Source organism: Sceloporus occidentalis, unplaced genomic scaffold, assembly GCF_023333645.1.
Source record: "Sceloporus occidentalis isolate IW3139 unplaced genomic scaffold, rSceOcc1.0.p SCAF_1, whole genome shotgun sequence".
NCBI lineage: Eukaryota > Metazoa > Chordata > Lepidosauria > Squamata > Phrynosomatidae > Sceloporus > Sceloporus occidentalis.
The window spans coordinates 317,068,119-317,175,774 of NW_028316981.1; the positions used below are offsets into that span (position 1 = coordinate 317,068,119).

General features: G+C 45.2%; 2 protein-coding genes across 3 annotated transcripts; both read left to right on the forward strand.

Annotated features, from left to right (window-relative positions):
• The first annotated feature begins 627 nt into the window (after positions 1-627).
• On the forward strand, positions 628-21,792 carry LOC149324269 (uncharacterized). The gene is made up of 3 exons (XM_089488607.1): positions 628-711; positions 18,904-19,549; positions 19,604-21,792. The coding sequence occupies exons 1-3, from the start codon at positions 700-702 to the stop codon at positions 21,790-21,792; spliced, it is 2,847 nt and encodes a 948-aa protein (XP_089344733.1). The 5' UTR covers positions 628-699.
• Positions 21,793-28,087: 6,295 nt separating this feature from the next.
• LOC149324270 (uncharacterized) lies at positions 28,088-66,402 on the forward strand. 2 transcript variants are annotated; one of them, XM_089498032.1, is made up of 10 exons: positions 28,088-28,738; positions 31,289-31,416; positions 31,867-31,953; positions 49,993-50,039; positions 53,374-53,437; positions 55,005-55,182; positions 57,262-57,522; positions 62,745-62,804; positions 65,009-65,090; positions 65,945-66,402. In XM_089498032.1, the coding sequence occupies exons 1-10, from the start codon at positions 28,622-28,624 to the stop codon at positions 65,974-65,976; spliced, it is 1,056 nt and encodes a 351-aa protein (XP_089354158.1). In that variant the 5' UTR covers positions 28,088-28,621; the 3' UTR covers positions 65,977-66,402. The 2 variants fall into 2 exon arrangements, 1 of the variants encoding a protein (XP_089354158.1); XR_016277952.1 differs by lacking the exons at positions 28,088-28,738; positions 31,289-31,416; positions 49,993-50,039; ... (4 more) ...; positions 65,009-65,090; positions 65,945-66,402 and adding an exon at positions 32,569-32,723.
• Positions 66,403-107,656: the final 41,254 nt, after the last annotated feature.

Genomic DNA, 107,656 nt, shown 5'->3' on the forward strand with positions numbered 1-107,656 from the left:
TTCGAAAGCTCACGCCAAACAAGCCTCGAAGAGAAATGACAACGCAGAAAGAACCGCAACCTGGAAACATCACCCAAGGAGACTTTCTGCTGTGCTTTCTGCAACCGGACCTGTTTATCCCGAATTGGCTTTTTTAGTCACCAACGCGCTGCTTGTACAAAGCGCGGGATCATGAGTCCTTCCTGAATCTTCGTTCGCGAAGCAAAGACAGAGAGAGAGAGAGAGAGAGAGAGAGAGAGAGAGACTTGCAAATTAGCTTACTTGCTGTTCACCGCTATGATCTCTGGAATAGCGGTATATAAATACAATAAATTATTTTTAATTACTAAATCATCTGCCCCCCAAATGCCTAGTTTTCCCCAGAGACCCTCAAGAAGGGGGGAGGGAGAGGAGGGGAAGAAGGGCACTCCTGCCTCTGAGTCAAGCCTTTGGCCGCCGCCTCCTGCTGCTGATCCTGAGTGAGGGAGTGCGCATGCTCAGAGGCAGATCTTTCTTTCTTCCTGGCAAGCTGTGAGGGCAGGAGCGGCTTCAGCGGCTGAGACTGAGCATGCGCACATCCCTCCGAACCCCCCTCTGAGCATGCGCAGAGCTTTCCCGGGCTCCCCCTTCTCTTCTTCTTCGGCTGAAGCCCTTTGAGGAGGGGAGCGTTCAGGGCTGGAGAGAAGGGGCTTCTTCCTTCGAGGAGACTTTGGAGCTAGAATGGAGCCCAAGGTAAGGAGCTGGACTCAGGAGGAAGGCTCTGCTTTGCAGACAGAGAGGACTCTGTGTCCTAACAGAGGACCGAGGAGGGGAGAGCCACATGGCTTCCTTTGTTATAAGCCAAGAGTTGCTAAAAGGAAGGAATTAGGACTACTTTGGAATGTTTTGAGATATACACATAAACATATTCTCTCTCTCTTTCTCTCTCTCTCATTTAAAACAAAGGCAGAGTCCTATGGCCCTCCTGCTACAAAGCAGTTGTAAAAGTATACAGTGCAAATGCAAAGACAATTCAGTGTCAGTTCTGTTTAAAACACACTGCTAAAAGCAGCTGAAGAACACAAAGACAAAAATACTTTCAACGCCTTCAGGAGAAGCAGCGTTGGACACAAAAGAGCAAAGCAGAACCAAATCCCAAACCCATAAAAGAGCAATATACTTTTTGGGCCAACTCAAAAGCCCCAAATGCCTTTCTCATCCCTTTGGGGAGTCTGTCTCGCACTCCCCCTTTCTTTCCTCTCCTTCATCCCTCCTTCTTATCCCTTCCCTCTTTCTCTTCTTGCTTTGTCCCACTGTTCCTTGAACCCTTAAGTGAGGGAGGCTCATCTCCCTCCTACTCGCCATCCTTCCCTCCTTGGACCCCTTTTCCAGCTCCATCCCTCTCTTCTTATGGGGAACCCCTCCTGCACCCTCCTTTTTCCTGACAACAATCCTGCTGGGTCTTTCAAACTGAAAGACAGCCCCCCTCCTCTGCCTGCCTTTGCATCCTTCCTTCCTCATGGCCTGAACCAAGACACCCCAGAGGAACATCTTTGAGGTCCCTCTTCTCTCTTCTCCCCCCCTCAATGCTCCCCCTCTACACCTCCTTCCTTCCTTCCTTCTTTCCTCATGGCCTGAACCAAGACACCCCAGAGGAACATCTTTGAGGTCCCTCTTCTCTCTTCTCCCCCCCTCAATGCTCCCCCTCTACACCACCTTCCTTCCTTCCTTCCTTCCTTCCTTCCTTCCTTCCTTCCTCATGGCCTGAACCAAGACCCCCAGAGGAGCATCCCTTAAGGACCCTCTTCTCTTTCCTCCCCCCCTCAATGCTCCCCCTCTACACCTCCTTCCTTCCTTCCTTCTTTCCTCATGGCCTGAACCAAGACCCCCAGAGGAGCATCCTTTGAGGTCCCTCTTCTCTTTCCTCCCCCCCTCAATGCTCCCCCTCTACACCTCCTTCCTTCCTTCCTTCCTTCCTTCTTTCCGCATGGCCTGAACCAAGACCCCCAGAGGAGCATCCCTTAAGGACCCTCTTCTCTTTCCTCCCCCCCTCAATGCTCCCCCTCTACACCTCCTTCCTTCCTTCCTTCCTTCCTTCCTTCCTTCTTTCCTCATGGCCTGAACCAAGACCTCCAGAGGAGCATCCTTTGAGGTCCCTCTTCTCTTTCCTCCCCCCCTCAATGCTCCCCCTCTACACCTCCTTCCTTCCTTCCTTCTTTCCTCATGGCCTGAACCAAGACCCCCAGAGGAGCATCCCTTAAGGACCCCCTTCTCTTTCCTCCCCCCCTCAATGCTCCCCCTCTACACCTCCTTCCTTCCTTCCTTCCTTCCTTCCTTCCTTCCTTCCTTCTTTCCTCATGGCCTGAACCAAGACCCCCAGAGGAGCATCCCTTAAGGACCCTCTTCTCTTTCCTCCCCCCCTCAATGCTCCCCCTCTACACCTCCTTCCTTCCTTCCTTCCTTCCTTCCTTCCTTTCTTCCTTCCTTCCTTCTTTCCTCATGGCCTGAACCAAGACCCCCAGAGGAGCATCCTTTGAGGTCCCTCTTCTATCTCCTCCCCCCCTCAATGCTCCCCCTCTACACCTCCTTCCTTCCTTCCTTCCTTCCTTCCTTCCTTCCTTCCTTCTTTCCTCATGGCCTGAACCAAGACCCCCAGAGGAGCATCCTTTGAGGTCCCTCTTCTATCTCCTCCCCCCCTCAATGCTTCCCTTCTACACCTCCTTCCTTCCTTCCTTCCTTCCTTCCTTCCTTCCTTCCTCATGGCCTGAACCAAGACCCCAAGAGGAGCATCCTTTGAGGTCCCTCTTCTCTCTGCTCCCCCCCTCAATGCTCCCCCTCTACACTTCCTTCCTTCCTTCCTTCCTCATAGCCTGAACCAAGACCCCAAGAGGAGCATCCTTTAAGGTCTCTCTTCTCTCTCCTCCCACCCTCAATGCTCCCCCTCTACACTTCCTTCCTTCCTTCCTTCCTTCCTTCCTTAGTTCCTTCCTTCCTTTGTTCCTTCCTTACTCATGGCCTGAACCAAGACCTCCCAGAGGAACATCCTTTGAGGTCCCTCTTCTCTCTCCTCCCCCCTCAATGCTCCCCCTCTACATTTCCTTCCTTCCTTCCTTCCTTCCTTCCTTCCTTCCTTCCTCATGGCCTGAACCAAGACCCCCCCCAGTGGAGCATCCTTTAAGGTCCCTCTTCTATCTCCTCCCCCTCAATGCTCCCCCTCTACACCTCCTTCCTTCCTTCCTTCCTTCCTTCCTTCCTTCCTTCCTTCCTCATGGCCTGAACCAAGACCCCCAGAGGAACATCCTTTGAGGTCCCTCTTCTCTCTCCTCCCCCCCCTCAATGCTCCCCCTGTACCCTTCCTTCCTTCCTTCCTTCCTTCCTTCCTTCCTTCCTCATGGCCTGAACCAAAACCCCCCTCCTCCCCCCAATGCTCCCCCTCTACACCTCCTTCCTTCCTTCTCTCCTCATGGCCTGAACCAAGACCCCCAGAGGAGCATCCTTTAAGGGCCCTCTTCTCTCTCCTCCCACCCTCAATGCTCCCCCTCTACACTTCCTTCCTTCCTTCCTTCCTTCCTTCCTTCCTTCCTTCCTCATGGCCTGAACCAAGACCCCCAGAGGAACATCCTTTGAGGTCCCTCTTCTCTCTCCTCCCCCCCCCTCAATGCTCCCCCTCTACACCTCCTTCCTTCCTTCCTTCCTTCCTCATGGCCTGAACCAAGACCCCAAGAGGAGCATCCTTTGAGGTCCCTCTTCTCTCTCCTCCCCCCCTCAATGCTCCCCCTCTACACCTCCTTTTTTCCTTCCTTCCTTCCTTCCTTCCTTCCTTCCTTCCTCATTGCCTGAACCAAGACCCCAAGAGGAGCATCCTTTGAGGTCCCTCTTCTCTCTCCTCCCCCGCACCGCACCGCACCTTCCTAACACTAGTACGGACAGGGAAAACAGGGAACAAAAGAACAGCACATAACAAATGATAGTCACGCAATGCCTGGGAACGCTTCTCTGAACAGGATGGTCTTTTGGAGATGGTTAATGAAGTGATGGCCCTTGTGTCTCGCGGGGGAAGAAGGTTCCAGGAGTGAGGGGCAGCAAGTGAAAAGGGGCGAATCCGAGATGGGGCAGAGGAAATCCTGGGCTGGGACAGCAGCCCTTGACTACCAGAACGGAGGGCCCGAGTGGGAGGGTGAGGAGAAATAAGGTCTGATAAGTTAGGAGGGGCCATTGTTCTTTAAAAACCAAATTCAGTATCACAGAATTCCAATTCTTCCGGGTGATATAACAAGGAATGCAGGCAGGTGAAATCCAAATTATGAGCTGCAGCAAGAATAGCATGCAACACACAAGGCCCTAGGCTAAGTTACCACTGTTGCCGAGTACTAAGTAATTACAAGAAGCTATTAAAGTACAAAACCCAGATCTATCTTAGTTCACAATGGAAGGAACTTATGGCAGCAGTTCAAAGCAAATATCCCCAGCGATTCTGAAAACCCTTTAATAAATCAAGTTCAAATAGGCAAACTTTAACTGAGCCCAGAATCAGCTCATATGTCTGGGAGTCCCATTTTTACAATGTATTTAATGAAATTCCTAGAAATAATTCCTCTGAGGTTTCTATAAGTAATTCAAAAATTAATAGCTATACATTGGAGGGGGGAAATATTTTCCAGCTGGGGAGCCCGTTTCCTCTAACGAAATATGTGAAATTATTGCAACTCTAAAGAATGGAAGGCCCCAGGAGAAGATGGAATTGTAGGTGAGGTCTACAAAGCATAGGGTTGCCATAACCCGGTGGGGGGCGTGCATTTCCCGTTTTTGGACCGTTCTGCACAGTCACCGTACGGTTTGGCGTTTCTCCCGGGTCTCCCCCCGCTCCTGGGCTTTGTTACTGTGCCTTGGCTGCTCTTGCCTTGGCCGCTCTTTGTTACTGTGCCTTGGCTGCCTAGGGCTCTGTGGGAGGCTGGAGCTCCTCCTATTGGCTGGCAGGCTGGCCAATAGCAGAACAGTCCTTTCCCTGCTTCAGGAGACTCTCCTCTGTTTACTTCCTGCTGCCACCTGGGCTGGCCAGGGACTGAGGCGGTGGGCAGCAGCAACAACAAAAGCAGAAGCAGCAACAGGAGGAGAGGACCAAAGCGGCTGGGGGAGGGGAGGGGAGGGGGAGGGGAGGGGGGAACGTTTTTGGCATCCCTCCCCTTCCCCCAGCCCCTTAGGGGAGGGCAAGAGAGCTCTGCCCCAGGGCCCCCAGCCAAAGGGGGCCCCAAGGTAGGGTTGCCTAAAAAACATGCAGCAGCAAGGAGGGAGGGAGATGGCATCTCTTGAAGCCAAGCTCCAGCAATTCATTCCTTTGTTGTTGTTGTTGTTGTTGTTGTTTGCCTTCAAGTCGTTTTGGACCAAGGCAACCCTATCCTGGGATTTTCTTGGTCCTCTCCTTCTCCTCCTCCTCCTTTCTTATTCTTTTCCTCCTCCTGATGCTCTCCATCTCCTTTCTCCTCCTTTCCCCCTTTCTCCTTCTTTCCCCCCTTCTCTTCTTCCTCATCCTCGTCCTCCTCCTCCCTCTCCTTACGGGGTGTGTGTGTGTGCTGTAGTGTGGAGGGCTTTCTGGGGCTTGCCTTGGATGGGTGCCACTGCCTTCCAGCCCTGGCTAGAGGAGGCCCAGAGCCCTTCCATCTGTTGGGGCCCTGCTCTTCTCCCCTCCACTTTGCCCCAAGATGGCTCCCTCCAACAAGACCCCTGGGGAGGCTCTTCCCAAGTGTCGGGCACCTCCTGTGTTGTCATTTCATCATCAGGTGGTTTTAGTGGCAAGTTTTGCCATTGCCTTCCTCTGAGGCTGAGACAGTGTGACTTGTGTGTGTGTGTGTGTGTGTGTGTGTGTGTGCATGCACCTTCAAGGGGTTTTCTTGGAAGGTTTGTACAGAGAGGGTTTACCTTTGCTTTCTTCTGAGGCTGACAGTGTGTGACTAGCCCAGTGGGGTTTTTTCATGCCCAAGCAAGGGATTGAACCCTGGGCCTCCTCCACCAATGCCTCCTGCTGTGCTTCCTGAGATGCATTTAACCTCAGAGGTGATCCAAAATCTCCATGTCTTTGAATTCAGTTTTATTATTATTTGAAAGAAAGAAGTTGGCAGCATGAGCTTTCCTAAAGCCTACTTCCTCAGATGCATTTAGTCTCACAGGTGATCCAAAATCTCTGTCTTTGAATTGTATTATTATTATTATTATTATTATTATCATCTGAAAGAAGTTGGCAGCATGAGCTTTCCCAAAGCCTACTTCCTCAGATGCATTTAGTCTCACAGGTGCAACAAGATCTCTGTAACATAAGGATTTATATTAATTTTTTTAAAATGTTAATATTTTTAGCTTTTAGTTGGTTATGGCCTCCATTTTTATTGAATGCCCCACTTTTTGGGTAAATTTTGTCCAGCATTTGACCTACACTTTGGTCTAAATATTGTCCTAGAAATTTTGGGTTGGGCATTGTGATTTTATGATTTTCGTTTGATGTAACTGTTATGGATTATTTTATGGAACCCGCCTTGATCCATAAGAGAGATGGGATAATAATTATAATTATAATTATATTTTTCCTACATTTTCCCTGGTTTGGTGGTAGAGAATTATGGTAACCCTACCCCAAAGGAGCCGCACAAGTCACGTCATCGACACACACCTCATGTAAACAGTGGTGTGCCAAGATGTTGCCCGCGGTGCGCAGTAGGACTCGAGACATTAAAAAACATAGGGGCCCCAAATGTACTTTCTGCCCCAGGGCCCCTAAAGGCCTAGCTACGGGCCTGGAGTCAGTTTGCAAAGGGACCTATTATTGTTGTTGTTGTTATTATTATGCAAAGACCTAGCTGTGTGAGTCAGTTTGCAAAGGGACCTTCCATGATTATCATCATTATTATTATTATTATTATTATTAGCATGCAAAGAGCTAGCTGTGTGAGTCAGTTTGCAAATGCCCAAATGTGCTTCGTGTGTGTTTTGGAATGGGGGAGGGGGGATTGGCCAGAAAGGGAAGTACATTTCTGCCATCCGTCTAGGAATAATGCCAAAATGTCCTCCATTTTGATCATGCCTAAGAAACATGTATTTATATTAACATTTTTAAAAAATCATCAATTTTTTTGCATATCCTCCATTTTGTATAAAACTTGTCCTACATTCGAAAATGTTTGGAGGTCCTGACTTATGGCAACCCTAACAAAGCAGCACCAAACGGGTGGGCTTCTATTCTCTCAATTCTAGTCACAGAAAGTAATAATAGTGGTTACTACCCCATGGAATATCAGTATTCTTGCCAATACAGTGGTACCCCGGGATACGAATGCGCCGCCTTACGAAATTTCCGGGTTACGAAAAAAATCCATTTAAAAACATTTTTCCGGGTTACGAAGGTTATTTCGGGTTACGAAAAAAAATTTGGTGCTTTTCGGCGCGATTTCACACGGAATCGCGGCTTTCGCTATTAGCGCCTAAGGGCATTTCGGCTAGCGAAAGTTTCCGGGTTACGAAAGCGGCGGCGGAACGAATTAATTTCGTAACCCGGGGTACCACTGTATATTCAAAAAAGGTTACCCAAACGACCCAGACAGTTTCCCAGCAGAGAGGGTCCTGTCCTCCTGTAATCTGGGTTTAGCTCCTCCTATTTGCTCCTGTAGTCTGTGAGGCCCAAGGGGGGTTAGCCCCTCCTTATATAGGGGGCCGGTCTTTTCTTTGTCCCTGCCTACAGGAGCAAATAGGAGGAGCTAAACCCAGATTACAGGAGGACAGGACCCTTCTCTGCAGGAAATGAATGTGTCACGGTAAGTACCCAACGTTCCTTTTTCCTCTCATCAGTCTGTTGGTCATTTCCTCGAAAATATATACCAAATATCTAAAAACAATTGGATTGAGTCAAATGAGATAGCAGAAGAACAGGCTGGTTTTTGATAACAATCGCTCGACAATAGGTCAATACGTCATCCAATTCACCATGGAAAAAGAAAGGAAGGAACACTGCCATTTTTGGATGTCCTTGTCATTCGCAAACCGAACCTGCGTCTGCATCACACAGTATACCAAAAACCCAGACATACAGACCGATACCTGCACAAGAACTCCAGCCATCACCCAGGACAAAAAAGAAGCACAATCAAAACACTGGTAGACTGAGCAAAACGCATCTGCGAACCCCACTTCTTGGAAGATGAACTGAAGCACTTGGACCAGGCTCTACATGCAAATGGTTATTCCAGCTCAGACATCAGAAGGGCTGTCAGGCCCAGGAAAACCCAGAGAAGTGAAGACAAGCAGCCACCCAAAGGGAAGGTATTTTTACCATACATCAAAGGAGTCACAGACAGAATAGGCAAAGTGGTAAAGAAGCAAACCTTCAAATGGTTTACAAACTGATGAAGAAAATCCAGCAAATGCTTTGCTCAGCCAAGGACCAGAGAGACCCTCTCACAGCCGCAGGAGTTTAGCGCATACCATGCAGCTGCGGACAAGTCTACATAGGGACCACCAAACGTAGTGTGCAAACAAGAATCAAGGAACATGAGAGACACTGCAGACTGGGCCAGCCAGAAAAATCAGCAGTAGCAGAACATGCCACAAACCATCCTGGGCATAAAATACTGCTTGAAAACACTGAAATTCTGGACCATGCCAACCACTACCATGTCAGGATGCACAGGGAAGCCATTGAGATCCACAAACATCTGGATAATTTCAACCGGAAAGAAGAAACCCTTAAAGTGAATAAAATTTGGCTACCAGTCCTGAAGAATAGCAAAATAAGGACTCAGCAAATGCAAATGGGAAACCATTCAGTGTCAGGGGCTTTTCCATCAAATAATTGATCACCAATTAGCAGACATTAATCCTCGTTTGCATTATCATCCCAGGCTGAGGCCAGCCATCAACACAGAACAATACACATGCAAATCACTCCAGCATGCCCAGGCTCACACAGTATATATACACCCAATTTTTCCAGGCAAAGCACTCTCTGAAGATGCCAGCCACAGATGCTGGCGAAACGTCAGAAAGAAACTCTACTAGAACATGGCCACATAGCCCAAAAAACCCACAAAAAACTATGGATGCCGGCCATGAAAGCCTTCGACTTTACAAACCTAGAAAAATGTAGGGGATCCTACAGCTCCTCCCACAACTAATACAATGAACATTTCCCTTACTGAAACATAATATGGCCTGAACTAATATGAAGGAAAATGTAGGGGGAGATTCAAACAGTCCTGGCTGGACATCACAACTACCATGTAGGAGAATCTCATGTGACTGTCCACAGTTACTAGAAAATACTGGCCTGTTCCAGACAGGTCAAAATAAAGCTGCTTTGAGTCACTTTGGAGGAATGGTATTTCAATGATGCATGTGTCCTAAGAGTCCAAAAGCCTCACCAAAGCTGCACTCCAGTCCTTAGAGCTGGAGTGTGCCTTTGGTGCGGCTTTTGGACTCTTAGGACGCATGCATCATTGAAATAGCATACCTCCAAAGTGACTCGAAGCAGCTTTATTTTGGCCTATCTGTAACAGGCCACTGATTGCTTCCAACAGTTTTTGTTAAAGGACCAGCCAAATCAGCATGCACCACCTGGAATGGCCTCTGGGCTGTACATTTTGTTTGTTTAGCCACAGGACAAGCCTTCAGCTTGATTTTGCTGCACACACACAGAGCATTCCAAATGGTTTGGTTAGCTCTGGGCAAACCTCCCCAGCTTTCCCAAACTTGTAAAGCTTATGTGGCCCAACACTGTGAAAGTGATGTGCACAATCTGTGTGTAAAGGCACATTATTCACACTGGCACACTCAGCCCTATCCACCATGTAATACATTTTGTGCTTTTTCTGTGCCTTTGCACACACCAGATTACCTTTGCTAATTATACATTCATCCCCTTTGAAACTCAAGGCATACCCATCTGATGTCAATGTAGACACACTAACCAGACAATTTTGCAACCTGGGAGCAGACAATACATTTTCAAAATCCCTCCCAAAATTTGGGACATGTACAGTCCCCATGTCTTTCACCTCTCGAGGAACACCATCAGCCATTGCCACTGACTGAACAACAGAAGCAGTCTTTCCTTTCAGGAGCTTACTGGAATTACGCATGTGGTTAGTAGCCCCAGAGTCTAGCATTCAGACAGAGTCTCTTGTGGCTATTTGAAGGGCTCTGCAGTCTCTGGCTCTCAGCCACAACTGCAGCTCCACTCTTGGAACCAGAATCTTTGTGCTGCTTCTTCTTTGCTGCTGTAAACTTCCAGCAGTTCTTTTGCACATGCCCAGGCTTGTTGCAATAGAAACAGCATTTCTCCTGCTGGCTCTCCTTCAAAGCCTCCGGTGGGGTAACAGCCTTTGGTATCTCCCGCTGCCGTCTCTGGACCCCTGCCTCGAACATCCGTCGCTGGCTCTCTTCCAAGACATGCGCCAACACCAATTCTGCAGTCATCTGGTCTTCACTCACACCTTGAAAATCATGCTGAATATGCTCATAGTCTCTGGTGAGACTTCCTAGCAAGATGTACGCCTTCTGCTCCTCTGGCAAGGTGACACCTCTCAACTGCACTTGAGCAGACAGGTCCTGCATTTCTTCCAAATGCTTCTCAGGATCCTGGCCCTCCTGCATCTTGCGTGTGTATAGTCTTCTACACCAGAACATTCGGGACAAAGCTGTGCTATTCTGATGCACTCCTTTCAAAGCATCCCAAACAGCCTTTGCAGTCCTCTTTTCTCGGACATGGTTAATCTGGTTTGGCTCAAGAGTCAATAAGATAGTAGCTTGTGCCCTCATATCCTGATCAAGTAAGTCTTCAGTAAGTCCACCATCCACCACACACCAAAGACCCTCACGAACAAGCAGTGCCTCCATGTACAAAGACCAAGCGGTGTAGTTGGTGTTGGATAACTTGGGATATCTAGCTGCCTCCATAGCTCAATGCAAGACAGCAAAGAGTCCTGGCAGTATTTCCAACTCCCACTGTTATCTTCCCTTTCGCCTTCCGGCACCGATCAGATGAACAACAATAATGCAGATTTAAAGCTGGAAGAAACTCCTCAGCTCACACTCTCTGGATCAGGAACAAAAAGCAACCAACGACCTTCAGAACCAGGAACCAGCAACCAACTTGGCAAGCATTGAGGGAACCATTCAGGCAACCAGCTTGGCAACCATCCTCTGCTACCACTTGTTGATATTTGGGTGATGAATCTTGCCAGTGATTCTGGTCCGGTGGCAACTGGATGAAGACGTCAGCTATTTCTCCAACACAGGAACAGAGCAAAGCTCCAAACACAAGCTTTCGGCTTGCTTGGAAGAATGCCTGGAGAAACAGCTGCTAGATCAAAGAATCACTCTCCAGCAGTTCTCTCCTAAGAGGGCTTCATTACTTTGTTTCAAATAACACAAGCTAATCACCACTATACAAAAACTTTTACCAACTAACATACCACACTATCTCAAACTCCCACAATCCCACAGCACAGTGTTTTTTCTTATATACAGAATTACCATGAGGCAACCACTTAGCCCAGCCTCTTTCTATACAAGTTGCTATGCACCATAGACACCAATCCTTCTTCAGACTGAAGACATGGCATATTTACATTTAGTCCAGCTCATTTGACCTTGAGCATCCGACTGCTGCTCTGGACTCCAGCTGTAGCCAATTTAGGCTTCTGCAACCATTGCCACATCTGAACATTTTCACCTTAAATATATTAATACAAGCTCCATTAAAAGAGATTCCACCTAAACATTAGGAGGACCTTCCTGATAGTAAGGGCTGTTTGACAGTGAAATACTCAGCTGTTTCAATGGGGAGTGGTGGAGTCTCCTTCTTTGAAGGTCTTTAAGCAGAGGCTGAATGGCCATCTGTTGGGTATGCTTTGAATGTGAGTTCCTGCTTGGCAGGGGGTTGGACTGGACGGACCTTAGGGTCTCTTACCAACTCTATGTTTCTATGGCTATGTTTCTATGACTTTACTCCAACATGTGCTAGCTATTTGTTTGAATTTTTCCTTGGTGATTTCCCCCCTTTCCATTTCTTTTACATGGCCCATTTAAAGCTAAGGTCAGTTCAAAGTTCCTTAGACATCCATCCTGGTTCCTCCCTTTTGAGAAAGTCCAATCCATCCTGAAGTCCCTTTTCTTTTAGTATTCCTGATCATGGAATCACTCCCAGTATTTCTCTAAGTTTACTGAAATCAGCTCTCCTAAAGTCTATAATGTCTACTTTTTGTGGGGTTTTCGGGTTATATGGCCATGTTCTAGAAGAGTTTCTTCCTGACGTTTCACCAGCATCTTCAGAGAATGCCAGCCACAGATGCTGGTGAAACGTCAGGAAGAAACTCTTCTAGAACATGGCCATATAACCCGAAAAGCCCACAAAGCTATGGATGCCGGCTATGAAAGCCTTCAACTCCACTCTAGAATGTATGTCTAACTATTCCTGACTTCTCCTTTCCATTGTATAACAAACTCCAGGAGAACATGGTCACTTCCACCTAATGATCCCTCCACTTGCACTCCATTAACCAAGTCATCCCTGTTGGTTAGAATCAGATGTTCTCCTGGAGTTTGTTATACAATGGAAAGGAGAAGTCAGGCATAGTCAGACACGCATTCTAGACTTTAGGAGAGCGGATGTCAGTAAACTTAGAGAAGTATTGAGGGTGATCCCGTGGTCAGAAATACTAAAAGGGAAGGGAGTTCAGGCCAGATGGGAGTTTCTCAAAAGACAGATACTGAAGGCACAATCTGAAACAGTTCCAGTGAGAAAGAAAAATGGGAGGTGTCTCAAGAAACCAGGATGGATGACTAAGGAACTTTCAACTGAGCTAAATTTGAAACGGAACATGTATAAGAAATGGAAAAAGGGGGAAATCACGAAAAAGGAATTCAAAGAAATAGCAGGCATGTGTAGGGGTAAAGTCAGAAAAGCTAAAGCGCAGAATGAACTCAGGCTTGCTAGAGAGGTTAAAGACAACGAAAAGGGCTTTTTTGGATATGTCCGCAGCAAACGTAAGAAGAAGGAAATAGGAGGCCCACTGCGCGGAAAAGATGGCAAAATGCTAACAGAAGACAGAGAAAAGGCAGAATTACTCAACACCTTCTTTGCCTCCGTCTTCTCAGAAAAGGAAAAGGGTGCTCAACCTGAGGATAATGGAGCAGGGGACAGAATAGGGGAATTTCAGCACAGAATAAGTAAAGAGATAGTAGAAGAATACCTGTTTAACCTAAATGAATTTAAGTCTGCAGGACCAGATGAGCTACAAGGGTACTAAAAGAACTGGCAAATGTAATATTGGAGCCATTGGCAATCATATTTGAAAACTCCTGGAAAACAGGAGAGATCCCAGCAGACTGGAGGAGGGCAAACGTTGTCCCCATCTTCAAAAAGGGGAAAAAAGAGGATCCCAACAATTATCATCCAGTTAGTCTGACATCAGTTCTAGGAAAGATTCTGGAGCAGATCATTAAAAAAAGAGTCTGTGAACATCTAGAAAGCATTGCCATCATCACGAAAAGTCAACATGGGTTTCAGAGAAACAAATCATGCCAGACAAATTTGATCTCTTTCTTTGATAAAATTACCAGCTTGGTAGATGAAGGGAATGCTGTGGATATAGTATATCTTGATTTCAGTAAGGCCTTTGACAAGGTTTCCCATGACATTCTTGCAAACAAGCTTGTAAAATGTGGGCTAGACAAAGTAAGTGTTAAATGGATCTGTAATTGGTTGACCGGCTGAACCCAAAGGGTGCTCAACAATGGCTCCTTTTCATCCTGGAGAGAAGTGACCAGTGGGGTCCCACAGGGCTCTGTCCTGGGCCCAATGTTATTCAACATCTTTATCAGTGACTTGGAGGACAAAATTGGGGGCATACATATCAAATTTGCAGATGACACCAAATTAGGAGTAGTAGCTAATATTCCAGAGGACAGGATCAACATTCAAAATGATCTGAATAGACTAGAAAGCTGGGCCAAAGCTAACAAAATGAAATTCAACACAGAGAAATGTAAGGTACTGCACTTAGGGCAGAAAAATGAAATGCACAGATATAGGATGGGAGACACCTGGCTGAATGAAAGTACATGTAAAAGGGATCTAGGAGTCCAAGTAGATGATAAGTTGAACATGAGTCAACAGTGTGATGCGGCAGCTAAAAAGGCCAATGCAATTTTAGGCTGCATCAATAAAAGTATAGTGTCTAGATCAAGAGAAGTAATAGTGCCACTGTATTCTGCTCTGGTCAGCCCCCCCCCCCTTGAAATATTGTGTCCAGTTTTGGGCACCACAATTCATAAAGGACATTGAGAAACTGGAGCATGTCCAGGGGAGTGCGACTAAAATGGTGAAAGGTCTGGAAACCTTGCCCTATGAGGAACGACTCAGGGAGCTGGGGATGTTTAGCCTGGAGAAGAGAAGGTTAAGAGGTGATATGATAGCCCTGTTCAAATATTTGAAGGGATGTCATATTGAGGAGGGAGCAAGCTTGTTTTCTGCTGCTCCAGAGACTAGGACTCGAAGCAATGGATGCAAACTGCAGGAAAACAGATTCCACCTCAACATTAGGAGGAACTTCCTGACAGTAAGGGCTGTTCGACAATGGAACAAACTCCCTCGGAGTGTAGTGGAGTCTCCTTCCTTGGAGGTCTTTAAGCAGAGGCTGGATGGCCATCTGTCGGGGATGCTTTGATTTGGATTTCCTGCATGGCAGAATGGGGTTGGACTGGATGGCCCTAGTGGTCTCTTCCAACTCTACAATTCTATGATTCTATGATTCTAGATCTAAAATAGCTGACCCCATTGTTGCCTCTTCCACCTTTTGGACAATGAAATTGTCTTCCAGGCAAGAGAGGAATTTGCTAGTCCTTAATAAATAATATAAATAATAATAAAAATTTATTTATATACCACTATTCCAAATTCCAAATTCGATCACAGCGGTGTACAACTGAAAGATAATACAAAGAGACACTCAACAACAACATGATAAAAACATCCCAATACAATACAAACTATAAACATATAACTATTAAAATCACAAGAACAAAATTAGCTGGATAAACAATTGTATATCGGGGAGAACACCATAACATCAGGACACATGGGGGAAAGCTTGTTGGAAGAGAAAGGTCTTTCATTTCTTCCTAAACAGATCAAGGGAGGTGACGGAGCAGAGCTCGTCAGGAAGGAAGTTCCAGATCTGTGGGGCTGAGATGGAACACGCTCTTTGTGAAGACAAGGAATATTTCGTCTTAGGAACCCTCAGCAAATGCTTCCCAACGGATCTGAGAGTGTGGGGCGGATTATATGGGAAGAGGTGGTCCTCCAAGTACCCTGGGCCCAAGCCATTTAGGGCTTTATAGGTAATAACCAACACCTTGTATTGAGCCCGGAAACGAATGGGCAGCCAATGTAGATCTTGCAGAATCGGTGTTATATGGGTGGTCCTGGAACATCCAGTGACCAACCTTGCTGCCATATTCTGTACTAACTGGAGCTTCTGGGTTTGGTACAAGGGTTGCCCCATGCAGAGCACTTTACAGAAATCCAACCGAGAGGTTACCAGAGCATGTACAACTGTTTCAAGGTCCCCTCGGCCCAGGTAGGGTTGCAGCTGGCGTATCAGCCGAAGTCGGTAGCGGGTGCTCCTGACCGTCGCATCCACCTGAGATGTCAGGTGGAGCGACGAGTCCAGAAGCACCCCCAGACTGCGAACTGAGTCCTTCAAGGGGAGCGTGACCCCGTTCAGGACAGGTGGACAAATTTCCTTCCCCGGGCCAGGAGAACCTATCATGAGTAATAATAATAATAATTTGTTTTATTTATATACCGCTATTCCAAAGATCATAGCGGTGAACAGCAAGTAAGCTAATTAGCAAGTAAGCTAATTTGCCCCCAACAATCTGGGTACTCATTTTAGCGACCTCGGAAGGATGCAAGCCTGAGTCAAGCTTGGGCCCTTTTGCTGGTCTTGAACTCGCAACCTTGTGGTTTCGAGTGAATGGCTGCAGTACAGGCATTTAACCACTGCGCCACCAGGCTTCCGTTTTCTCTGGATTTGATCTGAAGGAAAAGTGGTATACAAATAAAATTATTATTATTATTATTATTATTATTATTATTATTCAGGCTGAGTCTGTTTTCCCTCATCCAGCCCATTACCGACTCCAAGCAGGCATTAAGACTGCCATTCCTAGTCACTGCATCAGTCAGAGACACAGAGAAACATATTTGGGTGTCATCAGCATACTGATAACACCGCGCCCCATGTCTCTGGATGATCTCTCCCAGCGGCTTCATGTAAATGTTAAATAGCATGGGGGACAAAATTGCCTCTTGAGGAACGCCAGATGTAAGCGCCCTCTTACCGGAACGACAGTCCCCCAGCTGCACCATCTGGAATCTACCCGAGAGGTAGGAGCGGAACCACTGGAGCGCAGTGCCCCTGATACCTAGCTCCCTCAGGCGTTCCAGAAGGATACCATGGTCAATGGTATCGAAAGCCGCTGATATGTCCAAGAGCACTAACAGGGACATGCTTCCTCTGTCCATGCCCAGATGGAGATCATCGACTAAGGCGACCATGGGTCTAGAAAATCCGTTTCATCCAAGATCACTTGAAGCTGGAAGGCAACCGCTCTCTCGATCACCTTCCCCAAAAAATGTTTAATGTTTTGGCTGAGTCTGGTTTCCAACAAATATCAGGATAGTTGAAGTCACCCATCACTAATGCATCTCTCCTTTCTGAGTTGTGTGGTTATCTGTTCTAGAAAGGCCTCATCCAGTTTTTCCCTCTGACTTGTAGGTCTGTAGTACACTCCCACAATAACATCCCTGTTGTTTCCCTCCCCTTTCTTTTTTATCCAGATGCTTTCCACCTGGCTTGCAGGATTTAAGTCTTGGATCTCTTCATAGGTGTAGACATCCCTAATACTATTCCTCCTCCATTCCTGTTTGGCCTGTGTCTCTTTAAAATGTTGTACCTCTCTATTTCTACATTCCAATCATGAGAGTTTCAGTAATGCCTATTATATTATATTAGCTTTGTTGTGCTAGGAATTCAAGTTGGAATTCTTGCTTATTTCACATGCTCTGTGCATTAGTGTAGCCACATCGAAGACCATGGGTCTCCCCTGCTTGCTGCCTGTGTAATGTTTTTTCCTTCCCACTATGGTTCCCTGCCCTATTTGCCTTGTTTCTGCTACAACAGTTTAACTATTATCTCTAGCCCTTGATGGCCCCCTGCCTTCCTAATCAGTAGGAGCAAATGGGATGTTTGAATGAGGTGGAGAGAGCAGACTTTGCATGCCGGACAATCCTATCTATATGAGGAGAGGAAGAGAGAATGCTAAAATCTTCTGCAAGTTACAAATTGCAATCCTAGGTCAGCAGCATAACAAGGCAGGTATGGTGTGCCTTGCAGTGGTAAGAACAGAGGCCACCTGGCCTGGGACTCATGATAAAGTGAGTGGTTTCTTCCAAAGAGGAACTTGAGAAAGAGGGGTTTAAACTACAATGGTTTCCCTATCACCAATTGTGGGCAAGATTTAAAATAGATAAAGAAGAATTTGGAGTAGGACCAGACAATACGAAATTGGGAGAAATAATTAAGAAAAAAGATAAGAAAGGGAGAATATCTAGACTTTATAAAGCGTGTTTAAAATTAGAACTGGAAACAGAACAAATCAAACATTGTATGACAAGATGGGCAGGAGATACGATTGATCTGGAAAAGTGGGTAAGGGCTTGGGGTAAAGATGTCAAATTCTCAATGTGTATAGATATAAAAGAAAACTTAATGGAAATGATACACTGGTGGTACCTTACCCCATCCAGATTGGGAAAAATGTATAAGAATAGCAAGGCAAATTGTTGGAAATGTAAAAAGGGGGTCGGTAATTTCTTTCACATGCGGTGGCTCTGTCCCAAGGTGAAGAAATTCTGGAATTCGATACATAGAATCATTCAAGATATTTACAGTATTAAAATTAACCTCGAACCTGAACTTTTTCTTCTAAAAATGGTTGATAATCAGGAAGTCAGAAAGTATCTTAAACAAATTCTCTATCTGCTCACCACCGCCAGAATGACGATTGTGCAAGTCTGGCGTACAGAGGAAATTCCAGCAATTGACAATTGGCTACAAAAATCCTTTAATATAATAGAAATGGACAAAATAACGATGGACTTAAAGGATAAGGTTCAAGATGAGAAACAAACATGGGAGTCTTTCATGGATTACTGTTAAAAAAGATGGCGCCTCTCTAAGGATTAAATAACCTCCTTTGCATCTAATGAACAGGAAGGTTTTTTGAAACTATCTCTCTTCCCTTGTATGGTATAAGGTTTTAAGAGAAACAATGGAGTAGAAAGCATGGGCTTTATCGTGAAACAAAATGCATCTAGTTGTACGGTGTAAGTTACAATGTAAGAAATACTAATCAATCGAGGTTCGCAAACAAGTAGGGCTATCTGTATAATATCAGTCAACATTGAATAGATAAATTTGGGAGGGGGTGGGGGGAACCTTTTTTCTTTTTGGTAAAGAAGATCAGAAAGATGGATGTTGTAAATATTTGGGCTTTTTTATTGGTTGTATAATTTCAATGAAGAATATTTTAAAAAAAGATAAAGTGAGTGGTTTCTAATTGATTTAATTGTAATTTGAACCACGAAGAGCATACGCAGGAATAATCAATATGGCAGAGTCAGAGGGGGATGGTTGTCACCTGGGAAACATTTGGATCATGCTTCCCTCCAAGCTGGCCATGATCGCATTTTTATTTTTGCCAAATAATATTTATTTATTTATTTAAAGTATTTCTACCCTGCTCTTTAGCCACAAAGGCTGACAGAGTGGCTTTCATCACCATTATTAAATTTATTTATCTCCCACTCTCCCCCCCCCCCCCAAAAAAAAATTACAGAACTCACATAGTGGACATCAGCCTTCCAATAAAAGGACCCACATGGAGGAGAAGCCCTATGAATGCATGGAATGTGGAAAGAGCTTCAGTCAGAAAGCATATCTAAAATCACATCAAAGGACCCACACGGGGGAGAAGCCCTATAAATGCATGGAATGTGGAAAGAGCTTCAGTAAGAAAGGAAATCTAAAATCACATCAAAGGACCCACACGGGGGAGAAGCCCTATAAATGCATGGAGTGTGGAAAGAGCTTCAGTAGGACTGCACATCTAAAATGGCATCAAAGGACTCATACAGGAGAGAAACCTTATAAATGCATGGAATGTGGAAAGAGCTTCAGTCGGAGTGGACATCTAAACTTACATCAAAGGACCCATACGGGGGAGAAGCCCTATAAATGTATGGAATGTGGAAAGAGCTTCAGTAGGCGTGGACATCTAAACTTACATCAAAGAACCCATATGGGGGAGAAGCCCTATAAATGTATGGAATGTGGAAAGAGCTTCACTGAAGGAGGAAGTCTAAACAAACATCAAAGGACCCACACGGGGGAAAAGCCCTATAAATGCATGGATTGTGGAAAGAGCTTCAGTGAAAGAGGAAGTCTAAACAAACATCAAAGGACCCACACGGGGGAAAAGCCCTATAAATGCATGGATTGTGGAAAGAGCTTCAGTGAAAGAGGAAGTCTAAACAAACATCAAAGGACCCACACAGGGGAGAAGTCATATCAATGCATGGAATGTGGAAAGAGCTTCAGTCAGAGTTCAAATCTAAACAAACATCAAAGGACCCACAAGGGGGAGAAGCCCTATAAATGTATGGAATGTGGAAAGAGCTTCAATATGAGAGGAGTTCTAAACTTACATCAAAGGACCCACATGGGGGAGAAGCCCTATAAATGCATGGAATGTGGAAAGAGCTTCAGTCAGAGTGGACAGCTAAATTTACATCATAGGACCCACACGGGGGAGAAGCCCTATAAATGCATGGAATGTGGAAAGAGCTTCAGTATGAGAGGAGTTCTAAACTTACATCAAAGGACCCACACGGGGGAGAAGCCCTATAAATGCATGGAATGTGGAAAGAGCTTCAGTAGGAGCGGACATCTAAACTTACATCAAAGGACCCACACGGGGGAGAAGCCCTATAAATGCATGGAATGTGGAAAGAGCTTCAGTATGAGAGGACGTCTAAACTTACATCAAAGGACCCACACGGGGGAGAAGCCCTATAAATGCATGGAATGTGGAAAGAGCTTCAGTATGAGAGGACGTCTAAACTTACATCAAAGGACCCACACGGGGGAGAAGCCCTATAAATGCATGGAATGTGGAAAGAGCTTCAGTATGAGAGGACGTCTAAACTTACATCAAAGGACCCACACGGGGGAGAAGCCCTATAAATGCATGGAATGTGGAAAGAGCTTCAGTCAGAGTGGACAGCTAAACTTACATCATAGGACCCACACGGGGGAGAAGCCCTATAAATGCATGGAATGTGGAAAGAGCTTCAGTAGGAGCGGACATCTAAACTTACATCAAAGGACCCACACGGGGGAGAAGCCCTATAAATGCATGGAATGTGGAAAGAGGTTCAGTACGAGCGGACATCTAAAGTTACATCAAAGGACCCACACAGGGGAGAAGCCCTATAAATGTATGGAATGTGGAAAGAGCTTCAGTATGAGAGGACGTCTAAACTCACATGAAAGGACACACAAGAAAGAGAAGCCCTATAAATGTATGGAATGTGAAAAGAGCTTCAGACACAGTGAAAATCTAAAATCGCATCAAAGGACCCACACGGGGGACAAGTCATATCAATGCATGGAATGTGGAAAGAGCTTCAGTCAGAGTTCAAATCTAAACACACATCTAAGGTCCCACACGGGAGAGAAGCCCTATAAATGCATGGAATGTGGAAAGAGCTTCAGTGAAAGAGGAAGTCTAAACTTACATCAAAGGGTCCACACGGGGGAAAAGCCCTATAAATGCATGGAATGTGGAAAGAGCTTCAGTAGGAGTGGAAATCTAAACTTACATCAAATGATCCACACAGGGGAGAAGCCCTATAAATGCATGGAATGTGGAAAGAGCTTCACTCAAAGTGTAAAACTAAACTTACATCAAAGAACCCATACGGGGGAGAAGCCCTATAAATGCATGGAATGTGGAAAGAGCTTCATCGAAAGAGGAAGTCTAAAAGTACATGAAAGGACCCACACAGGGGAGAAGCCCTATAAATGTATGGAATGTGGAAAGAGCTTTACTGTAAGCGGAAGTCTAAGCAAACATCAAAGGACCCACACAGGGGAGAAGCCCTATAAATGTATGGAATGTGGAAAGAGCTTTACTGTAAGCGGAAGTCTAAGCAAACATCAAAGGACCCACACAGGGGAGAAGCCCTATAAATGTATGGAATGTGGAAAGAGCTTCACTGAAAGAGGAAGTCTAAACAAACATCAAAGGACCCACACAGGGGAGGAGCCCTATAAATGTATGGAATGTGGAAAGAGCTTCACTGAAAGAGGAAGTCTAAACAAACATCAAAGGACCCACACAGGGGAGGAGCCCTATAAATGTATGGAATGTGGAAAGAGCTTCAGTCAGAGCAAAAATCTAAATGCACATCTAAGGACCCACACAGGGGAGAAGCCATACAATTGCATGGAATGTGGAAAGAGCTTCAGTCAGAGTGAAAATCTAAAATCACATCAAAGGACCCATACATGGGAGAAGTCATATCAATGCATGGAATGTGGAAAGAGCTTCTATAAAAGTTCAAATCTAAACATACATCTAAGGACCCACACAGGAGAGAAGTCATACAAATGCATGGAAAGTGGAAAGAGCGTCAGTGATAGTGGAAGTCTAATCTCATATTAAAGTGCTCACTAGCTTCTTCATTATATCTATTAATTATATTAAAATATTAATATTATTAGTATCAATAATATTAAAGTTAAGAATTGACAAAATGATCTAATGGGTTGAAATAAAAGGTTATACAGTACTTATAAAATCCGAGCATATGCTGATCATTAGCAATCAATCTGGAAGACCCTAAAGAAAATATAAATATATTAATGGGGAAAATTCATCAAGGCATATGCTAATTTAAGCTAAGATATGCTGTTTGCTACTTTAGAAAGAATCAATGCGGGAACTGAATTTATGAGATGGAGAAGAACTGTGTATAAAGATCAATATGCGAGATTAATTGTCAACCAAGAAAGAACAAAAGAATTTAAGAGAACAAAAGGGACGCGGCAAGGCTGCCCATTATCCCCCTATTGTTTATTTTAGTCTTGGAGGCCATGAATAAAAGGATAAGAGAAGATAAAAACATTCAGGGAGTGAAACTTAAAAAATCTGAGTTTAAATTGAGGTGTTTTGCCAATGACCTTGTGTATACTTTAGAAAATCCAAGTGCTAGTATAGAAACCTTACTGGAAACACAAATAGAATTTGAAGAAGAATCAGGTTTAAAGGTCAATATGGGCAACACAACGATTTTAACTAAAAACATGTCAGAGAGGAATTCCACTATGCGAATGTCATTAGAAAAAACTAGTGGATGTAAAGCAAAACAGAGCGTCAAATATTTAGGGATAACTTTGACCTGAAAGAACACAGACCTGTTTCATAATAATTATGAGAAGGTCTGGAGAGATATTTAAAAAGACCTAGAGAAATGGGGAAAGATGCAATTATCTCTGTTGGGTAAAATTTCCGTAATTCAAATGAATGTGCTTCCAAAGCTCTTATTCCTATTCCAAACGATACCCATAATACATAATGAAAAACCGTTAAATCAATGGCAAAAAGAAATAGGAAAATTTATATAGAATAAGAATAGAGCTAGAATTAAGATGAAAATTTTATGTGATGAAAAAACAAGAGGGGGGAATGAGTTTACCAAATATTAATCTGTATTATTTTGCTTGTTGTTTAACTTGGATGAAAGAATGGGTTGAACTACAAAATGAAAACTTACTAAATCTTGAAGGTGACCATCTTAGATATGGGTGGCATAGGCCCTCTAAAGACAGGCCAAAATAAAGCTGCTTCGAGTCACTTTGGAGGTATGGTGTTTCAATGATGCATGAATCCTGAGAGTCTGGAAGCTGCACCAAAGCTGCACTCCAGTGCTTAGGACTGGAGCATGGCTTTGGTGCAGCTTCTGGACTCTTAGGATGCATGTATAATTGAAACACCATACCTCCAAAGTGACTCGAAGCAGCTTTATTTTGGCCTGTCTGTATCAGGCCATAGTTATCTTTTCTACAATAAGGACTTGACACATAAAGGGTTTAAGAACCAGGTAATTAGAAAATCTCTGATAAGTGTATGGGGGAAATATAAAAGAAGACTATGTATAAAAATCCCGCAATGGTGCTCCCCGCATGAAGCTTTTTTTTTTTTTAGCAAAGAGGGCATTCTGAAAATATAATGGTTAAGATACAAGGCGAAATCGAAATGAAATCCCAGGAAGAAGTAAGAAACTTAGGCATAGAGTGCCACTGGTACTAATATAGACAGCTGAGAGAGAGAGATAAAATAGATAAAAAATCAGAAGGGATTGCAGCTGTTCAATCAGAATGGGAAGAATTAGTGAAAAAAGGCAGGAAAAAGATGTTACTGAAATGGGATACGGAAAATGAAATAATCAGAGAAACTATGATAAAATGGGCACAAAATGTGGGGCATAACTTAGAATATCAAAACTGGGAAAGAATCTGGAGTAAAAATCTCAAATATACTATGTGTCAAGGCCTGAAAGAAAATACATATAAAATGACCTACAGCTGGCATTTGACGCCTCAAAAGCTCTCATTAATGTACAAAAAGCCGAAACCAATTTGTTGGAAATGCAATAAGGGTGTAGGTACGTACTCCCACATGCGTGGTCTTGTAAAGTAGTAAAGAAATACTGGGTAGAAATTTACAAAATATTGACAATAGACATAAAAATTATGGTACCATTTAGCCCTGAAGAATTTCTGCTGGGAATGATTGAACAATCTATAGGTAAACACTATGGGAAAAGGCTGTTTTATTTATTGACACGTGCTCAAATTGTCTATGTTAAATTTTGGAAGACAGAGAAAATCCCGAAGATAGATGAATGGCTGTTAAAGGTGTATGAGATGGCCGAAACGGATATCAAAGCAAGTGGTTGGGAAAAAAACCGGAACCAAAAACAAAGGCAGAGTGGAAGATGTTCTTTGAACATCTGGAGAGAAGATGGACAGCAATAAAGATAAGAAAATAAGTTATAGACACTCTTGGTTAAATCAGCAAGGAAACAGGAAAATTGCTCTACAAAGAAGCAAGAAATGAAAGATTTGATGCTTCATGAGCATTCAGTGAACAGTGGTCTGCCCAGATACGAGACTATATCTAATTATATGGCAAACCTAAATTTAAATGTGTATATGTTAGCATGTATATACCTCTAAGGTGAGGCGTCCATACATGAATGTACAAACGGAAAGACGACACTCTTATAGAAATAACTCATCTAGCTTAATTTTACCACTTATCACCGGACCGGGTGCTGTCTAAAATAATTTAGACTGTTGAAGAAGTCCTTAACAAAATTACCTCATTGATATTTCTCAAACATATAGAAAGAGTTAATACTCTTTTGTTTCAATAATGTCATATTACAATCTTACTGACTTAATACAGTAAGATAGTATTATAGAGGTAATCTGAGAAAGAAAGATACAAAAGGAAAAAGAAAGTGATAACCTTGATTTAAAGATTTACTCTAGAAAATTGTAAACAGATAAAGCCAAGCTATAAGAATGAATGTAAATATAACGTAGGATTTAAGACAATGTCAAAAGGTGAAGTGTGAAGAGGACAACTAGATAAGTAAGAAGAAGATAATAAGAAAAACAGAACAAGAAGGAATGGCTCAAATGGTAGGAAGTTTAGGATGAATGTTATATGCGTTTTAGAAGAATGTTATGTCTTTGTTGTCACTTGTTATGAGTATACGTAGTATATTGGTTTGTGTATATTTGTGTAGACATGTGTGTTTACACTAAGTTGTGTGTAAAATGTAAAAAAAAGCAATCAATCTGGAATACCCTAAAGAAAATATAAATATATTAATTGGGAAAATTCAGCAATGTGGCAGATATGCAGGCCTCAAAATCAATAAATTAAAATAAAAAATTATAACTGTCAACATGTGAAAAGAAGAAAATAACGAACTACAAAGAATATCTGGTTTTCAAATGAGCAAAAAATAAAATATGTCAGAATAACAGTATCAAAGACAAACTCAGAATTATTCAATAATAATTATACAAATTTATGGGAAACTCAAATTTTGAGATTCATATGGGCAGGTAAAATGGAAGGGAATGAAAGAAGAGATAGAACTAGGTGGATTGGAAATCCCTTACCGAAAATACCTAAATAAATAAAAACATGAATTATTACTCGTCTATCCTAGATTGGATTAGCAATTGAATAGCTTTTGATGATACTAAAATACTAAGTATAGAAGGGTTTAACAAAAGATACAGTTGGCATGGACATTTATGGCATAAAAGAACGTGTCAATAAAGAATTCAAGGATCAAATAATCAGAAGATCATTAATAACAACATGAATGAAATTATACAGGCATTTTGTACAAAATGACCAAATTGGTTATCTCCCCAAAAGGCATGGATGGTTGGATATATGACACAATCAAATGGAGATTTGTTAAAAGGGGTAGGAGAAAAGTCTAAATTTAAATCGAGTAATGAACCAGAAGAAGACGGACGCATTTGCCACTGATTCACCTATCGACAGCTTAATGAAAGATACAAAATGGATTCAAAGCTCGAAGGGATTGGAAATAATGAAACAGAATTAGATGAGATTTTGCTGAAACCTCAAAAATCTAAAATGTTGAAATTGTACAAAATCCTATTGAAACTTGAATTTGAAGCAGAAACAGTAAAAGAATGTACCATCAAATGGGCAAATAATATTGGACACCGTATTCAGATGGAAAGTTGGGAAAGAATATGGGGACAAGATTTAAAATGTACCTTATGTATGGACCTGAAGGAAAATTATTATATAATGGTACAGAGGTGGTTCCTGACCCTGAATAAATTGGGAAAAATTAATGGACATGAAGAAGTAAAATGTTGGCAATGTGGAGTAAAAGGAGGAACTCTTTTCCATGTAATGTGGACATGTCAGGCCACAACAAAATTTTGGAAGGAAGAATTGATACTTCAACTCCTAATTAAAACTACACTGTAGTGTTTCTTGTGAAATATGGTAGAAGGAAAAAAACAGCATCTCAACTTTATTTTATATTTGGTGACAGTGGCCAGACTGACATATACACAAAAATGGAAAGACGAGGGGATACCAACAATAGGTGCCACACAGTGTGCAGAAAACCTACACACAGGGACAGATACCTGCACAAGAATTCCAGCCATCACCCAGGACAAAAAAGAGCACAATAAAAACATTGGTAGACTGGGCAAAATGGATCTGCGAACCCCACTTCTTGGAAGATGAACTGAAGCACTTGGACCGGGCTCTACAGGCTGATGGTTACTCCAGCTGAGACATCAGAAGGGCTGCCAGACCCAAAAAAATCCCAGAAGGAGTGAAGACAAGGAGCCAGCCAAAGGGAAGGTGTTTTTACCATACATCAAAGGACTCACAGACAGAATCGGAAAACTGGTAAAGAAACATAACCTCCAAATGGTTTACAAAGTGATGGAGAAAATCCAGCAAATGCTTTGCTCAGCCAAGGACCAGAGAGACTCTCTCACAGCCGCAGGAGTTTAGCGCATACCATGCAGCTGCGGAAAAGTCTACATAGGGACCACCAAACGTAGTGTGCAAACAAGAATCAAGGAACACTAGAGGCACTGCAGAAAGAAAAATCAGCAGCAGCAGAACATGCCACAAACCATCCTGGGCATAAAATACTGTTTGAAAACACTTACATTCTGCACCATGCCAACCCACTACCATGTCAGGATGCATAGGGAAGCCATTGAAATCCACAAACACATGGACAATTTCAACAGGAAAGAGGAAACCCCTAAAGTGAACAAAGTTTGGCTACCAGTCCTGAAGGACAGCAAAATCAGGATATATAATTGCTGTCTCCATGTTGCTCTGTGCTTTCAGCCTCAGACACAGTTAGACTGTGGGCAAACAGTCCGGGAAATCAGCCCACTCTCTCAGCACACAGAGAAGCGCCCCTGGTTCACCCAGTGAGACGTCTTAACTCACGCACTGCCAGAATCACCAAAGTCCTCCGTGGTATTTTCAGCACACTTTACAATTCTAGAACTTAGATGACTTTCTAAGTGTCATCCATGCACGGACTGGGCCCATAACACATGTTGGGTTATGTAGAAACAGTATCTAACATGCAAACATGCAGAAGACCTGCTCATGGACCAGGAAGGCCACTGGAAGGCTCTGCTGTGTAGCTCTGCTCCAAGCTGCAAAGGAAGACTCCTCTCACGCAGAAGCTGCCAACTGGATAAAGAACTGCTGAACAGAGGAGAACTCGCAAAGAGGACTTTAATCTGGAGAGTCTGATATTTACAATACAGATGACTATCACAGTGCTCCGCCAGACTCCTATACACAAACCCCACCACCACACAGAGCATTTGGCTCTCTCTCTTATATACACATCCCCTCTTGGGGCTTTGAGCCCTTCCTCCTCCTGGGACGTCACCCAGTTTCCTCTCGCCTGACAGCTGAGACTTTGCAGAATGGAAGCCGGCTGGTTTCACCTGCTGCCCCTCTGTCAACAGCTTCTTATGACTAAGGACTCTCCAAACACTACCACTTGAACGCTGGTAACCTTGTCACCTTTGTCCAAGTGCCTCCTGTGGCTACATCTATGGCATTTTCTGAACCAGAGTGTTCAGTGCTCTGACAGGAGTTTGGTGGGGTGTCTCTGTCTCGCCTGCAAAACTAGTAGATGGGGTCTTGGTGATGGTGGGGGGCTGGTGGGAGACCAGCTGGGGCCTGGCCTGAAAGGAGCTAAAAGGGGACAGGCAGGGGAGGACCCAGGAGGTTATTAGTTAACCTGTTGGGGGAATGATGCTTTGCATCCTCCTCTTCCTCTTTAGTCACATAAGGACTTCTTCCTTTTCTCATTCTGTTTTAAGAGGCAGTTTAACTAGTGAGCACTCAGTAAATGCAGTGAGTAGTCTGTAACAGTCCTCCTCTGAGATTTATGCAGATTTATTTGCAGAAGAAGAAGATTCCCTCCAGCAACAAGAGCACATGGAGTGCTTTCATTCTCCCGAAGTCAGATACTTAAAAGGAATAGCAGATTACAAACTGATGCTGCCAGCCTGGCTCCAACCACCTCTGATCGCTTATGCCGATGCAGACTGGGCTGCAGATCTTGCAGACAGAAAGCCAACCACCAGAAACCTGATCTTCTGTGGTGGAGGAGCTGTAAGTTGGACAAGGAAGAAGCAATCAACGGTTGCTGATTCTTTTACTGGAGCTGAGTGTGTTTCAGCCAAAGCAGCATGTGATGAAATCAGATGCAGGCACAACTTCCTACTGGACTTTGGATTCCAGAACCCAAACCAACCATTTTGATGCAAGATAATCAGAGCCGCATCACGAATTCTCAGAGTGAAAAGCCACTTAAGAAGACCCTGGAGATCACCTTCCACAAAGTGCAAGAGATGTGCAAATGTGGATTATTCCAACTGGAATACTGCAACACAGAAGCTATGATTGCAGATATCCTCACTACATTCTGCCCAAAGATCATTTCCAGAGGCTACATAAAGGAATGAAGATCCTTGAGGTTGGTCCAGGAGAATGAGAGGGGGGTTGTTGGAAAGATTATGCTTTTCCTCTCTTATTCTGTCAATGTTAAGATTCTGTTTGGCTCTGTGAACATTTTCAACTGCTAGTGAGCAGTCAGTACCTGTAGTCAGTGGTCTATAACAGTCCTCTTCTGAAGGAGGCTAACATCTCTCTTCCTGCTATTATTAACACCAGTTAGATTAGGATTTAGTTTGTTGTGTAAATATTTGTTAAAGCCATTACTGTTTATTTTTAAATCACAAGCCACTTGCTTGTGGTTTTTTTTTTGCTGTAGTCTTTATTCTTTAGGAAGGCCTATTTAAAACTGTAGTCTGACCCATGTTTTGCTGCTCTACTGATGAAAGTTGAAGTCTTAAGTTTTAATTTCATACTTGCATATTTGTGTTTCCCTTTGAAAGGGTTAAGACGCTGGGAAACTAAAATAGCACCCCAGACAATCTCAGCCAGAGGAGTCCCACTAAACCAGTGGCTGAATGGTTGGGTGACTTGGGTAAATGCGGTTGACTGCCGTCACGCTTAGTTTCTGTGTTCTGCTCCACAAGGGAGACCTTCCCTTTTCCTTGGAGAGGATGCAACAATTCCAGGCTCTTTTTGCCATCTCTTGGTACCTTTGGAGGAAAGGAGTTCAGTTTTTCTTCAAGCTAAATAATATTACTTACCAGTTCCAGAATTGCTTGGGTTCTTTCTTTTTGTCCCAGAGAGCTCTTGCAAAGGGGCCTCGTAAAAGGTTGACACTTTTGAGATGCTAGAGATTTCTTAGAGTCAAGTTTAAAGTAAACTGACATCAATATTTCCCTTTAATCCAAGTCCTGAGCCAGCGTGGCATATTGGTTTGAGTGTTGAACTACTACTCTGGAGACCAGGGCTGGATTCCCAGCTCAACCATGAAACTCACTGGGTAGCCTTGAGTAAGTCCCATGCTCTCAGCCTCAGGGAAAGGCAATGGCAAGCCTCCTCTGAAATCTTGCCAAGAAAACCCCATGATAGGGTTGCCTTAGGATTCCCATAAGTCAGAAATGACTTAAAAGCACACAACAACAAACTCAAGTCCCATTTTTCATTCTCACATCAAGAAGAAACATGGTTTTCTCCTGATCTTCTGGGGCCGCTATGAAATCTCCACTGAGATGATGGTTTTAAATTGTCTTTACTGGAGTTGACTCTCGTGTTTTAACTGGTCAGGTTTATATAGGTTAAACTGTTTAACGGATTGTGTTGTATGCCCCCGATAGCCTATAATCTAGGTTGGAATATAAACATACCATTTTATGAATAGACAGAATGATTTAGGCTAGATCTGTCCCTTAGTTGTCAGTCCTGTAGATCCAAATTCTCAGATATAAACTTGAACAGCTGGTGTTAATGTTTGAAGATGCCCCAACATTTTTCACACCTTTCAGTACAAGAGATAAAATGCAGCCATTATTCATAATCTTTTTCATACAATATAATATGTGTGTTCACATCACTTCTGGGGTGGAACAGAGGGGCAGGAAGGAATGGCTAGAGGATGCTCCTGCCTGGAGCACTGTGGGATGATGGCTCCTGCCACGGTTCCAGATGGACTGCGGCAAGGAGCAGAAAGGAGCCACTCCTTTTGGGGCTGGGTTTGGGCCACCTTAGGCAGCCCAGGAGAAACCCAGCACAGCATCCGTGCAGATTTGGGGCATGCATATTCTAAACACTATGCACCCCAAGCCATGGCCACCTCTTTTGTGTGTCTGGCCTGGGACAAACCCTATCCTAGATTTTCTTGGCAAGACTTCTGCCGAGGGAGTTGCCATGGCTTTCCTCTGAGGCTGAGAGAATGATACTCATCCAAGGTGACTCAGTGGGTTTCCCTGGATGAGAGGTGATGGTTCAAGCCCTGATCTAACATTTACTTGTCATCGCATTGTGCATTGAGATCTTGTAGCACCTTTGAGACTAACTGAAAAAAAGCAAGTGGTAGCATGAGCTTTCCTAGACTCGAGTCTACAGTCGCCCCTCTGTTCTCACAGACTTGAGATCTGCGGTCTTGATTATTCACAGCGAGGCAACCTCCCTTAAATTCAATGGCACACGTGCCCATGGCACACAACCATTCAAGCTAATGAGGCTTGAATATACGCGTGTTTCACTGCAAGTTCGGAATAGATCCCTTGCGAAAACAGAGGCGTTACTGTCTTTCCAAATGCATCTGAGGAAGTAGGGCCAAGTCTACAAAAACTGATGCTACCAACTTCTGTCTTTCAGTTAGTCTCAAAGGTGCTGCAAGATCTCATTGCATACTGATTTTCCAGAGTAACACAGTTATGTCTTTGAATGGTCATCTCAAACCTTTTCCTCCCCAAAACTGGGACTCAAGGTAGTTTCTAAATTAAATGCAGTGCACTCTGGGTTTGAAAGTGACTGAAAACTAGAAATCCAGGCAGATAGAACCAGGATGCCATCTCTCAGACTCAGGTTCTCTTTCCTCTCTTGTCCAGGCAGTCAGAGGATTCAGAGGCGGCCTCATTTGCCCCTCTCCTTTCTCTCTCCCATGCAGGCAGTGCAACGGAGGCACCAGAGGCACCATCCAGATCCTCCTGTATTCAAGATGGAGGGGAAGGAGCTCCTGTGGAGCCTCCTGTTGCCCATTGTTTGGGTTTTGCAGGAAGATTGCAAAGGAACCAAGTAAGTAAGTTTGCCTGTTCCTCTCCTTATGAAAGCATGTGTCCAGAAAAAATAATTTGGGGAATGAAAAGCACATAAAGTGAGAGGCAGTGAGGGTGATCGTGGGTCAGCGAGGGCAAAGCCCTTCAGGAATCCAGCTGTAGCAATAGTCCTCAGCCAAGGTGCATTTACTTCACCTGGGCTTTTTCAGGTTGAATGAGAAAGGCTTCACCTGTGTTTGAGCCTATCCCTCCCTCAGACTTTGCATTTAGATTCCCTCCCCCCAAAATCTTACAGGCCGTTGATTTTCCAGGAAATATGAATGAATACCCTTCCCTGGATTTTGTTGGGAATTTTTGTCTGATTGTCCAAATTCAGTCTTATGTGACTGAAAGAGTCTGAAAGATAGATGTGGAATGGCTGACTATTTCTTACAGAGCACTGACCAGCCTTTCTCTGTTTCCTTGCAAGAATGTCCCAAACCAGATCTCATCTCCCATCTGGAAAAAAGAGACGATCCCTTCGACCAGAGTTCTCTGAAAGGGGAGAGGCCTGCAGGTACCTGCCTAGATGTGTGGGGGAGGCTTCTGGTCCTGGGAGTAAGGCTTGGCTGGGTGTGTATGTGTGTCCTTCATGGAGGTTCCAGCTTGGCTGGAGGACAGTCTGATCTATAAGTCAGAGGTGAGTTATTCTGGTGGGCCAGATATACCTGGTGACTCTTGGCCCAAGGTAAATTCATGGGTGTCAACAAAGATGTCCATAGTCATGCAAATTCCCTCCAGGTTCCATGCATCCCTATAGTTTCTCCCGTGGGAATATACCTCAATGAGATTCATATGTGAAGACTTTGCCAGAGATAGGATGCTTTACCTGATTTTAGTGTGAGTTTAAATACACTGCACTGCAGAAGAGACAAGCTGCGAATTGACAAAAAAGAATCTGAGAAAGCAGTGGGACCAGTCTTCTCTTTGTTGTTGTTGTTGTTATTATTATTAATGGCAGGAAGTTTCCTGCTTGGGGAATGAGAGGGAGGGTGCAGGAGGGCTTCTCTTGTGAAAGTTTCACCTCTGTTGGAGGACAGTCTGGCCCCTAAGTGAATTGTAAACTGTGAATTATTATCCAAGGGATTTGTTTCCTTAGCTTCTAATGGGATCTTCTTTTTTTGATAATCAGGCAACGTTTCTCCTTCTCAAGGAGAAAGAGATGTTTCAGGAGCCACCTGAGGCATCCACGAAAACTGAACTGAACTGACATTTGTGTTCACATCAAAGGACCAACACTGGGGAGAAAGTGGATAAATGCAAGGAATGTGGCAAGAACTTTCCTAGGAGTGATGTTCTTACTTTACATGTAAGAGCGCATACAGGAGAGAAGTGCATTGTATGTGGAAAGAGCTTCAGCCAAAGTGGACATCTGCATAACACCAAAGACATCACACAGGAGAGAAGCTTTATAAATGCATGATCTGTAGAGAAACCTTCAGTAGGAGTAATGCTCTACCTTTCATGAAAGTTGACAAGGGAGGAAAGCTCTATAAATGCATGGAACTTGGAAACCCTTTCCATTTTGGTATCAATTGGACTGAAGAGAAACCTTTTGTGTATATTTCAGCTGTGAAAAGTACTTCAGTGATGGTAAAATACTGACTAAAGCAGAAGCCTGGCTGGGCAGTTTCACAGCTGATTCCTCGGAAGCAGATGAATAGATTGGTTTGAAACTTGCTTATGATGGAGCTATCAGTTTGGTTGATGGTGAATTTGAGGTTTGACAATGGTTTGTGTTTAGGAAGGTAACATTTGAGATTTGAATCGCAGCAGTTTGGCATATATTGTTTGTTCTTTGTTATATATGTTGTTGGGATTAAAGTTTCTCTCTTTGCAGTGGATTTGTGCTTTGTCAATGCAAACATGCAGCATGTGATTTTCCCTCATGGTTAAGGGCATCTTGAACCCTGGATCTGTTTTCTGAGGATTGATGTGACTAGTAAATTTAATTAGCAATCTCTATTCTTTCCTCTTATTGTTGAATAGAACTGGGCCCAGGAAAGAATCCTACCTCCTTCATGGTGAGGAACCATTGGGGAACACAGATTGGATTCAATCCATCTAGCAGTTAGATCAAGATTGCATAATTTGGAAGCAGGCAGGGGCCAAAATTAAAATTGCCAAACGTCTTTGGGCTGCAGATGGGTTTTAATATTTTCATTATGAATTGTTGTGTATTACTAATTAACTATAATTAAATATTAATAATTAATATAATTAATATTAATTCCATCCTCTGCCACCACCATCCTTTTATTATTATGCTTTATTTATATAGCGCTGTAGATTTCTTGGGAGAAGCAGAAGCAGTGGAGGATCAGGGTGACCAGATGTCATACCCAGAATGGAGGAAAGGAAACCACAAAATATAGGACATTCAAGAAATATGTAGGAGACATTATAAAATCAAAGCTAAAAACAATAATATAAATTCACAAAATGTATCAATATAAACACACACACACAAACCCCTCCTGTTGCCCCCGATGCCATTGGGCTTCCATCCCCTCAGTCCCCTGGTAGCCAGTGTGTTTTGGACCTTACTTTTTCAAACGTACTCCAGATTTAAATGCTGCTTTGAAAATTATTTCCATATCTCAGCTATGAGATGGTTGGGGGAAAATGAGAAAATGTTGGAGGGAAGGACTGCCAATCTGGTGATGCATTCTGGGATATGTACAGTTTGTGGCCAAGTAAGTGACCCTGGGCATGGCACACACTCTCAGCCTCAGAGAATGGCAACTGCCCTTTCAAGAAATGTGCCCAGAAGATCGCATAAGGTTGCCTTAGGGTCTCGATAAGTTAGAAAGGACTTGAAGACACACAAGCCCAACAAGAAAAGTCTGCAATTACTGCATAGGTAGTAAATCTGAACAAATCTTGCCCCCATATTAGAGCGAGTGTGGACTATGACTCTGGAGACCAGGGCTTGAGTCCCAGCTTGGCTATGAACCCCACTGGGTAACCTTGGGCACATCACACTCTCTTGGCCTCATGGGTCGGCAATGGCAAACCTCTTGAAGAAATCTTACCAACAAAACCCCTGTGATAGGATCACCTTATGGTCGCCATAAGTCAGAAGCAACGTAACCCACCCCAGAGAGTCTTCACCAGGCTCCTGGGTCTCCCCAATGTATGCCTGCCTGCCCTGCTAAAAGTAGTGGTGGCCTTAACCCCTTGCACTGGGTGACACCTTGGGCAAGTCACACTCTCTCAGCCCCAGAGGAAGGCAATGGCAAAACCTCCCCTACAAACCTTTCCAAGAAAGGGTCGCCATAAGCTGGAAACAATTTTACGGCATATAACAGTGATTCCCAAACTCTGGCCTTAGGTGCCCAGGATCTCAGATCGAGACTGACAAGTTGGCTGAGGCTTCTGGGGGATGAAGTCCAAACACCCAGAGTTTGGGAGGCACTGGCATACAACAACAACAATAGCATACTTTGAGGACAGCCAATGTGGCATAATGGTTTGAGCACTGGACTACAACTCTGGAGACCAGAGTTTGAATCCTTGGGCCAGTCACACTCTATCATCCTCAGAGGATGGCAATGGCCAACCCTTCTGAAGAAAACTTGCCAGTAAAACCACCTTTAGGGTCGCTATGAGTCAGAAAGGCACAAAACCACAACAGCCCCTTGGCACCCTATCTTGAAGTATGTGGAGTGAACTGGAGGGTCCAGAGGTCGCGGGCCAGAGCCACCAAGGGCCGGGTGACCTCTCCCTGGTGCTGCTGTTGGCAGAGGCAGCTGCTTTTCCTCCTTCCTCCTCTTCTTCTTCTTCCTCTTCTCTTCCTTAGATCCCCGCTGCCCAAGCCTGGACCCCTGCTGCCCAAGGAGGGTCTCCCCACCACCGGACCCTTGTTTCCCCTCCACCTGGAGCTCAGCCATTGGGGCAAAGCTCCCTCACGCTGCCTCCTCTTCCTCCTTGCAGGTACCTTTTATCTACCAGGGTTTGAATTTTGGCTCGGCCATGTAAACCCACCCAAGAAGCCTTGGGTGAGTCACACTCTCTCAGCCTTAGTGGATGGCCATGGCAAACACCCTGAGGAAACCTTGCCAAGAAGGTGGCCAGAAGTCGGAAACAACTTGAAGGCACACAACACACACACACACACCCTTTCCCAATCCATTTGGGCAGCACAGATGACTTGGATGACAGAATTGGGGGCATACGTATCAAATTTGCAGATGACACCAAATTAGGAGGAATAGCTAATACCACAGAGGACAGGATCAAGATTCAAAATGACCTGAATAGATTGGAAAGCTGGGCCAAGGCTAACAAAATGAATTTTAACATGGAGAAATGTAAGGTACTCCACTTAGGGTGGAAAAATGAAATGGACAGATATAGGATGGACAACAGCTGGCTGAATGAGATTTATACATGTGAAAGGGATCTGGGAGTCCAAGTAGACCATAAGTTGAACATGAGTCAACAGTGCGATGTGGCAGCTAACAAGGCCAATGCAATTTTAGACTGCATCAATAGAAGTATAGTGTCTAGATCAAGAGAAGTAATAGCGCCAGTGTATTCTGCTTTGGTCAGACCTGGAATATTGTATCCAGTTCTGGGCACCGCAATTTAAAAAGGATGTTGAGAAACTGGAACGTGTCCAAAGGAGGGCGACTAAAATGGTGAAGGGTCTGGAAACCATGCCCTATGAGGAACAACTTAGGGAGCTGGGGACGTTTAGCCTGGAGAAGAGAATGTTAAGAGGTGACCCTGTTTAAATACTTGAAGGGATGTCATATTGAGGAGGGAGCTGACTTGTTTTCTGCTGCTCTGGAGAACAGGACACAATGGAGCAATGGATGCAAGCTGCAGGAAAAGAGATTCCACTTCAACATCAGGAGGAACTTCCTGACAGTAAGGGCTGTTCAACAGTGGAACACACTTCCTCGGAGTGTAGTGGAGCCTCCTTCCTTGGACGTCTTAAAGCAGAGGCTGGATAGACATTTGTCATGGATGCTTTGACTGAGCGTTCCTGCATGGCAGGGGGTTGGACTGGATGGCCCTTGTGGTCTCTTCCAACTCTATGATTCTATGATTGTACCTAAAGTGGGCAGTGCCTGACTTTGGCGTTTTCAGCCATGCTGGTGTTATAGAAGCAGCACTGGAAAAGAACCTCGTTGTTGTTGGCATCCTCCTCTTTTTTTATCCACCATGATGTCAACTCTGCAGGAGTGCCAGCGGTGACATTTTTGTCCTGGAGTGATGGTGTGTGTGGTGCTTGCCCTCAGAAACGCATTCTCCGATACGGCTCTATATTTTTTGTGGGCTACCAAAAATCCTTGCATAGGCCACATGTGGCCCATGGGCCGTATGCTGTGCAGGCCTGGTCTAGCAGTGGCTGAATTTTAGGTCCCCAGACAGAACCTTTGTTTGCAGGGCAGCTCAGTGTGGTGGGACGCTGCCATTCTCTAGCAAACAGCATAAATTCAACAGGGATAAAAGTAAGGTGCCACATTGTGACAGATCAGGCGGAGGGGAGGATTGTCCCCTGCCTCAGACAGAACTGGAGGACTGCAGGGAAGCAGCTGGAAGAGATTGCAAGGGGAAAGGGAGTTGGGGCCAGAGAGGGAGGCATTAAAGAGTGAGGGACATGTGGACTCAAAGAGAAGGGGCAAAACAAGGAAGATGGAGGATGTGGTCAGTTGTGACGAGGGAGAGTGATGGCAAACCCAAGGTAGAGTGAGAAGGCTGGCCAGCCTACTTGCAGAGGTGTGGGTCCGACCTCGGAGAGGAAGCTGGAGTCCAGGGTGCTTCCAAGACCCAGTAGAAGAGGGGTTCCTTCAGGAGTGGCCCAAAGCCTTCTCTGGGGTAGACACAGGCTTCTTTAAGCCCCATAGTGGAAATCCCCCAGTGTGGTGGGATATTAGGGGAAGGCGTGGGCTACAAGTCAGGCCCCAGGAGCCTGGGAGAAGAATGCAGAGTAGGAGCCCTTAGAGAAGAGGACTTTGCAAGCATCCAGCCCCTCAAGAGTGAAGAAAACTGCTTTGGGGGAGACTGGAGGACTCTGAGAAGAAAACAGCTAAGTCCCCAGTGTGTTTAGTTATAGCTTGTTAATAAGTTTGGTTTTGCATTTGAGCAGCTACATGTGTGCATGCTCTACGTTTATTGACAAACCGTGGAAACTGGAAGGCATGGTGCTGGAGTCCAGGGCAGGGCTAGAGGTACGCCCGCACAGACCTAGGCAGGAGAAATGAAACACACAAACACACAACACCTGGCCTGAGAGCAGGATGTGTGAAACGGTTCCAAGGGCCTTAGGAGAAGACCACAAACTGACCATGAGCCAACTGTGTGATGGGACAGCCAAAAAAGCCAATACCTTTCTTTTGTTGCTTGTTGCTGTGTGCTTTCAAGTTGTTTCTGGCTTTCACTGACCCTATCATGGGGTTTTCTTGCCAAGATTTGTTCAGAGGAAGTTTGCCATTGCCCTCCCCTGAGGCTGAGAGCATGTGACTTGCCCAAGGTCGTCCAGTGAGTTTCATGGCCAAGTGGGAAATCAAACCCTGATCTCCAGAGTCGTAGTCGAACACTCAAACATTGTGCCATGCTGGGTCAGTCAATGCATTTCTACTCTGCTTCAGTCAGAGTATAGTGTCCAGATCGGAGGAAAGATTAGCACTACTCCATTCTGTTTCATCAGCCGTCAACTGGAATCCTTCCAGTTCTGAGCACCACACTTGTAGAAGGGCATTAAGAAATGGGGAAGTGTCCAGGGAAGAGCAGCTGTGGTGATAGAATGATGGAGCCACAGAACTGGAAGGGACCAGAAGGCCTGTCCCCAAAGTCATAGAAGAACTCCAGACTGACCAGTCCAGGAGGGCTGGCAATGGGCAAAGAAGGCCTTCCAGACTGCAGCTGATCCTGGAGAAGAGAAGCACACATCTCTGCAAAATAAATAAATAAATAAATAATACAAGAGCTGGAGCTGCTTCAGGAAATTTGATGGATGTGTGCCTTTAATTCTTTAAAAACTAGGAAGCTTGGCAAGTGAGTTTTTGACCCTATAATGACCGGCACTTTTTCCCAGCCTGTACATGCGGTGAAGGACTTGCTCCGAGTCCTCATTGTGCCGCTGGGGCACTATCTTGGCGTGTGCCCATCCACACATCGTGTGCAGTGCGCAAACAGCACTGCACAAAAGGGTGGGCAAAGAAGAATGGAAACCTTAAAGTGCTCCTTCAGACACCTTTCACACTCAGTTCTCCGTGTCTGCTCTTGCTCCCAAGGAGGCCCATTGCCTTCTGTGGCAGGCCAGGCCATTTCATCCAGACCTCTTGGGTCTCCAGCACCCCTGCCCTCTTTGTGTGTCTGTTTGGGGGGGGGGGGGAGATAGGCAGCAGAGAGCCTAGGCCTTCATCTGCCGTAGGGTTCCCCAAACAGCTCAACTTGCAGTCAGCAAAAGTATTAAAGCTGCAGGGCAAAGGAAGGGAGATGGTTTGCCATCTGAGGGGAACAGGGAAGACTTTGCAAGGAACACCTCACAGCAGCACTGGCCTTTTTCCTGGGTGCATTGGATGGCACTGGATCTGACACAATCGCGCCCAAGGGAGACCGGCCTGGCTCTGTCCGCTTGCAGCTTCTCCTCCATGTGACTGGACTTTGCCTTCCCTTGTGGACAGGGTGACCACCAGATGCCATAGCCACCAAGGAGGACCGACGAGGCACCACAAAATGTAGGAGGTTACAAAATAAAAGCCAAAGATTCTCCTATTAATATACATTTATGCTTCTTAGCCATGTCCTCCAACATTTTGGAATCTCTCCTAGACAGAAGGGCTGGAAATAAGGACATGTCTTGGAAAAGGAGGATTTCTGGTCACCTTGCTTGTGGAGGGAAGAGGTGCGGCGGTTGTTCTGATTGTGAATGAGAGATGACCTAGTTATTGTCAGCTGAAAATAACTATGCTGGCTATTTGCCCTAATAAATGGAATGGATGAATGGATGAATGAATGAATGAAAATGATAGAGAACTGGTCCTCTGGCATTTCTCCTGTTGCGCCCTAGTGACTGCAGCCCTTACTGCAGGGCATCCTTCTGGCTGCTGGAGGTCAAGGACCAGGTGCAACACCAACCTCACCTTCATCCACTCCAGAAGGGCCAGGCCATTTTTGTCTGATAGGGAATGTCCTGAGCAGAAGCCAAGCGTAGCCATGGCAGGCACCTTGGGCTATGAAAAAGCTGGTTTTGGTAAGCTTAAGGCAATCCTATGAGAAATCATAGAACCACAGAGTTGGAAGAAACCACAAGGGCCATCCATTGTGCCATGCATGAACTCTCAATCAAAGCATCCTTGACAGATGGCCATCCAGCCTCTGTTTACTCACAGGGAAGGAAATACAGGGAATGGAGTTCATGGGGCATGGGAGTCTATTGATACTCCAGGCCAGTTGCATGGACAGTTATCTAGAGGAAGAAAACTAAGGTGCGTTACAGACTGCCGAAAAGTGGCGGCCTGTACCTGCCCCTTTCCCCGGGGTATTGGGGCCTCAGCGGCTAGAACGGCAGCTGCTGAGGCCCCGATCTGCCACTTTCCAGGCTGCAGGGAAGCGGCAAAAGGCCGCTTCCCCGCAGCCTGGAAAGGGGTGTCCTTGGGGCTTCAAGTCCCAAGGACACCCCACGACGGTGGGGAGGAGGAGAAAGGGGCTGCTTGGCCCCTATCTCCTTTGCGTTGCTGGGCACAGCCGTGTGAAGGCTGCGCCTAGCGACGCAAACCAGGAAGGAGCTCCGAAACAGAGCTCCTTTCTGCTCCGCGCAAAGTGCGCACTAAGCGCCCTGATGCGGAGTGACGACGTCACATTCGCGCCGCCCCGTATAGAGGCGGCGCGGTCGTGACGTCGTTATGGTGGCCCCCATGTAGATGGGGCGCCACCATTTTGTACAGCCTCAGTCCGTACTAGGGTTACGGGGGTGCGGAAGCACCGCACCTTTCTAACCCTAGTACAGACTGAGTCCATACTAAAAGGTCCATCTGTAACGGGCCTAAGACCCTGTACAGACCTGCCTGAAAGGCCATCCAGATGACGCATGCCCTGACTCCACCCATAGGATGCCATGATGCCGCACGCTGCTCCACATGGTGCATGGCATCATGGCGCTTCACCAGCACTGTGTCCAAATGACGAAGTGCCAAAGGAGCACCATATCCATTAGGGATGCTTTGATTGTGATTTCCTACATGATGGGGTTGGACTGGATGGCCCTAGTGGTCTCTTCCAACTCTATGATTCTATGATATAGATGCGCCGCTGCGGCTATGGCACCCTTTCGAGGGTGCAAAAGGAGCCCCTTTTTACAGTTCCTTTTTGCGCCCTTGAAAAGCCAGATTGGGGCCATGTCATGAGGTTGCCGCGGGCCCAATCCAGCTAGGAATGGGGAGGTCTGTCAACCCCAAAGTGTCTACAGAAACCCAGGTGGGTGTGCAAAGAACTTTCAGATGAGCAGAGATTCCAAACATATTAAGATTCCAAAACACATTTTAAAACATGGAAGAAGGGGGGCACTACAAGAGGAATACAAATGAATAGCCAGTGTTTGCAGGGGGGGAAATCACAAAAGCTTGCGCTCTGGCTAGCTAGAGAGGTTAAAAATAATCAAAAGAGGTTTTTGTTGGCTATGTTCAGAGCAAGGGGAAGAACAGGGACATGGCAGAGAGAAGGCCGAACTGTTGAATACCTTCTTTGCTTCAGTCTCTCCCCAAAAAGGAAGACAGTGTGGTGGCTGGTGAAAGAGGAACAAACTGCGCAGTAAAAGGACTGCAGCCCAGACCAGGGCCCCATTCACACTGGCATCAAAAATCTGGAAGGAACTGGGCTGATTTGGATGCCCCTCCCCCGAATCTCTCCGTTAGCAAGTGCCCACTACCGACTGAGGGGCATTTTAACCCGAATGCCTTATCGGGTTTAACTTGAGGGCGCCTGCTGTCAATCAAGCTATCGTCATAGGTGACGTTTGCAGGAGCATCGGAAGTGTCCTCCCCCCTCCTTTTTTTAAAGAGCCATGCACAAGATACCCCAAAGTGCGCACCTTTTGTCAAATAAACCTCTTTGTGTGTGGGGGGGGGGGGGGAGGGGTGCAGGTTATGATCTCCTCCTGGCTCCATTTTCAACCCCCAAATGCAAGTTAATGCATCCAGTATCCCCCATTCCTTGCCATCCCAGAATGCCTCATACACAGGTAATAATAATAATAATAATAATAATAATAATAATAATAATAATATCAATAATATTAATTCCTCACCTCAGAATGCCAGAAAAGAATGCTTTTTTTGGCTCTCCCTAGGCTACCCCTGAATTCCTAGCAAAAGCTGTATCAATTTGTCAATTTACATAACTGGAAAGAGAAGCATTACATTCAGTTGGTAACATTCATCCAGCAGTCATTCCAAAGGAAATAATAGCCTGCCCTAGCAAAAGCTGTATCAATTTGCCAAGTTGCAACATTCGATTGGTAACATTCATTCGCAATACAGCTGTCATTCCAAAGGAAAGACTATGCGCATAGAATAGACAGAGAAAAATACATTTAAAAGAATACACATCAAAGGGAAAAGGTCCCTGATGGATAGGAGAGGCTTGTCTTGCTCTGCCCCCCCCCACCTGCCCTGAAATGACCCTTGCTCCTGCTCACCATCTATCTATATATCTATATATCGATATATATATTGCCAAGAACATGCACATTTTTTGCCTAAAATAATTTAAAAAAATACCCATCAAAGGGAAATTATCAGAAATAGAAGAGGCTGCTTCTACTGTAGCTGGATTTCCCTACATGCCCCAGTGTAGCCCCGCAACCAATTCCCCCTGGAAATCCCCCTCCTCCTCCTCCTCCTCCTCCTCCCTTCAGACCCTCTCCTTCCTCAGGGATGCCCATTGACTCTTTCCCCCAGCCCCTTCATCCTCCTCCTCCTCTTCCTCCTCCTCCTTCATCACTTTCTCCACCCCCACCTCTCTCTGAAGCCCTCTGCAGCCCAAAAGTCACCCCTTTGCATCCAGATTCCCCTTTTTTGGCTCTTTCTTCCTCCTCCTCCTCCTCCTCCTCCTCCTCCCTTCTGATGATGGGAGGGAATGACCTGCCCTTTGCCCACCCTCTGACCTAAATCCCTCCCTCAATTTGCCCCGGTCATGATCGGGGGCAAGTTCATATTCGACAGAACCTGGGGTTTCTCAAAAGAAACGCTATTTGCGCTGATTTCTTTTAACCCGCTCTAAGGGGCATTTGCCATGGAACGGGTGTGCAAGCCTCTGATTCGCTTGTGGGGCATTCGGGGTGAATATGAACTTCACGTGCAAGAATCGATTTCAGAACCGGGGTAAATTGTAATGTGAATGGCCCCCAGGTAGAGAGGAGGCACAGGAATGCCTGGCTATTCTCACGAGTCTCCAGGGCCAGCGTCTAAGAATACTAAAGGAACTTGCAGGTGAAATCCCAGAGCCACTGGCAACCTTCTTGGAGGACAGGAGCGGTCCCAGCATAACAGAGAAGGAGGGTACATTTTGTCCCCATCCTAAAAAAGGACGAGAAAAAGGGGAGCCAAGCAACCACCAGCCAGATGGCTGGGCCAAAACTAACCCATTGAAATTCAACAGGGAGAAATGTAGGAGTCCCTTGCCAGGTGGCCTCAATAACTGCTGTGGGGCTGACAGTTGCAGTCCTCCTGTTGCAGCGGCATCCCTAGGTTTGCACTCCACCGCCCTCCTCCTGTCCTAGACCATACAGAATCCTTACAACAGTCAGCCCTCCTCACCCACGGATTTTTATCCCTGGATTCAAGCATCCACGGCTTGAAAATATTCCCAAAAAGTATAAATTCCAAAAAGCAAACCTTGATTTTCCCTATTTGAGATAAAGGACACCATTTTGCTCTGCCCATATATATATATATATATATATATATATATATATATATATATTTAATATTCTTCATTAACTTTTTTAAAAATAAAGATCATTACATTAGTAATCTGTATGCTTCATAATATTCCAAGTTTACATCCTGTATATCAGAATTTCCACCAAAATATAAAAGGAAGCATTTCTTAACCTTTAAATTCCTGTACCGTTTTTATTATTATGTGTCTATCTACATTATTTTCATATATTATTGCTTAATTAAAGTACTCATTTACTTGCATATGAATTCAAACTAAATTATATATGCTCTCTTGCTATATATGCATATTGTGTGTGTGTGCATTTCTCAAATAATATTCTTTTGTCATCCTTTCCCCTTTAACCTTCGCTTATAGTAATTCCTTCATTTCATATTTACATTCATCCTATCGTTAGACTATAATAGAGTTTCTTTTATACCCCAAACCCTATACAAATATTTTACTATGGGATTCCATTCTTTTTCCCAGTGTTTAGTTGATTTTCTGTTATTCCAAACTGTTAACTTATCCATCTCTTTTAGTTCTGTAACCTTTTCTAACCATTCTTCTATGGTGGGTATCTTCTCTAATTTCCAATTTCTTGCCAGCAATAGTCTAGCGGCTGCTATTAAATATGAAGCCACTTGCCAATGTTTTTTTCTCTGTTTCTAATCCCAAAAAGGAAGTCATGTTTTGTTTTGTTTTTAATTTTTATTTAATTTTAAAACATTACAATTGAAAAAAAGAAACAAAAAACAGTGTGTGAATTGTGGAGGGAAAGTGACAAGAAGAAGAAGAAGGAAAGAAAGAAAGAAAGAAAGAAAGAAAGAAAGAAAGAAAAGGAGAAAGAAAAGGAGAAAGAAAGGGGGAGAAGAGGAGAAAAGAAAAAAAGGAAAAGAGAAAGGAGGAAAGGAAAGGGGTACAGAGTAGAAAAGATGTATATTCATATCTAGTTTTAGTTTGGCTAATCTTAAAAGTAACGGTTTAGCAGAATAACCGAAAATAATATCAGTAATAATAAAGTAGCTTACTTTCTGCCGCTAATTCCTATTATAGTAACTGTCTCTGTTTCATAGACTGGCTTCTCTAGAAGGAAGGAGAAAAATAAAAATTCTACCTAGATCCATATCTACTTTCCTTCCCTCCCCAAATCTTTTCAATCTTCTGCCATTTACTTTCGAATTCTTGGCTTGTTCTTCCCATAGTGTGCATTGTTATTCTGTCCAAAATATAGTATTCATACATCCGTTCTTTCCATTCCTCAATTGATGGGATCACCATCGATTTCCAATGTTTGGCCAATTCTATGCATGCTGCGGATAACATATATAAAATTGTACTGATTACATTTTGAGTCAGTTTACTTTGGATCATGTCTACAATGTTCAATAAAAATATTTCTGGAAGAAAGGGGATGTTAATTTCTAGTACTGCTTGGATTTTGGCATGTATTTTAATCCAGTATTTTTTCACATTGCCACACTGCCACCAGGCGCATGGTACACAGTACTTCCAACAATTACTGTCCTGTTGTTTATTTTAGCTAATCTTCAAGGGGTTAGGTACCATCTATGAAAAAATCTTTTAAAAAATTCTTTCAAATTATTACATTTGGTAAATTTTTGATTATATTTCCAAGTATGTTCCCACTGTTCTAAAGGCATCAATCTCCCTATTGTCCTTCATCCATTTAACCGTATATTCTTTAATGGGCTCTTCCTTTAGTTCAATATCCAGAAGAAGTTTTTTTTAATCAACCCTTTGGTTCCTCCCAACAAAATTTTGTCAAACTCCTTCCATTCCTTTTCTATTCCATCTGGTTTTATATCTTTATTATATCATTCTTTAATCTGTAAGTACTGGAACCAGTTTAGTGGTTTCTCCTCTTGTTCTAATTGTTCCCTTGATTTAATTTTTGTTGTTTCTTCTGAGTAAATTAATAGATCTTCATATTTTATCCAAGATATATTATTTGGATATTCATTAAAATGGAAGGCTTCCTGTGGGGAAGTCCATTTGGGAATTTTATAATATAAATATAAATGCCAACCATATTTCAGATTAGTACTCTCTAATTTTTATTCTTCTAATACTATCCAGGCTCTTATCCACAGTAGGACACATGCTATGTAATAGAGCTCAAAATTAGGAAGTCCAGTCCCACCTTTCTCTTTCCTATCTTGCATGACCCCAAGTTTGATTCTGGGCTTTTTCCCTGCCAGATAAATTTCTGTATATCCTGGTTCCACCTCCTAAATGGTATTTTGTTTGTAATAATTGGAAGGGATAGAAATAAAAATAACATCCTTCGTAAAATAGTCATTTGAATCGTCACGACTCTACCTAATAAAGAAAGGTGTTTGTTATTCCAGTTTTGCAAGTACTTTTTGATATTCTCCCATAGGTTTTGGTAGTTATTCTTGTATAGATCTTTATTTTGACTTGTAATAACAATCCCTAAATATTTAATTTTGTTACTTAACTGTTACTTACTTCGAACATTTCCAAATCTTCTTTTAACATATCTATACTTGTTAATGGGTTTTGCAAACATATTACTAAATCATCTGCGAATGCTTGAATCTTAAATTCTGTGCCCTTATTTTTAACCCCATGAATATAATTGTTTGCCTTTGTTTATTTATTTATTTTAATATTTCGAATACCATGATAAATAAGAATGGGGATAATGGGAACCCCTGCCTGGTGCCCCTTTGTATTTTTATTGGTAAGGTTTTTTTCTCCATTAATCATTATATGTGCTTTCTGCTCAATATAAATCAACAACAAATCTCTATTTCAGGGCCTGGGCCCTTCATAAAGAAAGAAACATGTCCATCATGTAATTTATTAACGTGGATAGTATGTTAATTTTACAGAGAAATAAATCGGAACGTTAACGGAAAGCTTTCATCTGGTCTTTAGGTAGCACACCAACTTGTTAATATATATAATACAATAATAATAATATAATACTGTATTGTTTTTACATAATGTAACATCCAACTTTAATAATATCGGTGCCACAATCCATGTACAGGTTCCACTTCAACAATAAAAGACAATCATAAAAACATACATTTAAGCATTAACATTGCATATACATACACAAAAACACATCAACAGAAATTATTAACTAGAAATTCCACTTTTTGGTTTAAACAAAAAAGAGACAGTTTAAGTCATTTTCCCCATTTGTTTTTACATTTCAATTTTTCCCAAAATTGGGAAATTTCCCCAGTACATATTGTTCCCTCCTGTGAATAATACAGATCCACTCTTCATTCAACAAATCCAGAGATCGTCAAATCTATAGCTACTTCCCTGTTAAGCTGCCCTAAATACCCTGAAGGCATAAGATCCCTTGTGATCTCAGAAGCCAAACAGGGTTGGCCCTAGTTAGTATTATCCCAAGAGGCAATGCCGATTAATCCTCTGCCATCCCAGTCTTTCCACTGCTTTCAATATGTCCCGGTTTCTCTGGCCGCCTTCCACTTTCCACCTTTGTCCTCAAAGAGGGTTGCCAGATTAAAAACTGGAGAGGGCTCCTGTTCCTTTAATAGTTGGAATATAATACCCTAAAAGCACCAGGCTGTGGAAGCTAACCAGGGTCAGCCCTGGTTAGGACTTGGATAGGAGACCACCAATGAATCCCAGATGCTGAAGGACACTTTTTCAGAGCAAGGAGCTGCCAAAACCACTTCTGAGGATTCCTTGTCTAAGAAAACCCTATTTAGGGCAGGCCTAAATATCCTAATGTCATAAGCTTCCCATGTGATTTTGGAGGCTAAGCAGGGTCAGCCCTGGTTAGGACTTGGATGGGAGATCACCAATGAAGCCCAGGTGCTGTAGGCACTTTTTCAGAGCAAGGAGGTGGCAAAATCATCTTTGAGTCTTTTTTGCCTAAGAAAACCCTACAAAATTTACATGGTCATCGTAAGTCAAGAGGCGACTTAAGGACACACACACACACACACACACACACACACGTCCTGATTTGTATTTAAGTGTGTGCAATTTTTAACCAAAAGCCAGTTTAGTGTAGTGGTTTTGAGAGTTGGACTGGGATTCTGGAGACTAGGGTTCAAATCCCAGCTTGGCCATGGAAACCCCTTTCATTGCATTTCATCTGAACAGAATGAGTATTTAAATTGTGTAGACAAGTCGTCTGCAACAGTTGCCGGCCCTTGGTTTGCAAGGCAGAGGGCCCAGCCCTGGGCCAGCCATCATGCAAGGAGGGGGGGGGGGATTGCTTCCCTATGCACCGTTTCCCATCTCTGTGATGTCATCAACTCAGGTTATGATGTCATCAACCAGCCACTTGGCAACCAGGGAATCACAACTGGTGGGTTTGCTTCAAGGAGGAGCACAGGAGGCAGCAAGAAGGCTCAGCTTCTGTAGAGGAAAGGAGGGCTGTTCCACCTAAACCCCAACATTTTCCCCTGGAGGTGAGATGCTCTGCTCGCTGGAAAAACAAGACCACCACCAGCAGAGCTTAGAATCACAGAATCATAGAGTCAGAAGATACCCCAAGGGTCATCCAGTCCTTGTGGTGCCAACCCCATTCTGCCATGCAGGAACTCTCAATCAAAGCATCAACGACAGATGGCCATCCAGCCTCTGTTTAAAGACCTCCAAAGAAGGAGACTTGCCCACTCTCCAAGGGAGTGTCTTCCACTGTCAAAACAGCTCAGGACATTCCTCCTAATGTTGAGGTGGAATCTCTTTTCCTGCACCTTGCATCCATTGTTCTGGGTCCTGTTCTCTGGAGCAGCAGAAAACAACCTTGCTCCATTCTCAATGTGGCACCCCTTCAAATACTTAAACAGGGCTATTATATGACCTCTTAACCATCTCTTTTCGAGGCTAAACATTCCTAGCTCCCTGAGTCTTTCCTCATAACCTCATGGTTTCCAGGCCCTTCACCATTTTGGTGGCCCTCCTTTGGACACACATCAGATGGAGCCATGACAGTTAAAGCATATTATCAAACAGCATTAATTATACAGTGTGGCAGCAGCCTGGGAAGCAAGAAACTTAAGTGTTTGTTGCAGTCTCTCCATGCAATTCGGATACTAATAGTTTTGATCTGTTTTATCTTGTTGCTTATATTTAGTGTGTCTTTTAGCTCATCTGATTTATTTTTGTTCTTCTAAACTGTTTAAACCTGTGGGTATTGACTTTATTCGTATGCTGCCCTGAATTCTTTTGATATAGGGTAGAAATGTTCTACTAAATGATAAATAAATAGAACTGTGTGCTGTGTGGGGTCCCTTTGAAGCATCTCAGATGAAGGAATGGATGGACCAGTCTGGGATGTAAACAGTCTCTCACATAGAAAAGTGCTCCTACACTGTCATCTGCTGGACGCACATCATACTTCTCCCAGAATGATAGACCAAGGGTGCATCTGCACTGCAGAGTTTTAATGCAGTTTGGCACCACTTTAACTGCCATGGCTGAGACCAGTGCTTAGGTATTCTGGGATGTGTAGTTTTGTGAGATATTTAGCCTTCTCTGGTGCCACAACCATTGATAAAGTGCAATATCCCATTTCATTGAGCCATTACAGTTAAAGTGGTGTCAAACTGGATTATTTCAGCAGTGAAGATTAGACCTAAGTAAGCAAGGTATGAAAGCCAACATTGCATAGTGGTTAGGACTAGGACTCTGGAGGCCAAGGTTCAAATCTCGGTTCAGCCATGGAAACCTGCTGGGTGATCTTGGCCAAGTGTCACTCTCTCAGCCTCAGAGGATGGCAATGGCAAATGCCCTCTGAAAAAATGTGCCAAGTAAACCCCATAATAGGTTTGCCTTAGGGTCGCCATAAATCTGAAAGGACTTGAAGGCACACAAAAACAACAAGTCAATCTAGGATTCCAACAATTGTTTTTAAATACATTGTTAGCAGCCTTTGAGTGGCATTGTTGGGAAAAGCTGGGATAAAAATGAACAAGTAAATAAAATGATCTCAGGGAAATGTATGGGCCAGTTTGCTCATGTGCAGGCAGGGAGTGTGGGTGCAGTTAGTGATTTTCCAATGAGATGTCTCCACGTGTCCAAAAAAAGGTTTTCTTATCAAGAGTAAAAAGCCATTAAGAAATCGTCTTGAGGCCTGCTTCCCACAACCCAACTGCTTATTCAACACATACATGCATCCCTTTTGTAATCATGGCAGCGCCTCCTCTTTGTGGTCTAAGGTATGATGTTAAAGCTTTGGAGACTAGAAACCTGGTTGTGGTTGCATCTGCACTGCAGAAATAATGCTCTTTGATATTGCTTTCATTGCCATGGCTCAGTGTTGTGGAATTCTGGCATTTGTAGTTTTGAGAGATATTCAGCCTTCCCTCTCAGAGAGCTCTGGTGCTCCCTGAAATACAAGTCCCAAAATTCCATAGCATTGAGCCTTGGCAGTTAGTGCTATCAAACTGCTTTATTTCCACAGTATGACATGATCTTGTAAGGACTAGAAACTCAAGCAAAGAAATAAAGCTAAATGTTGCATAGAGTTCTACATTTTCTGTGTACAAAGAGAATGCGCACATCCTGGGCTGTGCCTTGCGCTCACTGCAGCAAGACTGAAAGCGTCACGGTCACCCATTAGGAATGGCAGTTCTCACTCAAAGCCTCCCTTCTTCTTTCTTTCTGACTTTTGCAGCCTTCAGGCCATGGACAACAGAGGCCCTGTCTCCTCCGCTCTCCCAGGTAAGAGGGGCTGAGGCCTATGGGGCAGGACAAGGGGAAGGAAGAAGGGGCAATGTGGCAGTCAATGGGAGCATGGTACTGGAGACGGTGCAAGAGGGGCTGAATTGTAGGAGGGTGGTGGAGTCTCCTTCCTTGAAGGTTTCTAAACAGAGGATGGAATGGTCTCTTTAGGGGTGCTTTAGTTATCTATTCCTGCATGGCAGTGGGATTAGATTGGATAGCCTTTGTAGGTCTCTTCCAATTCTAGGATTCATATGAGCTTGGGGAAGCAAAAGTAATATTCAGCAAAGTGAGTTGCATAGATCACACTACACAATTATAGTGCTATGATTCTCCTTTAACCGCCATGGCAATATCTTGTGGGATCCTGGGATTTGCAGCCTGATGTGAGTCATTTTAATTTTTTAAAAACCTTGTAATCATTTTAAATAAAATTTCTATGTAATTAATTTACTTCCTTTTTGTTTTTGTTGTTATTTTCCATTTTCCATTCTTCATTATTATAATTTCTGAAGTCTGCTTATTGTATATTCTACCTATGTATATCCATTTTCAATGTACAAATTATATACAGGGGTGAGTCATTTAGCATTCTTAACCAAAATACTCTAGTCCCTCCCTTGACTGCAAAACCCAGGATGCCAGAGGATGGAGCCATGCTGTTCAAAGTGAAATGATAGCACTATAATTGCGTTGTGTGAGTCAGAATTATCTACAACCTTCACAGAAGTGGTTGGACATTTTTTTATAATGTTGAACATCCTCATTTGGCTCCCACATTTGTGGAAATGGAGCGATATACCCAGCACTGTTGCACATGTGTATACATATGAGGTTGCACATTGGGTTGTGCATTTGGTTGTATACACAGTTACACAGTGTCACCATTCAACGCAAGGGTCATTTTGTATTTTTGACTATGTTTGCTGTATTTTCTATAGTTATTCTGCATTATTATTATTATTATTATTATTATTGTGTCAGTTAAGTTTGATTTGGTGGGGAGTATACTTTGTATCTATTGGTTTTGTTGTAATCTGCTTTGATTTTGTGAGAAGAAAGTGGAATAGAAATAAATCATTATTATTATATTTTAGGCAGAGTTTAATAAAGCTGGGCAATATTCAATATTTCAGTTATGGATTCATAGCCTAGAGTTATAGTTCAGTAATTGTTCCATATTCAGTAAGAATATACAGTGGAGCCTCCATATCAGCGGACTTGCCATCTGCGGATTTCAGCATCTGCGTATGTCAAGCCCACATTGTCCCTAATGGCGTCGTGTGCATACGGGCGTGATAGCAGGAGCATGTGTGTCACAGCACCATTACGGAAAATGGGACTTGAGCCCCTGCAATTTTTTGTATCCATGGGGGGTCCCGAACAGATCCCCTCCCTGCATACCAAGGTCCAACGTTTAATCTTACTGTGAAATTACATGCCTCTCCATCCCTGCTTAAGATACAGCAGCCAATGGTCTGTTCATTGACATCAATGAAGGAGCATGACCAATATAGTTGCTATCTCTTAAGGTGGGATTGGGGATTGGGCCAGGAGACAAACTAGGGCTGAAGGATGCAGAATGTCTGGGTTCTAAAGGCACAGATGTTCCCAGAATGAAGGAAGACAGGAGTGAGTTTGCAAGAATTGTGGGCAAGGAGACATCACGGTCCTTGGGGTCTTGGAGCAATTCCAAAAACTTCTGTTCTGCCAAACACATGCAAAACTCATCTCATGCTGCTATCTGCACATAATCCCCAAGAAATCCCATTGCATGCATGCATAGCGCAAGTTCCATTTGTGTATATCACCAACAGGATGTCGGACTATGGATAGTACCAGAAACATTGGGAAATTGGGGAAGTGAGCATGGAAGAGGAAACAGGCATGTGAAATCAAAGGCTTTCTTGGCCAGCATCCATAGTTTTTTTGTGGGTTTTTCTATCTATGTTGCTATGTTCTAGAAGAGTTTATTCCTGATGTTTTGCCAGCATCTGTGGCTGGCATCTTCACAGAATGCTGGCTTGGAAGAGGGTGGGGTATTTATTTCTTTATGCAGTGTCTCTCGTCTTCCTTGATTCATCTTTGAACACTGCATTTGGTGGTCCCTATGCAGACTTGTCCGCAACTGCATGGTATGTGGTAAACTCCTGTGGCCGCGAGAGGTTCCCTTCCATCCTTCACTAAGCGAAGCATTTGCTGGATTTTCTTGGTCAGTTTATAGATCATCTGGAAGTTGTTTCCCAGTTTCCCTATTCTGCCTGTGACTCCTCTGATCTATGGTAAAAAAAATCTTCCCTTTGGGTGGTTGCTTGTTTTCATTCTGGGTCTGCCAGCCCTTCTGATATCTCAGCTGGAGTAACCATTAGCCTGTAGTCCAAATGGAAGATGAATGGAAGCACCTAGACTGGGCTCTACAGGCTAATGGTTACTCAAACTCAGACATCAGAAGAGCTGGCAGTAAGAGAAGGTATTTTTACCATACATCAAAAGAGTCACATACAGAATAGAGAAACTGGTGAAGAAACACAACCAGACTGAGTCAGCCAGAAAAATCAGCAGTAGCAGAATATGTTATAAAATGGGCATAAAAGGCTGTTTGAAAACACTAAAATTCTGGACCATGCCAACAACTATCAGGTCAGAATGCACGGGGAATCAATTGAAATGCACAGACACCTGGATAACTTCAACAGGAAAGAAGAAACTCTTAAAGTGAACAAAGTTTGGCTACCAGTCCTGAAAAACAACAAAACCAAGACCCAGCAAATGCAAATGAAAAGCACCCAGGGTCAGAGGGTTTCCCAGCAGACAAAGGATCGCTAATTAAACACCCAGAGGCCTTGCCATTCACAACAGAACAAGAAACAGATTAGCATGCAAATCGCTTCCTCTCAACCAATAGTATATATACCCCACTCTCTTCCATGCCAGCATTCTCTGAAGATGCCAGCCACAGATGCTGAAGAAATGCCAGGAATAAACTCTTGTAGAACATGGCCCGTAGCCTGAAAAACCCACAAAAAACTATGGAAACAGGCACGTTTGCTTTGGTGCTTGGACCCTAGCCACTTCTCCATTCGAACCACGGATACTCTGGCCCTGCTTCTGGTACAGCCAGTTTTGATGTGCCATGGTGTCAGGTGTCCATGTTAGCAGCACCAGTCTGCAGAAATGTGCTCAAGCTGCCTTGGCCAAAGGCTGAACTGCAAGGATGTTCAATCCAGTGCCCTTTCTGCCTCTCCCAGGGAAAAGCCATTCTCACACCCACCGGTCCCACTCACTCTGGGTGTCTCTGTTCCCCTTCCTGACCTTTCTCTGCCTTCCTCAACAGATCCCCGATGTTCCGTAAGCGAGATCCCCAGTTATGGAGACGAAGAGCTGGATGAGGAGACAGTGTAAGTGTCTGTCAGGATCTGTGGACTCAGTTTCCAAAAACCAAGATGACATCTTAGTATGATTTAAACAAAGGATTTTATTCTGGAAATTGAGACAGTTCCTCTGTCCAGGGTTTGTGTCAGAACTGGAAAGCCTTGGATCATACTTAAAAGTTCCCATCATCCATCCATTCCCCTCCCTGGCTGTGATCCCAAGCCTTTGATCCAGATCAAAGTGACCGTTCATGTTTTCCCTTTCCTTTCCTGCATTACCATTCAATCACACTTAAGGAAGGAGAGCAACCCTGGTTTACAGTCCGGATCTGCTTGCAGGAACAACAGGGTCATAAAACCCCAAATCTTTCTTGCCTCTGGCCCCCTCTCATTGTTTCCCAACAGGATTCCCACCGGATTCCCATTCCCCTCTCAATAAACCAGCATCTATCATAACAATATATCACCATGTCATCTTACCATCATATCATCATGACAGAACCATATATATGGATCTAACAGTGTCTTCTGTTGTCCTCCTCAACTGGTTTTTGCCAAACCCTAGCACCAGATACAGTTCAAGTCTCCCTTATCCAAAATGTTTGAGATATAACGGTTTTGGATTATTTATTTATTTATTTATTTATTGAGATTTTGGAATATTTGCATATGCGTAATGAGATATCTTGGAGATGAGGCTTCGGTCCAAACATGAAATTCATTTATGTTTCATATAGACCTTATACACATAGCCTGAAGGTAATTACATACATAATACTTTTGATGATTTTGTAAATGAAACAAAAAAAGCAAACATGTCACTCTCTCAACCACCATGAAAAAGGTTCTGGATTTGGGAGTATTTCAGAGTTCCAGCTAAAGGAGACTCAACCTGTATATATTAGTTCCACACACAAGTGGGTTTCTTTTTTAATTCTGAGACACATTGAAAAGCAAAATGTTCACATCGCATCTGCTTTCTTTCTCTCTTTTTTCAATGTCTTAAAATAGTGCTATAGTGCATTGGGAAGGAGAACCAGTGTGGTACAGTAGTTTGAATGTCAGGCTAGGAATCTGTGAGACCAGAGTTCAAATCCCTGCTCAGCCATGGACCCCCCCCCCAGTGATATTGGGCGGGTCACACTCTCTCAGCCTCAAAGGGAGGCAAAAACAACCACCCTTTGAATAAAGTTTGGCAAGAAAATCCCATGATAGGTTCACCTTAGGGTCGCCATAAATTAGAAATGACTTGAAGGTGCACAAGAAGAACAGCAGCATTGGTAAATGGAACTTCTGCCAATGGAATTACAGAGACAGGAGCTTCTCTGATTCCCCACCAAAATAACCAGGCATGGAACAGCTGTGGAACAGCCAGTGACTCTATGGCAGGTGTGTGTGTGTGTGTGGGGGGGGGGGGGGGTTGCATCAGTGCAGAGGGAAGAAGGGAGTATCAACTTCCCCCTCTGTGCCAAAAAAAGACCTATGTTGGCGTAAGGTGGACTTAATGCCACCAGCCAGGTGCTATCTTCTTTGTGTCTTTGAGTGCTGGAGGACATCTTTCTAAGCCAAGCCTAACTCTGGTCCCTTTACTCAGGAACTTCATCTCAGCCTTGTATGCAGCCTTGGGACCTCTCTTGCCAGAAGTAACCCAACTGCAAGGTCACCAAGACCCTCCGGCCCACCTGATGATTGACATGAAGGCCAAGCTGAGGGAGTTGGGTTCCAGCGTCTCTGACGCCAGGAAGAGGCTGCTGAGATACAACATCTATTTGGTGAGTAGCCACTCTGGCTGGTAGTTTCATGTGTGTCACATTGGAGGGAGAGGTGTCCCAATCTGGCAAGGCCAGTCCTAGTTAATCCTCTGCCAGCACCACTCTTTCATCTGTTTTTGGACATCTCCTGGTTTATCTCTTCATCTCCCACTTTCCCCATTTGTCCTCAACTAGGGTTGCCAGATTGAAAACTGGAGAGAGTTTCTATATCTTTAATCCTTGAGTAGAATACCCTGAAGGCAACAGGTCCCATCTGATCATGGAAACTAACCAGGTTCAGCCCTGCTTAGTACTTGGATGAGAGACCACCAAGGAAGACCAGGTGCTGGAGAGTAGATTGCAGAAAGAACCGATAAACCCACCTCTTGAGTATTCATTGTCTAAGAAAACCTTGTGAAATTCATGAGGTTGCACATGTCAAAAGCCAACCTGAAGGTACATACACACACAGACACCAACAAATACCAGCTGCTGTAGGCTAGATTACAGAGGAAGGAACTGGCAAACCCACCTCTTAATAATTCCTTGCCTAAGAAAGTTGTGAAGTTGTCTAGGTTGAGTAGTGACTGGAAGGCACAAACACACAGAGAAGAGGGACTTTCAACAGATGTTGCTTGTCACACAACCAGTGTCAGAGTAGGAGTCTGCAGACCAGGGTTCGAATCCTGGCTCAGCCATGTAAACCCCATGATAGGTTTGCCTTAGGGTCACCATAAGTTGGAAAGACACACAACAAAAATGGGAGGATATCCCTTGGCTTACATCAGGGAAGAACAATGTAGCCCTCAAACTATGACCTATTGTGTGTGTGTGTGTGCCTTCAAGTCACCTCCTAACTTCTGATGACTCCATGAATTGGTAGGGCTTTCTTAGGCAAGGAAACCTCAGAGGTGTTTTTGCCAGTCCCTTCATTAAAAGTAGAGATTGTAGCACTTGGTGGTTTCCCATCCCAGTCCTAACCTAGGCTGACCCTAGTGCTTCCCAAATTATATTTTTAATGACATTTTGGTTTGCCACTAAAATTTGGCAGCAAATGGCTAAATGCACCACAGTCCCTCGGCAGATAAATGTGATATACCTGTTAGGATAGTCAATATCCTAATCAACAACACTTAGATAAATCCATTTGATACAATGGCTCTACACTGGTTGGAACTAACAATGCAATTTAGGCTTATGAGAAATAATTACATTTATGGAACTCAGCTTATGCAATACATAGATAAATGTCATTGGCTCAATAGGTCTTTTCTAGTTAGGACTGACAATAGGATACAATCAATTATCATTATAATTAGAGCCAATCTTGGCAACTTTAAGGATTAAACTGAATAATAATCAAGGATGATTGGGTGAATTTTATTTGGCAATAATGTTGGTGGAAGGCTGTATTTGTTAATGATGAAGTAAATCTTTCCAAATAATAATAGTAAGCGCAAGTGGAAGGTGTTGGCTGTTAATAATGATTGGGGGGTGTAATTGTTAAAATTAAATTTAAATATTGAAAAATAATAAAACACAACAAGAAAGTTATAGGTTGAGTCTCTCTTATTCAAAATGCTTAGGACCAGAAGTGCTTTGGAGTTTGGCCTTTTTTTGGATTTTGGAATAACTGTATTTCCACATACATACAGAATGAGATCTCTTGGAGATGAGATGAAAGTCTAAACACAAAATTCATTTATGTTTCATAAGCATCTTAAACACATACAGCCGGAAGGTAATTTAATGCAAAATTTGTAATAATGTTGTACATGAAACAAGGCTTGTGTACATTGAACCATCAGAAACCAAAGTTGCCACTATCTCAGCCACCCATGAATAAAGTGTTGGCTTTTGGAGAATTTTCGATTTTGGAATTCCAGAAAAGAGAGAGTCAACCTGTACTGTAAGCATGTTTTGAATTAAGAAAAGCCACTAAGCTAAGCTCCAACCCTTTCCCTTAGGCCACTTTCTCTTTTTATGTATGTGGCTCTCAAGCACATGTCAAGTGTGATGTTGCCCAAGGGCTTCTAATTAGGGCTCCTGACCACCAACGCTGGTTCTTGCTGTTATTGTTTTTGTCATTCCTCACTGCAGAAGAAGAAGCTGGCCAAGGCCATCCAGGAGAGGAAAGCCTGGAGAGAGCAACAGCTGAGGCCAGGGGAGCTTGGTGCTGAACAGGTGGGCCACCCCTGGTCTTCTCTGCAGCCCTTCTTGGTAGACTCCACATCCTCTCTGCAGTGCCCAAGCCCTTCCTACTCTCTCTTTCACCAGCCCAGCCCACCCCAAACACCACGGGGGGTCAGGACGGAGATGGAGTCAGGAAAATCCAGCATGGGGACAGAGAAGAGCATGCAGGTGAGTGGGGTCGGGGAGAGGGGTCTGGTGGTGGTGGTAGAACCCATAGACAAGACTGGGAGAAGTCACCTGGAGACATGAGGGGGGCAGGAGTGGAGGGGACCTTGCCATCCACCGAGACTCTGCAGCACTCTTGTATCACTTAGATTTGTATGGATGCAGTTAAGATAATCTTAGATAAGCAGATGGCACCATATTACTAGCAGAAAACATCACAGACTTGGAACAAATACCAAGCAAGGTCCAAGACAAAAGTGCAAAGGCAGGCTTGTTGCTAAACACTGAAGAAACAAAAATAATACCACAGAAACAAATAAATGCAACCAAGGCCCAAAACAGACAGGCTGAAAAAAACATTGCTGGGCTGTGTTGGCGCATTTCACGCCAGAACCATGGCGACTGCATGCCCTGCCTCCAATCTGGGCTGCCAAAAAGAAGCAGCTTTACTGCTCCTTTTTGGCCCAGTCCTTTTAATAAGATGTGGCCCCAGCTTGGCTTCTGGGGCGTGTGTCATCTAAACCCAACACCCGGAATGTGACTCGAAGATAAGTTATTTGACCCGTCTATTTTGGGCCTAAGACAATGAAGAAATCGAAATAGTTAAAAGAGTTCCCATACCTTGGATCAACCACTGATCAGAAAAGTGACTGCAGTCAAGAAATAAGAAGAAGACTAAGAACAGGAAAGGTAGCTATGAAAGAACTGGATAAGATTTTAAAGAATAAAGATATTCATTTGAGCACTAAAATCAGAATTGTCCGAGCCATTGTATTCCCCATTGCCGTGTAGGGATGTAGAGAGAACTGGACAGTGGAAAAAGCGGATAAGAAGAAAATCAACTCCTTTGAAATGTGGTACTAGAGAAGTAGCCCTATTGAGAAAGCCATGTGGACAGCCAAAAAACCCAAACAAATAGGTGCTTAAACAGAAATCTCCCTGGAAGCCAAGATGACAAAACTATTGTATTTTGGTCACATCATGAGAAGGTACAAATAATTGGAAAAAAACAATAATGCTAAGAAAAGTGGAGGGAAGCAGAAAGAGAGGGAGACCATGCAGCAGATGGCTAGACTCAATAAGGGAAGCCATGGAAATAAATCTACAAGAATTAAGCAGAGCAGTGGAGGAAAAGGGGAGCTTGGCGATGTCTCATCCACAGGGTCACCATGAGTTGGGGCCAACTTGCAGGTAGTTAACAACAAACTGAACTGATGGTTGTGCAACCCCATACCCTTCTGCTGAATCCTGAGTTGTGCTGCTTATTGTCTCCTTGTAAAATGAGGAAGAATGCACAGGAGCTGCTTGTGCAAACCCAAGGAATCAGCTGGTACAACAAAGGCACTGATGGAGAAGAAGGCACAAATGCATGCGTAAAGGCTGCCCTTGTAGAAGTCTGCTTATGCAGCTGTGAATTGAACACAGATGTTGTGCAGGGCCCAGAAAAGTATAACTGCATGCATAACGAAGCCCACATATGCAAAAAGCACCAACTGTATTCATAGTGTCATAGAGTTAGACAAGACCACAAGGGCCATCAAGTCTAATCCTTTGCTATGCAGGAATATGGAATTACTGCATTCCTGAAAGATTTGAAGCATTGTACTGCATATACTCATGTATAAATCTAGAAATTTTAGTCACAACATTAATCCAAAAAAACTTGACTCGATTTATTCATGGGTGAATGATTTTTATCAAAATAGGAACCATCCTCTTCTCTGCGTACAGTGTGGTGAAAGGAAGGAGCTTAGTCCATCTTGGGAGAAACCTAAAAGAAGCAGTGACACCCCCCCCCCCCCATGACTTTCTCCATTGTGGCACCATTTCTGGCCCTTTTCAATGCCTTGATGGAAAAACAGCAGTACTCTTTGGCATTATTTTCCTTTGCTTCATCCTTTACATCCTTTGTAACATTTCCCTGAGTTTTACTTTCAATCTATCCACAGTTTATATCAAAATCCATAATTTTGGCCTCAAAACCTATACTGGATTTATACATGAGTTCAACTTATACATAAGTATATACAGTATATATTTATATTGAGCATATTTATTTTGGATTATATTCTACCTTCTTCACAGAACTGGAAGTCAAGTTTGTTCACAGTATTTTTTTTGAAAAAGAAACCACTAAAAACACAATGGCTCAGACCCAACATCAGAGCGCATAGTGTAAATCATGTGAGCAACGCATGCAAATCTTTGCATGTGCACTGAGTGTGCTATGCCTCTCCTTGTGTTGAACAGCAACACTGCAGAACTGAACACTCACCCAGGTGTACATGTGCATCTGTACCAGCATGCACAGGTCCATCTCCACAAATGTGAACTGAATGTGGACCTTGTGTGTGGAGTGAAAATGTCCATCTGCTTTTGCTGGGGAACGTACACCTGAGTCAGACACTTGCAGAATTCTGATCAGTAAAAGTATAATATTAAAATACAAGCCAACCATCACATCAGAACAAAAATATTTACATGGCTTCTCCATCAAAGCTCCTCTGGGTGTCTAACAACATGTGTAAAAACAATCCAAAATGAAAACTAATAGAAATCAAATGGGGAAGAGAGCACATTGGCAGAAGCACTAAAAACAGTCAGAATAAAATTATCTTCACCTGTACTTTGTGTTGTTCCAGCATAGTGGTTTGAGCATTGGCTTAGGACTACGGAAGCCCAGGGTTTGAATCCCCACTTGGCCATGGAAATGCACTGGATGACCCAGGATAAGTCACACTCTCTCAGCCTCAGAGGAGGGCAAAGGCAAACCTCCTCAGGATAAACCCTACCCCATAACTCTACAGGAGGGTTGTCATAAATCAAAATTGAGCACAATCATAATAACAGGGTAGTGTGTCTAATGGTTGGATTGTTGGGCTGGATCAGGATTCAAATCCTTGCTCAGCTATGGAAAGCCACTGGGCAAGTCACAGTGGACTTTATCACATGTGAGGAATTTCTCTTAATTTTGAATGAAAAGAAAGTGGGGCCAGAATGCATTTAAGTGAATTCACTTGTTCAGCGAATTTACATGAATGGGAATTGCATTCAAACTGGCTTCCCATTGCCCGAAAATAGCACGCCATTGCCCAAATTTGCATGTGGTAGTCTATCACACAATAACGTGAAACCCCATGATTGCGTTTGGTTTGCCATTGGATTATACAGTACTTCCAATTTCCTTTGTCTGATAATGTCCAGTCTCTCAAGGCTTGCCTATACTGCTGAAAAATGCCATACTCACCCTGAAGCCAAACCCAGGGATTTTATGAGAGTGGATGGAATGAGAGAATTATAATGTTTACCAAAAGCACCATCAATCCACCCCAATAGAGGCCACACGAGGCCATGGATAGTCGTTTGTTTTTATTGAGTTAATTTTTATTGAGTTGGCTAATTCTTGTATGGCAGGGGGGTTGGACTGGATGGCCCTAGTGGTCTCTTCCAACCCTATGATTCTATATTGTGCTTGTCTCTCATTATGGGACCCAAGGCAGCTCACAAATTTGCATTGAAACAAAATATAGGTAGAATTATGGATAATACAAAAGGTTAAAAAAAAAAAACCAAGCAATCACATTAAAAACATTAAACCGTTTTTAAAAGACAGTGTGTGTGTGTGTGTGTGTGTGTGTGTGTGTGTGTGTGTGTATAAAATGAAGATGGTAAAAAGTGCAAATAAAACATACCCCAACTAAAAGACCTTTTGCAAGAGACAGTCAACGCTTAAAGCAGTGGTTCTCAACCTTCCTAATGTTGCGACCCTTTAATACAGTACACATATTTTTGATGGTCATTGGTGACCCCCAACCAATGGTCTCGGTTCCTAGGACCATCAAAAATATGTGTTTCTGATGGTCTTAGGTAACCCCTGTGAAAGGGCCCCAAAGGGGTCGCGATCCACAGGTTGAGAACTGCTGGCTTAAAGGCATGGGGAGAGCAAACCAACAGAAAAAGAGCAGAAAGTCTTGTCTTCAATGGCAGGGAATTCCACAAGTTGGAAGCACCACTGAGAAGGTTCTCTCCCATGTCCTCCCCGAAAGTGCCTGTGATGATGAGATTGAGAAGAGAAAGGCCTCCATTGAGGCTCTTAAGACCAGGTAGAGTCCTATTGAGAGACATGCTCTTATGTTGTATACATTGTAAGGTTACACTTCCTTGCTGAGTGCCTTTACTTTTAGCTGCTACATGCTTTCCTCTAATTGAGATTCATGGTATGCTGTTAGGGGGTAAATTAGTCATGAACAGCAGTTATCTTTTGCAGGCAGGAAAGGCAGCCTGCCTCCATAGGACTTGGCAGGCATTCAGAGTTGTACAGAATAGCACACACACGTCCCCTTGCCTTAAAGCAGAAACAGGGGAATGAACAGACTGGGACACCCAGAAAGACAAATGCAGTTTAGAAATCTCTGCTAGGATCACTGAATGCTTTGGAAATCTCTCCTTGCATCAGGAGATAATGCCCTGGCTTCGTTCCAGCCTTTGCGTGAGATATTGGCTGCATCCCTTTGATGAGTCCCAACTAGAGTAGACCCATCCAATCAGTTGTTGAATGATGAGTCAACATGGAAATTATTTGTTGTTATTATTATTATTATTATTAATGTTTATTTATATAGTGCAATAAATTTACATGGCACTTTATAGAGATTAATTAGTTAATTAGACATTTCCCTGCCCGCAGGCTTGCAATCTAAAAAGACATGACACAAGAGAAGGGAATGGCAGTGGGGAAGGGGGAAAGTCCAGCGGCTCTTCTCTCCCTCTGAGGCCTGGACCATGGCAGATGGACTGCAAGGAGGGCTCTCCTTCTTACACTGGGCTTAATGGACTTAATGGGTCTCCTCTAGTCAGGACTAAAATAAGGTTTAGGGTATTATTATTATCTCGCCCTTGTCCCAAAATTGGGAATCAGAGCAGCTTACAATATGAAAAAACAAGTATTGTTTTGACTGTGAACTTAGAAACATAGGAAGAACCTAACAAAATGAATTCCAACAGGGAGAAATGAAAGATATTACACTTCAGCAGTAAAAATGACATGCACAGATATAGGATGGGGGACAAGGGGATAGGATGCTCCAGATGAGAAGGAGCATAAAGTTCAAAGGGTCCAGGAGGCATGTAGTCCAGCCCATTTTGAGGCATTTAACCAGGGATATATCAAGTGCTTACAAGAAATAAAGTCCTTTCTTCTTTCTTTCTTTCTTTCTTTGATTTAGGATACCCCAGCTCCTGAGTTTCCAAGGATCAAACCTCCTGAGAGATTTCATCGGCGGAGTGTGAGTTGCACGATCCTCGTTTTGCTAAAGTGGAGCACAAAAGCACAGGGGCAGGCCGGGTTAGAGAGCTTCAGGGAGAGGGGAAGACCTAGTGCTTGGGATTGCAGTTTAGCAGGCTTTATATGTGCCAAGGACCTTGGGTCTAGAGCTTCAAAAGACCTCCATGACAAATCCCTACTTAGTTCAAAAACGCACTGAGGAAAAATGAGTTTTGGTAGCCTTCCCCAACCTTGCAGGGTGATCGTGAAAAACATAGCAAGCCTCAAATTCTTAGGGAGATGGGTATGTTTAGCCTGGAGAAGTGAGGGTTAAGAGGTGACAAGATAGCCCTGTTTAAATATTTGAAGGGGTGTCATATTGTTCATGGAACAAGCTTGTTTCCTGCTGCTCCAGAGAATGCGACCTGGAGCAATGGATTCAAACTACAGGAAAAGAGGAATTTATCAGACAAGGTAAATTGGCAGTATAATCCAATGGCAATCTGAACACAATCATGGGGTTTAACATTATTGCGTGATAGACTACCACACACAAATTTGGGCAATGGGAAGTCAGTCTGAACGCAATCATGGGGTTTCACGTTATTGCATGATAAACTACCACATGCAAATTCAGGCAATGGCACACTATTTTCGGGCAACGGGGAGCCAGTTCAAATGCAATGAGCATTCACGTAAATTCTCTAAATTAGCGAATCCACATGAATGCATTCTGGCCCCACTTTCTTTTCATTTGAAATTAAGAGAAATTCCTCCGGTGTGATAAACTCCAGAGATTCCACCTAAACAGTAGAAAAAACTTCCTGACAGTAAGAGCTGTTCAATGATGGAAGACTTTTAAACAGAAGCAGTAGATGGTGCTTTGATTGTGTCTTCCTGCATGGCAGAAGGGGTTTGGACTGGATAGCACCCTGGGGTCTTTCCAACTCTGTGATTCTGTGTTTCTATGATGCTACACATTCCCTTTGCATAAGAATTGATGATGCTAAGCAATAGGGTCTTTGGGTTCTCCTGAATTTGGCTGCAAGTCAGCCAGACCCAAAAGCCTGATAAACTGGGAATCACTCTGTGCAACTTTCCACCATCTCTCCAGGTTCCTCCTTGAATGATAATTATTTATCCTAACATGGCCAGTGCAGAGAGTCATCCTTCTCCAAAGTGGAGCCTGGCCAGAATGAGGACACCATCCCTTACCCACAGCATACATATATTCATGGGAGAACCAGTGATGAATAATGTGTAGATGACCAGATTCTGGGTCAGAGTTTTTGTATGGAGCACCAGAAACTCTCTCCTTGAATGCCCTTGAAGCACATCTTGTGCTGCATAAGAAGATATAGGAAAGGGTTTTTCTCTCTCTGTGTATGTGTGTCTGCACAAAGACTGAGGTCTGCTCTTCTGTCTCTTTCCAGTGGAGCCAAAACACTGTGGGAGAACATGGGAGCGGGGCCACCTCTGCTGTGGCACTCCAGATGGAGAACATACTGGCACATTTATTTATTATTATTATTATTATTATTATTATTAACCTTTATTTATAAAGCGCTGTAAATTTACACAGCGCTGTACATACAATCTTTTTAATTGGACGGTTCCCTGCCCTCGGGCTTACAATCTAGAAAGACACGACACAGAGGGAGTGGTGGTGGGGAAGGGGCCTCTCTAGTAGGATAATACATATAAAATACATAGCAATACAGGAAATGATTCAATAATAGACTGCCACATGCAAATTCGGGCAATGGCATGCTATTTTCGGGCAATGGGAAGCCAGTTTGAACACAATGCGCATTCACGTAATTGCGCTAAACTAGCGACTTTAAGTGAATGCGTTCTGGCCCCACTTTCTTTTTATTCGAATTTAAGAGAAATTCCTCCCGTTTGATAAACTCCATATATGCCATTGATATGTGAGAATGTCAATTCAAATTCAAAATCCTTTGTATGTGGAAATGAAATAGCAAGTCCAGTTTTAATGACAGACATAGCCATTGGGTATGGAAATGAGGTGGAAACCTTTGGGACTGGGGCTTGGGGGTCTGCCACCCAAGTAGTAGCCAGGCATGATTCTGCTGCTTAATTTCCAAAATCAGATGGGATTGTATGTGTGTGATAAGGGGAGGAGAGGATGGATTGACTGTGGATAAGGAATCCTACATCTTTCTCAGCCCAACTAACTCCCTCCCTTTGCTTTGGTCCATCCAGGACACAGCAGATGATCATTCCAGGGGGAGCATGACACCCCAGGGAGTACTCCAGAGAAGTGCTGGCAAAACAGACACCATGTGTAAGTACCTCCTTGAGTCCATAAGGGACATCTTGTGCCACACATGTACACAAATCTCTCTTCCAGTGCATGGAAACCTAGTGGGAGATAACAGCACTCTTTTGGTGATGCAGCCTTTTAGTTACTTTTTGAGTTATGAGAGTCCGGCCTCTCTGAATGGCAGAGAAAGAATATTGCAAGACTCAAGTGCTGACATGTGTTGTGCCTTGTGTTGCTGAAGAAAAAACATTTGGATTTTTTTTGGGGGGGATTAAGTAATTTAGTTGCTTATTTTAGTTACCATAGCCACTTATTTTACCATATATACTCCACTATAAGTCAACTTCGTGTATAAGTCAAGGGCAGATTTTGGGTCCAAAATTATGGATTTTTATGTGACCTGTGCATATGTTGAGGGTAAAACTTAAGGGCATATAACAAAGGATCTAAATGGTGAAGCAAAGGAAAACAATGCCAAAGAATTTACTAAATTCCAGCAGACGTAACTTTGTGCTCGCTTTAAAGGCTGGATGGGTGAGAGAACAGAGGGAGGTCAGTCCTTCCAGGACACTCTTGCCTTTCCCTTTTTTTAAAATGAGAGTTAAAGTACAGTACCTACATTAACACATGGATAGGTCAACTCAGTTTTTTTGGGGTCAATTTTTTGACCTAAATACTAGACTTATACATGAGTATATACAGTAGTTACTTTTCAGAAATGAGAAATAAAGAGTTGCTCAGAAAATACCCCTCAGTTTAAATGGTGCCGTGTTTTCGTTCTAGCGCCAGAGGATGGAATTAGGTTTTCAAGCTCTACCTGAACAGCCTGTCCTGAACTCTAACTGGATCTTTTTGGTCTCTTCTCTTTTCTGTAGCTTCACGTCCTTCCCCTGACAGAGGTCAATGATCAGGCGCAAGTCATCAGTGCCTTTGCACATGCACAAGCGTGCCACCCTCTGCCAGGCATCCCTCTGGGGACCCCAAGAACATCAGGGAAGCTGGACAAGGCTGAACTGTGCATCCCCCCCACAACTAAGCAGCAACCATAAAAGACACACCCTCATTTCCACAATGAGTTTAAGATCTCTTCTTCCTAGGGCAGTGGTAGCAAACCTATGACACGCATGCCAGAGGTGGCACTCAGAGCCCTCTCTGTGGGCACGCACTCTGTCATCCCAGCACAGAGTTCACCAGTTTGTCACTAGAAAGCCAGAGGAACGTGGCACTTCATGATAAATAAGTGGGGTTTGGGTTGCAGTTTGGTCACTCAGTCTGTAAAAGGTCCATCATCACTCCTAGGGTAACCACCCTCTCACTTAGCCTGGAGCTAAATAATTACAAATAACTAGTTAGCTGAAATAATCCTTTCCCTAGCAACCAAAAATGCATTAATGGCCATCTGGGGAGCATTGGGAAGCAGCCATTCCCAAGAGACCAGGAATGGTGTCATACCCATACAGAGGCTATTATGCTCAATAAATATGAATTGGTTGACTTAATGCTGAGGCAGGGAGCTGCTTCTTGCCAAAGTCTGCATGCATGCATTGGAAGAAAGCATGCTAAAGGGTAGGGCAAGAGAGCCTGGATCCTTGCCCAAGTCAAGCTGCTATATTCAAAGTACAAACTGGTATCTCTCTCCAACCTACCCAAATTCCTTCTACTGACAAAGAAATTGTTTCATTAGTGTGTTCAGGAAAGCAGTCAGTGCTTGACAATCTTGTTTATTTCTAGTGAATGGAGATCCTGCCGAACTCAGACTGGTACATCCCCCATTGTGAAGTATTGTGCAGTTTCCAGAAATATTGGGGAATCTTATCTGGATTTGAAAGAGGGCAAATGCCTATACTGTTGGCCCTCTGTTTTTGTGAGGGATCCGTTCCAGACCCCCCTCCCATGAAAGCAGAGGCTCGCACATATTCAAGCCCCATAGGCTTGAATGGAGTGTATCCCCATGTCCGCATGGCGGGCGCACACGCCACTGAAAATAGCGGAGGTCGCCACTCCACAGATTTTCAAGGTCATGGGTCTCAGATCTGTGAGTTAGGAGGGGCGACTGTACTTAGTTGGCTTTGTCTAATGTTGTTGCATCAAGTCTCCAAACCATCTGAGGGTCATTATCAGTACCCAGAGGCACAAGCTTTTCACTTACCGCTCTAGGAAAAACATTGAGGTCATGTTTTGCCCCACCTTCAGGTAACAGCACCCAATTTAGGCAAAGGTTATAGACAAAGAGGCAAAGCCACAGAGACACAGAGGCAGACCTAGACCCTAGATCTATGGTTGTGTTTCAATCTGTAGTCCCTTAGGTTTAGCTACACCCCTATATCCCCCTCAGATTGGTCAGGTTTTAGCACCTGTGCCATTTTCTCCTTTCTTTACTTTGAGAAACAGCATGAATTGAATATAGACTGTTCTGTCAGTCTTTACTGCTGTCTTTGTGTTTGTGCTCAACCTGGTTTTCCTTTTTTGGGAGAGCTGTCCTAGTTAATCCCACCCGCGGAGACCATGGGACCGGCCCCAGACCTGCCCTGCCACCGATTGCCGCCCCCCCAGGGGCTGCCGGCGATCGCGCCAATTGGCGCGATCGCTGTCGGCCTCCTCCTCCTCCCCGCCCTGTGGGGAGGCTCTGGGGCCGCCGGCGAACGCCGTCCTCCCAGGCCTCCCCCACCTCCTCTGCCCCGCCCCCAGGCCGGCGCGGGGCATGGAGGAGGGGGGAGGAGGAGGAGGAGGAGGAAGAGGAGGAGGAGGTGGTGAGTGGCCAGAGGCCTCTGGCTACAAGGTTGTTTTTTATTTTTATTTTTGGTGCTTTTAATGCTAACAAGTCTCCCTTGTTTTGACAATGATAGTGTGATGATGATGATGATGATGATGATGATGATGATGATGATGATGATATGAGTCAGCTTCAGAGGTATGCAGGCACTGTTTCAGAAGCCGAGAGAGTGTGACTTTCCAAAGTGCCTTTTCTGTGTGTTTTTGGTTCTTTAATGGTGATATTGATATCAGCAAGCCTCTGAGGCATGGCCAATGTAAATTGCTGTGATTTTTACAAACTCATGCGCAGTGAAGAAAAACCACAGTCCCTTGACCAAGTACACACTTCTGAGAAGTATAGTTGGTGCAAGAAACCTGAAATGGCAAATCCACTTCTTGTGAAACCACCTGGACATGTTCAATATATGCATAGCCATGTTAAACCATATTCAGTGTGAAACCCAAAGAGTTTGGTTCTGCAATAAGCTTCTGATTAAATACGCAAGAGATTGCCATGTTAAGTAAAGCCATGTGAAATGCCCAAATGTGCTTAGTGTGTGTTTTGGAATTGTGTGTGTGTGTATGGGGGGGGGGGGTGTTTGGCCAGAAAGGGAAGTCCATTTCTGCCATCTGTGCCCTCATGCCTTCAAGATACAAGGGCTGGGAGGTGTGGTTGTTGTGTGCCTTCAAGTCGTTTTCCTGACTTATTATGAAACGATCCTGTGCAAAGTTTTTTCAGGGTGGTGGTGGTTTGCCATTGCCTTCCCTTGAGGCTGAGAGAGTGTGACTTGCCCCCCCCCCCGGGCAAAGTTTGGGTTTGTTGCTGTGTGTGCCTTCCAAGTTGTTATGGCTTCTGTGGGGTTTTTCTGGGCAGAGGGGGTGGGGATGCCATTGCCATCCTCTGAGGCTGAGAGAGTGTGACATGCCCAAGGCAAAAAAAAAAAAAAAAAAAAGGAAAGACGGAAAGACGTAGTAGTTAATTTTTCAAACCCTTTCCTTCCTAATAAAGTCTTGTGTGCAGAAGAGGCAGGAGGGGGGTTGCTTTTGCAGAACTGCAAGGCTGCAGAAAAGAGAAAAGAAAAAAAGAGAGAGGTTGCATAACGACTGGTTTGGTTTTTACTTCAAAATATGATGTGTGCAGTGTATGTAGGAATTGTTTTTTAATATTGTATTTATTTATTTATTTATTTATTTAAAAAAGTATTTAATTATTTATTTTTTGACTTCAGCCCCCCAGTTGTCTGAGGGACAGCAACCCGGCCCCCGGCTCAAAAAGGTTGCCTACCCCTGCTGGTTAATTGTCCTTTAAGATCCTGCAATGGAGCTTTTCACCCAAACTAGTGAACCTAGTGCACTACTCTTAACAAGGCCTGGCTGAGAGTAGACTGCCAATAACATAGTTGCTGGCATCAGAGCCACACTTGCCTCCTGTGCCAATTGTGTGGCCTGTATGCATGAAGGAGAAGAAAAGATCATGGCCCCACTGTCACTGAGTTTCTCGCAAGCCTATCATTCTTTTCTTTCCATCTTTTTTTTTCATACCAAGTTGAAAGGCTTGGTGGTATTTTCACTTGCACTGAAATCTGAAATCTGCCCAAATTGTTGACACATTTTCCCCATGATTTGCACAATTTACCTAATTTATATGATTTTCCCCATTCACTAAAGTATGATATTTTGTATTTTTAAAACATTATGCAGATTTTGGGCATTTGCATTTTAAATAGTTGCATTGTTTTTTGCACACACTGAGATTCCACATCACAGCCTACATTTTGTAACTGCAAATCTGTAGCTACACCCAGATGTTTTCCAACTCTATTTTTCTAATATCCATCAGTCTCTCCACTGGCTACCAATGTGCATTGGAGACCTGCATGTTGTAACATCCTAGCATCCCCCTAGGCAAATATGGAAGTTATGAAACTACTCTGTTCTACTTCCCATTATGAAGACTTAAGTCCCATGCTGAATTGAGTCTTGGAAATGCCCTGTAAACTTCACAATTGGGCAGGTGCTCATGGCAAGGGGCACATTTTGCCAAAACAGGTCTGAAAGATGCAGAAATGCTTCCTTTCATTATCCAGTGGCCATAGGACAGAGAAGCTCTCCTCCAGCACATTTCATACCAGTTAATTTTCTTCCTGTCTGCTTTCTTCACTGTTCAGCTTTCACAACTATACATAGAAATTGAAAATAGGAAAGCTTGGATCATTCTGAGTTTGGTTTTTAACTATATGCATTTTATAAGCCACTTGCACAAAGTTACTGCAAAAATATTTGAAGAAAAGCTGGGACTGGGTGGGAATCCAGTGGCCCTCCAGAGGTTGGATGGACTGCAAGTCCCAGCTGCACTTCATTTAGGCAAGGATAAGGGATGCTAGGTGCTGCAGTCCAGCAACTTCTATTGGGATGGAGATGACACAGATCCAGAGGAAAAGGGGACACAGGTATTGCAAGGACAGAAGGATGGCAGTGAAACCTGTCCCATCAGGAGATAAAACTGTCCTGCTGATTTTTCTGGCTGGCCCAGTCTGCAGTAGCAGAACATGCCACAAACCATCCTGGGCATAAAATTCTGTTTGAAAACACTGAAATTCTGGACCATGCCAACCACTACCATGTCAGGATGCACAGAGAAGCCACTGAAATCCACAAACATCTGGATAATTTCAACCGGAAAGAAAAAACCCTTAAAGTGAACAAAATTTGGCTACCAGTCCTAAAGAATAGCAAAATAAGGACTCAGCAAATGCAAATGGGAAACCACTCAGAGTCAGGGGCTTTCCCAGCAGATAATGATCACCAATTAGCAGACACTATTCCTCTTCTGCATTAGCCTCCCAGCCTGAGGCCAGCCATCAGCACAGAACAAGACACATGCAAAGCACTCCTGCATTCCCAGGCTCACACAGTATATATACACCCACCTTTTCCAGGCAAAGCATTCTCTGAAGATGCCAGCCACAGATGCTGGCAAAACGTCAAGAAGAAACTCTTCTAGAACATGGCCACATACCCTGAAAAACCCACAAAAAACTATGGATGCCAGCCAGGAAAGCCTTCGATTTCACACAGGTGCGTTTATAATTGGCTGATCAGCTGAACTCAAAAAGGTGCTCAACAATGGCTCCTCTTCTTCATCCTGGACAGAAGTGACCAGTCGGGTGCTACAGGGTTCTGTCCTGGGCCCAGTGTTATTCAACATCTTTATCAATGACATGTATGAATGAATGGAGGGTATGCTTATCAAATTTGCAGATGACACAAAATTAGGAGGAGTAGCTAATACCCCAGAGGACAGGATCAAAATTCAAAATGACCTTAATAGATTAGAAAGCTGGGCCAAAACTAACAAAATGAACTTCAGCATGGAGAAATGTAAGGTACTACGCTTAGGTAGAAAAAATGAAATGCATAGATATAGGATGGGGGACACCTGGTTTAAGGAGAGTACATGTGAAAGGGCTCTAGGAGTCCTTGTAGACCACAAGGTGAACATGAGTCAACAGTGTGATGCAGCAGCTAAAAAGACCGATGCTATTTTAGGCTGCATCAATAGAAGTATAGTGTCTAGATCAAGGGAAGTTATAGTGCCACTCTATTCTGCTCTAGTCAGGCTCCTCCTGGAATATTGTGTTCAGTTCTGGGCTCCACAATTCAAAAAGGATGTGGAGAAACTGGAGCATGTCCAAAGGAGGGCCACCAAAATGGCGAAGGCCCTGGAAACCATACCTTATGAGGAAAGACCTAAGGACCTGGGACTGTTTAGCTTGGAGAAGAGACAGTTAAGAGGTGATATGATAGCCCTGTTTAAGTATTTGAAGGGGTGTCACATTGAGGATGGAGCAAACTTGTTTTCTGCTGTTCCAGAGACTAGAACATGGAACAATGGATGCAAGATACAGGAAAAGAAATTCCACCTCAATATTAGGAGGAACTTCCTGACGGTAAGAGCTGTTCGACAGTGGAACACATTCATTCCTCGGAGAGTGATGGAGTCTCCTTCTTTGGAGGTCTTTAAACAGAGGCTGGATGGCCATCTGTTGGGGATGCTTTGATTGTGAGTTCCTGCATGGCAGGAGGTTGGACTGCATGACTCTTAGGGTCTCTTCCAACTCTAGGATTATAGGATTATAGGATTACCTGGGAGAGGGGAGGGGGACACAGTTTGAGAAGTGTGGTGGGGCCAGGGCCCGTGATTAACCAGTTCCCACTGAATTTAAGAAACCCATTGGAGGTACCAAGTGCATAGAAAAAAACCCAAGGATCCCAGACATAAAATGGCATGTTACCAAAATAGAGGTTTATTATTATTACTATTATTTAATATACACACTAATATTTACAAAGCCCCCCTCCCCCGTAGCCCCTAAAACACTGGGAACAAATCGGCTATAAAGGCTTCTCCTCCTCACTCTCGGAGGAGCTGCATAGCACCCGGCGCCTCGATCGGATCTTGTCTTCCAGGTGGTGGAACTCCTTTGGCTCTCTCACCTGCTCCTCTTCTTCTGTAGGATTGTCAAGAGTGGGGTCTCCTTCTCCATCCCCCTCCTTCCAAGCATTACTCCTTCTCCCCTGGCTTCGCAGCCAGACCTTCATCCCATCCCTCAGCAGCAGCTTCCTCTCCAGGATGGAGCCAATGATAGACATGCGCTCAGTGGCCTCCTTGTCAGTGCTGAATGAGACTCTTTGACCATGGGATCTCAAGGGGGCTTCATCCCTGGAACAAGATGGCCCCCTTGGTCTTCCCCATCCATCCCGATGACCAGCACTGTCCTCTTCTTTGGCCAAGCCTTTGCTGTCGCAGGTCTGAATACTGTCACTGTTCCAGTCCCCAACTCTCTCCCACTCCCACTCTGTGCTGAATTGAGACTGGTCCTCTGCTGGTGGGGGTTGTTCTGGAGGGAGGTTGTCTCCCCCGTCTTCCTCCTCCCAGGCAACCCTCTTCTCTTGGCTTCCTGGAGGAAGCTCCAGGCCCTTCAATGCCTCCTCAGGTGGGATTCCATCAGTCCAGTCCCTCAGCTCCCCAGGAGACTCTTCTGCCACCATCTCTGGCCTCCCATCAGGGAAACCATGGTCTGTGTATTCCTGCAAGGGCTGCAATTCGCCCTCATGGTCCTCTTTGGCCTTCCTTTTGTGGAACTCTCCTCTCATTCTCTCTTGGCGCTTCCTGCCTGCTTGCCTGATCAGCTGAACAACCAGGTCTCCATAGGCAGAGTGTGAGGAGATGACACAAGGTGGAAGCAGAAAGGACCCCAGGGCTCTTTGGGAGATGTGAGCACAGAGCATGCGATGTGTTGATGCTTCGGAAGGTCTGAGGAGGTTTTCTGCATCTACACCTTTCTGCCCTGGGATGTTGGTATCCGTTATTCTCTCTGCAGAGGATGAATGAGGATGACAGATGGGGGCTTTCTGGTCAACTGCTGTTTGGCACATGCCAAGAGAACACGGAACATGTGAGAGGCCTGGGGATGCAGATGCCACCCATTCTGTGCATTCTGGCCTCTTAGATTTCCCAGCAAGAGGGATGAGGCCTTCCAGGAATGATAGGGAATAGTGACTGCTCCGGACCACCCCCTGGAGGCTGCATTCCAGCTGCCGGGAAATCTTCCCTTTGTCCCAAAGCAACCTTTCAATGCGGGTTTTCGAAGTCAGCTTGGTGATGCTGTCTGCAGAGCTGAGCTGTGAGGTGGAAGAGGAGAGTTGGTCATGGCTGGGGCCAGAATCAAACTCATCCTCATTGCGCTGAGTAATAAGTGGGGAATGTTGCATACTTTCATGCACTCCTGGCTCAAGAGCCATCACTGAGTCCTTTTTTGGGTCTGCCTTCGGCAAACGGATGTGAAGAATGGACCTTTGTGCTGGATTGTCCTTTGATGCTCTTCCCTTGAGACAGGTGCTTCTTGTCTCATTCCCATCTGTTGTCACCCGCAGATGGCCGCTTTCCTCTGGAATCACCATGGAGGGATGAAGTTGTGGAGAAGGTGGGAAAAGAGACCTTTCTGCGGACATCCAGGAACCGATTCTTCCACCACGCTGCACTTGAAGCAACAGCTCAGAACGGTAGGCCAGAGGTTTCTCCCGCAGGCCTGATCGAGGATCCAGGTTTGCTTCTGCCATAGCTTGGACTCTGACTCCCTGAACTGGTTTGAGACAGCTGAGAGACCTGAGCTGTGAATGAGGTAAAAATGTCTTCAACAACTTGTGGATTGTTTTAGGAAGGCCCCACCTGCTGTGCCTTCTGGGGCAGACACCCATGTGCTCCTTTGTGCCTGGCCATATGCTCTGGCCATGGATACTCCTTTGCTTTGCTTCCCAGCGATTCTCAGATGCACTGGCCATTTCCCTTTTCCCCCTGAAATGTTTCCGGGCAGCTAGCATCCCCTTTTGTCCTGGTGGACTTGCTGTTGCTGGGGACTCCTTGTTGACTGCTTCTTCCTTTTCACTGTCAGGGCTCCCTTCCTCTTCAGATGAAGGGATGCTGTCTTTTTCAGCAGCCTCTGAACTCTCACCTAAGTTAGCTGGAAGAAGATATTTTTCCTCTCTAAAATGTGGACTCTCACTGGAAAAGCTCATTCCTTCTTCCACCTGGAGACTAGCTCTGGCCGTGGCCCTTGGAGCCTCAACAGGACTGTGCAGCTCATCTTCATCTTGAGTGCTTTCACCAGTGAAACCCTCTCCCTCCACAACTGGTGGACTCTGAAATTCAGGGGTCCTCTCTTCCTCTGTGCCCTGTGGGCTCTGTGGCCCAGAAGCAACCTCTTCCTCTGATGCCTGTGGACTTGAAGTAACAAAGTTGACCACTTCTTCTATGGAGCATTGACTCTGAGATTCAGGCATTGTCTCTTCTTCCGTGCCCTGTAGGGTCTGTGGCCCAAGAGTGCTCTCTTCCTCTGAAGCCTGTGGACTTGAGGGAACAAGGGTGGACTCTGCCTCTGTGACCCATTGGCTATGAGATTCAGGTGTCCTCTCTTCTTCTGTGTCCTGTGGGCTCTGTGGCCCAGGCGTGGTCTCTTTTTCTGCAGCCTGTGAGCCTGTTGGATCAAGGGCACTCTGATCGTCTGTGCTCTGTGGGCTCTGTGGCCCAGTAGTGATCTCTTCATCTGATTCCTGTGGACTTGAAGGAACAAGGGTACCCACATCTTCTGTAGCCCATTGACTCTGAAATTCAGGGGCCCTCTCTTCCTCTGTTCCTTGTGAGCTACATGGCTCAGGAGTGGATACTTCTTCTGCAGCTTGTGAGCCAGATGGATCAGGGGTCCTCTCTTCCTCCAATCCCTGTGCACTTTGTGGCCCAGAAGTGATCTCTTCCTCTGATGCCTGTGGACTTGAAGTAACAAGGTTGACCACTTCTTCTATGGAACATTGACTCTGAGATTCAGGCATTGTCTGTTCTTCCATGTCCTGTAGGGTCTGTGGCCCAAGAGTGCTCTCTTCCTCTGAAGCCTGTGGACTTGAGGGAACAAGGGTGGACTCTGCCTCTGTGGCCCATTGGCTATGAGATTCAGGAGTCCTCCCTTCCTCCATGCCCTGTGGGCTTTGTGGCTCAACAATGTTCTCTTCTTTTGATCTAAATAGACCAGGGGTGCTCTCGTCTTCTGTGGCCTGTGGAGTCTGTGGTCCAGAAGAACTCATTTCCTCTATGGCTTGTGGGGAGGTCTCAGAGCCAAGGCTGACTCCTTCCATGGCTTGCGATCCCTCCCCAGCAATATCTGTGGCATTCTCTAGGCTTTCTCCATACTTATTCCCATCCTCCATGAAGGATGATGGCCTCTCCCCACCTCTGTTCACTTCCTCTGTGGATGATGGGAGCCTTTCTCTGATATTCTCCATGGCAAGTGTGCTCTCTTCAGTAGCAACAAAAGAAGCCTTTGCCCCTGGGGGGATCAGTGGCCCAACACTTACTCTTATTCTATCTGTAGCCAGTGGGATTCCAGGAGAAAGGCCCCTTCCCAGGGATGCATCTGAGCTCCTGAAAGCCACATCTTCATACAGAGCATCTCCTGGGCTTCCATCAGCAGTGGCTTGTGGAATCTCTCTAGTTGTCCTCTCTGTAGGCTGTAGTCCAGTCATGTTTTCTTCTTCTGTGGCCTGTGGACTAGTCTCACCAATAATGGCTATGTGGGCATGCCATGGACTCTCCTCAGTCACTTCCTCTGTGACCTCTTGGTTTCCTGCTGCCACACAAAGAAGGGGTGGGCAGACTGCTGCCAGGGAATCCTGAGCAATTAGCGTTTTTGCAGACCTGGCTCCTTTATGGTGGAGCAGCTGTCCTCTGGTGGCATGGGCAGCAGGGGAGAATGCACGCAGAGGACCATGGATTTTCTTTGGGAGGCCCCACTGCTGGCGAATGACCATCTTCTTCACACTTGCTTCCAGGTCCTTCTGGACAGAAGCAGAGAGGAAAGATAGTTCCTTGGTCTGGATTCTAATTTTTTGGTCTCTCCCTTGTGGTTGACTGGTTGGTATCAGCATCTGCAGAGAAGGTGCAAAGGCCTGAATAGACCTTTGTATGGCAGGAGGAAGACCCCATTGGTGTTGAAGCCTCTTTTTCTTAAGGTGACATTCCAGCTCGTCCTTTTCTTCAGCCTTGAGAAACAGGATCTCTACATCTTGGAAAGGATGTCCCTGTTGGCTGGTCAGGTTTGAGGTAGAGGTTACAGAGGCCATTCCAGAGAGCTGTTCCACATACCTTTTGGGCAAACCCCATGGAGAGCTCAAATGCTTATGCTTCACATTCAATTCCAACTCATTCACAGGGCCAGGTGGCAGAGAAAGCAAAGTCTCAGCTCTTTTGGGGGGCCACTTCTCAGGGCTCCATACAGGGAGGGATCCCCTTTCCAAATGACTGGCTTTTTCCCAAGACTTCCTCAAAGAACCAGGGTCCACTTCTAGATGCATTTCAAGGTGTTTCCTGTTGAAGTAACTCTCCTCTGAGGAGAAGGCATGGGACATCCCTTTCCATCCCTGACCTGTTTGTTCCTTTTCCCCATCAAAGACATCTTTTGCAAATTCCTTACTGGAAGAATGGGGAACGCTCACAGTGTCGGCTGGTGGGAGGAAGTTCTTTAAGGAACCAAGCACCTGCCTAGGTAAACTCCAAAGGTGCTGCAGCTTCCGCCTCTCTATGTGCTGCTCCAAATGGTTCCTTGTGACCAGGGGAATAAAAAATAACTCTTGCAGCACAGTATGGACCTTAACTTCTTCCTTTTTATGGCTGGGCCAGGAAGGAGCTTTGTGCATGAAGCCCTCAAGAGACCTCTGGACAAAGATTGGTAAACCCCACATGTGTTGGATTGTCTTCTTCTTCACATGCATTTCTAGTGTTCCTCGCTCCATTTCCTGGAGGAAAGGTGTCCGCCTCTCCAAGAACTCAATATCAGTCTGCCTGCCTGGGGTTGTCCCAAAGCTGGGCCTTTTGAGGACGCTGCTCCAGATTTGACCAAATGAGGGCCGGGGTGCTCTTGGCACATAGAGATCACCCCCAACACGTGGGGACAGTAGGCGAAGGGACTGCATCACCCTCTTGGGCAGCCCCCACTGTCTCTGGATTGTCCTCTTATGAATGTGAAATTCTAAGCAGCTGTAGATATTTGGGGCAAGGAAAGATGGCTTCCCTTGAATGATGTGGACATCAATCTTGGTCTTCTGCTGAGAGAGTACTTGGGGAGACTCTCGCATGAAGGCTGCCAGTGAATTCTGAACAAAGATTGGTAAACCCCACATGTGTTGGATTCTCCTCTTCTTCACATGCATTTCTAGTGTTCCTCGCTCCAGTTTTTGGAGGAAAGGTATCTGCATCTCCAAGAGCTCATCATCCGCCTGTCTGACCGGCATTGTCCCAAGGCTGGGCCTTTTGAGGAAGCTGCTCCTTGGCAAATGGAAATCACCCCCAAAATGTGAGGACAGCAGGCGAAGGGACTGCATCACTCTCTTGGGCAGCCCCCACTGTCTCTGGATGTTCCTCTTATGAATGTGGAATTCTAAGCGGCTGTAGATCTTTGGGGCAAGGAAAGATGGCTCTCCTTGAATGATATGGACATCAATCTTGGTCTTCTTCTGAGACAGTACTTGGGGAGGCTCTCGCATGAAGGCTGCCAGTGAATTCTGAACAAAGATTGGTAAACCCCACATGTGTTGGATTCTCTTCTTCTTCACATGCAGTTCTAGTGCTCCTCGCTCCACTTTTTGGAGGAAAGGTGTCTGCATCTCTAAGAACTCAACATCCGCCTGTCTGACTGGCGTTGTCCCAAAGCTGGGCCTTTTGAGGACGTTGCTCCAGATCTGATCAACAGAGGGCCGTGGTGCTCTTGGCACATGGAGACCACCTCCTACACGTGGGGAGAGCAGGCAAAGGGACTGCATCACCCTCTTGGGTAGTCCCCACTGTCTCTGGATGGTCCTCTTATGAATGTGGAACTCTAAGTGGCTGGAGATCATTTGGGGAAGGAAAGATGGTTCCTCTTGAATGATGTGGACATCAGTCTTGGTCTTCTGCTGAGAGAGTGCTTGGGGAGACTCTTGCACAAAGGCCATCAGTGACTTCCGGACAAGGACTGGGAAACCCCATGTGTGTTGGATCTTCTTCTTCTTCACATGCAGTTCTAGTGCTTCTCGCTCCACTTCCTGGAGGAAGGGTGTCTGCATCTCCAAGAACTCAACCTCTGTCTGTCTGTACTTGGAGAACAGGGTGGGCAACCCAGGCTCCATTCCAGCAAGCCCTTCCACGTATCTGGTGCCCAGGCCCCACAAGGAAGCTAAGCGATGCCGCTGAACAGCCAACTCAATCTGCCGCATCTCTTCTGGTGATGCAACAGTCAGAGTGGTGCTGCGAGGCTGCTTGGTTCCATGTCCAGGAATGATCAGCTTTGGAAAGGATTCTCCTTCTAAGGAACTCTCCTGTTGCTCAGAGATCCCAAGGACAGTTGGGAGAGCCTGAAACTGGACCTCTGCATGTTTCTTAGCTAAGTGATGCTGCATCATTTTCAAGATCCTGGGCTCCAGTGCACTTTCTGCTCCTCTCCTTTTCCAGATATCCCTCTCAGTGTGTGTTGCTCCCATTGGCCAATCCCCTGGGGTTGTTCCAAGGTTGGGCCCTTGGAGGAAGCTCCTCCAGATCTGGTCAACTGAAGGTCGGGGTGCTCTTGGCACATGGAGTTTGTCCCCATCACTTGGAGACAGCAGTCGAAGGGACTGCAACACCCTCTTGGGCAGCCCCCACTGTCTCTGGATGGTTCTCTTATAAATGTGGAATTCTAAGCGGCTGGAGATCTTTTGGGGAAGGAAAGATGGTTCCTCTTGAATGATGTGGATGTCGGTCTTGGTCTTCTGCTGAGAGAGCGCTTGAGGAGCTTCTTGCACAAAGGCCATCAGTGACTTCTGGACAAGGACTGGCAAGCTCCATGTGTGCTGGAGTCTCTTTTTGTTCACATGAGCTTCTAATGCTTCTCTTTCCTTCTCCTGGAGGAAGAGTGTTTCTACCTCTGAGAACTCAATGTGGGTCCACCTTGGCTCTGGATGTTCAGGGGATAGTTTGAGCTCCATCATCCCACCCAGAGCCTCCACATAGCTGGTCCCCAGGCCCCACAGGAATGCCAAATGGTGGCACTTAACAGACATTTCAATCTGATCCGCTTCCCCTGCATGGAAAAATGGGAAGGAGGAAGTGCGGAGCTGGTGCAGCATGACACCTGGAGGGATCAGCCTGGGGAGGGGCTCTCTTGAAGGAAGGGCCATCTGCACCCAAGAGCGGCTGGCAACATCTGATATGGCTTCCAGCTGCACCTCCATGTACTTCTTGGCCAAGTGGACCTGTATCTTGTTCCTGATTTTGGGCTCCAACATGGAGAGAAGGTTCCTCTTATTTCTGCCGAGGGAGGAGAGCCCAGAATCCTCCCTATGGAAAGAACAATGGGGGAAAGCCTTCCCATAAGACACAGTCTCTTTGGCATCAGAGGGACGTGTCTCAGACTCAGGGCAAAGGACCCTGAGGGAATCCAGGACCCTTCTGGGCAGCCTCCATTGCCGCTGTAGCTTCATCCTCTGAATGTGGAACTCCAGGTGGTTGCAAGCTCTTTGTGGAAGGAAGGTGAGGTCCTGCCGCAGAACATGGACCTGGATTTCAGCCTTTGGGGGGTTGGCCTGTGGGGGAGGCCTTTGTATGAAGCCATCCAAAGATTTCAGAATGAGCCCTGGGAAGCCCCATTCATGCTCCAGCCTCTTCTTCCTCACATGCAGTTCTAAAGCCTCTCTGACATGGTCTTGGAGGAATGGGGTCTGCTCCTCTGAGAACTCAGTGCCATCTTCTGCACATCTTGGAGGTCTGGAGAACAGCCTGCCCTGCAGCACACTCATGGCACCAGCATAGCTTCTGCCCAGCCCCCATATGGATTCCAAATGGCTGCGCAGAATTGCCAACTCCACACGACCCACCTCTTCCTTCCGTAGAAAGGGCAAGAAGCTGTGGCGAGGTTGTGGGGAGGCTCGGAGGTGGAGGGAGACTGGCTTGCTGAGGGTTGGCCTGGTAGAGACAAGTTGCCAGGATTCCTTTGCAAGGTCTGGGAAAACACCCAGCAGCACCTCCACACACTTCTTAAGGAAAAAGAGATTCATCATCCTACAAGCCTTGGACCCCAACATGAAAAATGGGTGGGCTTCAGGAGGAGAAAGAGGAGGAAATGCTCTGGTTCTCCTTGCATCCAACTCTTCTGATATTTCCCTGAAGCCTCTTTCGGTGGTTGGAAAATGAGGCCTTGGAGCTTCCTCCCCAGTAATCTCTGCCTTGAATTGAAACCCTAGATGCTTCAGGGACTGGAGGATCTTCTTGGGCAGACCCCACTGCTGGTGGTGCTTCATCCTGTCCATATGTTGCTCCAGAAGATTGCAGGCACCAGCAGGGAGAAAGGAGAGCTCCACTACCCTGACCTGGATGTGCACCCTGGTCTTCTGAAGGGGCTGCATAGAAGGAGCCCCATGCATGAATCCTGCAAGCGATCTTTTGACTAGACTGGGCAGGGCCCATTCATGCTGGAGACGCTTCTTCTTGAGGTGGAGCTCTAAGGTCTCTCTGTCCACATCAGAGACGAACAGTGTCTGTGTTTCTGAGAAGCCAAAGCTTGCCTTTCTCTCTTTGTATGTTTGGGATGCAATCTTGGGCATCCCATGACCCATTGCCTCCAGAAACCCTTGACTCTGCTCCCACAGTGATTCCTGCTGGCACCTTCCTGCAGAAGGCATGAGAGAGGTGGAAAGGGGCTGCCAGTCAGCCATGGACTCAGGGCTCATCATCCTCAGAGACTGCATTACCCTCCTGGGCAAATCCCACAGGTGCTTCTGCTTCATCCTCTGAAGATGGAGCTCCAGGTGCTTGCAGGTGTCTGGGGGAAGGAAAAACTCCTGTGTTATGATGTGTAGACAAATCACAGTCCTTTGGAGGGCAAAGAGGGTGGGTGCCCCATCCATGAAGCCTCTGAGCGACCTTTGGACAAGGATTGGGAAGCCCCACTCATGCTCCAACCGCTTCCTCCGAGCATGGAGCTCCAAGGCCTCCCTTCCCTGCTCCTGGAGGAATGGTGTCTCCATGTCTGAAAACAACACAGCCTCTGCCCTCCTGGCCCTGGGAGGTTGCAAGAAACAGGAGGTGTGGGGCACCATACTACTCAGAGCTTCCATGTAACGGGTGCTCAGCCCCCAGAGGGACATCAAATGGTTACGCTGCATGGTCAGCTCAATGTGGTCCAAGTCCTCCAGGCGCAGAAAGGGCAGGAAGTGGCAGCGTGGTTTTGGGTATCTCTGGCCAGGGAGGATCATTTGGGGTAGAGGCTGTCTCAATGGGGGCAATGCATATTGCCAGGAGAGTCTGGCCAGGGTGGGGGAAGCTCCCAACTGCACCTCCACAGATTTCTTATCAAAGTGGAGTTTCATCTTCTCTAGGACTTCAGACTGCAGTGTTAGAAGCACCCGTGGGTAACATGGAGAGGATGCTGCAGTCATGCTTTGCCTCCTGATCCCATGCTCTGCATCCACAACACCCAACATCTCTGGACAAAGCAGCCTGAGGGACTCAAGGATTCTCCTGGGCAGATGCCATTGCTGGAAGATGGTCCTCTTCTGGACATTTCTCTCCAGCCGTTGTATGGTGGCATCACTGAGGAACGAGGGCTGAGCAGGGAGGACAGCCACATCCATGCATTCTGATCTCTGCATGTGGGGAGCCTCTGGGAAAAGACACTGCAGGGAACTCTGGACAAGACTAGGCAGCCCCCATAAATGCTGCATCTTCTTCTTTCTCACATGCCACTCAAGCTCTGCCTGGGTTTTCTGGGCAATGAATGGAATCTCTGAGGAGAAGAACTCGAACTCGGTGCCATTGTGGGTTAAGGAAGGAGGAGTTACCAGAAACTTGTCATCCTCAAACAGAGAGGAGAGGGACTTTTGGTAGAGTGTGGGCATACCCCACCTGAGAGTCAAGTCTTTGTGGATGAGGTTGAGTTCAATGTGTCCTAGGACTCCCTTCTCCATAAAAGAGAGCTCTTTGGGCCGCAACTGCTGGGCTTTCAGCCCACGTGGAACCACTTTGGGAAGGCTATGAGGCTCCTTGACCTGGTGAACAGTTGCTGCGGACACACAGAATACAGTGCTTGCCAGTTCCAGGTGGATCTCAAGGGCCTTTCTGGCCACATGTCGTTGCAGATTTATCCCCTCAACAGAAGATGATTTTTTCTTCCCGATTATCTTGCCTTGGGGTGGCATTGAGATGGTCCTGCCCTCTCTGGACTCCTTTGCTAGGGTGGGGGAGCCTGGCATGAAGTGGTGGAGAGACTCCATGACCCGTTTGGGAAGTCCCCACCTCCTCTCTACAATCTTACTCTTGATGTGGTCTTCCAGCTGCCTTGTGGCCTCATTACTGAGCAAAGACAGGGAGCCACTTGGGAACACCTCCACATCAAGATGGAAGCAGGGCACAGGGGCACAGCGGGCAGCGGCCAACGGTGCATCTGGGAGGAAGCTCTCCACAGATCGCCGAACAAGCCCAGGCTGTCCCCACTGGTGCTGGACTTTCTTCCGGATGAGGTGGGACTCCAAGAGCTGGCGTGTACAGTGGGGCAGAAATAATGTTTCTGCCTCTCTGAACTCAACGGTGTGGTGCATCGTAGATGGAGCAACTGCTGGTGGCTCAAATGGACTGGGTATCACCTTGGACAGGGACTGAGTGTACCAGGAGGGGAGGGTCCACAAGATCTGGAGAGACTTGCATCTAAGGTTCATCTCCACGTAGTCAGCCTTTCTCCGGAGGCCAAGACTTGGTCCATTACGCCATTGTGGGCGGCTCTTGTGCCGTGGGATCAGCTTGGGCAGGGGCAGCTTCCTCTGTTCTTCTGGGCCAGTAACTCTGTGGGAAGTTACCACTAGTGTAGGAAATGCCTCTTGTCCGATTTGGAGTGACTTCTTCCCAACGTGAATCCGGAGTTTGGTTTGATGAGGGAGAGGGGATGTAAGGGGGCCATCCCTGATGGCTGTGGAAGCATGGCAGAACATGTGCTTGTGAGTCTTTCCTGCCCACTGACCTCTGACTCCAGTGGGGTCCCCTTCCCTCAATGCAAAAGTTGGCATTCTGTCTTTAGGGGGCTGAGAACTCCTTTCCGTGTGGCCGAGAACCCTTTGGACCTTCCTGGGCAGCCCCCAGCGCCTGAGGTGAACCATCTTCTTCATGTGCTGCTCCAATGTCCTTTTGGTGGCCATGCTCCTGAAGGGGAACAACTGAGGCCTTGTCACTACCATCAGGTCCTCTTCTGGGGGCTGCCGAAAAGTGGGATTTGGAGCCAGTGGCAAAAAGGCCCTGAGTGATCTGAGGAGGACAGAAGGCAGTCCCATTTTATACTGGACTCTCTTTACAAGCAGGTGCTTTTCCAAGGTTGTCCGTGCAGCATCCGTTACAAAGGGAGTGGCCATGCCAGCAAAAACAGCCCCTTGTGATCTGACACTTCCAGAAGAACTCACAGATGAGGCATTTTGGGATGAACAGAAGAAATGCTGCCTTCGTGTGGGAAGGAAATCTGGACTTGAAGACCCCTCTTCCTGGCTCTCAGAAGAAGGCAAATCACTGTCACTCAGAGAAGAGCTTTCCTGTTGGCCACGCTGGTGAAGGTGGTACCTCTCATGTGATTCAAGTGATGTTGTCAGGCTGGAATAGAGGCTGTCTTGCATCCACCTGGTGACCGACAGGCTGGATGCGCTGGAAGAGGAGTTAATGGGCTCTTCCTTGTCCCTTTCACTGTCACTGTCCTCCAAACTACCTCTGCTTGCCTTTCCATAGCTGGTTGATAGAAGGCTGGGGGCACAACAAGAGCACCCATCCCCTTCTCTAAAGGCAGCTGTGGTCTTCCAAGCAAAACAGAGTCTCTTTTCTTCCTGGTCCTTACCCCTGGGATGTGGCCCCCACTGCGGGGATGAAGCGGTTGCCTCTGAGTCCAGAAGGAGGGGGCCACAGTCAGGGGCAGGCTCACTAGCGCTTCGTGGGACAGACATGGAGACTCTCAGACCAGTAGTACATGCCAGACTGGAGCCCTCAGTGTGCGAAGTGGCACGGAGCAATGTTTGAATATATGTCATTTTCTCAGCTTCCCTGGCTGCACGCTCGCACACGGCACATGATGTGTTCTTGCAAAGAAACTTGCAAATGGAGGCACAGCATTTGATCCCATCTCGTGAAGGCCAAAGCCACGTCTCTCTCTCCCAGACACAGGCACCTGGAAGAGAAAGGAAGACAGGATCTCAGGAAGGGCAGCCCTTTGGGTTGGAAGTGTCACTACAGCATCTCAGTTTGGCTTTGGAAAAATTGTTGGGATTGGTAGACCTGTGTATTCTTCTAAATAATGTCTCTTTGATGTGGAATCTAACAGAAGGTCAATGGGGTTGGATCCTCTGTCTTTGGACTGTTACAGTCAAGCTCAGGGAGATAAACGTCCATCATCTATCATCTGACAGTCAGAATATCTCACTGCTTTAGCTGCTCAGGAATGAGTGTCATATGGACGTCAATGTCAAGAAAATGTATTTTTGAAAATAGTCCTGACTAGAGGAGAATCATTGAATCAGTGGGATTTACCAATGTGTTGAGTTCCCACTCAAAAATTGACTGAGTGGGTCTGCTTTACTGGCGCATAACTGACCATGGTCAGCTAATATGAAATAAATTAAATCTTAGAATCATAGAATCATGGGATCCTAGAGTTGGAAGAGACCCCAAGGGCCTCCAGTCAAACCTCATTCTGCCATGCAGGAACTCACAAACAAAGCACCCCTGAGAATTGGCCATCCAGCCTCTGTTTAAAGACCTCCAAGGAAGAAGACTCCAAGCTCTGTTTAAAGACCTCCAGAGAAGGGGAGCCCATCTACCTCCCTCTTCTTATGAGCAATCTCCTTTCTTCTAATTTGCACCCGTTGGTTTGTGTTCTAGTCTCTGGAGCAGCAGAGAACAAGTTGGCTCCACCTTCTACATGACACCCCTTGAGAAGTCTAAAATGGCTCTGTCATTTTAGTTCTCTAGTTCTTCTCTTCTCCAAGCTAACCAAGCAAAGCTCCCTCAGATGTTCCTCATAAAACTTGATGGTTTCCAGACCTTTTACCATCCAGATTGCCACTCCAGTGATGATGATGAACAGAATGCCATACAAAACCAAGCAACAGTCTAAAGGCAGGGAAAAGTAGTCCCAGAAGGCTGCCTCCATCTTTCTAACTCTGAATTGGGCTCTGGAATCTCTCCAAGCGAAGATTGAGTTCTCCTGGACAATTCTGCCTCTTCCATATTGGTTCAGAGAAATATTCTCAAAGACATCACAATGAACGGGTTCTCCATGCCTTTGTAGAACCAACAATCAAACAGAACCTTTGGATGCAACCCTCTGCTGTCTTCAGGTTCTCTGGAGTTGCCACAGCCTGCTCTGGTTTAACTGTAGTTGACTTGAATGAAGCTAAATCCAAAATCCACAAAAGAGTGATGCTTTTATTAGCCAGTTAAAATGCACACAATACATAATGCAAGCTGTCGAAGCTCCACTGGCTTCTTCATCAGGCAAAAGATGTTAAAACATAATACAGATGATAGAAAAAAGTGATTGTGTTGGAGTCACAGGCTCACATTTTGTCTAGATGTTGTCTCTGCTGTAGTTCAGTTGGCTTGAAGGGATCTCAGTCTAGTCGAAGGCCATTCCTCTCTAGGCTGTAAGGGAACCAGGACAGTCAAATTTAAACCCCATTACCAGCAGTAAAGTAACTTCTCTTGGGATCCAACACATCTCTGTCTCTTGAAGCCACAATGGGCAGCAAATTTCTCAAGAAGTCTGGCTATGGTCTGGGGATTGTGTGAGTCATAGTCCAAAGGAGGCCTTTTAAAAATCTCTCTAAGTTCTACAACAAAGTAAGTCAACATAGACCTGACACCAAAAAAGGCAACATTAAGAAATCTGGGAATTATTCCTTCTTAATATGGTGGATGGGAAAGATCAAAGAGCCAACCTGAAAAACGTTTTATACTTAATTTCGGCTGCCCGAATGTCATATGCAAAGGTTTGGAAGACTGAACATACCCTGACAATGGACATATGGAAACTCAACATCCTAGACATTATGCAAGACTCAGGCTTGCATCCTTCCGAGGAGGGAGCTAAAATGAGTACCCAGACTGTTGGGGGCAAAATTAGCTTACTTGCTAATTAGCTTATTTGCTGTTCACTGCTATGATCTTTGGAATAGCAGTATATAAATAAAACAAATTATTAATTATTATTATGGAGATGGACAAACTTACTTGCCTCATCAGAAACAAATCATCCAGCCCCTGGGAAGAGGACTGGAGACTGATACTAAATTATCTTGAGAAGGAGAATTGAATTTTGATGGATGTAACAAAAGTTAATTTATATTATGATGTCTTATGGAGTAATAATTATGTTAGTTATGAATAGTCAACACAATATTAAGAACAGATTAGTTTAAATATGGTATTTCCATGGTACATATATCTGAGGATAGTTTTGAAATACACTTATAATTCTTAAATGTAATATATGGAATATAGGTCTATAAGTATTTAAATAAGATGTACTTATAACATACCGGAGGATTTAATAATTGAAGCAGACGATAAGAGGAGGTGGAAGTTTTTGTAGGTTTATTTAATCTTAGAGGGGAAGATATGATGACACGCGGTTTATAGACACCAGGATTTTTCAATGACAAAATGGGGGAGATAGGGACTTAAGGGAATATGGAATAACATTTTACAACAATATTTCTTGACATTGAGATGACAATGTTTTGTATAAGAATAAAGAAAATTTAAAAAGAAGAAATCTGGGAGAGAACATTGCAGTCTCCTGGGACATTTGAGGGGCTTTGAAAATGGTACTTTGTCCACAAATTAATTTCAAAGGGAGATGCGAGCATGAAATAACACGAATTAAATTATACCCCACTCTCTTTTATGCCATCATTCTCTGAAGCTGTCAGCCACAGATGCTGGTGAAATGTCAGGAATAAACTCAGAGCCTGAGAAACACACAAAAAACCTACGGATACCTTCCATAAAAGCCTTTGACTTCACAAGAACTAAAATCTTTCCACGTTTAAAAAAATCTGAATAAAGAGTTGCTATTCCATCCACCAATATGCATTAATTTCTTTGAGCAGTGACAAGATCATTGTGTTACCTCTAATTACTATAGTTGTGAGTTTTGCATATACAGTACATGCACACTAACAGAATTTCGCTAGGCTGCCTATTTTGTGGTTCATTGTCATTTAAACTCACAATTCCCATTGTCTTCCCTCCCTCGCCCCTGTGGATCATAGAATCATACAGTTAGAAGAAACCGCAAGGGCCATCCAGTCCAACCCCCTTCTGCCATGCAGGAACTCACAATCAAAGCATCCTCATTGACAGATGGCCATCCAGCCTCTGCTTAAAGACCTCCAAGGAAGGAGACTTCACCACACTCCGAGGAGTTTATCACACAGCGAGCAAATTGGTAAAATCCCGTGCAGAAATGGGATTTTAAAATCCAAGAGAGTGATCAGAGAGGTCAAAGACCTGTGAACCGAGCCTTATGGGGAAAAGGCATAAGGAGCTGGGGATGTTCAGTTTAGCGAAGATTGGGAGGTGAGATCCCTTCAAATATCTGAAGGGATGTCATGTAGGAGATGGAGGGAGCTTGTTTTCTGCTGCTCCAGGAACCAATAGAACACAAGCCACAAGCACAGTGGTCTAAATGAAGAAGCAGTTCCTAACATCTGGGGGTTAGTTTGCACACATGAAGTCCAAAATGCAATCTCTTTTGTGTCTGCGTTGTGCTTGTAGGGTGGAAGAGGGAGAATATCTGTTATGTGATCTGTTTTCCTAAGGAAACTTCCAAGGCAGTTGGCAATTATCCCATGACCAGGGAGCAGCCCATCCATTGCCAGGGCAATGGAGTTTATCAGACAAGGGAAATTGGAAGTATAATCCAATGGCAATCAGAATGCAATCATGGGGTTTAACGTCATTGTGTGATAACCCACTACACACAAATTTGGACAATGGGAAGTCAGTCCGAGCACAATCATGTGGTTTCACGTTATTGTGTGATAGACTACCACACGCAAATTCAGGCAATGGCATGCTCTTTTTGGGCAATGGGGAGCCAGTTCGAATGCAATGAGCATTCACGTAATTTCACTAAACTAGTGACTTTACGTGAATGCGTTCTGGCCCCACTTTCTTTTCATTTGAAATTAAGAGAAATTCCTTCTGCGTGATAAACTCCCAGGTCTCCTTGCAACCCCAAACCCAAATACTCCTCCAATGGGATTGACAGCCAAGAAGTAATACTGTCTCCCCACAGAGCACCTCCTGCCATGCCCCATCCTTGGCCACTAGGTGGCAGCAGTAGATTACACTAAGGCCCCTAAAGAAGCATCATCTCTGTAGCAAGCAAGTGACTTACCTGGACTTTCTAACGAGAAGCAAGGCAGTATCTCTGGCCAGGAGCACAAGGGGGACTTAGGACATGCTTTGGGCCATGGACAAAGCAAGGCCCGTATGGGCTGCAGCTTCTGCACAAAAGGCAGATCAGGGAACAGGGACTCTCCCATTCCTGGATGGGGCTATACTCCCATAGAAATCTCAGGCTCACATAGAATCATGGAGGTTTATCAGACTCAAGTTTTGGACCCTGCAATTGCGCTAAGGAAGTGTAAAGAATGTTGCGAAATGACTATTTTGCGCGATGTCTTACCATATTGCTTGCTTTTTCATATTTCACCCGTAACGTTATGTTAGCGCTACAATAGCGCGACGTTGCACGAAAGTTGCGATTTCCGTGATGCGAAATCACACATTGCGGAACTATTTACTACACTCGCGCCTTCCTTTTGTCTTTTGCATTTCGCAACAACATATTTGCGCATGCGCCTTGGAGGTTTTGGTGGCATCCTGACCTTTTTGCTTCCGGGGGGGGGAGAGGGGAAAGGGGAGAAGCCCCTTCCATTCTCCTGTTTCCTGTTTTCGCCTGCAGTGTGTGCATATATATGATCGCTATGAGCGATCATATATATGCACATGCTAGCTGTGGGAGGATTGTTCACATGGGGTTCACCATTTCCATCCTATGAGGCTGAGAGAGTGTGACTTGTCCAAGGGCTTTCTCTGGGAGGGTTGCAGGTCGAATTAGGGGGGCAGATAGGGGGCCTAGGAGAAGGCAGTGGATGATGGGATCAGTGGCAGGCAGAAGGGGAGGTGCAGATGGGCCCCTGGGGAAAGGCAGTGGATGATGGGATTGGTGGCAGGCAGAAGGGGAGGTGCAGATGGATGATGGGATTGGTGGCAGGTCAAATAATGGGGGCAGATAGGGGGCATAGGAGAAGGCAGTGGATGATGGGATTGGTGGCAGGTCAAATAATGGGGGCAGATAGGGGGCCTAGGAGAAGGCAGTGGATGACGGGATTGGTGGCAGGCAGAATGGAAAGGTGCAGATGGGCCTCTGGGGAAAGGCATCTATCTATCTATCTATCTATCTATCTATCTATCTATCTATCTATCGTTTATAAGTAAATATTCACATAAATATGTATTGATATATACATATATATATACATACATGTATGTGAGTGTGTGTATATATACATATATATATATATACTCACATACATGTATGTATGTACACGAGCGCCCATTTGAATATATATATATATATATATACATATATATATATATATATATATACATATATATATATACAGTTATATATATATTAGCATACATGTATGTTCACGCATGCCCATTTGAATATGCAGATGGGCCCCTGGGGAAAGGCAGTGGATGATGGGATAGGTGGCAGGCAGAAGGGGAGGTGCAGATGGGCCCCTGGGGAAAGGCAGTGGATGATGGGATTGGTGGCAGGCAGAAGGGGACCCTTAAATTTCTAGCATCCTAGGTGTTCTTGCAGGGCAGAGGAATGGGGCTGGAATGGATGACCCCTAGGGACACCTTTCATTTGCAGCCTCCCAGGTGTCCATGCAGGAAAGAGGAATGGGGCGGCCTCCCAGGTGCTGGAGTGGATGACCCTGGGGGTTCCTTACATTGGAAGCCTCCTAGGTGTTCATGCAAGACAGAGCCACCCCACCTTCCCTGGAGGGAAAGGAAGGAAGGCCACCGTAAGGGAATGGGGTCAAAAAGCAGCCCAGCATCATGGGAACTTTGCAATCAGTAACTTTAGCGTTGCGTTGCGCTGCTGCCTACTACACCAAACCATTTCACAACACATTTCACAAGATAACGGGAGACCATGGCCTGGCTTCCACTTTTACCCGCAATGCCCAAAAGGGGGAGGAATGACGCTTAAACTATGGGAGCGTTGTGCAACGGGCTCCCATAGAAATGAATGGCATCTGGAAGAACATTGCGCTTTTGCGTTATTGCGACGTTAACATTGTGCGATAGGCGGGAAAAATCACCAAAAACTCGCGTCTGATAAACCTCATAGAATCATAGAGACCACAAGGGCCATCCAGTCCAACCCCCTACCATGCAGGAACTCTCAAACAAAGCATACCTGACAGATGACCGTCCAGCCTCTGTTTAAAGACCTCCAAAGAAAGAGACTCTGCACTGAAGGAGTATCTTCCACTGTTGAACAGCACCTACAGTTTGGAAGTTCCTCCTAATGTTGAGGTGGAATCTCTTTTCCTGGAGCTTGCATCCATTGTTCTGTGTTTTAGTCTCTGGAGCAGCAGAAAACAAGCTTGCTCCATCCTCAATGTGACACCCCTTCAAATACTTAAAAGGGCTATCATATCACCTCTTTACCTTCTCTTCTCCAGGCTAAACATACCCAGCTCCCTAAGTCTTTCCTCAAAAGGCTTGGTTTCTGGGCCCTTCACCATTTTGGTGACCTTCCTTTGGATACGCTCCAATTTGTCAACATATTTTTTGAATTGTGGGGCCCAGAACTGGACCCAGTATTCCAGTCTGGGTGTTCTGCTGGACTCAGCCCTGAGCCTGAATGCCAGGTTTCAGGAGTAGCCAGGAGTCCATTTACACAGCTAAAACTAGTGCACCAGCTGGGTCTTTTCATTGAGACGTCAGATCTGGCTATGGTGACACATGCTTGGATTACATCCCATTTGGACCTCTGTAATGTGGACTATATGGGGCCGCCTTTGGAAACTATTCAGAAACCTTAGTTGGTCCAGGATACCATAGCCAGAATGCTGACTGGGGCCAGTGATGGGGAACCTTGTTAAAACAGCTAAAAGGACCAGAGAGACCCTCTCACAGCCACAGGAGTTTACCGCATACCATGCAGCTGCGGACAAGTCTACAAAGGGACCACCAAACGCAATGTGCAAACAAGAATCAAGGAACACGAGAGACACTGCAAGGTTTGGTTACCAGTCCTGAAAAATAGCAAGAGGAAGACTCAACAAATGCAAATGAGAAACCACTCAGGGTCAGGGGCTTCCCAGCAGACAATGAGCAGGAATCAAGCAGACACTCATCCTCTTTTGCAGACCCTCCCACCCTGAGGCCTGCCATTAGCAACAGAACAATAAGCTGCAAATCAAGTCTTTTGTGCAATTGCAGTCAGTCGCGCTTTCTGGACAGGATAATGCCAGGATAAGCACAGCGTCATATGAAAATCTTCTCAATATCATACTATAAGACCAGGAAAAGGATGGGACAAGGATGTTTCATCCCCCATCTGATAATCTCCAGAGTGTCTGAATCTCAAGCAAGACTGAACTGGGAGTTGGCAAGCATATTTACAGGGCAAAACATATTCAGGGGCAGATTAAGCTGAAGCTTCCAGTAGAGAAGAATGAGAGGGCACTTGTGAATGGCTGGACAATCAGTGCTAATGTCTCTGGACATTCCCTCTGGGTTGCACTTCCAGAAGTAAGTATTCTTGGATTGTCGTTCACTTGTAAACAGAAGGTCCCACCATCGCTCCTGTCAATGAAAGAATTATGCAGATCCTGATTTTCATTGATCTATCCTTGGCTAGGTTGACCCATGCTGAACTTCCAGGATCTCCAAATATCATCCTGTATCTCCTTACATGGCATGGCTAGTTTCCTGCACGGAGGGGGGGGGCACCCTCTCTGCTACAAGCCTAAAACATCCCTTATAATAACCTTATCATAACTTGATAATGCAAAAGAAGAGGGATGCAGAGAACCAGAACTTGGGGTAACACATTGCCCATTGTGGCAGAATTTAGCTGCAAGCCAGCCCAGGTGGCTGAGAAAAACAAGGTATAACTATCATCAGTTCAGTGATGCAACGTAAGAAATAGCATGTAGGCTGTGCTGGCCATCTCCCTCTTTCCCTTCATCCACCCCCACTTCCCTCTCTCCCAGCATGCAAACATGGTGCCAGGGCTTCCATCTGGATGCCATTAATACACATTTCCGAGAGCCATTTCTGGGCATCTCTGCCTCATCTCTGCAGCTCTTACACAAGGGAAGGAAATGGGTGGCGTATGAGAAGCAGCTAACGCAGGCCTGGGCCTCTGATATCTCCAGTTCTTGTACAATCAAAGAAACTTTAAGATAGAAGGGATCCACAGTTAGAAGGGCTTCCTCATCCGTCCATCAGTCATGCAGGTATAGACAGCTACAGCACTCCTGAGAGGGGGGCAGCCAAGCTCTGGTGGAAAACCTCTGGCAAAGGAGAGCTGACCACCTTCCAAGATAGTAGACCAAACCGTTGAACAGCTCTCGCCGTCATGAGTAGCAACCAGAGCTTTGAATTTTGGAATGCAGATTCCAGAATCCCAGCATGCTGGCTGGAAGGTTCTGGGAATTGTAGTCCAAAGAGGAAAGTTACAACCTTCCATAAAGAACTGGTGTTCATACACCGCTATACCACAATATGAGAGCTGAGCTGACTCAAATATTGATATGTCTCCAGCATTTCTATACAACTTTTCATTTTGAAAGCTCAAAAAGCAGTTCATCTTTGTCACTCTTTCAGCCCCGTTCCCCTCCTCCTAGCAGTTTAAGATTTTTTTAAAAACTAATTTTCAAAATCAGAAGCACACGTTAGCTCTTTCTGGTTTTGATTCACATTTTTTGGCAGTCTCTAAACAATCTTGAAATCTTCAAACCAAGTACTGAACAGAGGCCAGGTTACCTGTATGCCAAGATCCTGCAAGGGAAACATCCTACCTAGTAATACATGCCCATTATACCCTCCAGCTGTCCAGATTTGGCACCGACATTCTGGATTAATCCTCTGCCATTTCACTTTTTTCAGCTGCTTTTAAAATGTCCTGGTTTCTCCCTCCTTCTCCTACCTTTCCCCTTTTGTCCTCAGGTTACTTCAGTTGCTGCAAACTGAGTACAAAGTGCAAAAGCAGTTTACATTCTATTACCTCACCAGGGAAGAAAAGAGATGAAGGGGCAGAATCCTGGCCTTCCCAGGAGGCTCAGGCAAAAACAAACTGCTGCATCCTCTCCCTGCTTGCCACTCAGCTTGTCTAGCGTTGGACTACAACTCCCATCACCCCTTACCAGCATGGCCCCCAGATACAAGGCTAGAGAAGGCTGCTGTAGGGAGGGAAATGCCCCATAAAAAAGCCATCTGGATCTTTGCTTTACCTGATGCTTACTGAGGCTAAAGTAGAGCTTTCCAGCAGCAAAAGCAATTCAGGAACGATTTCAAAGAATCTGGAGTGATCAAAACAGAACAGTGTCAATCCTCCATTCCTCTACAAAAACAATCATTATCTTTAAAACTCGTAATACAGGAAAGCACAATATGACATCAGCTTCAAATAAAACTGCCTCAATTGCTTGAGATGTTGCATTAAAAATTCACAGGCTCAAAGGAGACTTTCCCTGGAAACCTGCTGAGGAGATGGTTGTATAAAACCCCAAACAAACATATGAACAGGAGAATAAATAAAACTTCTTATCCCGTTCTTTTTTTTTAAAGTAGTTATCAATCAAGTACCTTTATGTGTGTATCACAAGGTAGCTTGCAATGTCACCATTCAACTGTGAGACGTGGATTTACGGAAAGATGAGAAAGTCTCTGGACATGTGCAGAGTGTCCTTCTCCAAATCCTTTCCTGCTCAGAAGCTGCTGTGTTGTTCCCACCCCACATGCCACGTGCAAAGCAACACGGGGTCAAAGTTTCTGCCTGGATTTGCAAGCTCTGAAACCACTTCACTCAATGGGCACCCAGCAAGCATTTTCTTCCGCTGCCACTGAAAAGAAGCAATCAAGCAAATGATCCAAGTGCTGCAGATGGAAGTAGGAGAGGGGGCATTCTCTCCCCACAACGGTTATGGAGGGAGGGGGGGTGCACTGTCATCTTGGGCCAGAGGAAGCATCTGGAATGCATGGAATCATAGCATTGTACAATTGGAAGGAACCCTGAGGGTCATCTAATCCAACCCCCTGCTATGCAGGAACTCACAATCAAAGTATCCCCAACAGCTGGCCAATCCAGCCTCTACTTAAAGACCTACAAAGAAGGAGACTCCTGCAGTCTCCGTGAGAGTGGGCTCCACTGTTGAACAGCCCTTACTGTCAGGAAGGTCATTCTAATATTGAGGGGGAATGTCTTTTCCTGTCACTTGCATCCATTGTTCCAGGTCCTGTTCTCTAGAGCAGCAGAAAACAAGCTTACTTCCTCCTCAACATGACATCTCTTCAAATATTTAAACAGGGCTATCAAATTACATCTTAACCTTCTCTTCTCCAGGCTAAACATCCCCAGCTTCCTAAGTCTTTCTTCATAAGGCATGGTTTCCAGGCTCTTCACCATTTTGGTCATCCTCCTCTGGACACTCTCCAGTTTCTCAACATCCTTCTTGAATTGTGGGGCCCAGAACTGGACACAGTATTATTCCAGGTGAGGCCTAACCAAGGCAGAATAGAGTGGCACTATTATTTCCCTTGATCTAGACACTATACTTCTATTGATGCAGCCAAAAATAACATTGGCCTTTTTAGCTACTGCATCACATTGTTGACTCATGTTCAACTTGTGGTCTACTAGGACTCCTAGATCATTTTCACATGTAGTCTCCTCAAGCCAGGTGTCCCCCATTCTGTATCTGTGTGCATGCACAACTAAAGCAATTCCCAAAAGATGCTCATCCCGATTCAAAGAAAGAGAGTTCGCCACCCTCTGAGGCAATCTATTCCACTCTCAGAGAAGCTCTTACAGTGAGGAAGTTATTTCTAGTATTTTGCCAGAATCTCCTTTCTTGTAATATGAATCCATGGATTTGTCTTCTCACCTCTGGATCAGCAGAAAACAAGCTTGCTCCATCTCCTGCTCGACATTCATGCAGATACTTAAGAATTCCCTATAAGGCTTTGTTTCCAGTCCTGTCACCATTTTGATTGTCCAGCTTCTCCACATCCTTCTTGAATTGTGGTGCTCAGAACTGGAGATAGGATTCCTCCAGGTGAGACCTGAGTAAAGCAAAGTGGTGCTATGACTTCCCTCAGTCTAGGCACTACAGTCCCATTGATGCAATCTAGGATCATATCAGCTCTTTGTAGCTGCTGCATCATGCTGTTGACTCATGCTCCGTCATAAGAGAGAGGATTGCAAATGACCCGCGCTATGGGGCATTTGCCATGAAATGCTTGTGCAAGCCTCTGATTCGCTTGTGGGAGATTTGGGGCCAATATGAACTTTACGTGAAAGAATCGACCCCCAGATCCCTTTTGCATGTACTGCTGTCAAGCCAGGTGTCACCCATTTACCTCAGGGTCTCCATAAGTTGGAAATGACTTGAAGGCACAGAACAACAAGAATCAGGAGGTTAACAGTTCAGGGACTACTGTGGCTAGTTTATTTATCGTCCTAGAAATATTACTTATCATCCTTTCTCAGGTCCCCGCTCCATGGATATTGTGTTCCTTTTGATCAGGAACAGTGAGAACCATGCAACCCTCCGGATAATATCAAGCTGCAGCTCTCTGCATGCCTCACCACTTATTTATTTTATTAAAGCATTTATATGTCCTGCCCTAACTCCTAGGTTCTTGGGGTGGCATACAAGTGAAATCACTTAAGAATTTAAAATTTAAAGCAATAAAAAAGCATACTAAAGAATTCATAATATTGCATACAACGAAACAATTGCACAATCTAATAGACTGAAACAGGTTTAAAAAGCTGAAACAGCTTAAAATGGTGTGGACTTTGGAATGAACATTATACCTGACTGAGGCATTGATGAAAGGCCCAACTTCCCTCGCTGCTCCCTGATCCATTAACCAGAAGTCCCAAAATCTCCCCATCAGCCGGTGGTTCCAATGTTAGTAGGGTAGTGCATCCAAACCAAACACAAAACATGCTCTCTATAGTGCTGAACAGTTCAGACTGTTCAACATGAAAGCTGGGTGGATCACTGCCCCATCATAAAATCCTAGGATCCTAGAGTTGGAAGAGACTCCAGGGGCCATTCCAGTCCAGCCCCTTCTGCAATGCAGGAAGACACCATCAAAACCTTCCCTATGACAGATAGCCATCCAGCCTCTGTTTAAAAACCTTCAAGGAAGGAGACTCCACCACCCTCCAAGGCAGCAGCAGCTTCTTCCACTGTCAAAAAGCTCCGACCGTCAGGATGTTTTTTCCTAATATTGAGGTGGAATCTCTCTTCCTGTAGCTTGAAGCCATTGCTCCATGTCCCAGGGGTTTCATCACATGGGATGGATCCCATGCAGAAACTTGATTTAAAGTGGGAAAAACTCACAAAAGCCGGTTGTTTTTCACACAATGTTTGGGGTTAACCTGAACAGAAATTAGAAATAACCCATAAAGCAGATAGTTTTTCAGATGATGTTTGCGTCAATAAGAAATATCACAACATTGACATTTACTTTTCGAAAGTAAAAAGGAGTGTGTTTTGTTGACTTTGCGCTCGGATTAATGTCACATTGACACCAAGAGATATTTTGGACCCGAACAGAGAGGCCAAAATAAAGCTGCTTCGGGTCACTTTGGAGGTATGCTGTTTAAATGACACATACATCTTAAAAGTCCAGAAGCTGTGGCAAAGCTGCGCTCCAGTCCTTAGGACTGGAGTGTGGCTTTGGTGCGGCTTCCGGCCTCTTAGGACACATGCAGCATTTAAACAGCACAATTCCAAAGTGGCCTGAAGCAGCTTTATTTTGGCCTCTCTGTTCAGGCCCTTTGTTAAGATTTTTTCTCCCTGCTTTAATTTGTTTTTCTGTTTGGTTTGTATGTTTTATATATGTGGAAAATTGGTGTGATAATAAAAATATTTTAAAAAAACATATTTTTTCACAGTTTTGAGGGAAACAGTTTCTCCCCAAAACCACAAAGAAAGCCCCCCTCCAAATTCACAAAAGAAAAAAGAAATAACCCAAAGCTTTCTGTAACCTGCACCTTGGTCCAAAAATTCCCTTCCCTTTGCAAAGACAATGACCAATGACTGGGCCCTTTCTGGGGATGAACTAGGGAGAAGGAGGGTTCGACCATCTCTTGGCATCTTCCCACTATGCATGCATGCTGCTCATTAATATTAATTGGGGCTGAATAATTCACTTGCTGTTTAGGGATCCTGTTGTTTAAGTCCTTCTCTCCTTGCACCTCCTGAAATATAGAAAGACAGAAGTAGTTCAAAAAGCAAAGGCATGGAATAGCATTGGTGGAAGAAAGGAAGGAAGGAAGTAAAGGAGGGAAGGAAGAAATGGCAGGGAAGGAAAGGAAGGGAAGGAAGGAAAATGGTGTTGGTAATGACCTATAAAGCCCTAAATGGCTTGGGCCCAGGATACCTGAAGGACCGCCTCTCCCCATACATTCCGTCCCGCACCATCAGAACATCTGGGCAGCAGTTACTTAGGGTCCCCGGGGCTAGGCTTGACTCCACCACTAGGAAGACATTTTCCATCGCCGCCCCGACCCTTTGGAATACGCTGCCCATAGAGCTCCGCTCGGCCACCTCCCTGGCCCAATTTAGGAAGGACTTAAAGACCTTCCTTTTTAGTGTTGCATTCCCCGATTAAAATCCAATGGGCCTCCTTCCTCTTCACTGGCAAGGGGATAGGCTAACTCGGGGCTTTTCTGTTTGTTATTGGATTTGTATTGCTGTTTTATTGTATTGTTTTTAACTGTGTTGTTAACCGCCCTGATCTGTTGGAAGGGCGGTATATAAATAAAATTTTTATTATTTATTATTATTCATTCAGACAAGAGCTGCAAATATGAACATATTCACATCAATATTAGAGGGAGGGAGGAGGGTTGCCAGATTGAAAACTGGAGAGGGCTCCAGTGCCTTTAATAGCTTTGCAAAAGAGGATTTCAGTAAGGTGTTGCTAGTTATCCAGTTGCATGAGTAGCGGCCTGTGCTGAAATTCCCTTGTCTGCACAACCATTCAGGGCACAGGGGTTCTCTCCAGTTTGCAGACTGGCCACTCTACAAGGGGGGGGGGGGGGAGGGAGGGAGATGGAGCACTCCCATCCATAAATGCAACTGCTGCTTGCATTTATGGACTCTCTTTGGCTCGTGGGAACCGTCACAATGAGTCCGCCCTTCAAAATAATCTCCAGTACTGCACTTTGGGAAGAATCACAAATGCCTTCAAAGCCTCTCTAACCAACAAAACAAAGGAAATTATGTTTTAATGTGAATTTGAAAAGCTAGCAAATGGAAAAAGGAGTGGGACTTAAAATGCAGTTGGTAACTATCTGCTTGAAGCTTTCTCATGCATGGCATCTTTGAAGCTCTCAAGTGCTCCATGCCAGGCTTTGAATGCAACATGGGCAGTGGGGGAAAGCTATTTTTAAGACTCTGTTGGCTTTACATCCACACCCTTTCCAGAAAATGCAGAAGAAAAAAGCAGTTTTGGCTTGTCTCCTGTGGGCAAAAGCCCTGTACCTCTTGAATAATTTCTGGACTGAAAAGTCCATAACTGTGTCATAACAGGAAAGGATCTCCTTACATAAGATGGATCTCCACAGGAGCACCTGTCCAGATCCTAAAAGGTTGGAACATTTTGGACTACAAATCCCTGTTTCCTCCTACCAAAATGTCTGCTGGTAGTTGTAGTCCAAAACAGTAACTTTCCCAAGCTCTGCACCTGTTATTTCTGTGTTGTTTCTTGTTGCATGCTTTCAAGCCATTTCCATCTTATGGCAACCCTAAGGCGACCTTATCATGGGGTTGTCTTGGCAAGTTTCTTTGGAGGGAGTTTGCCATTGCCATCCTCTGAGGCTGAGAGAGTATAACTTGCCCAAGATCACTCCGTGGGTTTATATGGCTGAGTGGGAACTGAACCCTGGTCTCCAGAGTCATAGTCCAACACTCAAACCACTACACCACACTGACTCTTGCTGCTCCGGTGTACCTCACACCAATTTTGAAAAGCAAAAGGAACACTATGGATGCATCTACAATTTAGAAATCATGCAATTTGACACCACTTTAACTGTTATGGCTCCATCCTACATAATCCTGGACTTTTTAGTTTTGTGAGACACTCACATTCTGTGGCAGAGAAGCTAAAGATCATGTAATACTATGAACCCCAGGATTTTGTAGACTGGAGGTACAGCACTTAAAAGTGGTGTCAAACTGCATTGTTTCTATAGTGCAGATGCGGTCCTGTTCATATGTCTTTATTACAGTCATAGATCAGCACAGGTCTCTGTGTTCCTGGTGACAAAGTAAATGTCACAGGGCCATGGGGAAGCATTCCCTGCTCTGAGGAACTGCAAAGCCCATCATGCTTTCCTTCCCTGCCTGAGCATTCCTCTCCCCAACATAATCCTCCACTCCACAGTCTCTGTTGCTCTTCCTTCCCTTGTTCTCCCACAGCTTGCCGGAGACACAACTGTCTTGTGATTAAAACAATGGCGCCTCTTTCGCTTCCACTTCAGAGCAACTTATGAAATTTTAATAGGCTAAATGGCTTTGCCAGGGGAGGGCACGGCATTGCCAGGAAGGGTGAAGCAGGCCAGACAGACTAAAAGAACTAGGCATGTGTGGATCACGAGGGCCTCACTTCTGCACCTTGTATGGTTCCATTGGATACATGCATGCGCAGACCCAGAAGCCAGGCAGACTGTTATTATGGAAGCCCCGGGGCAATCCATCGTTCCCTACCCCAAGGAGCTGGGGGAGGAGTTGTTGCTCACAGGCATGTGCTAATTTATTTAAATGTATGTTGATGTATCTGTGCCTTCAAGTCGCCAGTCGACTTATGTTGACCCCATTAATTTCATAAGGCAGGGACGTAGCCAAGGGGGGGTTCTTGGGGTCCGGACCCCCCCTTCCATTAGATAAAATGAATGGTGTGTGCTGCTGCGCCACTGCGCCCAAGCCCCATTATAATGGTGGCACTTAGTCTGGACCCCCCCCCCCTTCCCAAAATCCTGGCTACTTTCCTGCATAAGGTTTTCTTAGGCAAGGAGTACTGGTGGTTTTGCCAGTTCCTTACTCTGAAACAGAGCCTGCAGCACCTGGGATTCATTGGTGGTCTCCCACCCAAGTACCACAACTGTTTAAATATGCTTTAAACCTGAGGTGTTCATACCACTTAGTATCTTAGTATTAGTAAATGCTGTCTTAGTATTAAAGGTTGATGATGGTTTCTTTTAATCACTGTAATACAAGTATTTTATATTTAATGTTGTTTTAAACTCTTTAATGTATTTTATTGAATTGTGTTTTGCCTGTTCTATTTTGCTCCTTTTTTACTGTTCATAGACGTGCGTGTGTCAGTTCTTTTCCTTTGTGTCAGCTTTTCCAGTTGTTAGACTACTGGCACCTATTCACTGCAGCAAATAAAACTATAGACTCTCCTCTCTTTGGTGTGGAGTCTGTCTTATTTGCACTGAGGCTAAAGAATTCCCACCTTTGTCAATATCAAGCTGTCCAGTATTGCCTGTCAACCCAAGGGATGTAGCACAACTAATGTGTCATTCTGTGTCATTCTGCATGCAAAGAGTAATGCAAGGCAGCCCCAGTGTAGGTTCTTAGCTGGAATATGTTCATGGTGACTGGTAGGTCTGATAACAGGGAGCATTGAATCCATTGAATCCAGGCTGAGAGAGTGTGACTTGCCCAAGGTCACCCAGTGGGTTTCCTTGGCTGAGCAGGAAATTGAGCCCTGGTCTCCAGAGCTGTAATCTAGCACTTTAACCATTCCACCTTTCTCCCAGACTGGACTCAAGGTGGTTCACCCCCCCCCCCAAAAAAAACCAAAAATACATATATAGGTCAATAGGTCAAGTCTCCCTTATCCAAAATGCTTGGGGCGAGACGTGTTTGGGTTTTCAGAGTTTGGGGGATTTTGGAAATCCTGCATTTGCCTTGTTACCTGTGCATGATGATGAGACATCTTGAAGATGGGTCCCAAGCCCCCACAAAATTCACTTATGTTTCATATACAGCTTACACACATAGCCTGAAGGTAATTTTATACATAATATTTTTAATAATCTTGTGCATGAAACAAAGTTTGTGTACACTGAACCATCAGAAAACAAAGGTGTCACTGTTTCAGACAGGCATTGGGGGGAAAAGCTTTGGGTTTCAGAATATTTTGGATTTCAGAATAAGAGAGACTCAACCTGTAGTTAAAAACATACAAAATTGGGATTAAAACTGTATGTAAAAACAACAGAATTAAAACCATTTAAAACATAATGCTAAAACAAAAGATTAAAAACAGTACCTGGACTACCATATCCAGTTTTGAGCACCAAAATTCAAAAAGCGTATAGGCAAATTGGAGGGGTCCAGAGGAGAGTGACCAAAATGGTGAAGGGTCTGCAAAACACCAAGCCCCTTGAAGTTTAGGGATATGCGTTTGTTTAGACTGGAGAAGAGAAGGTTAACAGGGACATGATGGCCCTGTTTAAATATTTGAAGGAGTTTCACATTGAGGGGGCAAGCTTGTTTTCTGCTGCTCCAGAGACTAGGACACGGAGCAATGGATTCAAGCTACAGGGAACAATGGAGCTAATTTGAACTTCCTACAAGTTCCAAAGTTTGGGAGTGACCATGGAGATGACTTTCTCCTGCACTCCCAGCAAACATATCTGTGAAAGTTCCCAGCCATTAGAGAGCAGGGCCTCTCCTGGAGATCTTAGAGGAGATGAAGGTGGGCCCTTCATCTCCTGAGCCCACCACCAATGTTCTTCTCAGCCACATATTTGGCTCACTTCTGACCCATGTGCCTTCTGGACTCTTTCATTTTCTTTCTAAGGAGGGAGAGAGAGGTTTCAGCCAGGTGAGGCTGAGCAGGTATCCCATATTCAAGACGTGAGCTCTGAAGAAGCTCTGTATCATCTTTTCTGCCCACACATATGTTCCTCTCTCCCTATTTGTGTGGGTGTTTCTATTCAGGCAGCAGCAAGCTGCTGTTACAAACAATTCCCCCTGTCATTGCAAATGAGATCTTCCACATGTTACCCTTCCTAGGACTCATTTCCACTGCAGTTTGCTCCGAAGCAGGATTCGGGGCACATGGCTCTTGTTCCCATTTGAAACTACTTCCGATCCTCATTGGATCAATTCCAAGAGGAAAGAAGCAGGACAAACACAAATAACCCGGTGTTACTTGATAGTGCCTTTTTTTGCAGTACTTTTTGGAAGAATCATTCTGAAGCGAGGGAAATAAGTGGGAACGCCAGCTAAGAATCGATTCTTTTTTTAAAAACAATAGAATTGATCGAAAAATCAGGAGTCCCATCCGGGGCTTTCTCTTGCTCTCCTCTCGCTGCTCTCCACCGCACCAGGTAAGCACTGGAGCAGCGTGAGGAAGCCCCGGACAGGACTCCTGGGCAGCGCAGTGCATGCTTGGGACACGTGGCAGTGCTGCCCAAGAGTCCTCTTGCTGCTCCCTGCTGCCTGACTCTGCTGTTTTGTGGCATCGCAGCAGCGCTGCAAAAAAGGAGCCACTTCTGGGCACTTCTTTTTGGCTCCACAGCAGCATTGCACAATTTGGTTGCTGCAGCGCTCCTGCGGAGCAAAGAGAGGCGCTGAGGAGGCACCTCTTTTTGGCGCTCAGTTTGCAGCAATTGAAATAAGATGCATCAGGGGTTCATGCTGGTGAAGGATGATGAGAACTATAGTCCAACACCAGACAAGCTGGAGACAAGTCAGGAGAGAATACAGCAGTTTGCTTTTGCCTGCACCTCCTGAGAACAAGATTATGCCCCTTCAGCTCCTTTCTTTCCTGCTGAGGTAATGAAGTGCAAGCTACTTTTGCACTTTGAACTCAGTTTGCAGCAGCTGAAGTAAGCTGAGGACAAAGAGGGAAAGTGGGAAGAGGGAGGAGAAACCGGAACATTTTAAATGCAGCTGAGAAAGTGGGAAAGCAGAGGATTCACTGCAACTATCCCTGTCAATTTGGGACAAATTGGAAGATATGTTGCAAAGAAGTGCAACACTCCAAGGTCCCCTGGGGGAATGAATGTAGCCCCCTAATTCTGACAGTTTCCCACTACTGAGCAAAAAGAATGAATTACTTTTAGGAAGTGATTCTCCAGACTTTCTTATTAATTATACCTCTGGAAAGCATGAGGATGCTGGAGCTCAAGGAAAGGGGAGAAGTCTCACATACTGTCACCGTCTTAATGGACATGTGTATGTGTACTATTCCTTTGTGCATCCCTAGCTACATTTACACAGTACAAATAATACAGTTTGACATCACTTTAAGTGCGTATTATTATTATTATTATTATTATTATTATTAACCTTTATTTATAAAGCGCTGTAAATTTACACAGCACTGTACATACAATCTTTTTAATTGGACAGTTCCCCGCCCTAAGGCTTACAATCTAAAAAAGACACGACACAAAAGGAGAAGGGGAAGGAGATGAGGGCCAACAGTTCTTCTCTATCTCTGAGGCCTGGATCAGGGGAGATGGACTGGAGGAAGGACATAGCAATACAGGAAATGATTCAATAAAACAGGCAACAAAGGAACATCAAATAGCAAGCGACAATTATGCAATGGCTGGGAACGCTTCTCTGAACTGGATGGTCTTCAACTCTGTTTTGAAGCTGGTTAAAGAAGTGATGGCTCTTGCTTGTGGGGGAAGAAGGTTCCAGGAATGAGGGGCAGCAAGTGAAAAGGGGCGAATTCGAGATGGGGCAGAGGAAATCCTGGGCTGAGACAGCAGACCTTGACTACCAGAACGGAGGGCCCTAGTGGGAAGGTGAGGAGAAAGAAGGTCTGATAAGTAAGGAGGGGCCAGTCCATGGAGGGCTTTAAATGTCGACAGCAGGAGCTTATACTGAATGCGGAAAGGGAGGGGGAGCCAGTGAAGGGATGCCAACGCAGGAGAGATGTGGTCAGAGCGGTGGGTGGATGTGACAGTGCATGCAGCTGAACGCTGGACAGAGATTAAAGGACGGAGGTGAAAAAGAGGAAACCCAGCCAGGAGGACGTTACACTAATCAAGTCGTGAGATCACTAGGGCATGGACCAGTATCTTGGCAGAAGAGGTGGAGAGATAAGGTCGGATTTTGGCAATATTGTACAGAAAGAATCTACAAGCCTTGGCTGTGGTCTGGATCTGAGGGATACACGACAGAGAAGAGTCAAAGATAAAACCAAGACTACGGGCTTGCTAGACTGGTTGAATAGAAATGTTGTCCACAGAGACAGAAAAGGAGTGTTGAAGGGCGGACTTAGGAGGAAAGACAAGAAGCTCTGTCTTGGACATGTTGAGCTTCAAGCGCCGATGGCGCATCCACTGTGAGACAGCTGTGAGACAAGACGAGACTTGCTGTTCAAGCCTTGGAGAAAGGCCAGGGGTGGAAAGATACAACTGGGTGTCGTCGGCATACAGATGGTAGGAAAAACCAAAAGTGCTAATGAGTTTACCTAAGGACAGTGTGTAGAGAAAACAGAAGGGGACCCAGAACAGAGCCCTGGGGAACTCCAACAGATAAGGGAACAGGAGATGAAGTCTGACCACCTGTGACCACTGCAAAAGATCTGCCAGACAAATAAGATCTAAACCAGTCAAGAACAGAGTCTGAGAACCCAAGGTCAGAGAGTATGTCAAGTAGCTCTATCCCATGGAATCCTGGGATTTGCAGCTTTGCAAGGTCTTTAGCCTTCTCTGTCAAAGAGTGGTGGTGCTTCACTAAACCACAAATCCCAGGGTTCTGTAGGAAGGAGCCATGGCAGTTAAAGTGGGGGCAAACTGCATTATTTCTAGATTGAGCTGCACCACTGTGCCCTTCTTTGGCCAGGGGTGGCAGGATATTCCTTTCCTCCCTCTGCTGCACCCATAATGGTTCCCTAGCTTACTGCATATCTTCTGAGCCCTCCCTCCCCTGTCCCACCAGCATGGCCATTCCCTGCTTTGTGGGGAAAAGACAGGATCCCCAAAGCATCTGACTATGGAGACAGCAATGCTGAGATCTCTGAAGGAGCCCAACAGATCCAAGAGCCCATCAGATTTAATTGCTGCTGGAGAAAAGAAGGTTAAGAGGTGATATGATAGCCCTGTTTAAATATTTGAAGGGATGTCATATGAGGAGGGAGCAAGCTTGTTTTCTGCTGCTCCAGAGACTAGGACCCGGAACAATGGATGCAAGCTCCAGGAAAAGAGATTCCACCTCAACAGGCAGGGATGCGCTCAAAAGCTGGCCCGCTGATGTCCTCCTCGACCCGCCCCCCTCCAAGGCCCCCGAAGGACCGACTGCTGTGTGTTTTCGCTGCCTCCGGAGCGGCTCCTTTGGTGTTGGGTGTAAGAACTGCGCAGCTGCGCACTGACCCAGAGGACGCCGCCGACGGAACTCCATCTCAGCGCTCCAGCGCAACTGCGCATTGTCGCAGGAGGGCCAGGAGCAGGATCCTGTTAGCTGTGTCTGTAGCAGAGGAATGACTTGTGTGGTAGTCATCCTCTGCTGTGGTATTGTTGCACTATTGTGGGGAGATTATATGGACATGGGATGTGTTCAGGTTGATGAGGTGACGGGTGTTGTTGTTGGGCCAAGTGGGGCTCCTATTGGGGAGATATAGCGGTAGGAGAGTGGAATCATATCGAAAGGGAAGGCGAGATCGATGCGTAATATCTATCTCTCCTTCCATCCACTCTCCTAACCAAAGTGATCTGAGGGTCAGTCCAACCGTACCACAAACCCTGTCTCTGCTCCTGTGCAATGCCAGGTCTGTTAGGAATAAGACCCACATTATACACAATCTAATTGATGATAACAGCTGTGACCTGGCTTGCATTACTGAGACCTGGTTTGGGCCTGAGAGTGAAGCGGTGTGGGCAGAGGCCCTTCCAGCCGGGTACTCAGTTAAGGACCAGACCAGGTTAGGTGGGCGGGGGGGGGGGGGGGTGTTGCCTTGATCCATAAGAACACCCTTTCCTTGACCAGGAACCATGTCCGACAAATGGACTTTATCGAGTGTATTTACCTGACCCTGAAGGCCAGGGACAGTTTAGGGATTCTGTTGGTCTACCAGCCACCCCGTGCGCTAACAGACTCCCTGGCCGAGCTGACGCAGCTGGTCTCGGAGCTGGTGTTGGAGTCCCCTAGGCTTCTTGTCCTGGGGGACCTCAACATCCCCTTCGAGCCTGGTCATGGTCCAACTGGTGCGGCTCGGGAGTTCATGACTACCATGACTGCCATGGGCCTGTCCCAATTGGCCTCAGGGCCTATGCATTCCGCCGGTAATACGCTCGATGTCGTCTTTTGTACGGACATGGAGTCTACGTGGGCAGAGGTAACTAATATCTCTGCCTTGTCATGGACGGATCATTTCCTGGTCGAGGCTAGTATCAAGGCTTCTACCCAGATCCCTCCCGGGGGTGGTGGACCTATTAGGATGGTCCACCCTCAAAGGCTGATGGAACCCAAAAGGTTCCAAGAAGCCCTAGAGGGGTATAAGGTTGGTACTGACGGCGATTCTGTTGATGCCCTTCCTAACACCTGGGATATAGCTCTCTCCAGGGCTATACACAGCATCACTCCCAAGCGTCCTTTCCGGCCTGCTTCCAATAAAAAGCCCTGGTACACAGAAGATCTCAGGGAAAGGAAGCGGGTTGTGCAACGACTAGAGCGCAACTGGCGAAGACATCATCACTTAGCCGACAAGACACTCCTGGACTCTCTTTTGAAGGCCTATGGAGTGGCAATAAGTGCAGCAAAGAATTGGTTCTATGCTGCACGTATTGCGTCCACAGAGTCGCGTCCAGCAGAGCTGTTCAGGGTAGTGAGGGAGCTTACGCAACTGCCTCCCCCCCGAACCCTATTTTGGAACCTTCCAAAGCCTGCTGTGACGAGTTTAACAACTTCTTCGCGGATAAAATCTC

Excerpts from the sequence above, each read along its gene's own strand:
- LOC149324269 (XM_089488607.1), top strand. Across the intron at positions 19,550-19,603 it reads CCACACGGGGGAAAAGCCCT|ATCAAAGGACCCACACAGGG; the intron begins ATAAATGCATGG and ends GTCTAAACAAAC.
- LOC149324270 (XM_089498032.1), top strand. The coding sequence starts at position 28,622 with ATGTGGATTATTCCAACTGGAATACTGCAACACAGAAGCTATGATTGC. Across the intron at positions 53,438-55,004 it reads GAGCTGGATGAGGAGACAGT|GAACTTCATCTCAGCCTTGT; the intron begins GTAAGTGTCTGT and ends CCCTTTACTCAG. Across the intron at positions 57,523-62,744 it reads GGACAGAGAAGAGCATGCAG|GATACCCCAGCTCCTGAGTT; the intron begins GTGAGTGGGGTC and ends TCTTTGATTTAG.